Source organism: Sceloporus occidentalis, unplaced genomic scaffold, assembly GCF_023333645.1.
Source record: "Sceloporus occidentalis isolate IW3139 unplaced genomic scaffold, rSceOcc1.0.p SCAF_5, whole genome shotgun sequence".
Classification (NCBI taxonomy): Eukaryota; Metazoa; Chordata; class Lepidosauria; order Squamata; family Phrynosomatidae; genus Sceloporus; species Sceloporus occidentalis.
In genome coordinates, this window is record NW_028316985.1 from 93,057,565 (window position 1) to 93,201,743 (window position 144,179).

Here is a 144,179-nt window from a genome sequence, read left to right on the forward strand (position 1 = left end):
CTCCATAGGGGGAAAACTTTCTGCATTCCTTTCAGTTTAAGAATATTTATTATGATTACAGAGTTGAAGGATTAGGTCTGAGTTTTTTGTCTTTATATTATATTAGGCAATTTATATAATATTGTTCAATAATTCAGGCTCCTTTTCTGAATCTATTTGCTGGGCATGGATAGATGCAGGATTTGAGCTTAGGCAGTCCAGCTGTTAAATGCATTCATTCTCATTCCTTGTTCCTTGACCTAGTTTTCACAGGGATGGTAAATGTTGGTCTGGACTGTCCCATTTCAGACTGCAAGCAGTGATGCATGTGTTTGAATGCTTCCCCGTGATGAAATATTCCCTTAGTGTAGAAAACTACATATTCTGGAGACGTCTAGCATGGTCTGCTCCTTGACATACTGTTTACTTGTTTGAATATTTCTATTCTGTTTTTCATCATGGGATCTGAGGGCAGAATATGATATAAAAAATTTAAAACACTTTCAGATTAAAACCATAAATTATTGAAACAAGTTTTTTAAAAAAACCCTATTAAACAAAATAACATGTGAAGTCAAAGGCTTTCACGGTCGGCATCCATAGTTCCAAAATACAAAACAACAGTTTCAAAAAATAATTAAAACAATGACTACAATTATTATAATTTGTCAGCTGCCTTGACAAATTGGGGAAAAGGCAGGATATGAATAAAGATAATAATAAAGCAGATAACCTTAAAAACAATTGAAAACTACCTACATATACACTTTGAAGGAGCCCTGATGCCGTTAAATGCCTGTACTGCAGCCACTCACTCAAAACCATAAGGTTGCAAGTTCAATACCAGCAAAAGGGCTCAAGCTTGACTCAGGCTTGCATCCTTCCGAGGAGGTTGCTAAAATGAGTACCCAGATTGTTGTAAACCGCTTAGACACTGCTAGTTCGGTAGGAAGCAGTATATAAATAAAGCTGTTTGAAATGGATTAGTCTCTCAAGTCTTTAATAAAAAGCCATATTTTGGTTTGGCACCAGAAAGAAAACAGTCTTGCTGCCAGTTGAACCTACAAGGGCGTTTGACATACAAGGCACCACAGCCAAGAAGACCTCCTCCTGTGTCCTCTCACTTTGTTTGTCCCCAGTGGTGGCAGACAGAGGAGGATTTCTTCTGCAGATCTCAGTTCCCAAGCAGGTATGTATAAGGAGATGTACTCTTTCAAGTGCTGTGGTCTTGGGCCATTCAGGGGTTTAAATGTCATCACCAGCATCTTGAAATCACACCAGATGTGAATTGGCAAACAGAGCAGCTCCTTTAAGACTGGTACTATATGTTGTCAATATGATGACCCAGTCCGCAGTCTTGCTGCTGTATTTTGCACTAGCTGTAACCTCTGAGTCATCTTCAAAAGTAGCCTCTCAGACAGTATATTGCAGTTGTCTAATTGGGAAGTTAGCAGTGCATGGATTACTAGATCACTATACAAAGAGGTTTTAGTTTAGTTTTTCTATAGAACAATGCCCTAAATACAGTTGTTTGTCCCAGCTACAATAGAATCAAAGGATTATACAGTTGGAAGAGACCACAAAGGCCATCCAGTCCACCCCTTCTGCAGGGACGTAGCCAAGGGGGGAGTTCTTGGGGTCCGGACCCCCCCCTTCCATGAGAAAAATGAATGGTGTGTGCTGCTGCACCGCCGCACTCAAGCCCCATTATAATGGTGGCACTTAGTCTGGACACCCCCCCCCCTTCCTAAAAACCTAGCTACGTCCCTGCCTTCTGCCATGCAGGAACTCTCAGTCAAAGCATGCTCGATAGATGGCCATCCAGCCTCTGTTTAAAGACTTCCAAGAAGGGAGACTCCACCACTCTCCGAGGAGTGTGTTCCACTGTCGAACAGCCCTTACTGTCAAGAAGTTCATCCTAATGTTTATGTGGAATCTCTTTTCCTATAGTTTGTATCCATTGCTCCAGGTAGTACCCTCTGAAGCAGCAGAAAACAACCTTGCTCCATCCTCAATATGGCACCCCTTCAAATATTTAAACAAGGTATCACATCACCTCTTAACCGTCTCTTCTCCAGACTAAACATACCCAGCTCCAGGGCATGGTTTCCAGATCTTTCAACACTTTGGTTGCTCACCTCTGGACATGCTCCAGCTTGTCAATAAACCCAGTGAATTATAAGGTCTTACATAAATATAACTTCTGAACATAGTATTGATTCAATGGGGCTGCTGTAGTTGTCATTACCAAATGTAGGTGAATGTTTTGTGACCTCCCTCCTATTGTCAATAAATAGTCCGACCCATCTCTGTCTCAGAGAGAATGTTATGTTAATCACCACAAGTGAAGGGAAGAAAATATTAAGCATCATTTCACATATAGTACAGTAATTCTTACAGTATAACCGTACATAATATGGCCAAGTCCTATTTCCAAACACTTGAGTGGATTGGTAGTGAAGACCAACACATACAGCAATCTAGGCTACAATCCTATGTGCAATACGTCATTTGAATAAGAGTGCTAATTGTTGCTTAAAATAATAGAATGCTTAAAATAATGAAATGTAGGAGAATGTACTGGTGGATGTATAGTTCCAGATTTTAAACTGTGACTTTCAGTCATTCCTTCCAGTTCATGGGGGATCCATTCCAGACACACACACACACACACACACACACACACACACACAGAGCGAATCAGGAAAATTGCCAATATTGAATCCCTATTGATTACAATAGAGATGCGTTCCCATGCATGCCATTATGTCCCTCCCAGCTAGCCATCCACGAAAGACCAAGGGAGGCCAATAGTAAGGTCGCGAATCGGGAGGGATGACTGTACTAGTTGTCCCACAGCAACCATTATCAAAATAATAGAAAAAAACCCAATGGCCATTTCTAGGGATCAGGAGGCAATGCCAAAAATGAAATGACAGTTTTGTGACACTCTCATCTGATACATCATTCCTCACAGTGCCTTTCCAAACAAAAATTGTTATATATCCAAATATTCATTTGGAAAGTGTTTGTAAGACAGATCTATCAGGTGAGAGTAATAATACAGTATTTTTCTACAATAGAAAAGTACATTGGTGGTAAAATATGTTTTATAAAGGTTTTCATGTGAATTAATTGGTCAAGGCAAGAAACATGTATCATACTTTTTACTGGAGATAATAAAATATCTTCATCTGTAAGATTCTAATAAAACATTTAGTGTTAAATATCTGCAAGTTCGTTGATGAAACCAGTTGTGCCTCTTGAAAGGTCATCTATAAATATCTCACTGTAATATCACAATGAACAGCTTAGGACAGCTGCATAATAAGTACACGTCTTGTCTGTCAAGGTTTTCTTTTCACTGGTTTAACAAACTGATAATTTCTTAATGTATTCCTTATTCTAAGTGCTTTCATCATCATTCTTTTTACTTCTTTCCCTAACTACTGACTGAAAACTGAAGATTGGACGTCCAATGCTTTCACAGCCATTTCCCAATGCTTCCATTAAAAATGCTACCAATAATGTGGAGTACAGATGAAATATGGGGTTTAAAAAGAAAAGAAGACAAGAAAATAAAAACTGAGATGGTGGTAGTAGCAACAGCATTCATAGTGGTAGCAATCATAGTAGTAATATAAAACCATAGTATTACAAAATACCACACAGTTTCATCCACACCTTTCAGTATTTCATCTTACTTGCAAGAGCAGCTAATGAAAGAGTAGCTGCTCACTTAATAGATCCAAAACCTAGTTATCTCTCTCATATAATAACATCCTAAGATAACATGCTTCCTTTCCAACTGACAATACTTCAGTGTATAATTCTGATAGAACCATAATGCCTAGGCAATTGCCTAGCAAGGCAAGACAACCAACGATTTTTGCTGACTGATGTCGCAAATGCTGTCTCCCTCAACAAGCTTCATGCCACCCAAAGCCAGCCATGTTCTTTCAGCCACTAAAACAGGAAATTCCATGAAAACTTCCCACTTAATGCAATAAGAATATTTGCTCATTTGATTTATATTTTACCTTTCTCCCATAGGTGTAGTGGCTTGAGCATTGGACTAGGACTCTGGAGACCAGGGTTCAAATCCCAACTCGTCCATGTAACCTCACTGGGTGACCTTAGGCAAGTAACACTCTCTCAGCCTCAGAAGATGGTAATTGCAAAGCCCTTCTGAAGAAATATACCCAAAAAAAATCCCATGTTAGAGTCACCTTAGGGTAGCCATGAGTGGGAAATGACTTGAAGGCACACAACAACAATCTTTCTCCCAATAAGGGACACAAAGCAGCTTACAATTTGCGATAAAGCAAAATATATTTTAAAAAATTGTAAAAGAAAAACAAGCAAAGACAATAACATTAAACTATTAATTTAATAAAAAAAATAATAAATAATAAAACTTTTATTCCGCTTTTTGTTAAAACAATCAAAGCGGCGTACAATGTTAAGAATAATACATCAGTATATACATAATATCCCCCCTTTAAAAAGGATTAAACAATTTAAGATTAAAATTACAAGGCATTTAACACTTTTTTTTAAAAAAGGTAATATATAATAATAACAATGATAAAACTACAAATAGAAATTCAACATATCTCAATTAAAAGACTTTCTGCATCAGACAACTAATACTCAAAAGCCTATGTAAACAAAAAGGACTTTGCCAGCTGATGGTAAGACAGCAGAGAGAGAACCAACCTAGCTTCCCATGGTAGGAAAGCTAGGAAGCAGCCAGCAAGAGGATGGTGGTAAGATCAGGAGAAAGTCTTCTTCCAAAGATCTTAAAACTTGGGAAGGTTCATACTAGGAGACACTGTCTTTAAAAACAACCGCTAACAATTTACCATCCTTTATTGTGTGGTTGTTGTTGTTGTTGTTATTGTTGTGGTTGTGTTAAGGCGGAAATGTTGTTGAATTTAATGGTACAATTGTCATGGGATAACTAAACATTTATTGTTCTTGGGGCTGAATAACAGCTAAGGCCCCTTCATTTCATAACTTCAATGGCTGGCTTTTGATTTTTTCAAAAATGTGTATATTAACAATTAATCACAAGAGCTGCGTGGTTTAGTTACTTGTTTTAGCTTTTTACAATTTGTATGATTATATATATATATATATATGTTTTTGGCATCCAAACAATGACAGTTTTAATTACAGTAAGGTTGCATGGGAGTTAACCAGCCCTCAGTGAAGTCCTCCAAGAATATTCCCTCCCTGTTAGATTAGTGCTACTTGATTTGCTGACTAATTCGCCTTTTACTGAACATGGTGGAAATGAGTTTAAATAAAGAAGACTGTAATGCAATCGAACATTCAACAGCACCATCTATAAAAGAGTAAAGCCCTTTTGTATATCCCATGAAATTCTAGATGTCTAAAGGTTCGCTAAGAGCCCTGCTGTTACTAATCTTAGGAGCAAGTGCCCAAAAACTAACAGTTCAAAATGTTAATTTCAATTTAGTGTGTTCAACACTGAAGACATTTCAGAGGTATGCAACACAAATGCCTCGAGTTCATTGATATATCTTGGTATCTGGCTAACAAGAGTCACTGCAGTTAGCATATAGAAATTGTAAGCCAGCCCTTCAGTGGGTTAAAAGGCAAATTGATTTTGTGATTTAGATTGAAACTGTCCCCCAAAGGCAGATCAGATATAGTTAAATCATTCATAGCCTTATAACTCTTATGTCTTTTTCAAATGAGTCACATAAAATAAATGAAACCAAACGAAGGTATTGGCAAAAATAAGAAAGACTAGAAGATTTTATTGCAGGTGGGAAGAAACTGAGATTTATTCAGAGTTAAAGTGATCACCAAAGAATTATGCAATTCATAAAAAATGTGACAGAAATGCAGTATTGATAAAGAAGCAGGATTGTCAGGAATCACAGACATTTAAAGAGAATATATATATATATATATATATAGAGAGAGAGAGAGAGAGAGAGAGAGAGAGAGGGAGAGAGAGAGAGTTGAAGCAAATTAAAAACATTTTGGCAGAGATATTTAGCATTTGGTATTCTTGGGCCAGGCCTTTTTCATTGAGCTCCTTTCCTATATGCCACCATGAGTCCCCAATTTCATGGAATCATTTATCTACCGAGATGGAGGAACTTCGTGGGAGCTTTTTTATTACCAGCTACAGGTTCTATTATTTACAAATAAGCTATAGGGCATCGAGTCCAAACCCACCTACCCTGCTTACTGCAGAAACATGAGCTAAAGCATCTCCATCAGGTAGCTGTCCAGCCTGTTTTTGAAGACATCTAGAGAGAGACCCCATCATCTCTTTGGGTAACTTGGTTTCATCGCCAAACCACTCTTACTACCAGGAAGTAAATGTTTAGTTGAAATATACCCTCCTACACATGTCCAGTTCCTTCAACCTTTCCTCATATAGGAGAAGGATGTGTTGGCCATTTTATTTGTTTTGATGTATTTACTACCAATTTGATAGATTGCTTAGACTATCACTAGCTGTGATGACTATAATAACTATGCCTCTCCTTTTCAGATTTTCATTATACTCCTTCCATATCAGAGCAACTACAACAGTTGTGAGAGGAAGTTTGCCTACAAAGGTGGTACAGAATGGGGATAAGATGGTGCCCTAAAGCTTACCACCATTACTTTCACCCTGAGTGCTAGGAGGGATGTGATGCCCCCAAGCTCCTATCTGTCTGTGCTTCTCAGGACAAAGACTGAATATGTGGACACAGTCTTGTTTTCTGGATGGAATGCTATGTGATCATTTCAGACAGAATTCTGAATCTGAGTAAGGCCCACATTACTAATATTCATTGGTGGGAGAAGTGAAATATAATTGGTATGCCCTCCTGAGCCCAGTGAATGAATGAGCAACCTGAATGCATTCACCCAATTTCGTCATCCTATACCTGGGCAAAAACAACCTCATGAAGATACCTGGCATAGAAGCTTATTGCATACACATTTCACCCAACTGCACCCTAATGGGACGCAGCTGGAACACGAGATGCAGGCAGAAATTATTGCACATAATTTGCCGTCAATTCTGCCAGGCGAGTGCAATCCGGCTGTATCCCAGTTCTTAGGCGCACTTTGGAAGTCGCTTTTCAAAGCCAGGAGCTTTCCGACTTGGAAAAGCGGCCGCCGAAGCACACCTGGGAGCAGGGATGCAGCTGGGCTACGCTCGCCTGGTGGAATTGGTGGCGAATTACGTGTAATAATTCCCGCCTGCATCCCGTTAGGGTGCAGTCAGGTTAAATGTGCATGCGATAAGCTCCCTAGTATTGGTGGCCATAGGCAATGGTGGACGTCTGGACAACCAAACCCCTTTTCTCTGAAACAAGCTTTCTCTGGTTGAAGATGCTCCCGAGGAGAGTCTGGATAGGTAGAGATAACCAGCTTCAGTCAGCGCAGCTGGAAGGCACACTGATGGATGTTGCAACACAGTATCCAAGCATCACTTCAGACTTACCACTTTTGTATAGGGAAAGTGGCATACAGCTGTATACAGCATGGTGTGACATTTACCTGGGCAGTCTAAAAGTTGCAGAAAGCCATTTCTTAAGATGCAGGAGTGGAAGACACGCAGAGCTGCCTCATCCCTTTGGAACCTCCCATGCCAAACCCATAGACTAATAGGGTGCTCCAGAACAACCTAAGACTCTGGGCTAGAGCTGGGCCAGAACTGCACCCCCCCCCCGGAAGTCCCATCCCTAGATCTGGGTAACACCCAGTGCCAGACAACCTTTTAGTTTGGGCACTTGGTCCCTAAAACGTTTGCCATTACTAGCCTAGAAGATGTGTTGTTACCATTCAAGCTGGTTTAGTGATTCGTCCTATTAGTAGCCTCTTTAGATTGTCCCAGTTTCTCTTCCTTTAAGAGTGAAGCTTTAATAATGGATTAATACTCATTTTACTTACTTATTTATTTTGGTGGGGCATTTTGTTGTTTTTCTTTAAAACTGCTATAGCTATTAATGGGAAACAAAAGGATAGCTGATTGTTAAATATTTATATGGCCCAAACTGCATATGACATAGTGCAGATCCGTAACAGGACTTTCTCACTTTTCTCTTTCTAATACAGGGAAATAGATACAATGGAACCACCACATTGACAGGCTAGCAACCTGTGGATTTGACTGCTATTCGGTGGTGGACAGATGTGTGGATGCAGACACACACACACGCTGCCTCCCATTGAATAATATGGGGCACAACCATCCATGTATCTTCCCATCAGTGGAGAAGGAAGTAACCAAACAGTGCTTTACCTTATTTTGTTTTCTCAAACTCCTGCTACCACTGTTTGTATCCCAGTAAGAAAAGGTCTGAGGTGTTCAGATCATGCCCCCTCATCCCAAACATACCAGTGCATGAGGCTCACAATACACACAATTTCCAATTGGGAAAATATCGTGTGGAAGGAGTATTTAAGTCCTCCCCCTGCTCTGAAGCATTTGGTAGCACTCCACAGTTTCATTTTAATACATCCTGCCACCAACACAAATATCTAATCAGTGATTTCTTCTGTTTGATTTTACTTAACCATATATATTTGCTTCTATTTGTATATATACTGTACCACTAAACACAGCTGAAATTCTATACATATTTAGTTGGGAGTAATAAGTTGAATTTGTTGGGAATTGTTTCTGAGTAGATATGTGTAGGATTGCACTGTAAAGATCTCCAATGTGTGTATGTTGGTACATTAATTTTGCACAGCATCAAGACTTGTGTAGCTGTTTCCAGTTTTGTTTGATTAAATAAGGATCTTATCTAATTTTAATATATATTTCTATTAAAATTAATTATAGTGTGTATTGGAATTTGTGGTTATAATTTATATTTTCTGCTTTTAGGTGTCAGTCACTCATTAGTTTTCTAAATAACAAGGAGCCCTCTCAGTCAGTTGGCATTTTCTTCTGTTTTAATTGCCTGCTGTGATATAATTATTGTGACATTTGGGGATGTTTTTAACATCCTGAATTAAATATTCTGACATCCCACAGAGCACTTCATGAAAACAGTCAAACTGTATTTGAGTCATTAGCAATCTACAGCTGTCCCTTAGTGTTAAAATTATTTTTGACATAAAAATACGGCAGAAATATGGAAGAAATGTAAAGCATTTAACCATTTTATTTATTGGATAAATTTTATCCGAGAAAGACTTGGTGTTATTGGAACTGTTTCTAATTTGCCAGGGTCATCTTCTTCATTTACATATTGCCATAATGACAATGCTTTATTTAAATATCATTATCCCACTGTCAGCACACCTATTGATATGGCTCTTGGGTCACGGTCAAGCCTCACTGAATCATCGCAGATGCTTGACAGTGGAGATAAATGCTTACAGGTAATTTTTCTTCCAAAGGGAGCAATTCAAGTATGTCTTATTTTACTCTATACAATCCAATTTCTCTTTACCCTTGTGCAGGTGGCCACCTGCTCTAGATTTGCCTTGGAGCCAAACTGTGCTTCTTCCCCATTATATATGGATGCTAATTCCTTGCATGCCTCACTTGGCAAGGCTAAAAACCCTCTGAGGGCACATCTACTCTGTAGAAATAATGTAGTTTGACACCAGTTTAACTGCCATGGCACCATCCTACAGAATCCTGGGATTTGTAGTTTTGTGAGGCATCAGCACTCTTTGGCCCAGAAAGATAAAGACCTTGTAAAATTACAGATCCCAGGATTCCATAGGATGGAGCAACAGGCCTTAAAAATAGTGTCAAACTGCATTATTTCTACTGAGTAGATGCACCCTGAGAGTTCATTCCAACACATATATCTGGAAGATTACTCCTGCTCTGTTTCTGCTGCCTTCTCTGTCATTTCATGTGCAAAAGGCATAATACATAAGGACTAAAGAATTAGCAAGAAAGAGAAACACCAGGGAAAAAAATTTGAAGGTTATACAGTAGCTTTTAAAATGACTATCTAGTATAGAAATAGCTGAGAGGGGAATTAAATGGATCTGGCCTCTCAGCAGAGCTGATGGAGCAGCCCTGCTTCCCATTTCTCCTTCTCACCTTCAGCCAAAAGTGCATTCAAAGCTACTGACATGTATTACCTCCATCATGTTGTTATTATACTGGATGAGGTGTGGACCAAGAAGCAGTGGCTTGCTTAAGGCCATCTAGTCACTTCATTGCAGAAATGAGATTTCAAGTGGGGATTTTCTTGCGTGACAAGATGCCGCCACCACTCCCAGCACACTTTAGTACCATCAAGGTCTTAGATGGCAGGAGAAGGATGTGTCCAGATTCAATGCCCAAATTCTCTTCAAGAGTTGGGTAGTGTCAGGAGGTGGTCCTCTTTCCTTAAACCCCTTCCCCAAAGTGCTTCCCCCACCGATCACATGTGTCACTATCTCCATTCAGGAGAGCAAGAAAGGTACAGAGCAATTCCTCCTGCCTCTCTCTGGCTGTATCGACATTGGAGAAATAATCTGGTTTGGCAAAGCTTTAACTAGCACAGCTCCCTGCTATAGAATTCTGGGAATGGTAGTTTGTTGTGGCAGCAGAGTGGAGCCAGGGACGTAGCCAGGATTTGGGGAAGGGGGGGGGGTCCAAACTAAGTTCCACCATTATAATGGGACTTGGGTGCAGCGGCGCGGCAGCATGCACTATTCATTGTATCTAACGGAAGGGGGGGTCCTGACCCCAAGGACCCCCCCCCCTTTGGCTACGTCCCTGGTGGAGCTTTTAAAGGCGCTCTCAAAAATTCTGTGCTTGTTCCTGAATAGGTTCAGTACACTGGAGTTCTCCTTTAAAGCTAGCCAAAACCTGGAATGGATTGACTGCCTCAGTGACATGGGAGGCACCAGTCGGCAGTGGGTTTTACCCACTTACACACACTTTTAGCTAGACTTCTGCTAAATTTAGAACATACTTGCTATTCACTCTTTTGTTGGTGTTGTCTGCCTCCAAGTTATTTTTGACTTATGGCAATTCTAAGGTGAACATATCATAGTGCTCTCTTGGCAAGTGTCTTCAGGAGTTGGTTGCCATTGCCATCCTCTGATGCTGAGAGACTGTGAGTTACCTAAGGTCACTCAGTGTGTTTTTATACTTGTGCTGGGATTTGGCCTGCAGAGTTGTCAACCAATGCTCAAACTACTACACCATGCTGGCTTTCATATCCATGAATTATTTTTGTTGCTACAGTGCTTTAATGTTATTTTTATGTGCCTTTTTGTTTGTTTTACAGTACATTAAAGAATACTGGGAATATTGTTATGGAAAGACAATAGAGAGAATTTAAAAATTAGGCACCTTAAAAATTATATACCACTGGTATGGTGGGTAGAAAAGATTCTCCTCAAATTCAGCCCTAACACAGACAGACTTTTAGGTTTTTGTGGGTTTTTCGGGCTATGTGGCCATGTTCTAGAAGAGTTTCTTCCTGACATTTCGCCAGCATCTGTGGCAAAACGTCAGGAATAAACTCTTCTAGAACATGGCCACATAGCCCGAAAAACCCACAAAAAACTATGGATGCCAGCCATGAAAGCCTTCGACTTCACAGACAGATTCACTCACACCATCCAGGTTATAAGGGGAGAACAAGGACCAGTGTGGATGAATAATGACAGGTTTAATTTTTTTAAATGTTATAAATATAGAGTTCTAAAATGTAAACTCTGAAATGGTAAGAGTAACTTAACTTTTGAAGAAAGTTTTGCGGCAGCTTTCTTAAATGCTATTCTTGTAGGCTTTCATTTTAGGATAAATAACTCTGCTTTTAGCCTGATTAAAAAACCCCATGATTTGAAAGTTAAAATTATCTTTGTCAGTGTTACAGTGTGCTTTTGCAAACACCAAGGATCTTTCCTATATGTCTGGAACACTTATATATGTAGTATAAAGGAACATTAATGTTCCAGAGGAATTTTTAATAACATGTCTGAATACTGGATTTATTATTTTTTTTTGGGGGGGGGGTAAATTAATTAAAAACCTATGCAAGCTTTCCTTGGATAGCACTCATTTGTTCCTGGTTAACATAGACATATAAGGCTTTGTTTATAAGAATTAATAATCTGAATTCAGTCCTTGGATAAACTGTTTATCTGAAAGTTCTCCAGAGCAAAGGTATTTTTCCAGTGTGTTGCATAAGCTGACATCCTAAAATAAGATTGTGAATGTGCATGTGTTAGATAATATGAAACAAACACAACCAAAGAGCTCTGCTCCTTTTTCAAGACTGGTATGGTGGGTGGAAAAACACATAGAGATGGATGAGCTCACCTCAAGCTCATTTCCCAAGTTTTTTTGCAGGGAGAATTTCATTAGTTTTATGAGAGTTCTTCAAGACAGCATAACTGGGAGGAGGGGGGGAAACGTATTCTCCCTCTCCCTATAGGAAAGTTCATGGCAAACAAGATCTTGCAGCAGTAGTAGAGACAACATCTTTAAGGCCCAAACATTGATGCAGGGAGACTAGAGGAATTTGGCTGGAATCCTGATGGGACACTAAGCTAGTGTAAAATCATTGTCCAAGCTGCTGTACTTTCTCAGAGGTTCTGTAGAAGCAATTCCTCGTGCAGCCAGTTGTTCCATAAGCAGCTCTCTCACACACATTTGACTTGGTGTATGGGGAACTATTTCACCATGATGAGCACAACTGTGTGATCCAGTGTAACCTTTTATATTACGGTAATAGTATACAGGATCATAGTTTTATTTATTTTATATAAAAACTTTTATATAAAAAGGCCCCCTAGGCTGAAAATGCTGCTGCTTAATGCCAGGTTGATAAATGGTAAAACACCACTGCTCCAGGACTTGACCCTTGGATGAGCATGCCGACTTGGCTTGTATTACAGAGACCTCACTGGATGAAGCTGGGTGGGGAGGGGAGCTAATATCTCCCAGCTTTGTCCACCTGGGTTCTCCATTCAGCAGCAGGCAAAGCACGGGGGGCAGGGAGGCAGAGTTGCAGTGCTATTGGGATTCCATCTCCCTTACCAGGTGCCCTGTCCCACAGTCTACTGGGTATGAGTGCATTTACTTAAAGATGGGTGGCCAAGACAGAATAGGGATTCTGTTGGTGTACTGACCACCCCGCTGCACAACAGTCTCCCTTCCTGAGCTGAAGGAGTTGGTCTCTGCAGTGGTGTTGGAGTTCCCTCAGCTGGTGGTGCTGGGGGATTTCAACATCCATGCAGAGACACTGTCAGAAGCAGTTCAAGACTTCATGTCTGCCATGACTACCATAGGGCTGAGAAATTCCAGGCCTGCATTAGCTAATAGTGGGCCGAGACAGATGGCCCAAATGCGGCATGGCAGTGGTGACAGTAGGGTTGCAGACTGCGTAGCAACTGCATGGTCCAGAACGCTACGACATGCAGACGGCGGGTTAATGGCAGCCTCCCGTCCACACAGGTGCCACCATCTTGGCGTAAACAACGCACAGCGTCTGCACGTCACTGCACATTGCTTACATCATGAGGTGCAAAAAGAACCTGGAAGAACCAGGTTCTTTTTACCGCGGAGGGACACCGTGCTGTTTGGTGGCTGCGGCATCCCTCTGGAGGTACAATAGGTGCTTGTAGACTGCCATTTTCCAGCAGTCTGTACCGGGCCAATGTCTGGATAACATTTTCAGGAATATTGGACGGTGGACCTTATACTCTGGTGAACGATGCACACATTTTGCAAAAGTTCATGGCATCAGCTCCTTCACCTGTGATATTTCTGAGTAGTAATCAAATGGGTACAATGAGTGTGAATTTCATTGTATTTGCTGTGGGAGTCATCTTGATGGTGTCATCACAAGTACAAACTATACGTGAGTCTGGCCCCAGTGCAGCTCCGTGTGTGTGTGTGTGTGCGTGTGTGTGTTGTGTGTGCCTCCATGTTACCCATTGACTGATGACCCCATGACTTTCATCAGAGGTGGTTTTGCCAGTTCCTTCCTCTGAAATATAGTGTGCAGCACCTGGTATTTGTTGGTGGTCTCTCATCCAAGCACTAACCGGGGCTGATCCTACTTAGCTCCCCACCCTGAAAATTAACCCCCAATATAGAAATCATGGCCACAGAAGCCTCTATGTGATGCAATTTGCTGTTGAAATGTAATCTCAGCCCAGTAAACTTCTTTTAGGCCTAAAATCATTGGGTTTCAGAAACCAGGTAAAATGCTAAATTATGGATTAAACAAAGCCATTAGTATATACTTATCACTACATCCACCTTCGGATGTTACATGTCAAAGTTTAGTCCAGCATGGTAACTACTATCCATGCATTCAAAAATGTGTGGAAGGGATATAGACATAGATAGTCTATACCCCAACGTCTTTGTCCATGCCATCTTCATCCCCATGCTTTCATGGGCTGGGCAGAAAATGTAATGTGGAAAGCTACATACATTCAGCATCCAGAAATCAAGAACCCCAACACAAGAAGATCTACAGGTAGAGCTAGTGGAAACACAGACACCGATGTAGGCCTTTATTTCCCCTCCATGCTATTTTGGACATGTGAAGGGTGACTCTGAAACAGGCTTCTTTGTACATTATGTTCCTGACAACGGCGTGGTACATACTGCCAACAAGCAGCTTACCGGCGCCAATTCTAGGGTTAGGGACTGCCTGATGACCGCACGGTTCCTAACCCTAGTACATGTGGGCAGCGTAACATTGGTGACACCCTGTGTACACGGGTGCCACCATTGTTATGTAAGTGCTACGCTGCGGCCGCATGTTGCTGCGTGGCGCTTATGTAACAAGTGCACCAGTGGCGCACTTGTTATGCCACCCCTGCAGCGTAAAAACCCCCCCTGTTTTTTCCAGGTTCCTTTTCCTCCATAGGAAAGCCGTGTGGTTTGGCAGCTGCAGCTTCCCTCTGGAGGAAATTAGACTGCCAGCAGGCTGCCCTTTTCAGGCGGTCTGTCCCACGCCTAAGTTTCTTTTGTTCAGAAAATTAATTGTTAAATATAACAATGGCTTCCTTAAGTCAACCTTGATTTTTTGGTTCTCAGAGAGTTGCACTTTCTCTAAGTAAAAAGTAAAAAGAAAATATATATTGTTGTAGATCATTTGGGCCTCTTATAAACCCATCACACATGTTCCAAAACCTATGCCAGCAGAAGAAAAAAGATATGTCGAAAGATGCATATAAATGGAAAAGCTGCTTTTAACTGAAATTTTGGTAAGGAGTCTAATAAAAACTGGATACAGCTGATTATTCTATCTCACAGCTCTGCCTGCCATATTACACAGAATGATGCGTAACACATTTGGGCTCTGATGGTAGTGTTCCTGGTTCAAGATCCTTAGCACAATTCAAGGATTACTGTTGAAAAGCAATTTCCCATAAACACATTTTAAGTCTGAACTTCTTCAGAGATCACATTTGGATAGCATTCTTGTCAATATGTCTGCTTCACGAGGTCATGTTTTACAGTGAGACGATGGAATTTATCTATTTATGCTTCAGAAAAAATAAATAGTCAGAAATATCCCTCAATATCTAGTGTTGAAGGACATTTTGTTATAAAACATTTTACACCACATTTTGACTAAAGATAATCCTTAGGGTGGTTCACAATTATAGAAATAAAGTCAATTAAAAAGGTCATTTTAAAGTCAGAAGAAAACAGACAAACCAAGCCATAACTAGATAAAATTAAAACACATTAAAAGCCTGGTGGAACAAGAGCCCAGTGCCACAGAAAAGACCCTGTCCTATGTTGCCACCAGCAGATTCCCACACTAGTTTTGGTGGAAGACCACAGAACAGAGCATGTGAAGGTTATTGCTATTGACAGGCAACACAAGACAGGGTAGATTTTATGGGTAATCACCAATATCATAAATATATGTGTATTAAAAATAAGTGCAATTTTTAATGATTGAAAATATGATTGAAAAAGAGCACTAGAAATTATTCTGGCTTCAGAATTTTGTCTTGTCTGTAGTTTCCATACACTTTTCAAGGGTAATCCCATGTAGACTATTGTAGTCATGCTATCTGGCTATCACTAAAGCATAGTATCTGTGGTGAGATCAATTTTCTTTCTGGAGAGGTACAATTGGAGCAGCAATTGAAGCTGGTCAAAGGCTTTCCTGGCCAAACTACTCACCTAGCCAAAAAGGAGCAACAACAAATGTAGGATCACTCTCAAACTGTTAACCCATTTCTTGAAAGGGAATCCTGTCCAGAACTGTTCTGGATCAGTATTTCTACTCACAAATAGAGGCGGGGTTGTGTCTGGATTAAGTCTCAGCTTGTCAGCCCACATCCAATCCCTTATTGTGCCCAGACACCAGTTCAGAATAGGAGACTGCTTTACACTAAATTAGTTCATTAACCCATTTTGTAAAGTATTATCAACACTGACTGGCAGCTACTTTCTAGGGTTTCAGGTGGTTTTTTTCCAGCCTTTCCTGAAGATGTCAGGAATTGAACCTGAGACGTATTGTATGCATTCTACTGTTGCACTTCATATCTCCACAATCTTATTGGCATAAACTAGAATGAAGATATAGAGCTGGGTGTCATCTGCATATTGAATATCAGGATAGTTATTTTGATATCACTGTGTCATCAACTTCTCAGTTTGATAGCTAAACACACAAATGAAACCCAATCAAAAGATGACTTCTCTGAAGGGTTTCATGTAAACACTGACTTGGTAAATGCAGAAATCTTCCAAATAGTCTATGGGCAGGAACAGACTGCCAAGTTAAGCCATCTTGCAGGTGGCTTGGGAGTGAGCCCTGGATGCTGCCCAGAAGCCACCCAGCAAATCACATGGGGGCGGCATCATGACGTTCCAGCAGCATGGCATTTACACACCACACACCGCCAGAGCATCATGAAGCCGGCTTCCAGCCATGGTGCAGATGGCAAAGGTGGCTTTTTGCCACCCTTCCGCCCATCTATTTCGCATGTATGATAATCAAAAATATTACCATTCAAATAAACAGGGGGGTATGTGCTTATCTAAGAAAGCTTTCATGTTCAAATATTTAGCTAGATGAGAAGCTATATCTAGAAATGAATGCAGCCAATTGGAGCAATTTCTACTGTCCAAAGAAGACTGTACATTGAAGCCCCAGTGGGCAAAATATGCTCAGTTGGATCATGGTTGGCGTCATTTATGCAGTAATGTATGGGATCTATTATTATTATTATTATTATTATTATTATTATTATTACCATATATACTAAACTATAAGTAAAAAAAATTATGCCCAAAAATTGACCCAAAAATCCTGGGTCAACTAATATACAGGGCAATGCAGTAATAGCACTTAGAAAGGTCCTGATAAGCCCGAAACATACAGGCCAAATGGGTTTCCATGGTTCAGTCGTGTATAAAAAGAATCAGTTTCCATAATAGTTAAATTCCACTGTCACATTGGCCAGTTTGAGCTCAATTTCTAAATGTCTGTCTTACAATTGTAACAAGTGACATTCGATTTCAAAGATACAGAAGCTGAAACTAGTTTATGTCAGACATAAAAGGCCCACCAAGTAGTTTTTATTTATTTATTTTTATTTTATTTTAGAAACGTCTATCCATTCCTACCCTTCAAAACATAAACATAAAGTATTTCTAGAGTGCTTTATAAATTACTTTTGAATTTTTTTAAAAAAAAATTGATGGATTTATACAAGTGGTCATATATTTCCTTATGTACACACATTTGTACTTGGAGTTGCCAAAATGAAAACTGAAGGTAGCGCATATATCTGTAATGGTTGTGTAGAAGAGGGAATATCAGATGCTGCCTAGTCACAGGACAAGCAATACATGCTGAAATTCTCTCTTCTACACAACCAATAAAAGTACAGAAGCCATCTCCAGTTTTCAGTCTGGCAACCCTATTTATATTTGAATATAAAAATATATTAATCAATATTAAAACAATTACCCTAAGCATGGAGAAACAGAACTGTCTGCTTTAGAGAATGTAATAAACTCTGCTCAGGAGTTCAGGGTAGGCACTATACCAGGCTAGTTTTAAACTACTGGGATTGCTTTTCTCCAAATGAGACTGCTTCTATAGAGAGTGAGCAGGTGCTAAGCAGGTGTGTTTCAAAGGTACAGGTGCACTGGAAAACATCTGGTTGTAGCAAGCTAAAACCCACAACATAATGATGTAACTGTTGCATTAGATGTCTGTTTAAAGGTAACCTGATTCTATTTTTTGTTCTACAGATAAAATAAGATGCACAAATGGAAGAGGTCATTTGCCTAACCCACAGCAGCACAGATTTCATTCCGAGTAATTCTAGATTTTGTCATTCTGATCCCAATCTAATGTCCCATTACTAAGCAGCAGGACTCATTGCTTTGGAGGAGGCAGGCTAGTAACCTCTCATTTTTAATTTATTTTATTAGCTTGACCTATTTTTTAAAAAGACAGGAGGAGCTTCCATCATGATCTTTGGGCACAGTGAATCTTGAAATAGGGACCTTCTCAGAGTGGAGCATCATTTCCTAGGTCACCATTCCTGCTGTAATTAACCCCCTGGGCCCTATGCAGCTTCGCCCATTAAGGTGTCTCACATTGCCAGAACATTTGATTTTTGGACTGCAGTGTCCCTTTTGCAGAGATTCTGGTAGTTGTGATGCAAAAAGGCAGCATTTCGAATAGCTTAGCTTGTGCAGTGAGCTGTGTGTCTTACCTGCTGTTCATAATCCATTTTGTATGTACAGCGCTGTGTAAATTTACAACGCTTTATAAATAAAGGTTGATAATAATAATAATAATAATAATAATAATAATAACAACTTGCCAAATTTCTTCTACTCTGCTTGGATTGCTTTCCTCAAACTAACTTTATCTTAGTTCATTTTCCACCATTTCCTCAAATTAACTTCCTTTGACTGATTTTTCTCCCTCTGTGAGATCTTCTTGTTGCAGAAGTTGTTTTCGACTTATGACCACCCTAGAGCCGTAGGTTTTCTTGGCAGGAATTGTTCAGAGGAGGTCGTCTTCCTCTGAGGTTGAAGAAGGTGACTTACCCAAAGTCACCCAGTGGGTTTCCAGGTCCAAGCAGGGATTTGAACCCAGACCTCTAGATTTGTAGTCTGACGCTCAAAGCACTATGCAATGCTGGATCTCTACCCAGACGTTCTGAGATCTACCCAGGCTGTTACCTATTTCTCTGAGATTCTGATTCTACACTGAAATACAAAACTCTCTTGAATATAAGAGTACTTGGTTTTGGCTTCTCTCAGTAACAGCAAATTATACGAATGATAGTTAAATCCAAGTTACTTGCTACTCTGCAATGGGCAAGATCCTGCCAGGCTTGTTCCATTACTTACAGACGTCTGTGAACAAAACCTACTATAATACAGTACTGGGAAATATATTATTATCTCGTAGCATATACAATGTCTCTTTGTAGTTGATGATACAGTTGGCATTTTTATGATCGTTTTTATTATCATTATCAATTAATAAAAAAAGGTTATATATTCATTCTGTTTGCCCTTTTTGGTATCAGAACAACAAATGAAAAAGACCATATTTCAGACATCATATATATTACGTAATTAGGTTGCATATGTGTATCCATATTTTATATTGTTTGTATGTGAAATAAATCTCTTGGTGGTACCAAAATTCATGCTGTGAGTGTCATGCTGTATTCAACTTTCTGCTTCATTGTTTAACTGAAATTTCTTTCTTGACTTGTAGTTGTAACCTTATCACATTCTTCATGAATTTTATTTTGTTTGTTTTATCATTTTGTGATTATGTCTTTATCTTTCTCATAAGTCAGTGTCTGCCAGTAACGAAAAGACTTGTCCATCTCTTACTTCAGTTGGTTTTTATTGGTTTCCAATCTTCGTCTACTTAATTTATTGAATTGTCTCTTATAAGGACAGGTATAGTTACAGGTTACAGTTTCAAATAGATACATTGGGCATTTTATTTATATCCATGCTGTTGATGAAATAAACAAAATGGACAGATTTCCCATTCAAGGTACCAGGTCAAACTCTTTCTGGCTAGTTGTGGGCTCTACAGTGGATCCTTGTTATACGCTGGGGTTTGGTTCCAAGATCCCCCGTGTATAACAAAATCCGTGTATGCTCAAGTCCCATTAAGTATAATGACATAGCAAAATGGTGTCCCTAATAAAAAATGGAACATCAAGGTAAATTTATACTTTTTTGGAACATTTTCAAACCGTGTATGCTTGAATCCGTGTACAAAAAATCCGTGTATAAGAAGGGGCGACTGTATTGTCCACTGCATATAGAAGAGAAAGGAATAGATATCACTTGCATTCTCATCTTTCTTAGTTGAGCTTCTCATCTTCATAGGGTGTGTGCAGAAAGGGAGACTCCCATGTTCTTTCATTCACTCTGTTTATTTGAGACATTTTTAAAATGTTCTTTCAGTGCATGTGTTTTCAGAACAGCTCGCAAAAATTAACAGAACTAACAGCAACCATATCTAGCTATCTAGCTAACAAACGGTATTGCTGTAAGCAACCTCAGTTTTCTCTATGTCGAGTCCTTTTCAGAGAGCTAATATTAAATTGCAATTAGTGGTGTATCCTCTATAGGGCTTGCCTCAATATATATTAAACTGCAGAGTTGCTGTGGTGATGACATACATAAAATTTCACAGCCCCTTTGAGACAACCATATAGTAGTCCTGACAATCTGGGGACAATTTGAAATAAACTAAATCTCCCGGTGATGCCATACAGGACGAATTGTGTTATTTAAAAAGAAATTTACCACGGTAAACAGAACTGTAAAGTGCTAGGCTTGTAAACTATTCCTTTACCCTCTCCAGATCCCAATATTTGTAACCTGAGGTTGTTGAGAATTCATGGACTTTCCTCATAGCAGTCATTGCTCCACTTTCTTCCACATGCATTTAGAATTGCATTGAGAAAATCCATAAGATTCTGGAACTGTTCTTAGTTGTTGTTGTTGTTGTTGTTGTTGTTGTTATTATTATTATACCACCCCTCTGCACAACAAGGCAACCGAGGTGGCTTCCAACATTAATAATAATAATAATAATAATAATAATAATAATATCTTTATTTCTGTACCACTTTTCCTGGGAGATCAAACCGGTTTACAAGTTCAAAGACAGATATACATCACAACAATTTACAATATAAAATACAATCAGAAATACATTTAATTAAAACATCATATAAAAACAGTTTTGAATATTAGAATCACAAATTGAACATCCTAAATATACTTCACATTAAAGGATAGGGGAATAGGAGGATAACATTAAAGGTTATACATTACATGTCCCCCCTCCCTCCCTTAAAATAAGATTAAACAATTTACCATTAAAACACATATTAAAAATGAATAACAATGAACAATAATAATAATAAAAAACCATTTATGGTTGTGATACAGACCCTGGTCCCCAGAGACTTATTCCAGTCTCAGATTTTCTAGTGAGTTATGTCTTCTCATGATCAGTGTTGCCAATTTCCAGGGAATTCCCTGGAATCCGGGGAATTTAATTAATGTCTTTCCTGGGATTTTGACTGAATATTCTGGTAAATATTGGGGAATTCCAGGGATTTTGGATTTTGGTAAAACATTCCAGGGAATATATTCGAGTCTTGTTGGCAACACTGTTCGTGCTGTGGCCAAATATGCCAGCCTCGGTTTAGCCATCTTGACATCTGAAGAGAGTTCAGGTTTGATTTGCTCTAAGACTCCTTTAGCCATTTTTCTAGCAGTCCACAGTATTCACAGAATTCTTCTCCAGCGAACCATCTCAAATGAGTTGATTTCCTTCCTAGCAAATTGTCAGTGAGAAAAGTAGCAAGAGGCTCACAGTGATGGTCTGAAGCACTATAATCATGGTCAGTATGTCTGGACCGCGTGATCAGATCAGGTTAAATGTAATAATACCTGTGATGGCAGAGGCACAGCAAACTGAAATCATAAGATTATATATAATGCCCAGTTATTTGAATAACACTGTTAGGTCTTTTAAATTAGGTATGTATATAGGTTAAATTAGGTAGCACTCCAAACTAAGAATTTTAGAAACGAATAGAATCTGACATAATTGGTGTTAACGGTAGTGCATTTTACAGGCATTATAACTCAGGCATTTCACTGTGTTTCTAAATTGCCCTTTCAAAACCATCACCACAGCAACAGTACCTTTCTGTACATAACCACTGTTATATATTGTTTATGCTATAGGTTGTAATTCCTCTGCAACGGCGCGTCTTGCACATTTTCAAAGTAAAAAGGTTGAACACACCATAGGAAAAATTGTTTTCTAATACAGTGCTATCAGTCTTTCAAAATTAAGATCTCCTGTTGTGGTACTGCATGTATTTTTATTTATTTACAACATTAAAATGATGTTTTTACGTGATTAAAAGTACATATTTTATCTATTTTTTTAAAAAAATTAAATTAACTTGTTTTGTAGCACTTTTAGCAGCTTACAATAACCAAAACCTAAGCAGAAAGTAAAGCAAAAAATACAATTCATGACATTACATTACATTACATGGACAGATTTTAAAACTTTTAAAAGCATGCAAAATAATAGTGCATGTTATATAGTATGTTAATATTCAAAAATAGGAAACATTAGGTATATTTTCCCCATTCCTGAAAATGTAGAGATGTAACCACTAGAGAATGGGATGAGCTGAAAGGCAGGTATTAACATTTAAAGAATAACAGTTCTCATGGGGGGGGGGGGATTAAAAGAATGTCTCCATAATCCAGCAAAATGTAGGGCTAGGTACCACAAAACTGAGATTGTTACTGGTAAATAAGGATTATGGGCACATATAAATTCGATGACTAAAAGCTACAGGGATTACTGTTTTGGCCTATTTCTGCTAATAGACACAGCAGAAGAATCGGTTCAGTGTTTGTTTGTTTTTGTTTTTACATAGTTAAGAAAAATGGAAACTGATATTCACTTTGGGATTAGATCTTGTTGTGTTCTTGCTGTCCTTTTGAACCCGTATATTTTAATAGTTATATAAAACCACCACTATACTAGATTGGGGTGGGGGGGGGGGGAATCAACCAGCCTACTGGTTGAAAACAAAAAAATATGTTCTGGTTTAATAGCTCATCCTTTAAGGAGAAACAGGTTGCCACAAAACACTGAGAAGAAAGGCTATATATGGTTATTATAAGGTGGAATTCCAAAAGGATAAACCGGTAGCTGATTCAGAAGATCCCACAGTTTTCAGTGGGACTTAACTCTGTATTAAGGTGTCCGGTAAAAAATTGTAGATGGGATTAATCTATAAATTTGTTTTATATGCTCCCAAAATTAATTCTACCATATTGGCACCTAGCAGCAACCAAACCAGGGGATGAGGTATGCTGAGTACAATAGATATGCCATGGTAGGAAATGCTAGGAAGAAGCCCAGGAAGGAGCTTAGAAGGGTACATGCCACAGTTAAAAAGGGAATTTAGGAAAGTGTGGGACAGACAGTGGGTGAGATACAGGGGGACATAGGGAGGCTATTGAGATAGAGGGGAAGAAAGTGAACTGAAGGGGGTGACTGATTCCAAGATGGGGGAAGGTGCCACCAAGGAACATTGGCCCTGTCAACATGACTGCCAGGGCATGGGAGGGATGCCTGGAAAAGGAAACTTTGGGGTCATTCAGACATTGTGGGGTTTTTTTTTAGCGTGACAATGTGAATCATCTCACTCATCCATTCTGGATTTCTTATTCACACTATGGAACTGCACTGGTGTGCATCATTCCAAGTTCGGTTGCTCACACATGCAAGCATTTGAATAAAGATGAAGCCAATGATGTGAATCCATCGAAACACATTCAAGGCATGCAGCGTTTTATCCCGGGTCTATTTGTGTCTATTTGCATTGGTTAAGTGGGTTTTTTGGAAGCCCCCCCCCCCAAAAAAAAAACAAAAAAAAAACGTAATCAGGTACATTCAGGATGCATGTGAACAATTCAACCCAGATTTGTCCTGGATTATTTTCACAGTGTGAATAACCCCTCTGATGGATTTGTGCCTCCAGAGTCCCAAGCAGACCAGAGCTCGAGATTAGGAAAGACTGACACCATGGTCCTGCTGTCCCAGCTGTGAGAAACCCCTACTAGATAGATTTAGTCTCCAGCCAGAGCTGGCAGGGAAAGTATCCAAGCTGGGAGAAGCATAAGTGGGAGAGCTGAAAAAATGATCCTGACATGCTCAGGCTTTGGATGAGGATGAGGACAGAGGTCAGTTGCCACCACCGTGGACTTGAGGCACTTGGCCCAGCTCTACCCCTAGAAGAGGATGAAATGGAAGAGTCGGAGCCTTCATTTCCTTTTTCCTATGCTGCAACTATTTAAAACACAGAACAAGTATGTTCTTCTTTGCATTGTCGCACAATTGGTACCAACGGCAGGCCCACAGTTAACACATTACTATCAACTTGGAGCCAAATATGTGGGCTTGCTGTTATTATCATCATCATTGTTATGGGCAAGTATTCTCATTTGTTTCAGTATGTCCCATCAGTGAAAACTAATCATAAATAGGATTGGTCCCCTGAGTTGCAACCTTTAGTATTTTACCCACTTCTCTTTTATAGGGCTTTCTTTCTTTCTTTCTTTCTTTCTTTCTTTCTTTCTTTCTCCTTCTCAATAGTTTGGGGTGTGAGTGTGTGTTGCAGACTAGACTAGACTAGTTATGGGATATAAATTGGCAAAAAAATTAAAAATTAAACTCAAACAAATAATAATAATAATAATTTTATTTCTTTCCCACCTCTTCTCAAGGCAGGGGACAACATGCTAAAATACAAAACAAAAATTAAAAAGAAAACCCATAAAACCAACAGGTAAAGTGCAATATTATAAAACTGTTTAAAATATGTATATCACTCCACACACTTGTCCCTCCATATTCGCTAGGGTTAGGGGCACAAGACCCCCGTGGATGTGGAAAAACCACAAATAACAAAAATACCATGTTTTTTTTAACCTGAGAGGACACCTCTCTAGGAATCTCAAGGTCCTCCAGTGCAACTCTGTGGTCAACGTCCGACAGACACTGACCATAGAATTGCACTGGAGGAGCTACAAAAGCCTAGTAGAGTATTCTCTCTAGGAATCTCTAGGTCTTTCAGTGCAACTTTTACCCTGTTTCCTCGAAAATACGACATAGCCATAAAATAAGCCATAGTGGGATTTCTAAGCATTTGCGCAATATAAGCCATACCCCGAAAATAAGACATGGCAATAGGCCCGGCACAGAACAGAAGTGGGCGGGAGGGGAGCAGAAAGATTGGTACCTATGGTTCTAAAGGAAATGTAGTCGCGAGAAATTCAGGATGGAACTTCCAAGTTTGGAGAGTTATGACAATGTTCCAGAAGAAGACGACTTAACTATATTTGAATAAATGTAGATTGTTATAAATAACAACAATAATAATACTAATAAATAAATGTGTGTGCGTGTATATATATAGTCAAGCCATGACTTTTAACCACGGCTTCTGGTTTATGCAGAAGCTGTGCTGCAATACTCTAAATGGTGCGCACAGCCGCTGCGCACACAAGCCACATTCACTATAATGAGTTTCGAGCATAGGCGCAATTCGCCTTACGCGGTGAGGTCTAAAACAGATCTCCCACGTAAGGCAAATTCTGCCTATGCTCTAGCCCCGTTATAGTAAACGGGGCTCATGGGTGCGGCGGCCATGCACGCCAGTGAGAGTACTGCAGCGCAGTTTCCACGTAAACTGAAAGCCGCATATGGCGCGCCTGGGTATGGAGTGGGCACGCTCTATGTATGTATTGTACATCTATATGTACATTAGTTAAAAGTCATGGTTTGACATTTATATATGTATTTATATGTATTTATATATGTGTACTGTACATATTTATGTACATTTGTTAAACGTTTGACATATATATATATATATATATAGTACATATATATGTACATTAGTTAAAAGTCATGGTTTGACTTTTATATATGTATTTATATGTATATATGTGTGTTTATTGTACATATTTATGTACATTTGTTAAACGTTTGACATATATATATATATATATTGTACATATATATGTACATTTGTTAAAAGTCATGGTTTGACTTTTAGATATGTATTTATATGTATTTATATATGTGTATTGTACATATTTATGTACATTTGTTAAACGTTTGTCATATATATATATATATATATATATTGTACATATATATGTATATTCATTAAAAGTCATGGTTTGACTTTTATATATGTATTTATATGTATTTATATATTGTATTGTACATATTTATGTACATTTATTAAACGTTTGACATATATATATATTGTACATATATATGTATATTCGTTAAAAGTCATGGTTTGACTTTTAGATATGTATTTATATATATGTATTGTACATATTTATGTACATTTGTTAAACGTTTGACATATATATATATATATATTGTACATATATATGTACATTCGTTAAAAGTCACGGTTTGACTTTTATATATGTATTTATATGTATTTATATATTGTATTGTACATATTTATGTACATTTATTAAACGTTTGACATATATATATATTGTACATATATATGTATATTCGTTAAAAGTCATGGTTTGACTTTTAGATATGTATTTATATATATGTATTGTACATATTTATGTACATTTGTTAAACGTTTGACATATATATATATATATATATATATTGTACATATATATGTACATTCGTTAAAAGTCATGGTTTGACTTTTATATATGTATTTATATGTGTATTGTACATATTTATGTACATTTGTTAAATGTTTGACATATATATATATATATATATATTGTACATATACATGTACATTTGTTAAGTCATGGTTTGACTTTTATATGTGTGTGTGTGTGTGTATATATATATATATATATATATATTGTACATATATATGTACGCTCATTAAGTCATGGTTTGATTTTTATATATGTATTTATATGTGTGTGTGTGTGTGTGTATGTATATGTATTGTACATATATATGTACATTCGTTAAAAGCCATGGTTTGAAATTCAAAGCGGGCAGCCTAAATGTATATGAACTTAGGGCTCTAGGCTACATTTTGTGAGGTGAATCTGGGTGGCGCGGGGCTTTCTGGGAGTTGTAGTCCGCAAGGGGGCTGCTGCTGCTGCTGCTGCTTTAACTGCCTCCCTTCGCTAGCCTGGGCCACACAAAGCGAGCCTCTTCCCCTCCTCGCGCCTTTATTCCCTCTGAGGGGGAGGCGGGGCCAGGAGGAGCAACGGCTTTCCTCAATGGAACGTTGGCGGTTGGCTGGCGACTAGAGTGGGGCGGGGGGGGCGCTCCTGGCTCTCTTCTTCTCCGCGTACGCGCGCGCACCCCAGTGGGCGTGGCCGGGCGTCGAGGGGGTTTCGGGCGGGCGGGCGCGCTCCCGTTTATGTAAATGAGCGGGCGTGAGGTCAGAGGCAGTTGGAAAAGGGAACACGGGCAAGAATGGCCGCCGCGGCTCCAGCTCAGTGCCGGAGCCCTCGCTGCACGGCGGAGCGCCGGGGGGTCCGCCGCGAACTCGACTCCTGGCGGCACCGGCTCATGCACTGTGTGGGTAAGCGGAGAGGAAAGGAGGGGAAAAGGGGGGACGGGGGCGGAAGAGCCGGAGCAGGAGGAGGAGGAGGAAAGCGGCGCGGAGGAGAGCCTCCCTGGAGGGAGGAGAGGCGTGCCTGCTGCCTATAGGTTTAGCCTCTGTCGGTGTGTATGGGGTCGGAGGGAGGAATGTCCGCCATCCCTTTTGTCCGGGGCTGCCCCTTTAAGAGGAGAAGCCGCTCGTGCGTTGACGGTTGGGATTTGAAGTTTACCCCCCTCCCTCCCTCCCTGCTTCGCGCGGGACTGCGCTGGCAACCTCCCTCCCTCCCTCCCTCCCTCGCGCCGTTGCCATAACAACGGCAGTTTCGCTCCTTGCCCCGCCTCTCGGCCCCCTCCCTCCCTCCCTCCCTCCCCGTCTTTCAAACCGACCAACCATCCTCCCAGTTACTAGTATTATTTGGAAGGGTCTCTCTCTCTCTCTCTCTCTCTCTCCCCCTTCCTCCAGGCATAAAAGTTCTTGACAGTTTGGCAGTCAGGCTTCTCTCCCAGGTCTTTTATAGATATAGATATAGATATAGTTCCCAACTGGTGATGAATTGGCAAACTGAGATATATATATATATATATATATATACACACACACACACACACACACACATATATATATATATATAATAACACACATGTATACATATAATATATATAATAACACATATATATGTATACATATTATATATATATATAAAACATATGTATACAGATAATATATATATACAATAACACACATATATGTATACATATATATATATATAATACACACATATATGTTTACATATAATATATATAATACATATATATGTATACATATAATTTATATATAATAACACACACATATATGTTTATGTATAATATATATGTATAATAATAACATACATATATATGTATACATATAATATATATATATATATATATATAACACACACATATATGTTTACATATAATATATATATAATAACACATATATATGTATACATATAATATACATATATATAATGACACACACACATATATATATGTATACATATTATATATATAATAACACACACATATATATTATATTTGATATATATATATGTGTGTATATATAATATATATACATAGACACACACACACACTTGTCCCTCCATATTCGCTAGGGTTAGGGCAGTGCTTCTCAATTATTTTCTGTCTGTGGTTGTCTTGCCCACATGCATCTGAGGGCAACAAGGATTTTTATTTCTTTTCTTTGTTTACAAACTTCTTGATTTATATATTGTAAACGTTAGGATAATGCATAACATAAATGTCTTATAAGCAGGATAGTGGTATGATACTTGATTTCTCTACTGCCCCATTTGAAGTTTTGCTAATATCAGTCTAGACACGAGGAGTACGGACATAGTTAAGAGCAGCAGTAAAGGGAAGCTCTGCTACATAAGCCTCGTAGTAAGTAATGGGAGTGGTTGTTGTTATTATTATTATTATTATTATTATTTAAAACATCTTTATTCCACGTTGTCACCAAAGAAGGCTTGCAAATAAAGCCCCTGCCCTTGGATTTTGCAGTCTAAAGAAAGAGGGTTCCAGTCGATGAGTATAATTCCTGTTGGCATTCCTGTGTTTTCGTGAATGAATTTGCTTATGGTCTGTGTTAGAACTTGAGAGGGGTTGGGAGAGAAAGAGGAGACTCTCCATTTGGCTACCTTTGGAATGGAATTACGTGGGTTGGCTTCTCCCCTGTCTGCACTTACCCTTTGAAACTATGAGGAGCATAGTTTGCTCTCCGCTAGGAAGATTTTCATCACTTAATAATGTTTTATCAAGATAAGAATTTTTCTCGTTTATGGCGGTCAACAGATAACCCTCTGCCATGTGCCTTTGCCTCTTTTCTTTCAACGCTCATTCCTCTCTGGGGTTGTTGGCATCCATTGATTTCTTAAGAGTGTAAGGAACGGAGTCAAACTCCGATACAGAAGAGGGTTCACCTGTTTTCAGATAGCACTGTCCTCCAGAACTCTTTGCTTTCTCTCTTACAAACTGGCTGTATGAGCATCAAAAACAGCATGAGCTTTAAAGCTTGCACAAGGCACTTTATCCTGCTTTTATCAGAGGTGAATATCTCCAAATTTACCGTGTGTTTACTGCCTTTCTACCAAAAGGCTCACATGATGACTAACAGTATTTAAATATAGAACTAAAAATAAAAGCTTGATTAAGACACAAACACAGTGAAATTAAAACAAAACACACAAAATCAACACTTATCTGGATCCTATTCTTTTTTTGGCTATGAATACAAATAAGGTGATTTAGGTCCAAAACATGCTGCAGAAATAATCCAGTTTGAGACTGCTCAAAGTGCCCTGGCCCAATGCTCGGGAATCCTGGAAATTGTAGTTTATTGTGGCACCAGAGCTTTCTGATAGAGAAGGCTAAATGTCTCACAAAACTACAGTTCCCAGAATTCCCTAGGATTGAGCCAGGGCGGTTAAAGCAGTCCCAAACTGGATTATTTCTGCAGTGTGTTTTGGACCCTCGAAAGATAACGGTGGGTGGTTAAATTCAGATAGCATTGCACTGAGAAAGTGGAGAACTCAGAACTTTTATTCTTCCAGGCCTCAGTCAAACTGAATTTATAGTCATTTTTGTACTGTGGGGGAGTATCACAGTGAACTTGCATATATAGTCAAGAATTCAGAGACATAGCTGTGTTAGTCTGGAGCAGTATTCAAAGGGATCTTGTATCACTGAGTATGAGAGAAGGAAAGAAGTTGGTACCATGAGCATTGATAGATTTAAATCTTTCTCGGATGCTATGCATAGTCAAGAACGTTTAAAGCCAGCCCACCTGGCATTCCAGTTTTCTCAGCTGTCAAGTTCTCCCCCCCCCCCCAAGATGAAAAGCATGTTGACTAAGGGAGGCAATACTTTGAGGGGAGTTGTATTCTCTGAGTACCAAGTAAACCAAAAGTAAAAGTAAGGATTTAGTAATAGACTCCCATTCTGTCTCCAGTGTACAAATACTGAACAAATACAGTGGGCTGGGATTTGGTTTCAGGACATACACACCCACCATGGAGACCAAAATCCATGGATGCTCAAGTCTTGTTATGTACATTGAGGTAGTAAAATGGCAAAATAAAGGTTTGCTTTTTGGATTTTTAAAAATATATATATTTTCAAGCGATGGATGGTGGAATCTGTGGAGTAAAAATCCCTGGATACCAAGGGCCAAGTGTACACATTCTTACAATTCCTACAATATACTTTCCCTTTTATATTTGTATAATGAGGATAGAGCTTGTGTTGAATGAGACAACACTAGACTTATGAGGTGTTCAGAAGACTTTACATAGAACATTTATCCATGCACACGGAGATGTGTATTTTCTGTCATCTTGCCTGCAGGAAAATGGATCAACTTAAACTTGTTTTTCAAGCAACTCCTATGTTTTGACAGAACATTTGGGTATATTACAGGACAAGGTGGGAATTCTGACTTCCAGGTGTCTCATTGCTATAGGGAAAAAAAATGCTGGCAACACTTGGAGTTTGATTTTCCTATTAAATGTAATCTGCTACAGCTCAATACCATTTATATAAAGCAAAACCAAATGTCTTTCTGTCCATTTTGTTTCCATTTCATTTGGAGCTTGTGTGTGCAACCAGGGGGTAGAAAACGGGGTAGATGTGGCCTGTGGAAATTCTGCCATCACGTTGTACCTTGAGCGGCAGACTATTTGTGGCCCATAGCAAAAAGTTATATTTGGTCAGGTTGTGTACTGTTCTTATCAGAGGAGGCTGGTGAAGATCTCAAGGAGTAGTAGAAATCCAAAACACAAGAATACAAATTGTGTGAAATGGCTGGATGCTGGAAGTGAACCATACCATGAAGGGTTGCTCTGCATCAAACATTGCATTGGACATTTACACATATAGCTGCAAAACTGGAAGAGCTTTCTTGCTGTGAAGTTCTGAAAACGTAGTCCGAGCAGTGAACTGAACTTGACTGTCATGGGGTGGGCCTGATGTAAGTTAACTTCCAACAGATTTTATTGTCTGTGTATCTGCAAAGAGAGGTCACCCGAACAAAAAGTTGTCTGCTAAGCTTTCAACTTGGATGGCATTAAATTGATTAGACAGACGTTAGGGCCATCCATGGCTATTAGGCTGGCGATACTTCTGTATCAGTGTAAGTGACATGGAATGGAAAACAGGAGGTACCGTTGGCCTCAGTATCCACTGAGTCTTTATCCACAGCTTCAATATATTGCTAAAAAATATAAATTCCAAAAAGCGAACCTTGATTTTGCCATTTTATATAAGGGACACCATTTTAGTATGACATTGTTTTTGATGGGACTTGTGCGTCCACAGATTTTGGTATCCACAGGGGTCTGGGAGCCCCAGCAGATACCAAGGGCCCACTATAATTGTACTTGTGCCCTGCAGACAGGTTTCCCATAAGAAGCTGGTTACCTTCTGTGTGAACAGAATAGTAGAGTTACTCATTTCTGAGATACATTGGCTTTTTTGTAAGGAAATGTAGGGTATGGCGTGTGAAGTTGCTGGTAGCAATAGAAAAATTAATTAAGGAAAGGAGGGGTGTGTGTGTGTGTGTGTAGGTACAGCCCTGTCCTCTCACATTTAAAGAGGTATTATGACTTCAAGTTAGCCTTTCTCTCTCTGCAACTTATTTTTTGATGAAGATACCTGGTGGTCTTGAAGCCTTATATGCTTTCTGTAGTCCGAGATGACGTAATAAATTTACTTATCTGAAATGCATTTAGGAATTATTTTTATAAACCAGTGTGGTGTGGTGGTTTCTGTTTTGGATTATGACTCTAGAAACAAGCCTTTGAATTGGTACTCAGCCATGGAAACCCACTGAGTGACCTTGGGGAAGTCACACTCTCTCAGCCTCAAAGGAAGTCAAAGAAAGATACCCCTCTGAACAAATCTTGCTGAGAAAACCAACAAATCTTGCTGATTTAGGGTTGCCATAAATCAGAAATGACTTGGAGGCACACAGTAACAATGGTTACATTTTCTTTTTTGTTCTGAACAAAGCTGAATCTTTTGTGTGTTGCCAAACCTAATGGTGGAAAGTAAGTAATGAAGTAAATAAGCTCTCCAGTTAGTTTTTTATCTGTTTGTTAACTATTTAGTTGTTAACCAGCAAGGAAGGACCATTCCATGGGAGGTAGGGAATCATAGGACCATAGAATTGGAAGAGACCTCTAGGGAACTTACAAAGTACCCCCGACCTGTGGCCATCCAACCTCTGTTTAAAACCTCCAAAGAAGGAGTCTCCACCACTTTCCAAGGGAGTGTGTTCCACTGTCAAACAGCTCTTACTGTCAGGAGGTTCCTCCTAATCTTGAGGTGGCATCTCTTTTCCTGTAGTTAGAATCCATTGCTCCAGGTCTTATTCTCTCGAGATGGAGAAAACAAGCTTGCTCCCTCCTCAATATGACACCCCTTCAAATATTTAAACAGGGTTATCATATCACCTCTTAACCTTCTCTTCTACAGGCTAAATATCCCCATCTCCCTAAGTCTTTCCTCATAGGGCATGGTTTCCAGACCCTTCACCATTTTGGTGGCCCTCCTCTGGACATGCTGCAGCTGCTCAACATCCTTTTTGAATTGTGGTGCCCAGAACTGGACACAGTATTCCAGGTGAGGCCTGACCAAAGCAGGAGAAAGTGGCACTATTACTTCCCTTGATCTACACCAGTGGTCCCCACACTGTATTCTTTAAAAATTTTGACTTCAGCTCCCGGAATTATTATTACTATTACTATTATTGTTTATAGTACAGTGCGCCCGTGTTATACGCAGCTTTGAGCTTACATGCTGAAATGAATGGGGCTCCACCGTAAGGCAAGGGTCCACTGTATTTATACCCTGCTCTTCATCCAAAAGGCTATCAGAGCAGCTTACATTTTTTAAATCCCAGACTAACATGGCTTGAGGCTTCTGGGAGCTGAAGTCCAAAATCTCTTAAAGGGCATAGTTTGGGGACCACTGATCTAGACACTATACTTCCATTGATGCAGCCTAGAATTGCAGTGGCCTTTTTAGTTGCTGCATCACACAGTTGACTCATGTTAAACTTGTGGTCTACTAGGATTCATATATCCCTTTCAAATGTAGTCGTGTTAAGCCAGGAAAGAATTTAGGATTTCAGATGCAGGTGAAACAAACAGTTCAGGCTCTTCTAGTATCTGAAACCGTCTGTAACCATTTCTCATAGCCCTTTTGCAAAATACTCCCCGCAGACCCCATTCTTGTCCTATAAAGAATGTTCATCAATATTTCCAAGGAAATCATTTAGAACATAGGGACTTTTTTAATGTTAAGAAGTTGAAAGGGGAGATTAAAGAGGATTTTAAACTATCCAATGCTTTTTAAAAGATCACTGTTCACGTATTTCTCTCTCTTGTCTGTGTTTTTTAAAATATCCCTCTCAAAACTTTCCTGGCATTCATGATACCTCCTGCATGAATCTGAATATAACCCTGTTCTCAAGTGTTGTCAAATTTTGGGATGTTCTGTTACATTGTGCGTTTTGTTTATTTAAAATATCATGGAACGTGGCTGAACAGTAAAGCACATGCACACACAGATATAAAATGTTCAGGTATGTTGTAACAGTGTGCTGTTTGTGCAGATTCTGTCTCATAATACTGTCGTTTTGCATTCCTCACTAGAAAATTTCCTATAGACATCCACATACGTTACCTCCTTTTTAAAATCTAGAAATCTCATATGCTAATCACAGAAATTATTTTTGTTTTTGAAAAAAATCTTTTACTTTTCATCTTTAACTCTTTTTGTTGAAACTGTTCTTTTCCAGTATGCTATATTGTGCTGATCCTTTTCTGTATTTTCCTCCTTATCGCTCGAGGCCTTTTTGGATCCCCTTTATGATTTGATCCTGTCTTCCTTCTGTCCAGAATGTGCAATTTGAACCTCATAGTACATACTTTCTTTTGTGTTTCCAAACCTCAAATCCCCTTTTATTTGCCACCTGTATGTTACTCTTCAGTCCTATTTCTTAGCTGGTCCATCACAGTCTGTTACCATTTCTTCCTCTTTCCTGTAGATTCCGGTATCCCATGTCTTGGACCCCCTCCTCCCTTCTCCATACTCAGCAGATCATTACAGTTCACTTTAATGCACCCTGTGGTGTTCATGATACATTCCTATATTATGTCTTTCTTTTTAATTTTTTTTATTTTTCAATTTATTTATTTAATTGTTGCACTATTTATGCCCTCTTTCTTTTCCCTGAAGGACCCAAACTGGGTCTGGCTCCAGGGATTAATGTTATGCCTTATTGACAGAGATATGTACAACATCTTAAGTTGTGACTGTATAGTTTGAGAGACGGTAAGAACAGTTTGGAAATGAATGTGGAAACTGAAAGCCATTAATTAATTTTTTTCCCCACTGTTCCCTTCTGCCAGAACAGTTGCTTGTTTTTGCCTGTCTGCCTCGCTTGTAGGAACCCAATTACTATGGTGATAAATGCTTTATGTTGATTTGCAGTTTCAACTTCTCACACCTTGAACAGATGCTACCATGGTATTAAACAATGGGCTATACATTGCAGCTCTTTAAATCTACTTGATTTTTAATGCAGATAGGCTATTGAGTAGGTAGCAGTGTCTTCCCTTATATCTTTTGGTAGAGACAGAGCTCTATTGTTCTGTTTCACTTGTTTTTGATAAAAGTAAGTGAAGGTGGTAACCAGGGAGGTGAATGTTACTTTCAAAATCTTTTATACCTTCTGGTGATTGTAAACACAGTGTTTTGTCTTTGGGGATGTAATCTTCAAGCCATGCAACAAGTTCAGTCTGAAATACTGAAAGGGAGAGTTGTGGAACTAAGAATTGTCTTAGTGTGCTGCCCACCCCACTGCCTAACAGACTCCCAGTCCGAGCTCATGGAACTGGTGTTGGAGTTGCCCAGATTCTTGATTTTGGGTGATTTCAACATTGTGACTAGTCTGTCAGGTGAAGCTGGAGGGTTCCTGTCATCCATGACAAACATAGGCCTATTCCAACTGGTTTCAGAACCCACACATGCAGCAGATCACACCCTTGATGCTGTTTTCAGCTCAGAGCATACAGATCTGTGGACAGCGATCTGAGAACCTCCAAATTGTCATGGTCAGATCATTTTCTGGTCAGAGCTAGTATCATGGCTACTATCCATCCCTGCAGGGGTGGTGGGCCTATTAAGATGACCCGCCCTCAAAGGCTTTTGGAACTTTAGGATTCCAGAAAGCCTTAGAGGGTCATATGGCCGGTACCACCGATGATCCTGTTGAAGTACTGATCAGTAGTTGGAATCAAGACTTTACTAGGGCTGTTAACAGGATCACCCCCAAACAGCCTCTCTGACCCGCCACTAATTGGGCCTCATGGTATACAGGTGACCTTAGAGAGCTGAAATGCAAAGGATGATGACTGGAGCACAGATGACGGAAAACTCAACTTCTGTCTAACAAGACACACTATAGAGATCATTGTTCCTATAAGGTGGCAATATGTTTAGCAAAAAAAGCTTTCTACTTGCACTTACTGCATTTGTGAATTTGCATCCAGCCAAACTGTTCAGGGGAGTGAGAGGTTTAATTTAAGCACCCTCCCCCCCTGAATCCAATTCTAGAACATTCAGCAGCAGTTCGCTGTGATGCTTTTAATGATCGCTTCACAGATTAAAATCTCTTGGATAAGAGCCGATTTATATGCCGTCATTATAGTTGACAGTGGGGTTCCAGCAACTCTGTGAGTAGAATTACACTCGATCACTTCCAACTGGTGAGTATCACTGATGTGGACAAGCTGCTGGGACAAGTAAGGAGGACAACCTGTCCTCTTGATTCCTGCCATTCTTGGCTGATTGTCCAGGGTAGAGATGCAATTAGACTTCAACTACAATATACTGTTAATGCATCTCTCAGGGAGGGAAGTTTTCCAGCCTGTTTAAAAGAAGCGGTGGTAGAACCACTTCTGAAAAAGCCTTCCTTGGATTTCAGTATCTATAGACCAGTTTCATATCTTCCTTTTCTGGGCAAGGTGATTGAGAGGGCAGTTGCCTTCCAATGCCAGGCAGTCTTGGATGATACAGATTATCTAGACCCATTTCAAACCAGCTTTAAAGCAGGATTTGGAATTGGAGTGCTATGGTTGCCTCAGTGGATAATTTTTGTCTGAGCATTGAGAGCAGTGTGTCCCTGGTGGTGCTTTTGAACTTCTCAGTGAAGTTCAGTGCCATCGACCATGGCATCCTTCTGGAATGCCTGTGGGATTTGGGAATCAGAGTCAGTGTGCTTCAGTGGTTCTGGTTCTATCTCTCAGGCAGGTTCACGATGGTGATGCTTTGAGATAGCTACTCCTCAAAAAAGGAACTGTTATATGGCATACTCCAATGCTGTTCAACATCTACATGAAACTGCTGGGAAAGATAATCTGGAGGAATGGGACGGGGTGCTGTCAGATGCTGATGACACCCAAATGTCTTCATGTCTTCAAAATTAGCCTCAGCTAAGGATAGTGTGTCTCCTCTGAATGAATGCCTGTTGGAGGTAATCAGCTGGATGAGGAAAAGCAAATTGAAGCTGAATCCAGACAAGACAGGGTGCTTACTGTGAAAGGTCCTAACCTGGGTTTGGAGGTTTGTCACCCAGTCCTGGATGGGGTTACACTCTCCCTGAAAGACTGTATTTGCAGCTCAGGTGCTTCTGGATCTGTCACTTCAAATGACAGCTCAGATAGATGCAATGGCCAGGAGTGCTTGCTATCAGCTCCAGCTGATATGCCAGCTGTGACCCAGCCTAGAGCTGGAGGACCTAAAGATGGTAGTGCATGTTCTGGTAACTTCAAGGCTGGACTTCTGGAATGCACTGAATATTGGGCTAGCTCCGTACTAGGTTCAGCTAGTTCAAAACATGGCAGCAGATAGTATACTGGGATATCCATAAGTGATGATGATGATGATGATGATGATGATGATGATGATGATGATGATGATGATGATGATAATAATAAAAGGATCTATTTATATGCTGCCCAATCACTGGGAATCCGGGCAGCTTACAACCGAGGGGATGATAGACGGTTCCCTGCCCTCAAGCTTACAATCTAAAAAGACATGACACAAAAGGAGAAGGGAATGGTGGGGGGGAGGGAATCAGGTCCAGCATTCTTCTCTCCCTCTGAGGCCTGGACCAAGGCAGATGGACTGGAGGGAGGGCTCTTCTTCAGGCTAGTCCTGATGGAGCTGGGCCTTTCTGGTCACTCCCTCGCAGGCTGGAGGATGGCAGCTATGGAGGGAGGGCACATTACATCAATATTAAAATCACACCACTAGCTGCCAATTAGTTTCTGGACAAGATACAAAGTGTTGGTTACTACCTTTAAAACTACATGTATGGGTTACCTATAGGCTCGCCTCCTTCCATATGACCCACCCTGAATGCTCATGTCCTCTGGTGGACATTTGTTCTAGTTAGTGAATTTTAAATGATGAATTTTAAATATGGATTGTTTTAATATGTGTATATCTTGACCTTTTAAAATTGTATATATGGCCTTTTAAATGGATTTGTATTTTACTCGATGTGTCTTAACTGATGTGGTATGTCTGTTAATTATTGTTGTTTCCCGCCTTGATTGATGAGGAGAGGTGGGCAAGAAATCATTATTATTATTATTATTATTATTGTTATTTAACAACAAAACAATATAGATATCTAAACATTCTCATGTTGATGCCTTGTAATAAATACTGCAACGCTTATAAAAATCTGTATCCTGTTTGATTTAAATGAGTTACTGTAGCTCATGAATTAGATGGATCCAAGAAACCTAGTATAATAATGCAGAGAAATAGAAGACAACAACAAAAAAGGAAGAATGAGAAACCTCTTCCAGGTAATGGAAGCACTACACAGAAGAGCTGTATAAAAGAGATGGAAAAACGAATGACACATGCAATGAAGAACCATATGAAGATGAACCCCAAATTCTAGAAAGCAAGGTGGAAGCTGCAATAAGAGGAATTGGGAAGAACAAATCACCAGGAACATATGATAATCCAGTTGCACTGCTGCAATCCACACAGACAGAATCAACACCAGTGTTAACTATAGTAAGTCAACAAATACAGAAAATAAAACAATGGCCAATAGATTGGGAACAATCAATATACATACCCATCCAGAAAAAAGGAGACACAAAAGACTGCAGCAGCCATAGGACCATAACATTAATTTCTCACACAAACAACATTATGCTTAAAATTCTGCAGCATAGACTCCAGTCATATATGGAGAGAGAAATCCCAGAGGTCCAAGCAAGGTTTGTGAAAGGAACAGGCGTTAGAGGCCACAGTGCGCATATATATATATAATGCACGCCATTAACCATCATATATATATATATATATATATATATATATATATATATGATGGTTAATGGAGTGCACCAAGGAATTCCAAAAGAAAATCAGTGTGTGCTATGGCAAAGCAGTCAAGAAGTAAGAAGAAAACTAGGAATGGGGGAAGGGCAGCCACAAAAGAACCAGTCAAGATCCTAGTGTAAAGGTATACAACTGATACCAGAGTAAGAATTTGCAAGCCACTGTATTCTAACACAATCAAGATCAAACCAAGTTGATCCAACAGACCAGGGTTTTCTGCATGGGGACTCATCAATTAGAAATTTTCTTAGTAGACTACAAAGATTATCAAAGCCAAGAAGGGGATCATCCCTGTCTAAATTACCTACCATTATTGATCTATATTCAGACATAATCTGCTCAGAGAACAAAAACTTATCAAGTAATTCAGTGTCCACCTTGCTGCATTTGAGCCTTCTGGCCTGACCGTCTTCCATGTTAGCCCACAGGTATTCTACTTCAGCACTACTGGGTCTAAGATCTGAGTGGCCTTGGAAAGTGGACAGGTTGATGATCACTATCGTCCCTCACAAGAACTTTAGCTAGTATTGTTTTTTACTCTTAACTCTTGTCTTAATTTTATGTGAGCTTTTAGATGTGACCAAGTGTTTTTTTTGTATGTATTTTGACACTCTGGTTTTGTATTTTGCAATTTGTATTGTGCATTTTTTGATACAGTCAGCTGAGTAATCAATAAACTTGTTGTTGTTGTTGTATTCCTTATTACCATGAACAGATGCGAGAGCTGGACAGTAAAGAAGGCCGATAGGGGAAAAAATCAACTAATTTGGGAAGTGGTGCTGGAGAAGAATGCTGAAGATACTGTAAATAGCCCAAAAGACAAACAAATGGATCCTAAGCCCAAACTCTGTCAGGAAGCCAGGATGAGGAAACTGAGGCTGCCATATTTTGGCCACTTGATGAGAAGACATGATTCATTAGAAAAGATGATAATGCTAGGAAAGGTAGACACTAGTAGAAAAAGAGGAAGACCACATGCCAGCTAGCTAGATTTAATTAGGGAGGTCACAGGCCTGAGTCTGCTGGATCTAAGCATAGCAATGAAGCAGGGAGGGGGGCATTTCTCATCCATAGGGAAGAGCTATACACATAAAAAGAAGGAAACCTTGGCTATGTTTTTGGATTCATTCACTGATCTTATCTACTGCACCTTACATTATGTAGAGTGTTACTTTTCATGTTCAGATATTGGGGAAGACTAAAATTAGAACTTTGAACACCTAGACCAGTGGTCTCCAACCTTTTCTATGTCTGACACCACTATGAAGAAGTAAGCTCACGCCTACCAATGATCACATTTGAAGAGGAAGAAGTTTAGTTTCTGAACCAGAAATTGAACCTTGTACAGTACTGCTTGTGAACAAATTGAACTTTGCTAAAAAGCTTTTAACTCAGAGCATAAAATTAATATCTTCATCGAGCAATTAGATTCTAATTTATTCAGGAAAAATTGAACAATGGTTTGGGACTTGTCACTGAAGGACATAGACCACTCTGTATCGCACCCCCTGAAATTCCATCTCTCACCCCCTGGGGGTGTGGACACCTCAGGTTGAGACCCCCTGACTTAAATATGTGGTGTGTTTCCTGCATTTGTGTATGGAATAGTGAGCTTGATGTGTTCAGATACCTGAATCATAGAGTAACAAGAGACCACAAGGGCCATCCAGTCCAACCCCCTGCCATTCAGGAACTCTCAATCAAAGCATCCCCGATAGATGGCCATCCAGCCTCTGTTTAAAGACATCTAAGGAAGGAGACTCCACCAGTCTCCCAGGGAGTGTGTTCCACTGTCCAACCTGGTCTGATTGCTGCCTAGGCATGTACCAGGCACATTGCTTGCTCTCAAAGCTGGTGTCAACATATATGTCTGGTAGCCTTTTGCTCCTCAAGAACAGTTTGTAAGTGGAAAGCAAAACATTGAGTTCCAGAAGCCCAATGGATTTAGTTACCAGATGGCCCTTCACTAAGGGGATCGTTTGTGACTAAAGAAACAAAGTTTGAATAAATATGGTTATCTTGTCATATGTCTTTAAGGATACAAACTTCATACTGTATAATCACTGTGATTTTTAAAACATTGATTTAAGTCACCAGAGATAGCCTTGATTTAGTGTATTGGTTTACATAAAGTTTCCTTGATACTTGATAGATTTTTTTTTCTTTGGGAGAACAGTGTAACTGTGATATCACTGGAATCTTAATTTAGAAACCAGAGACTGAGTCTTCTTCATTTGTGACTAACAATTGGATTTAGGCTATAGTTCATTAGACTACATTTTAAACATTGCATACTTGCTATTATGGAATTGTCAGCTGATGACTGTCAACTTTCGTGCCTTTGACACTCACAGTTTTGATTATTCACAATGTTGTCACCACATGCACATGCACTCCTCAGGGGGGGAAGCCTAGGATGGAGGGAGCAGCTGGGAAAGGTGAGCGCACACCCCTCCTGCTTTCATCTGTGCAGTAGCTGGCTTCCCTCGGGTGACTAGCACAGGGGAAGGCAGGGGGTGCATGCATGCTCTTCTTTTACCTGTGCTATAGCCGGCTGGGGAAGCTGGCTATAGCACAAGGGTAGGTGGTGTGTGTGCATGCTCTTTTCCTTTCCCCTATGGTATAGCCAGATTCCCTCAGCTAGTTATAGCACAGGGGAAGTCGGGGGCACACCTGTGATCTTCTACTTTACCTGTGCTATAGCTGAGTGAGGGAAGCCAGCTATAGCACAAAGGAAGGTGGGGATGCACATGTGCTATCCCCCTGCCTTTCCCTACTTATTCATGTTTTTTTCACTTTCGCAGGGGTCTTGTGCCTCTAATCCCTGTGAAAGTGGAGGGCTGACCATATTGGCTGTTTTTGAAGAAGAGTCAAGTGTTTTATTTATGAAATTCAAAATATGTTTAAATTAAAAGTCTGTTGTAAAGGAAAGTAATTTTTTTTAAAAAAAATAATTGATGTTAATCCTCCTTTAATAAAATGTTTATATTACAGTGGGCACTTGGCATCCAGGATCCCTTGTAGATGCTCAAGTCCCATTATATACAGTGGTGTAATAAAAAAGTGTCCTTTATATAAAATGCCAAAATCAAGGTTTGATTTTTTTTTATTTTTATTTTAAATTCAAGCTGTGGATGGTTGAATCTGTGGATGCAGAATCAATGGATACAGAAGGCCAGCTGTTCAATGATTTGTAAAGGAAATACAAATGAGATATCAAATTATAGAACTAGCTCATTAAATAATAACTAAGATATTTACTTATTTCAAATACTGGAGAGAATGGATTTTGTCTTTATCGCACAAATAATATTTTCACCCATCTACTTAGTTTAAACACCCTGATTTTAGTAAATGGCAACAGAAGACTGATTGAAATACAAAACGGGACTAGACAGGATTGTGTCTTCCTGCCTTTACTATTCATTTGGTGTTGGAAACCCTATTGCAAGATAATTATACAAGACAACTTTTAACTTTTGTGATCAGTGTTTTAATTGTTCTTGTTTTTAAAACTTTTGGAAACTGTTGGGAGAAAAGCAGGATATAGGTGCAATATATAAATTATAAATAATCTATAGGGTAAGATTTAAAAAACAAAAGTATAAACTGAGAACATATGCAGATCATCTTGTAATAATGATCTAAAACCCATGGAAAGCTCTTCTGGAAAAAGATTAAGTGTTTGGGACATGCTCTGGGTAAAATGAATTGTGAAAAATAATTATGGGGAAAGTCTATAAAGAAATTGAAAGACACTTAGAAAAATGGGGAAAGTTAAACTCTTTAGGGTAGAATTGCAGTAATAAAAGTAAATGTTTTGCCAAGGCTTTTGTTGCTCTCTTTTATTGATGTAAAGATGACCATGCAATTAAAAAGTGTATGAATCGCTTTTTAAAATTGGAGACAGAAGATAGGTATGTACCCAATAATATGGGAGAAATTTTTTTGGCATAATGTCAATTTGGATATATGGGGAAATGTGGTCTAAAATATATATAAATTAGTTTGTACAGTAATTTAAAAAAAACACCTGTGTAAAATGATGTATAGATGCTATTTAATCCTGAATGATTTGTTGAAAATGTCTCATAGAGTATTTCAAATCAGTGTTCAGAACGTGAAGGTAAAGAGAACTCCTTTTTTTCATATGTGGTCATCTTGTAAAAAGGCAAACAGTTACTGGTCTGAGATTTATATGTTAACCCAGAAACATTTTAAAAGTGTACTAGAGAAATATTTTTGTTCAGGTTTAGTCAAGAACTGGAGAGTAAATATGATTTCCATCTGCAATATATAATGACAGCAGCAATAATATTGGTTTTTCAAACCTAGAAGCAGACAGAAGCACTGATGACAGAAGAAGTGATTGTTAAGGTTGTAATTATAGCCAAATTAACATGGATTTTAAAGGATAAACCAACTGATGATTTTCTGAAAGATGAAATTGTTTGGACATTTTTGGAGCAATAAGAAATCTAATAATGTAATAATCTCTGGCTCTGGTTTTTAGTAATTTTAGTAGTAGTATTTAGCTGGATCTCTAATGGTGAAATAATATTTTTATTTTTTTCTCTTTTATTCTTTTTATTAAAGTCAGAATGGGGAGTTAAGAGTCCTATTGTGTATTAGTTATATGTCTGTTTTTATTTGTTCTTTCTGTCCTTTTATTTTCTAAATGTATATTACCTTGATTGTAAATTAAGATGGCTTATGTTAAAAATTAATAATAATAGGCACCACCACTACCACCTAGGCTTCCCAATAGAAATCAAATAGCTTATTGTACTTCTACACTAGCATTTATTTGGTGTAAGATCATATACTTTCTGTCATTGACTGCAAATGCAGCATATTCTGGGCTTTCAACATTATTCTCTTGGCTGACTTTTCAGGGGTTCCCTGGCATTAACTACTGTTGTCTGTTATTTGATGCCTAACACAGAGAAGAATACCTTAAAATTAATTCTCCAGAGAGTCAGTGGTGTTTTCAAAACAATGTGTAAAGAAGCTAGCAATATATAAATAAATAAAGACAGTAGGGGGGTGGTGGTTATTCATTCAGAATTCTGCTCTCCGTCCTCCTTCCCAACTTGCTATTCTGTGTTTTCAGTTTTCTCTCTCTTCATACTCTTTCCCTTTCCATTGCCAACCCCCCCCCTTTTTTTTTTTTTTTTTTTACTATAGTGGGCCCTTTGTGTCCACTGGGTTTGGTTCCAGGTCCTCCTGTTGATATCAAAATCCACAGGTAATCAATTCCTATTATATACAGTGGCATAGTAAGATGATGTCCCTTATATAAAATGGCAACAACTGGGCTTGCTTTTTGGACTTTATACATTTTAAAAATATTTTCAAGTCATGGATGCTTGAATCCGTAGATAAAAAAATCCATGGATATGGAGAGCTTGACTGTAGTTCTTCTTATTGCTTCTGATGCCCTGGGTCAGGGGAAGGAAAACTGCTGTCTGTTATATCAGATTGCACTTCCAGCAGACTCAGGAAAGATTTACTTTAAAAAAATAAAAGTGGGTCCATTTTTCCTAAGGTCAGCCATGAAAAAAGAGGTAGGAGTGGGAGGTTTATAGCACCCATAGTTTGGCTGGTATATTCTTACTCAGTGTGAGGCACTAACTACACAATGGCTGCAAAACCTTCTTGTGTATTCTGATGCCTACTCAGCTTCTTGGTCTCACCTTATTGGGCTTAAGTGGGTCAGTGAAAAAGCTTAAACTGCATAATCCTCTGCCTTGTATCTAAGGTCATTGTTTAGTTGGTTTGTAATAATCTGACAGTAAGGAAGTTCTGTTGACATCTGTGACTGAGTTTCATACATTTTTGTCCAAAAATTGGTTATTGTTCTCTGTTTTTACTAAATTCTGATAAAGCTAACACTTCGTTGAATTAATATATTCTGTTCAAATATTTCAGAACACTTCTTCTGTAAACCAATAAAGAGCTTTTGTTCTATTGGTTCCCTTTTTATGGGAAGGATTAATCTTTCTATTGTGTTCTGTTGCTCTTTTTGGTGACTGTATCCCATAACTCCAGTAGACAGGCAGAAAGTTTAAACAGGCCAGAGATGCACTGATTGAAAATATTAAAATTGAATAGCAGGAGAAAGTGAATACTAAAGTGACTAACGAAATATCATGCAGCGTTAGAATCACGACTGGAGATGACTGAAGAACATGATGTGAAATGCCTTAATTACAGCATATATTTTCAGAAGCAGCAGCATGGAAAGCAATTATAGGCATAACAGTTAACAAAACTGCTGGTAAAAAAGCTTTTAAAATATATATTTACAAAGACTTAGAAAATTCATTTTGCATTTACCCAGTCCCCTTTCCGCCTTTCTGTAACTGGTGAGGGAAAAGGGTCGTCTTCAGTTAAAGTATTGGCGTGCAAGAAAGATAAAGTGAACCAGTGACTTTAAGGATCAAGATGAGTATGAAGATTTAGAGCACGTGGTGGCAGGAGAGAAGTGGTGGCAAAAGGGAGCTTTCTTGCTTAAGCTTTGGGAAACGTTGCTGGGACTTAGCTGGCAGGTTGGAGCTGCGCTGCTGATCCTGCTTCCTTTTGTCAGTCAAGCCAAGAGAAGAGGTAGGAGAAGGAAAAAAAATGCTTGTGTGGCAGTGACTTTAAACTGCATGGTAGAAGTTATGTCTGAGGAAGAAGGAGGAGAAGTATCTGGTGTCATTTCTTCAGAACCGTCCTTTTCTTCTCTGGGATTGAGAGTCCTTTCTCCTCCTTTTCAGCCAATCACTTTGGGAGCAGTGACTGAGAAGCCTCTTGCCCACACTGGCCTTTGCTGCAAAGCCAGCACAGATGAGAGGCTTCTTGGTTGCTTCTCAGCCAGATGCTCAGTTGCTGCTCCCAGGGTGAATGGGTGCAAAGGAGCAGCCACCAATAAGCCTCTTGCCTGTGCCATCCTTGTGGCAACGGCCAGCATGGGCAATAGGGTTCTCAGTTGCTGCTTCATTGGCTGTTTGGTCACTGCTCCCTTTGCACCCAGTCACCTTGGGAGCAACATCTAAGCAGCCTGCCAGCTGACCTTCCTTTTGCTGTGAGGCTGGCATGGGTGAGAGGAAGGAGCAGACCTGGGCCACTGTCATTGCTGTATTTACTCATGAGAGACAGAGGCAGCAGCAACAAGCTGGGCATGGCTGAGATAGGTGCCACTGGCCAGGTGGCTGCTGCAGAAACAGTAGACCTAGTATCAAGAAATAGGCATTGATGGGTCCAGGGCTATCACCCAAGAGAAAATGGAGCAGTAGCCTGAATCTTCCTGAATCCCTTACTGAGCTTGTCTGAATAGCAAAACAGAAAGAGAAGAGGGAAGCAGGTTAGCCTACTCCAGCAGCTACCCCAGCATGTTAACAAATCTTAAGAAAAATGGATACTTATTAAAGAAAAAATTATACCTGGATGTATTTTGGGAGAATCAAGTGGTCTCTACAAAGTTCAGAATGTTTCATACATGCATATTGTTTAGAATAAAAAAGCTTACTGACACATGTTGATCTCCGTTTTTTCTGGTGTGGGAACCAATCTGGTGTGGAAAAAAACCTCTATTCTTTCCATTGTCATTTCTATCCCTGGAACCGTTTTTTGTTTGTTTGTTACAATAATTTAACTGAAGCATGCCTAGAAGCATTCAAAGACATAGCTGTGTTAGTCTGGAAAATCAGTATGTACAGAGCTCTTGTTGCACCTTTGAAACTGACTGAAAGAAAAGTTGATAGCATGAGCTTTTGCAGATTTGAGTCTACTTCTTCATGCATCTTACTCAAGTCTATGAAAGCTCATGCTATCAACTTCTCTCTTTCAGTTAGTCTCAGTAGTGCTACAAGATCCCTTTACATACTGAAGCATATATGTTACATTTATTTTTCCTTCTCTTCCTCTGAACGTCACTCACCAAATTAACATCTGTATTTTTTGGCTGTTGTCACTAAAGCAGCTTTGTGACTTCCGTGTCCCCTTTAAGTTTTCTAACTGATCTAGTTGCTACTTGAATAGGAAAGCACTCTGGCTTTGAGTGGAAATCATGGCAAGGTTAAAGAACAAAGATGTATGCCACTTTGGCTGATGATAGAAGTTGCAGTCCAAGTCATCTTAAAGAGCATTAGTCTGAATGTGGCTTATATCTTCCTCTCTGGCTTTTCTTCACAAACGAAGATTCAGGAAGGACTCATCCCGCACTTTCTAACAAGTGTGTTGATGACTACACAGGCCAATCCGAGATAAGCAAGTCCGGTTGCAGAAAGCACAGCAGAAAGTCTCCTTGGGTGATGTTTCCGGGTTGTGGTTATTTCTGCGCTGTCGTTTCTCTTCTAGACTTGTTCGGCGTGAGCTTTCAAAAAAGGCTGCAGCATCATGGATAGTGCGTCTCCATGCCTCCCAATGTTAGGCCAGGGCGGACCATTGTTGGTGATCAATTTGGCCGAGCCTGAGATGTTGTTTCAGGGAGTCGTCATATCTCTTCTTTGGAGCGCCCTTCTTACGCTGACCCGTGGCGAGTTCACCGTAGAATACTATTTTTGGGAGGCAGTGGTCCTTCATCCTAGAAACGTGTCCTGCCCAGCGCAGCTGCATCCTCAATATCTTCCAAGCATTTAGATATTGGGCATTTGGTGTTAAGGAGCTTATTCTGCAGTGCCATTGCAAATAACTTCTTGTTACTGCATCCAGTGGACTTGATGATCTGAGTGGGATATTGGCTAATTTTAATGGAAAAGATGTTTTAGAGTACTTCCTGGAGTATGTTATGTCAAAGCTATACGGTGTGCTCAAAATAGTAGTATGAAATGCTTAATAATAAAAATTTTGGTGGAACACTATCCAACTTGAGTTTTTGATGATTTTTCTTTAATGTTTATTGACCATATTTTAAACAAATTTACTACTTACTGATAATTGATAACAAATGCCACTTAGGTTTCTAGTTGTTAAAAAATGAAAATGAGCAGCATCCATCCTTTTTTTTAAAAAAACTACATACTCTTCTTGTTTGGTAAGTAGAATGTCAAGCAGGTTATTACTTTCAACCATTTGCTTATTTTTGACTGATCAGATTCAAGCATTGTAACCCATTTAGCAGGGTTTATGACTTGAAATGTTTGGATCCATATCCAAACTGTATATGTGAACTCTGCAGCACAGGCAATTCCATAAGTCATCCCTATTCTGTCACAATAAAGATCCACAGGAAGAAAATGATTGCCATCTCTGGTGCCAACATCAAGGGTATTTTCCCTCTGTATTTATATTCTGCCTTTCTCCCTGTGTGAGATTGAAAGCTGCTGACATCATAGCTAAAACAAAATGCACATTAAAAAAAGAATTAAACAGTTAAATAAAATATCCTGTTAAAATACCACTAAACAGTTTTAAAGGATTTACAATATAACAATAAAAGTATACCACCTCCCATTAAAAGACAAGTTGTAGCAGCAAGTTAATAACCAAAGGCCTGTCTTTTAAAAAAAAGGTCATTGCTTTCTAACAAAAGGAGAATAGTGGGGGAGGCCAGCCTAGCTTCCTTTGGGAGGGAGTTCCAGATCCCAGGAGCAGCTAGTAAAAGGTCCTGTCACAATATCTCCCCCAATGTGCCTGTTGGGGTAGTGGGACTACATTTCTGCAGTGAGACATTCACCATTTCTGTTGCCAACCTCTGTTGCCCGTCTCCCTCTGGCTGCTTTTATGAACCAGAAAAGGCAGAGTCCAACATGAATGTGATAATTCTCACTTCTCCTGGGATCCTGCCCAAACCCTCATACTAAACAAATTGAATTTATACAATAACACAGAACAAACAGGAGGTAGTGATAAATTAATCAAAAAATCATATTTTGGAAAATATTATCATTTTCAAAATAGTCTTTACTAGTGTGGAGTCTAAATTTTACTAATCATCACATTAATTAAATGTATTTAAGGTATTTCTGTGTTGGCTTCCAGCTTGCAAAGGCTCTTGAGGCAATGAACAAATAAAAACCAATTAAAACATTTTTAAAACGCATAGAATCCTAGAGTTGGAAGAGACCACATTAAAATATTCTTTTAAAACTTTTAAAGCAAGCTAAAAACAATGCTAGAATTTAGTTTTAAAACTGTTAAAACAAGTTTCAAACACTGAGTGCCATGTGGAATAGCACTGTTTTGGCTGCCCATTGGAAGCTTACAAGAGAGGTGGCTAAGCTAACTTCCACAGCCGAGACACTACCATAGAGAAGGCCATTATATGTACCCACTAACCTACCTTCAAAAGGTGTTGGGACATGCAACAAAACTTCCTCATCAGGAAGTGGTATTTCAGATACCTTGACCCCAGTCATTTAGAGCTTTGTAGGTCAGCACTAGTACCTTGAACTGAGCTTAGAAGCAAGTTAGAAGCCAACACAGTTCTTGCAGAACCAGTGTTATATGATCACTATGGCCTAAAGCACACTGCAGAAATAAACCAGTTTCAAACCACTTTAACTGTCTTGGCTCAATGGTAGAGAATTCTGTAAACTAGTTTTGTGAGACATTTAGGCTTCTCTGTCAGAGATCTGGTGCCACAATAAAGTACAATTGCCAGGATTCCCTAGCACTGAGCCAGGGCAGTTAAAGCTGTCTCAAATTGGATTATTTCTGCAGTGTGTTTGGGCCTTTAATGCACACCTGAAACAAGTCTGACTGCTGCATTTTGCACTAGCTGCAGCTTCTGAACACTTTTCAAGGGCAGTCCCATGTAGAGTGCATTACAGTAATCATTTATACTTCATCTTTCTCTATACATCAATCCATAGTTTGTCAAATCATGTAGAATGTGTTCAATTTTGCAGTTTCAGTACATAGTTCCTTATGGGCTAGTTGTTCAAAGAAAGTGCATTGAAATAGAAATGCAGGAGATTATTGCTTCCTGCATTTTCAGCTTGCTCTGCCCCTCCCATTTGCCCTACTTTTCAGCTGTTTACCCAGATCAAATGTGTACTGATGGAAAAATCAAGAGGAAATAGGATTGACACCTTACCCCACCTGCACTGTGCTCTGTTTAGCTTTTGAGTTCAGTCATCGACCTGAAGGTGTCTCATGGCCATTGAGACCAACCCCCTACTCTGTGCTATCCTGCTAAAGTATCCTAAGGCAGGTAGTCGAAGGCATTGAGTGAAGGAGATCCCACCATCTCTCTAGGTAATTTATTCCATTGCCAAACCGCTCCTAATGTCAAGTAGTTCCTTCTAAAGTGCAATCAAAATCTACTGTCCTCTAACTTCAAACTATTAGACCTGATTATACCCTCTGGGGCCCCTCCTCTCTATGACATTACTTCAGATATTTAAAGAGTATTATTATCATCTCACTGTTTTTCCTTAAAATTGGCACAAAAAGCAATTTAATCTTTAAAAGAACAATACAGTTAAAAACATACAAAAGTGAGCATTAAAATAGGCAACTATAGAAAACTTGGCCAAGAGTCAGGAATTATGGGAGCTGAAGTCCAAATCATCTGGAGGACCAAAAGCTGGGAACCTAATAGGTTCCATTAACATTGTACTGAAAATTTGTACAGCAAGAGAACTGTGGCTTCCTCTGAAAATATGTCATGGGCAACACAGCAAGATCTGCTCCTACAGACAAGAAATGCCACAAACTTGATACTCTGGGAACGAAATTCCACTCTACTGTGGCTTGCTACTCACAGAGTTATCAGAGGAAAACAGTAAACTTTTCCAGAAGCACATAGATAACTGTATAGCAGATCCTCACTTCTAAACATTGTGCAAAAGCATCTGAGGAAGTAGACTAAAGTCTACGAAAGCTCACGTTACCTACTTCTTTCTTTCTTTCAGTTAGTCTCCAAGGTGCTGCAGGATCTCCACATTGTGCACACTGTAAGGCTAAAGCCCTTGCTAGTGCCATTTCACTACGTCAGTATGCATGGTTGAGGTTGCCAGGATTGGAATCTGATATGCGAGCTATGGTGGAAGACCTGCCTTTTGACTTCAAAGGCCTCTTTAATGAATCCATTCATGAGATGTTGGAAAGGGATTACAAGATGTGGTTTATGTCTCAGAAGATTGGCGCCCTTTCTTCTATTCCCTCCTAAAAGCCAACGTGAAGTAGAGCTGCCTTCCATCCTCAGTTACTATCTTCTTAACAGCACTCATCCCCTTAGTCTTCCCATCATCTTCTACCCCCATACATCCTTCCCAGCCAGGGAACGGAGGGAAAAGGGGGAAATGCAAAGAAGAGGCAAGGTTTGGAGATTGGCTTGCAAACGGAGGGAAAATGGGGAAATGCAGAGAGGAGAAAGAAAAGTTTGGCAGTAGGATTGAGAAGGGAATCACTCCATGCTGCACACTCACACTGGTGCGTCGCAACTCTTTCAGCAAGCGCTGCCGAGGCACGGAGAGTGGGACATCAGGGCTACTTTTTAAAGGAGCTTTATGAGCATTATTACTGTTTGTTGTTGTTGTTGTTGTTGTTGTTGTTAACTGTCCTCCAGTCAAACTTAAGCCATGGTAACTGTATTGACCCTTGTATAATTCGACCCCAGATTTTAGTGTCAATATTTGGGCATAAATTTCTCGACTTATAGTTGAGTATATACGGTAACTATTTTTTGCTCCACATTCTCTCTTCTCTCCAGCCTATCCCTCTTGTCATTTTGGAACTAGTTTACATTTCTCTTTCTGAGAATAACAAACCATCACATTTGACTCCTGGGTTCTCCCTATTGTTCAGAAGCGGCAACATTTTTATCATCCTCTCCTTACTCAGGAAAGGGGATTACTTTACAATGATAAACTTTTGCCATGCCTTTTTCTTCATGTCTATTCATGAGTCTTAACCTCCTTTACCCGCACTCCTTCATAACAGAGGTTATGACAAAGTGAGAAGTTACAACACATAAGTGAAGTAGAAATACTGTCAATGATCAAAACTTTTTCGGAAATCTGAACTCTAGTGCAAAGACAAATTGTACAGATCTCAGTGGACAACAGCCGTGTCATGTCATGTTTGTCCACATTTCCTCCAGTACCAAGATGAAATACTATTATTTATTTTGTGTAATTTCATTGGTGTTTAATACCACCTGTGAAACAGTTTTAGTGTATTTTCCATTATTAATTAATTTTCCTTTATTTATGTGGAGATGGATTTTAGGAAAGGAGAAATAAGGACTTGTGTCTGTTCCTCCTTAGTTAAAGGTGATCCCATATAGGCCTTCCATAGTAATTTAATATTCATCAGTCTGCCAAATTTTTCTGTTATAATTTGGCTACTAAACTGCCATATTTTTCCTCTTAACATACATATTCAAAAAATCTCACATTATCTGCATCTTATGCAATCACTTTAACTAGAGCAAAGATATGCTGTATATATAGCCTGCTGGTGTTTGCACTTTGATAACTGTCTGCTCTTTTATAGTTGGTTGTTGAAACTAATCAAATTTCTTACTTCTAATATGTCCACTGAAGCCCATTGCTTAAAATAATTGAGATTTCCGAAACAGTTGATTTGTGACAGCATTAGAAAGGGTCTTAATGGAGAGGGAGGGAAAGTTAAGTTGTGCTTAGATGTAAGATAAAAATAATGACAACCAATACTTATAAAAAGACAGATTATTATAGTCTTCCTTTGCACATGTAAACCAAAAGTCAGTGTACTTGTGTAAAAATATTAAATCAACTAACTTGGACTGGCTGTCTCCTTTTTTAGCTAACCCTTTTTCACTGATTACTCATTCAGAGAATATTCCCTCTCACTGGAATAATAATACAGTCAGCCCTTCTTATACACTGATTTTTTATACATGGATTCAAGCATCCATGATTTGAAAATGTTCCAAAAAATTATAAATTTCAAATATCAAACCTTGATTTTCCATTTTTTATAAGGGACACCATTTTGCTATGTCATTATATTTAATGGGACTTGAGCATCCACGGATTTTGTTATCCACGAGGGATCTTGGAACCAAACCCCAGCGTATAACAAGGGGCCACTGTATTACAGTCGGCCCTTCACATTCGTGGATTTAGGATTCACTCATTTGGTTGTTCGTGATCTGAGAGGCCAGGGGAGCCCATGTGCAAGCCCTGCCCACCTCCTCCCATGTCTAGGAGCTATCCTGGGCATGAAGTCTACAGCTGTCCCAGACATCAGGGGAGGAGGTGGGTGGGGCTTACCTTATTCACGAATTTTTCACATTCATGGAGGTCTTGTTCCCCTAACCCTGTGAATGTGGAGGGCCAACAGTATTCTAATTTACATAACGTTTACAATGAATAGCTCCCTGTAAACCTTATCTCTCTTTGGGGAAAAATATATGCTTCTTAGAGAGCCAACATGGTGTAGTGGTTTGAGCGTCGCACAGATTATGCTAGTAATTATTTACAACAGCCCAGGCAAGTAGGTCACTTCATTGTTTTTGTGTTGCAGGTTGGGACTGGGAAAATGGATGGTTCATGAATTCATGGCAGAGCTGAGATTTAATCTAGAAACTTCACAACAGGAAAACATAGACCACATTTAATCAACAAGACATACAGTGACAAAGCCTGGCCTTTTTTTATTGTTGACATTAGGTAAACCTCGAGAGCCAGGATAGTGGTGTAGTGGTTTGAGCACTAAACTTGGAGACCAGTATTTGAATCCCCACTTGGTCATGGAAAACCACCAGGTGACCTTTGGCCTCAGGGTTGCCAGAAGTCAGAAACAATGTGAAGACACACAACAAAGTCCTTTTTTTCTTGGAAATAAATTGAAAAACAGAATATTCTTCTAATGTTATTGGCAAGAAACAGATTTGCTTTAAAGAAAGTTTTTCCATGCTGAATTACTGCCTAGCCGTCTCCAATATTGCCATAAATCTTTCACTAGCGAAATTACTGGTGACTTTTAGTGAGTTTTAATCATCATTGAAGTCTCTTTCCCTAGAAATTATATGGAGGAACCTTGAAGATCTCTCCATTGAGGGATTTTTATTGTTTTTAACAAGATCATTAAAGGTAAAACTCAGTTGTATAAAGTAGGTGTATTTCTGGGCATTGGTTCTGTGCAGTGTCAGAAAAATTTGTTCCAGAGGCAGAAATAAAATGGAAAGAATAGGGTTTGGTTTCTAGAGCACAACAAACATGAGCAGTTCAATATGTTCCAGCAGACTTTTTATTCAAAACTAACAATATGCACATGTGAAATGAAACAGCCAGCTCAAGTTAGGCTAACATAAGTAAATAAAAACATTTTTACATTTCTAGAGAGTACTTGAAGAGAGTACCGTCCAAAATGCATCCCAGGATGTCTTTTTCTTTCATTAGTCTCCACTTATGATTCCCATTTTGGCAGGTGAACTTAATCTCGGTTTTTAAAACATGCTGGGAGTAGCTGATGCAGCAGACTTGTCTGCCTCTTTTATACCTGTTCTCCATGTATGCTCACTAAGGGATTCTGGAGTCAGGTGCTGTTTACTTTTCCTATTGTAGGCAGGCGCATACAAATACAGTACAGTAGAATCAGCTAGAATAGGATCCTGTTTTCCCATTCTGGTGATTTTGATTGTATTTTTACAGCTGTCACACAAAGCGCCAAAAGTTTGTGTTTCTCCAGCCCTCCTTTGCCATCCTTTCCATGCTAATACTACTTTAAAAACTTCTATCCAGACAGAATGCAAAGAAAGAAGCTGGTAGCATAAGCTTTCGTAAACTTGAGCCTACAAGGCTCAGGTCTACAAAAGCTCGTGCTATCAGTTTCTTTCTTTCAGTTAGTCTCAAAGGTACTACAAGATCCCTTGGCATACTGAAGCATATTAGTTAACATTCACTCACCAAATTATTAATCTGTATTTTTCTTGTCTGTTGTCACTAAAACATCTTTGAGATTTTGGTGTCTTCTTTTGATGTCCTAACTGATTTAGTTGCTACTTGATCAGTCACTTGGGAAAGTACTCAGGTTTGGGGTGGAAATCATGGCAAAACTAAAGCAAGTTAAAGAACAAAAAAGTATGCCATTTTGGCTGGTGATAGAAGTTGGAGTCCAACACATCTTAACAAAAGAATGACATTGAAACCACCACCCCCCCACCCTGACCCCCCATCTTGAACATAAATACAGTACACTGTGGAGTAATTATTCTTGTACCTGATGCATGGTTTTTGTTTTGTTTTCTTATTATTGGTCGATTGATATGAAATAAAAATATATTTTCTGCTGTTCTTTCTGTATACAAATACAGTCTGGAACTCCATCTGTTTTGATAGAAAGCCATTATGTTTTAAGGTAGTATATGTAGATAGTGAATTAAATATAGATTTTTTTATTAAAATGACATTTTAAAGAAATATTAATTATAAAAAATCAAAAATCCTCATAATTTTAAATTATGCTTTTAATCAGTGCCGGTCCTATTTTCTGGACCTGTGGACCCCAGTGCAAAACCTTCAGGCAGACGTTTTCCCACCCTGGTATCTGCTAGATACTTTTCTAATTGTGAGATTACACATTATAATGGTTTCTTAATCCCAGTTTATCTGTACCTTTCTTCCCTCATATTACGTGCTCAGGCCATCCAAGCCACTAGATCTGCCAGCAGTCAGAGGGAAGAGGTAGAAGAGAGAATAGTTTTAATTCTTTCCTTTGTCTTCTGGGATAGTATCCAATTAAAACTGCTTTCTCAGAGGAAAAGGAAAACAATTATAATTGAATTCTAGCAAGAGAGAGAAGGAAAAACATTTCTAATTAGATACTACTTGCAGGGAGAACTTCAAGAAAGGGAGAAGGCAGAATTCTTCTAAAGTGGAAGTTAACATAGGTAAGCAAGTGTGAAATGGTATTGCAAGGAATACTGAACAGGACCTGGGAGAAAGAAATAATAGAGAAATTGGGAGAGGAAGAGCAAGCCAAAAAAACAACACCCCATGGAGTGTTTTTGTTACTCTGTGATAGTAAGGATACACATGTATGTTTGGGTTATATATTTATTTTAGAGAAGGGGGGGTTGTTTTGTCTTGTTAAATTGGAGCACTATTAGATTCAAAAAGGGAGATTTCTAAGGTATGAGCTTGTATTTTTTGGCTCAGACCTCACTGAATCCTTGTTCTTGGTCATGTTCTTAGGTGCTTGGTCCTTGTTCTTAGGTGCTGGTCATGCATAGTGATTGTTTACACTCCAATGGCAGCCATGTTGTGACTTGCCCATGTTAGTTTTCCAAGATCTACTGGCTCAAAAGGGTTGGGGACCCAGACCTTTACCTATAATTAACATATCACAGTTCGGGCATAGTCCAGGTAACAACACATGGGGTCCTTTTTACAAAATCTGTTTGTGCCCTCCCAGCTGCCTCTTTTCTTCTTTTGTCTAGAATGGATGGAAGTCTTTTGGCAGCATATGTGTTGGGAGCATTATGAAGGAAGGCTTTTGTATCAGGCTGTAGCAATGTGTTTGCAGTAAACAATGCAATAAAGGCTTGAATTGGAAGGTAGTGGGATTCTACTTTATCCTATCCTAACCTACTGTAGGTTTGTGTTCCTTTCTCAGACAGTCAAAATAAAAGCAGCTGCCTCCAGAATCTTTGGTTATTCATGGCTTGTGCTATTTTCCCAGAGTCATCTGTGGGAGAATGCTGGGCTGAAAGTTTCATTAAACATGGTTGCCCGTTCTTATCATGTGTCTGATTCAAACAGCTGGAATTATGATCATTGCAAGCCATGGGAAGAAGGGAGATTTTGGGAATAGGTTGCAAGCAAGCTAACATGCAGTCTTCCAACTATAGAGATTAACTAGTAGCAAATCTGATTGTTTTTCTTAGGAGATGCTCAAGAAAACAACTTGCATATGTGTTAACCTCTGCTTCTTTTTTAGTTAGTATTTATGACCTCTAAAAGGTTCAGCTTTTATTTCGTTAAAATTTTATTCATAAATTTTAGACTAGAACTCTGGCTTTTTGGGAAAACTATGTAAAGAAAACTATATACAGAAAGAAAGTAGTAGATCTGAAACACTTAAAATAAAGTTCATAGATGTACAGCTATTCCATGGTACACATATTATCTCTACATTTATTAGTGTATATGTGCTGTCCAACCTAGAATTCAGATTGGAGAAATCTGTGTGGTTTAATGCCTGCCTGCCTGTTCTGTTCCCCAGTGCTTTTCTGAAAAAGGAAAAGAAATAAAGATCTGAATAACTAAAGAACATTTTTGTATGATGTTCTTACATTATGTTCTGATTATCTAGGTGATCTGGGCACCCATGGACTTGCATTAAAAAAGCTTGCAAACACTCATTGCTAGAGGTTGAACAAGAAAACATGAGGTTGCAATCTTGATTACCCCTGGACAGTTGCAAAGCTCTGGTGGAAGCATATCTTGTAAGGAGTAGTAAGAAGCAATAGTAGGCGGTAGAAGTAGAATTTATGGGGAAGTACAGTAAATAGTGTCACTGAAAGACATGTGTGTGTTCAAGCATGTGGATGAATGAAGTCCTAAAATATTTCGGTCTCAATTCCTCTTCTGGAGAAGGACATGTGAAATACCTATGATTTTGTCATTGTGAGTGATCCACTCAACAATATATAAGTATGTAGTTCATCACCAGCTAAGCCACTTCTGGTGATGAGTCTGTCTGTACTTGGGGTAGGCTGGTCACTAGAGGACACACACTTGAAAACCTTCCAGCCTTGTTACAACCTGCTGGCACTTAGATACTGTAGGCATAGCCTTCAGAAGTACAGTCACTTTCATTCCATAATTAGGTGCTGGTGTAGGGCTTTGTGGAGAGAACCAGATTCAACATGCCTGCGCTGGGCTACAATTCTACCCTTCTTTAGGGTTCTTTTGAATACAGTTGGTTTGTTACTAACATGTGACCACTATAATGCTTGCCAGATGATAGTGTGGGGGGGATTCTGAATACATCTAGGTCTGTGCCCCTTGTTATTTGTTTCAGTCGCACTGATCTAGCAGATGCTTACATTATTTAGAACGGGTCGGCAACCTACAGCCCGTGGGGCTGATCCAGCTCAGCAAGGCCTTGGAACTGGCCCCAGCCCGGTCCTGCCACCGATTGCCGCCCCTGCTGTAGGTTCCGCGCCGCTCCGGGCGCTATTTTGAGTTCGGCCCCCCAGTTGTCTGAGGGACAGCAACCCGGCCCTCGGCTCAAAAAGGTTGCCTACCCCTGATTTAGAATATTATTAGTGCTGTTTGAACATTAGAAGCAAGTCTGGCATTCTAGATTCTTTCATAAATATTTTATAACCTGTGCACAACAGAAAAACATAGACCCATAGGACAATTTGGCTGTCATGTAAAGCTCCAGATAATGATGGGATAAGACCTCTACCAGGGTCTCTCCCTGTTGTTAAATCAGAAGAAGACCATATTCCAGGACTAGAAGAACTAGATGAGAGCAGACAGTTAATTCTAAAACATATTTCAGATAGCCTCAGGGTTTTACTTTTTTAAAAAATAGATGTGCTCTTGTAAGCTGGTGTACCTAAAAATAAGAAAAGCTTTTTGAGTCATTAGGATTCTAACAGATACTGTTTTGTTAAATCTGTAAGAGCGAAAGTCTCATTATTTTCTAGTTACCATCTTATCTAATATTGGATTTGCATTATCTGTGCCTATAAGTCTTGAAAATGAAATTGGGTCACCCTAAAAGAAAGTAGCTTGTCTAATTAAAATAAAATAAATTTAACATAATAAGGCCATCTGCAGAGTCACTTCCAGAACATAATGCAATGCTGAAAATTGTCATATCACAGGATATTAATACAGACATGCACACATACATACATATATACATACACAGAGAGAGAAAATATTCTTCGGTTTATAACAGTTCTCAATATCCTTGAGGAGATACTAGGTCTCGGAATATGCCATCAAGTTGTTGTTGTTTTTCAAAACCCTCTTCCTAGTGCTTTGTGGCAAAGTTCCAGAAAGGAGCTATGGACAAATAATATATTTTCCTTTTTCTACTTACCAGAACCCCTCTCCCTTCTTTAATTAAAAGTGCTTATGTTTGAGACTTATCGGCCTGAATATGACCCAATACACTTGATACTCTGTGCACAGTGGAAACAGAAAAGTTATTTTCCTAGCTCACCTCCAAACATCCCCATCCACTAGTATACATGTAGTCTTGAGCAATTCTACTTCCAGGCTGGTTCCTAAAACGTGAACACTCTTGTTAAGGGAATTTGGGTATGTTGCACCATTTTATTTAACTTACTTTATATTTTTGTTATATTTGCATTCCACTTTTCCTCCAAGGAGTGATGAGCCTTTTAGTCTGACACTGACCAAGCATGGTTTTCTGTGCATGTGTGAGTGTACACAAACATCTAATACAGTATTTTACGTTCCCAGCTGAATAACTGAATGAGACCACACACAGAAAAGGTAATTATTTTCTGTAGAGAACTGTGAGGGATCTGCTGCCACACCATTTTGTCATTTAAAAACAGAAAATCTGGGGAAGAGTATGAAATATTTTTTTTTCCTTTGATATAAGTGAAATGCTTTTATAACAAGTATACAAAGAAGTGGATTACAGCCATGAAGCCCTGTGTCAAATAAAATGAATTAATTTTTAGGAGTCATAGGACTTTTTTGTTGTTTATAATAAAAGGTTGTTCTTATTCAAAATATATACTGTTAACATTTTAATGGGAAACAGTGTACAGCATATGGACAGTACTATTCAATATTTTCAAACGTATCGTGCTTTAATGTATGGTACAATTTCAGTCTTTTTGCCAGAACTAATAATCCATATGACCTTAGAAGGATGCCTATAAAAAGGTGGCAAAGTTGGTTTGAATACATAGCATTCATATAGTGTTTGTATTGTTTCACCCAACTTTTTTACTTTCCTGGACTAAATGGAAACTCCTCCCCAAAGTCAGTGGTTGTTTGTTGTTGTTTCTGTATGTGTTAATCTCACTATATTCCTATACTACATTATGGTTTCTTGTACCTTGGTAATAACTTTTTTAAAAGAAGAAGAAGCAATAAAATATATATATATTTTTAAAAAATGTAGCAATGCTGTATTGGTTTAAATTCATTTTATATCCATAGTAATCTCAATAATGTAGCTATATGTAACTGTTACTTTTTAATTATTACACTTTCTTATACTTTAAACTTTTTTCAGCCTTTATTTCCTCTTCTCAGATGGCAACTAAAGTAATGCTTAGGTAGCATAAGATTTTAACAGATGAAACTGAAGATTCCCCACAGAAATACAAAGTGATGCTAACTTAACTCTAGAAGACTTGTTACCAGCTGGTACATTGGCAAGAATGTCTGATAAAACATGCTCTGAACTTTATCTAGAAAGTATGACAGTTATAGTTTATTTACACAGGCGACTTAGGGCCTAATTGCTCATTGAGATGACAGGTCAGGGAACCATGCAATTTGAGAAACTACCAGCTATCTCCAGTGCCCTATATCAATTTTGTCTTCACAGCCCCAAGTGAGTGAGCAAAGGGCGACCAAGCCTAGCTGTCCAAGAATGGCCCCACCCTACCCTATATTAGGTTGTTGAGAAAATTGCTTTAGAAAGAGGATAATCTTTTGTTGCATAGCTGCTGGTGCAATACAAACAAGCAGCAGGTCGGGACTGGGGAGACCAATCACATATTCACAACAGTAGAGACACTGGAAGCTGGGGTATAAGGGAGAAAGCCTGGCTATGTAACACATGCCCTATCCCTGTGCTGCTTAGTAGAATCTGTATTTGAACCAGTGTTTGCATGTATCTCTCCTCACTGGTGTCACTTTTTTCATGGTGGATTTTAAGAGCCAGACTGCATCTCCATTGACACATAAATGCCATTCTTCCTAAACATATTGTTTGCCATATGAGAGGGTGTCCCTCACATGTTTGAATTAATGTGATTTGATCATACAACAGCAAAATTCCTTTTATTATGTTTAGTGGGTTATCTACTAAGGCTAAGATTAAGTACACTTGGAAACTGGTGTGTGGGTGTAGCATTTCTGTGTGTAGAAACAACTTTATTCCCATATGGAATCTTCTTCTGGCTTTACGAAGATTCAGGAAGTACTCATCCCGCGCTTTCTACAAGCGCGTTGATGACTAAAAAGGCCAATCCGAGATGAACAAGTCCGGTTGCAGAAAGCACAGCAGAATCTACATCAGTGGTATTTGAGGATACCTAACATCATAGAGGGTGTTTTACTCATATTGCAACAGTGTTCCAAATTGAAATGATATACTGTTTCAGCTGCTAAATATGTGAAATTGCATAGTAAATATTTGATATGTTATAAAATATTTTAACTTTTGTTTTTGTTAGGTTTTGAAAGTATTTTAGAAGGGCTTTATGGACCAAGGCTACGAAGAGACCTCAGTTTATTTGAAGGTAAACAATTATCTGAAATATTTTAAAGCTAGTTTCTTCATTATATGACATCTTAAAGGCACTCCTTTTGCACACTAAGGCATTTTGCTGTAGCATTTTATTGTAAATATAGGGGGTGTTTTGTTTTGTTTTTGCAGTTTTTCATGGGAGAAACCTGTTTTCATCTGTAAATATCCAGTGACAGTAACAAAAATTTTACCTCTTCATTTCAAGAAATGAAAAGTAATTTTTTGAAAAAGATTTGGTCTGGCTGATAAAGGCCAATTACATGATCAGCAGAACCAAGTATTGTATCATCTTTAAAGCTGCTGATAGAAGATCAAGTATGTCAATACTTTCTTCACACAGAAAGGGGAAAAATATCCAACAAGTGCACGAAAAGTCAGGGACACAGAATCCTACTTGACAATTTTCAGAGATGTTGTAGTGCTACCATTGCAATCTTGTGTTAAGGGCAAGAATTTTGAATTTTGAAAGAATTTAATTCTGTCAAATCACTCCATTTTTTGTTTTGTTTTTTTTTATCCCCCCCCCCCCCCAGCTTAGGCCACTGTTGGACAAAGTGCAGCTTGTAGCCTGTGAACATCCCCTCCCCTCAAAGATTGCTGAAGCCCCTCGACTCCTCAAAAAAGTGGATTGTTTTTACATGATTTTCACCTCCAGATCACTCTCAGCCCATGAAAACACAGTGGTTTAGCTTTTCTTAGCCTTCCCAGAATGAGCCAAAAAATCAGCTTTAAAAAAAGGAAATGGCATGATGTCACTCCCAGTAAAATGTCAACATGCCAGTGTAGCCTACCTGGAAGGTGTGGGGGTGACTCTTGTTTTGGATAATTGACCACTCCTAGCTACAGACTGTTGATTTGTAAGATTGGACTGCATATTTATTGTGTTGGGTTACAGAGGTTATCTGTTGTGTGATGGCTAATTGAATCCTCTGGCTAATGAGAATACAGTCCGTACTCTACATTTGTGGCTTTGATTTTTGCCAATTTTCTTATTCATGAATTTGAGGAATATGTCTTCTCTAGAAATCTCTGGATCCTCTAGTGCATATCTGCCAGAAGTTGACCATAGAGTTGTGATGGAAGTCCTAGAGATTCCTAAAAAAAAAATCTAGGCATTTGTAGGTCCTCCAACATAATTCTGTGGTCACCTTCTAGTGAATGTTGGCCATTGAGTTGCACTGGAAAACCTAGAGATTCCTAAATAGATGTTCTCTCGGATAAATAAAAATAGTGGGTTTTTTAATTTACTTTCATGGGAGCCCCAACCTCCAGCGAATGTAGAAGGTCCACTGTAGCTGCTCTACCTAGAGATTTAAAATTTCTAGAAATGTTGAAGTCATGAAGCAAAGTTAGTTGTTCCTAATTTGGGGGCAGGGTAGGAAATTCTCAGAAAAACTGAACAAATGCAGTCTTAACACAGATACCCATGAAAGTCTTTTAGTTACTTTAGGAAAATATACAATTCATTATAAGTATACTTGCTATAAAATTATGTGTGATATACAGTGGACCCTTTTTATACGCTGTGGTTTGGTTCCAGGATCCCCGGTGTATAACAAAATCCGTGTACGCTCAAGTCCCATTAAATATAAAGACATAGCAAAATGGCGTACCTTATAAAAAATGGAAAATCAAGGTTTGATATTTGAAATGTATATATTTTTTTAATATTTTCAAGCCGTGGATGCTTGAATCCATGTATAAAAAAATCCGTGTATAAGAAGGGCCAACTGTATTAAAAGTACAGTCAGTTGGCCTGATTGCGTGCTAGGGCTGAACTAGGGCAGACCATGCACATGCTCCAAGCCCTAGTTCCACTGCCTCGGCGCCATCTTGGCACGTGCCAGTACACATGGGGTGCACTATGATAACAGCCCTTAGGTGTAGCGTCCAAACGGCACTAGCCGGAAGGGGCGTCGTCATGGAGCACAAGCATGCCTGTGACACCCCTTCAAAGAAGCTGCTCAGAGTAGCTTCTTTTAGGGAGCAAGTCAGTGCCGCAGCGTGCGGCTCCTGCGGGACCGACCCAGAGCAAACGGGTGGCGTTTAGCCACCCATCTGTACTGCCCCAAAATGATGTAGACATGGTAACCACTATGTCTAATCCCTTTGTATTTCTCACAGAGTGGGAAAGAGAGTAAGATAAACACTGCTACATGAAATATATACCGTAACAGACATTTATGGGAAAATGTGTAATAATTGCAGGCATTGGTGAACAACAGAAGATATTTGGGACTTTTTCAAATGAGTAGGGTTTTAAAACTATTTTTACCTAATTAAATTAGACACTAAATACACATAAGTAGTTTGTGATTTTTAATCTATTTAAATGGTATGTGATATCTCTTCATTTCACATATATTTAGAGTTGAAGGCTTATTGTTCTTAAAATATATCCACATTATATTGGCTGAAGATGTTTAACATGTTGATATATTAAGGGACCTCATTCAGGCTCCAAAATGCTACGAAATATTACCTGTTGAGGGCCACCGCAATCACAGAGACTTTGTTAAACCTTTATGGTAACAGCTGGATTGGTTGAGTGCTAATCTCTTTCTGGGCCGAAAGAGCTGCCATCATTGCATATACTAATAATAACTGGATAAAAAGAAACCAGCATAGCTGTTTGGGTAACAGCTCAAATATTTGAATTTACCAAGGCATTTTAATTGTTTGATATTGTTTCTTCTATTGGGTTTCCTGTGGGTTGAAAGTACAGGTAGTGCTGATGTGTGCCAAACTGTTTGATTATTTCTTTCTCTCCCCTTTTATCTTAACAACATCATAATTTCAAACACTTAAAATTTTGAAATAGGAGTTGACTTAGGCAGTCATGACAGCCAAATTAGTTAGGAAGAAAGAAGGAAATGGACGTGAAAGAAATTATGGAAGACTCCCATTTGCCCTCTGAAAAGAAATGACAATGAGGAGGCTGAATCAGTATCTGTGGGTTCACCCAAGTCTGTGAGTCCTCAAAACATGGAGGGTGAGCAGTGCAATGTGGCAAATGTAAAAATCCAATGCCATTGAGTGACATTCCTTCAAGCGTAGACCAGAGTCTGTTGAAAACTTTATTACCTCTAGTGAGAGTGAAAGTGAGAGCCAGTCTTCACAGCAGCAGGCAAAACTGGAAAGAGCAAAAAAGTTAGAGGTAACCCAGAGTAGTAAGATAAAGAAAGACAAAAATAAGTCTAAAATGAAAGTTAAGAACGCACCCTGTAAGTACCTTATGGGTGACAAAAGGGACACTATATGGTGTCCCTTATAAAAAATGGAAAATCAAGGTTTGATATTTGAAATTTATACTTTTTAAAAAATATTTTCAAACTCTGGATGCTTGAATCCACGTATAAAAAATCCGTGTATAAGAAGGGCCAACTGTATTAAAAGTACAGTTTATTCAGAATATAATATCCACCTTTAAGTACCTTAAGGGGCTATGCAGCTCAAAAGTACAGACACAACTTCTGGTCGCCATCATAAAATCTCAGATTCCACATAGGGAGGTGGTGCAGAACAGAGAAAGGTGGGTGTCCAATCACATCCATCCAGAGTAAATTATTGTATATACTCATATATAAATCTAGAAATTTTATCCAAAAAGTGACCCCCAAAAAATCTGAGTCGACTTATCTACGGGTCGATTTAAGTAGTGTGGTTTAACTCCTATTGTGTTTTTTTTTAAAAAAAGGAACCATTCCCTGGTGAAAGACTAGAGTGTAAACCATTCCCTGGTGAAAGACAAGAATATAAACTGTTCCAGAAGTTCTGACTCTACTCCCACATCCATTTAGCCTTTAGTATGAGGACAAACAGTTAAGCCTGCTGGAACTTTGTAAGTTCTTAGGCATTGTTTTCCTTTGCTTCATTCTTTAGATCCTTTGTTATATCCCCTACGTTTTACCATCAACTTATCCATGGATCATATCAAAATCCATAACTTTGGTCCCAAAACTTACCCTTGACTTAATAATGAGATCAACTTATAGTTGAGTATATATATGGTAGTTATGCTTTCTCAATGTAATCAGTAGAACTAGATTCAATCATAACTTTTGCATTCATTTCTGTAGGAGGTAAGTGCAACTAAATTGATTTGAATCCATCCCAATTTATATGAAAAATTCTGTATATATACTATCTCCCTAATTATAAGAGTTCAAATGAAGAATTTATATATTTAAGTATTTAACATCTTGCACTTTACATTTAATTTTTCCTGCTAGACTGTGAACCAGAAGAAGTAACTGACTGGTCTATGGATGAAAAATGTTCCTTTTGTAATTTACATAAAGAAACAGTCAGTGTAAGTATTTATATAAATACTATATAAGAATATTATATAAATACTATATAAATGCTATAAAAAGGTTAAGCAAATGATTTCCAATTTCTTATTTGAATTCAAATTATTAGAAAGTATTAAATATCTAAATGCATATTTTATAACCGAAATCCTTGGTGATTATATTTTCTGTCCCATCCCCTCCCACAAGTTAGCTATTACATATATTTTTTAAAGTGTTCTTTGTACTTTTCAGGATCATACAGCAGTTCTTGGTTCTTTGCAGTCAGCACCTACAGAGGAACTATCATCTCAGGGCCAGTCCAACACTGATAAAATTGAGTGCCAAGCAGAGAATTACCTAAATGCACTCTTTCGCAAGAAAGGTAATATTAATTCAATTTTTATTGTGATTATGATAGAGGCGCGTTACAGACGGGTGCAAGAGGCGCCGTCGTCGCGCCGCGATTACGCACGAGGGGCAGTGCTTCCGGACGCGCCTTGCCCCTTGCGCGTAATCGATACGTCAAAATGGCGGCGCCCTATACAGATGGGCACCGCCATCTTGACGTAGCGGACGCTCTGCGTCCACATGTCCCAACCCGGTAGAGACGTCGAGAGTGTGCGCTTTGGCACTTGTGACGTCTCTTCCGGGTTGCCGGAAGGAGCGCGATTTCCGCGCTCCTTTTTTGCAGCGCGGAGGAATCGCGCGGTTTGGCTGCTGCAGCTCCTCCGCGCTGCAACCGGCAGCGGCCCAAGACCACCCCTTTTGGGCGGTCTGTAACAGGCCATAGAATCTCATTAAACATAGTCCTTTCCTCCTAATTTTCAGCATGCAGTCAAACTCATATTTGATAGTATCATCCTTTCGTCTATATTTTTTGTCTCCAGCTTTTTTTACCTACTGTATGTTCTGTTTGTCAGTTTTGGAAAGACACTTCACTGTTTTATTTTAAAGTTTAAATAAGTTTTCAATTGTTAAGTTGTTCTTTGTGTTTGCGTGTGTGTGGGTGTATTCATTCATTTATTTTTATGATAAAACTTGTTTGAGGTAAAAACTATTTTTGATGTTTCACACTAGGTTATCTAAATAGCTATTAATAATTTAAGCATAATAGTATTACAGAGCAATCCTGTATTCAGATTACATGATTTAGGATCCTGCTGTAAAATGAGTGGAATAGCTGCCATATGATATGCATCCCCAGCACATATAGCAGGGAAACAGACTGATTTAAAAAGAATTCACAGGAAAAAGCATGCCAAAGGCCACCAGTTTGAAACTGTGCTGCTTATGACTCCCACATGGTCACTTTGGAGGCAAGGCTAGTGAGCAATCTGAGGACATTTCTCCAGAATCATAAGACACACGCCATTCACCATCAGCCATGGAGATATAGTAACTGACAATCCTGCTATTGCTGCTGTCAGCTGTCCCTCAGGCTGGTAGAATCAGTGTTTTGTTGCATAGAGAAAAGGCTTGGAGGCATGCATGGGCAGGAATTTGTGCCATACAAGAAGAAAGAAGAGTAAGAGCCCATAAAGACAGGCCAAAATAAAACTGCTTCAGGTCACTTTGGAGATAGGCTGTTTAAATGATGCATGCGTCCTAAGAGTCGGCGAGCAATGCCAAAGCATGTTCCACTCCTTAGGACCCAAAGCAGCTTTATTTTGGCTTGTCTGTATGGGGCCTAAGATACCACATCTTTTGTATCCGTAGACTTCCCCCACCCAAGTGATCATGTTGGACAAAAGAGAATGAGCTGTTGCATCTCTAACTCACACAACAGACACTAGGAAGCAATTGAGCCATATGCATACAGGAGTCTTGTTTGCAGTCTCTGTGCCTCATACATATGGGTTTGTGTCTGCACAGAACCACCAATGCATTGTTTCAAAACTGAGTAGCTTTGGCAGAAACCACTCTTTACTCCTGTGCATGCCCTATCCTGCCAATGCTGCTCCTCTCCTCAGTTTCTCTTCATCTGTCAAGCGAGCAACATCTTTAGAATTCTCCTCTTCTGCTGAGTACTTCTCTCTAAAATTTCTCTCCCTTCAATATTTCTCTCATTCTCCTTCTGTTTATTCCTTGTTTCAGTTCCCTTTCCCCCCTTTTTTTAATTTATTTTTTTACTTAAAAACAAGCAATCACAAATCTGCTTTTGTTTTCCTCAAGTCTTTGGCCCATTTCCCCATGCTTTTATTTTTTATAGCCTCTAAGGCTCTTTTTAAGTTTTGTTCCTATATTGTGGTAGGAAACTTTCACTTCCTGGTGGGCACTTGTTGTAATTCTTCTATCAACTAAGCCATAGCAGGAAACTGTACAACAAAGTGATATTATCTTCCATGCTGGCAGTGTATCAAGATTTCTGCCAAGACAGTGGAGCTTCTGACAAATGCTATGGCCTCACCTGGCCAATCCTAGGTAAAGCCTTGCTGTGTTAGGAGCTGTGCAGACAGGCAGCTAAATGCTGCCTGTTTTGCCCCAGAAGGAGGCTGCGGCCTCTGCCCAGAAGCAGATTCTTTTTGTGTCCCTGAAGGGTCGCAATAGGTGCACTCATGCGCCATGATGACACCCCTTATGTGCAGCGCTGTTTGGGTGCTGCACCCGGGGGAAGTCATCATGGCATGCACTGTGTGTATGGGCCCGGATGGTGCTGTGAGGGCTCAGAGTGTGTGGACGTTCCACCCTCACTGTGCTTACAGGCCGGCACAAAGTGCCAAGTGATTGGATTCTAACACTTTCCTAAATTTCAGGCTATAGAAATTCAGTAAATAAAATGTTAGCTTTGGACATAGGAGACCTAGGAACAAATCTAAGCAGTAGAATCAAAAGCTTTCCAGAAAGCTAATACCTACAAACAATGTGATGGGGCAAGGAATTGTGCATAATGGGCAATACTTTAGGAGAGACTGACTCATATATTGCCATCATCTATCCACCAGAAGGGAGCAGAACAGTGAATATGTATGCTAGAGAAAGCAGTCCTATAGGAAATGTAATTCCAAAACAGTTAAGCCTTAGGTGCAGAATCTCAGGTTTGAGGGCCATTTAATCACTAAGCGTTTCTAGATGTTGCTCGTACTCTTGCTTGACAATAAAAGCAAGTGCTGGGGGGGGGGAGATGAGGTCGCAAGCTTGAGTGGGTTCCAATGGCCAGTGGTAGCTGCCACCTTTGGGGCAGGGGAGAGGAAATGTTTGCTCATAAAGTAGGCATAAGTTGAATCTCCCCTATCTGGAATTCCAAAATCCAAAAAATTCCAAAAACTTAAACTTTATTCATGGGTGGCCAAGGTAGTGACATCTTTGCTTTCTGATGGTACCTTTAGGCTATGTGTATAAGGTGTACATGAAACATAAATGAATTTGTGTTTAGGCTTTCATCCCATCTTCAAGATATCTTGGAGGGGAACCTACAGACATAGTGATTTCCTTCCTACAAAACACTTTGATTTCAGTCTTTAATTTCAGTCTGGGCCGGTGAGGGAGAAAGCTATCCTCGTATTTCTTATATATGACAACCTGTTTTGGAACAATAAGACTTCTTGAAAAGGGATGTTATGTTGAAACTTTATATTGCGTAAAGATGGAGTATGTGACACAGCACCGGACTATCTGGGTATTACATTTTGAAACTCACAGATATTTTTTTTAGGCAATAATATTTGGAATAGCATAAAGGTGGAACACATGCTTGCACAATCACATAAAAGTGTTGGTTTTATGGACTAATCTGATAACAAAGAACTATTTAGAAATAGTCACAACATTACGTTTTCTTTTACAAAAATACTTTTGGAATTACTCCTTATAAACAAACTATACAAATCTGTGGCAAAAACTGAACATGTTACATTTTCTTTTTAAACTAGAATTGTAAAATATGAGAACTCTTCTTTTGAGGACTTAGCCCTGTTTCATGAATAGGCTGGTAGACCAACAGACACCTATAGCCAAATATATCGTGGTTGTAAACAGCACACAGCACATTGAATTTCTAGTATTATGTAATACTGCCTATTTAATGAAAGTTATTTAAGTAAAAATTATAAATAAATCAGATATCCTTTGGTTTAAGTTAAGGTTGGACACCTTCCACAGTGTTGCAGGCCATTTTTCAGATTGGGCAAATAAACTCCCAAGTGTTGTGGTCCAAGGGGAAGTGGCAGAGTTTAGCAGACTTTTTACATTTTATTTTATTCCTTACACTTAAATGTCGTTATTAGCAATTAACCACACTTGATTAATTCATTTTTACAGTGGTTAACTCAATACAATTCTTATATTGATGCTTAACTAATAAAATGCCCATACTCATACTTGATTATCCTTTAATTTATATTTATATTTATACATAAAGGAACCTTAAAACCACTATAATTAATTTGATTTAACTATAATATTGCCTGCTGAATACGGTACTGACTGTCCTATTGATATGTAAATTGCCTTGGGTCCCACCCACACTGCAGAAATAACCCAGTTTGAGACTGATTTAACTGCCCTGGCTCAATGCTAGGGAATTCTGGAAACTGTAGTTTTGTGAGACATTTAGCCTTCTCTGTCAAAGAGCTCTGGTACCACAATAAACTACAATTCCCAGGATTCCCTAGCATTGATCCAGCACAGTTGAAGCAGTCTCAAACTGGGTTATTTCTGCAGTACGGACTGAACTTAAGTCAATAAGGTAAAATTTAGTTCCTTTCTCCATTGACTATGCCAAACCCTGAGGTCAATTTAAAAAGGAGGAGAGGAGCAAAAAGGACTTGGGATCCTAAGGCTGTATTTTTGCACCCCATTTTATGTACTGAGACCATGCAGAAACTCAGGTACTAAAAGGTAAAAATGGTAAAAGAAACAATTCTCAGGATACAATGGTGGCAGTATTGGAAAAGGCTTTTTAAAAGTAAGATGTGTAAGGGGTGAAACAGTTGGTCGAAATAGGCATGTTTCCAGCAGCTTCAAGGCGGTGCATTTAGATGATGCATTAAAGCCAGCCGGAAACCACTCCTAAGTAGCCCTATGGGAAGAAAAGCCAGACTAAAAAGGAGCTGGATTTTTCCACGTCTTCTCATAAAGCACGCATCTTCACATGTACGTATGTATAAATGAACCGATGCCAGGGTGGCTCTAAAGGGACGCACTTTCCTAACCCTAATTTTGCAGTAAACGCCCCATCGCAGGAGCGCATTTAAAAGGGATGAAGCTGCTATACCCAAGCAGTGAGGGTGGCAATGCCCCAAAGAGAAACCGTGACATCTTTCATAGGGATAAGTACAACATACACAAAACAGACAGACAGTCAAAGAGGGGCCATGGGGTGAAGCAGGGGGTGGACAGGGGCATGATTGTACTTTGCCGGCACCTGCATGGGCACACCTCTGCTTCGATGCCCTGTCCTGGTGAAGTGCTGCACATGTATGCAGGTTCACAGGGATAGCCCTCCAATGGGATGGCAACTGTCAATGGTTTGCTCCTACGAAGGTGCACAGGGATGGTGGGGGGGGAACAGTAAAAAAAGTACCCAGCAGCACAGCTTGAAGCTGTGCTGTGTGGTCATGAGATGCGCACTCCAGCCACGTTGGGAACAGTGCAGTTGGTGGGGTTGCAATGCTGCTTTGGAAAAGGAAGTTTCAAGCCACTCTTTCTGCCCATCTGCTTCTCCCCTAAATCTTCTGTAAAATTATTAGTTCTTAGCCATTTATTCTAAAAACTTTATAATTGGTGAATGGATAAAAGTGTCAGTTTTACATACCTATAGATCCACTATGTATTCATTGTAGAATACTGTGGAAAAAAAGTTACATTGAAAATCAAATCCTCATAGATTTTTAGAGAATGTCCACATGCAATATCAAGTGGTTACTGACATCAGAACATTTAATTTCCTGAAATATTCATGTAAATTGAAATATTCATGTAAATTTTCATGTCTGATTCAACATTTTCCATAGACATTTCTGTTTAGTAAACATTTCAGAGAAATGCTTTGGAGAAGATCAAAGGGATCTAGGGGTATGACTTTTACCATTATATTTCTTGTTGGAACACGTATGCAGCTTGAAGTAATCTTCATCCTGTAGTCCTACTTGAAAAACAAGTGGCAGCTATGGCTCAATCAGTTACATTTGATAAGTCAGATGAGTTTTCGTCTATCAAATAAAGGACTTGCCTGCCATCCTCATGTTTTGCAATTTAACTTTGACAAGTTGACTGGTCAACTGTGATGATGTATTCTTTAGGTAGGATTGCCCTCAAAGACAGATCTGCTTTTAAAAAAATTGTGGGGGAGAGGAAACATCTAGTTTGTGACATGTCCAAATGTGGCATGCAAAATCTCTCAGCCTCCATACAAATGCTCCCTCGCACTGAAGTGCTTTACTCTGCAGCTAGTGCCAGTGAGGAAGAGATTGTTCTTCCTACTCCTTCTGTGGCGAGGAGTAATACAGGGACTGGTCCAGTTGTCTTACAGCTCACACTCCCAGGAGCTCCTGGGAGCACTAGTTGGGAGTAGATAACCTTTACTTGAAAGTTGGAGAACAATCTAGTGGGTTCTCTGGTGTTCCCAGAAGGCAGAGGAAAAGTGCTGTGGTCTAGGCACAAATAGAGAACTGTTCTGCATGGGACTGGGGCTGTATTTGGTCTTACTGCTTTATCACACTAGGAGGCAAATAGGATTTAAACAAGAGTTAAACAGGAAATGCCTGATGTTTATCACATGACATTTCCTGTTTAGCTCTCATTTAACTCTCATTTAAACCCTGTTTGCCCCCTAGTCTGATAAAGCATTTAGTCGTCTCCCACACAAAAAGGGAAGAGGAAGCAATGCGGGCTGCAATGTGCGGACACAGAGCGTGTGGAACGGCCGCTGCCATTTGTTACGGACTCTGCCCGTAATAGGGTAAGGGGTGTCTGGAAGAGACGCCCCTTTTTCAAAATGGGACGTCCTAAGGACGTTCCTTATGGCGGTGTGTAACGCGCCTTTGTTTTCCTTTTTTGAATCTGCTTTTAATAGCAGGAGAAATAGGATATAAATATTTCAGATAAATAACTTGATGCCCTGAGTAATTTGAAATGCATAGGCCCGTTACAGACGGCCACTAAAGTACGAGCGGAGCGCGTACTAGGGTTAGGGAGGTGCGGTGCTTCCGCACCTCCCTAACCCTAATACGCGCTCTGCGCGTAAAAAATGACGGCGGCCGTTGCAGACGGCTGCTGTCATGAGGACGTCACGGCCGCGCCGCCTCTACACGGGGCGGCGCGGACGTGATGTCCTCACTCCGCGCCAGGGTGCCTAGGGCGCCCTTTGCGCGAACCAGGAAGGAGCTCCATTTCGGAGCTCCTTCCTGGTTTGAGGCGCCGCTTTGCTTCGCTGGTGCAGCCTTTCTCCCCCTCCCCGCCTTGAAGCCCCAAGGACACCCCTTTTCAGGCTGCGGGGAAGCGGCGTTTTGCCGCTTCCCCGCAGCCTGAAAAGCAGCGGATCGGGGCCTCAGCGACTGCCGTTCTGGCCGCTGAGGCCCCTATACACTGGGGAAAGGGGCGGGTGCAGACCGCCCCAAATAGGCGGTCTGTAACCCGCCATAGAGACACAGTTCTATACAAAGTGGTGCATCCTGCTCATCCTGTTATCAGTGCTTCCTAAATAATAAAGTAGGTAGTGGTTACAAGGACCCAAGATATTCTTACATGGAAAACATATAGTTGAATCTTTTCTTCAATGTGTTTGCTCCATTGTATTTGGAAGTCTGGACCAACCAATAATGCTTTGGATAAGAGCAGTCTTTTTGTGCCAGTTCCACAGAAGTATGTCCATCAGTACTTTATTGGACTTGAGTTTTTCTGTAAGAGAAAGTTGATGAAGTAACTGTGCACCTCATCTATATTTTTTGTCTGTTTTCTCCCCACAGATCTTCCTCAGAACTGTGATCCTAACATTCCCCTAGTTGCTCAGGAATTAATGAAAAAGATGATCCGTCAATTTGCAGTTGAATACATTTCAAAAAGTAGTAAAATGCAAGAAAATAGAAACGGTTCATCATACGATATGAGTCTGATACGCAAAGATATCCTGAACCAAACAGAAAATTCACTTCAGGAAGAACAGGATAGCCCTCTAGACCTCACTGTGAATCGAATACAAGAGCAGGATACTCAGCAAGGTATATCTTTTTCATTGTTGTTCATTTGATGGGATTGGAAATGAGTTTCATCTCAGCGCACTTTTTAATTCTGTGTATAAAATATTTGTAGGAGATTAACAAAAATGTAAAAACTTGAAAAGATTAAATTTTAAATCTATAGATAAACAACTCTTGTATACATGTCTGCATTATCATCAAAAGAAGAAACTGCATATGAATTATTTTGCCTGTGTGTGTTAAGTTCTCTGACTGAAACAAATGGGGAATTTCTCTGGAAATTTATTTTATATATCAGAGCTTCCTTTTCTCTGAGTAGTTACCAGACAGTTTTTCTAAGCAACAGTTGTAATTGTTGTAAGCAGCAGTTCTGATCAATGTGCAACCAGTTTCTGATAAGAAGACTACCTACGTTAGTTAAAATCATTTACTTTCTATTCCTGCCAACATTTCTGTTGGATATTGAACCAAAGGAAATAAGAATATGTTATTGTGTGCCTTCAAATCATTTCTGACTTTTGGTGGCCCTAAGGTGACCGTATCATGAGGTTTTCTTGGTAAGATTTGTTCAGAGAAGGTTTGTCTTCTCCTGATGCTGAGAAAGTGTGACTTGCCCAAGTTCACCCAGTGGGTTTCACAGCTGAGCCAAAATTCAAGCCCTGATCTCCAGAGTCATAGTCCAGTGCTCAAACCACTATACCGCGCTGGCTCTCAAGAAAGAATAAGACTATCAATAACTTTTAGTCACTATGTCTATGTGCTGTAACTGACATAGATGCAACATGCCTCTAGATATGAATCATGTAAAGTAAGAGTGGAAATAACTTCCCATCATGCCCTGCTTGTGAGTTTCATTTTGCCACTGACTAGAGAGGCGTTTGGTCTGATTCGACTGGAAATGGAAACAGTGTTGTCTGGTTCCCACAAATTTTAAGTCTGACATTAGCACGATTTTAAACCCTGTAAATGTCATGGGTACCTTGACTATTGATTAACTGAAGTGGTATATAGTTCTTTTATGTAAGACATAAAAAAATATTTTAAGCTTCTTTCCTTCAGTCCATACAATGTTATGATGAAACTTTTGAGATTTATTTTATTTTCATTTATGTTACCCTCGTGTTCTTAGTAACGCATAGAGAATTCTGATGCAGTACCGAGCTTTCTGAAGAAAAGAAAGCTCTTTTGCCATGCTGCTGGTTAGGGAAATTGTAAACAGTATTCTGGTGTAAAATTGTGCAGCTCTGGAGCAGATGTATTGATTTAAATCAAGACAATTTACATCCTGGCTTGACCATGTAGACCTTCTGGGTGATCTTGGACAAGTCACACATTCTCAGCATCAGAGGACGGCAATGGCAAACCCCCTGTGAAGAAATTTGTCAAGAAAAGCCCATGCTAGTTTTACCTTAGGGTCTCCATAAGTTAGAAATGACTTGAATGCAAAATTTAAATGAACCACAATAAAGCTACCATTTAAATAATTGACTAAAATAGTGTTTTCCCAATATTTCTTCACGTATTTTTTGAACAACTGTGAAAATTCATTTACTAAAATTTATTAATTTATATATTCTAGCAGGGTACAATCTTTGTCATTTATAAAGATGAAGGGTTTTTTTAAAAAATCAGAAAATAGTAGTAAATAGAACAGTTATTAGCTGTGTCAAGCTGTAGATGCTATGTCAGTATACAGTGCATCCTTGTTTTATGCAGGGGATCCGTTCTGGACTCCATAAAACAAAAAGCACGTATGCTCAAGCGGCTCATGCTCACAGCGAGGCGTAGTGGCGCGTGTGCACCACTGGCCCACATACCATTGTGTCTCCCAGCAGCGTATAATGTGCCCGCGTCTGACAGCAACATGCTGACAAAACTGGAGAAAACAGGAGAAAAAATTCTTCTGGCACTGTGACCCTGAAGGAAGTACAGTTTTTGAGGAAAAGACTGTTTAGCTGGCTTTTTTTTTTAATTGGCCTTGTCTCACTGTAGTTGCACAACTGTCAAAAAAGTGCAACTTGATGCATTGTGCATTGAGGATTCTGGTCAGTGAGGGATAAGTAACTCATCAAACATAACTGTATTTGGTTAATTAACCTAGATTTTAAATTTTATAGAAATGTTTCACATTTACTGTTGCAGTACTGTCTTTGAAATATCTACAGCTACATCTTACCTGCTACACCCTCTTGTGTTTTTCATTGGAGAAACACAGAAATAAGACTTTTCTGTTTTTTCAACCTCAGGATAGGGCAGAGTGTGTACAGGCCTGGTTTTGTGGCCCCAGGGATCAGTACTTTTTATTATTATTATTATTATTATTATTATTATTATTATGGTAAATAAATTTGATGTTAAAAAGGTAGGCCATTTCCAAAATAAACCTTACATTCTCTGGTATAATAGGGGATGGAGTGCTAGATCTCTCTACAAAGAAAACAAGCTTGGAACAGTCAGCATATGATGGATCATGTTCAGAAAACTCAGTGTCTGGGTAAGCAACATTATTCTTGTTTATTTAAAAAATAATAAATGGAAAAAAGAGTTACACTTGAAAAAAGATATTTTGTCATTGATTTGTGTACACACAGTTATCTCTTGTTTTGCCAGAGTTTCTCTCATAATTGTGTGTTTGTGTATAACTCATGTGTTTCATTTTGTGTTTATCACTTTTTCTGTTAAAGAAAAGTTATCAGAACAATCACCAAACTTTAGTTCATGTTACAAAAATTTAACTGGTTCCATGCTTAATGGAACTGGGAAACAATACAGTACCTAAAATATATATATTCTCCATAATATAGTAACTTGCCAATTGGGGTAGTGGAAAAGATTTACATTATTAGTAGACTTTTTCAGTTAGTAAAAAAAAAAAAAAATTAACGCTATCAACCCACCCGCCCACCCCTTTTAAATAAAGAGAGAACTCTTTATGGTAATTCTTACATTTTGATTTTGTCTCTGGGCTGTGGTGTCATGCTTCTAAGATACCTATTTATAAATAGATGTTTAATGTGCTGAAATATACTATTTCCTTAAATATTAGATGAATAACAAATGTCAAAATTTTGGCAATCTTCCAGTCATAGCAAGCATTTTTGTTAGTTTGGTTTTTATGCATTTTTTGTAATGCAACTAACAAGCCACACTATTATTCTTTGATCCAAATGTGTTTGAGATATATATATATATATACACACACACATAACACAGACACAGACACACACACACACACACACACACACACACATTCAGTGTGTTATGGAAAAACTGACACCTACTAGATATGAAGTAAATAACCTTAGGATTTAAATTGCAAAACTGAAATAATAGTTGGATATCTGAGATAGTTTCTGTTAGAATTACAACAACTTTTCTGTGAGGGGGTTGACTCTTTTATTACTTGTTTAGCGGTAACGTCACGTTTCTACTAACAAAACTCCTTTAGGGCTGGGGCATTCAGAGGATGTTAAATTGTGAAAAGGAAAGTTTTAAGTGTTACCCTGCAAACATCTGCCAAAAGGGAATTGCAAGCATTTGAGAAAGTTATCAATTACTGAACTAGGATTTAAAGTTCTTGGAAGGGCTGCTATAGAAGCTGGGGTATCATTTTGAAGCATGGTCCTACCAGAACTGTAACTTTTGCTATGGTAATCAATAGCTACAGCAACTCAAAGACTTAAAACTATCAGAAGCAGTGATGTTACCTAAGCAAGGAGTATAATAAAGGAGTGGACCCTTCCCTTCCATAGCTGTCTGAGAGTCTCTCATGCATCAGTTCACCATCGTTTCATTCCATCCATCCAGGAGACACCACAGACACAGAGAGGACTATGTGGAAAGAAGTGCTGAGTTTGCAGATGGTTTGCTCTCAAAAGCGTTGAAAGACATTCAGTCCGGAGCACTGGACATTAATAAAGCAGGCATACTTTATGGCATACCTCAAAAAACTTTACTTCTCCACTTAGAAGCCTTACCAGCAGGAAAGCCTGCATCCTTTAAAAACAAAACTCGAGATTTCAATGACAGTCATTCTTACAAAGACAGTAAAGAAACATGTGCAGTGCTGCAAAAAGTAGCCTTGTGGGCAAAAGCTCAAGCAGAGCGCACAGAAAAAAGTAAACTCACTCTACTTGAAACCTCAGAATTAAGATTCCCAACAGCTTCCAGTTACCTCCACCAGTTAACTCTACAAAGAATGGTCACTCAGTTTAAAGAAAAAAATGAAACTGTACAATATGAAACATCAGCTCCAGCTGTACAGTTAAAAATTCCTCAACTGAGAATCAGCACTGTTTCCAAACAACAACCTGATAGTGCTGGACTTCTGGATGTTATGTACCATGTTTCTAAAACTTCAACAGTTTTAGAAGGATCGGCTCTTCAAAAATTGAAAAGTATACTCCCTAAACAGAACAAAATTGAATGTTCTGCATCTGTAACTCAGTCAAGTGTTGACTCCTACTTTCTGCATGGGGACCTCTCTCCTTTGTGTCTTAATACTAAGAATGGAATTATAGATGGCACCTCTGAATCCACAGAAGATGGTTTGGATCGCAAGGATAATAAACAACCAAGGAAAAAACGTGGCCGCTACCGGCAATATGATCATGAAATAATGGAAGAAGCTATTGCAATGGTAATGAGTGGGAAAATGAGTGTTTCCAAAGCACAAGGAATATATGGGGTACCTCACAGCACTTTAGAATATAAAGTTAAAGAAAGATCTGGAACACTGAAGACTCCACCGAAGAAGAAGCTCCGATTACCAGACACTGGGTTGTTTAATATAACAGATTCAGGGACTGGCACCTGCAAAAATAGCAGCAAGCCAATATAGTTTAACTGGTTAGGTGTGTGTGTGTGTATGTGCGTGGGTGGGTGTGTTTGTTCTTTTGCGTATGGGTGTATGTGTGCACTTGCACGTGCACATGTATGTTTCATGTGTGTAAACATACACACATGAAAAACAAATGTTCACTTAGACAGGAGACATGAAATTTTACAGTTCAGAAACCACTTACATGCCTTTTTGAAGAATAATTTTATTCAGGGTTTTCACTGTGGACAAAATGATAGAATTGATCACAATTGTGATAGTTTGTATTTAATATAATCCTTGTACAAATAAGTGAAAAAGATTCAGGTTTTATTTAGTAGTCATTAGCATAAAATGTTTGGAATAACATGTATTTGTTATGTGAAGCATTTTTTATTGATGAAGAGTGACCCTAACCATTCAACAATCCATCTTATTAAGGAAATACATGATTAATGCTTTAGAGACATTTATGCCTCTCAGAATATTTTCAGAAATTGCAAGTAAGTGAAAAGATATTAATCAAGGGAACCTTAAAGAAGACAGCTGTAGTTTCTCAACATGGAAACTAGCCCGAAGTATTAGTTAAGTACAGAATCTTTTATGGAAGAGAAAATATATCAGAGTTTAACATCTGATATAGATAAAGCATTTCATTTTTAAAAGCGTGAGTTAAATATACAACTGAGTTCTTATTATTTTATTGTTGGTTTAGCAAGAAATTGGTGTTTACAAAATATATACTTGTGAAAACTGACAAATTTAGTGTAGTTATAGAATAAATAAGATGGAATACTAAAGGCATAAAAATTTAACTGTTTTCCTTTAGTGTGGAAAATAAGCTAACTTGTAAGGGTTTAAGATGAAAGTTGGAATGCAGATTAGAGCATGTTCATAATGTGCACAGAATGAGCTTGAGAATGGTTATTTTGGTTTAAGTGTGCTGGTTAGTTGGTGTTATGACTACTTACATTTATTTAAGGATTGTGTAACACTCCTGTTGAAAAACCTCACTATAACAGTAATGTATTTGCTGCTGTGACATTTCAAATCTTTCAGTTTATCAAAATGAATATCAGGTTTTCATTTTGGTGGGCCGATACATCATCACTTTGCTAATAACCAAATTTACAGTTCAGGGTCTTGATAGAATTACAGATACAAAACAGTTAAACTGTTTTGAACTTTCAGTACTAGAATTTTTTTGTATATTTACTATTTGAAAGCTGGACAGTTCGTTTTAGATATATAACTTTTCAAAGAATCTCAGAGGACCAGTTAACTTTAGATTGCCGTTTTTAAATGAACTTTAGAAGTATTCATATTGGGATGATCCTTTCTTCTGGAGATAATCATAGGGTTATGTTGCTCTGTTCCATTCTGTCATCAGTACAAAGGCATGAGGGCAGTCTGGGGGATTAGGAAGTCTGTATGTATCCAGATCCCAGCCTCTGTTTAGCCAAATTATGCAAACTCCAGATTTCATGTTCCTTCGAGGTGGGGGTGTAGATAATATGAAGGAGATAGAAGCAATTCTAGTTCCCGTAGATTGCTCATTCTGTAGGTTCCTTTCCATGCGCTTTGCTGTGGAATGAAGGAGTGCAACAGAGTTCTCAACCCCTATGAGGATTCATTTATATGTGGGCAGTGTGCTTGCTAAGGGATGGATCATACCTGTTGAATTTTATATGATATGTGACTTGGGTATTACAATCATATTGCATACACAGATGAGTAAAGACATCCATGGCCTTTTTCATTGAAAAACTAGTTTTCCTAAATGGGGAAGTTACAGTATCCAGAATCTTTATCTATTTTGCCCATGTGTTTAGCATTTTACCCTACATTTTAGTCTCTGTGATAAATTTGCATACAATATTTTTAAAGTATGCCATTTAACTTAATTGGAAGTATTTCACAAGGAACTAGAGAACAAATCAGTCATTACTGATTTTTAAAAATTGAAGTAACATACAGAATAACAGAATCATAATCAACTTATCAACTCTTTGGCCCGTTACATATGCATTCAGTCTTCTTCAGCTCAGTTGCATATTGGGAAACAAATCTTTTTAAACCAAGATTTTCATTAGATAATTGAGACTTTCAAATACTAAATGTAAAGGTCATCATTTGTTTTTTTAAAAAGCCATATTTTTGTCAGAATTAGAAAGATTAATTTGTTGTATCTTTCCCCATTAGCAGACAAAATTACAAATGTCAGACCTTTTCAAGAACACTTTACTCCTGTTTTTCATTTATAGCTTAAAGCATGGGCTGAGATCCAAAGGGATCTACACATTCTACCAATGTACCCTTGTTGCATTCCTCTTCCTGCTATAATCCATAATGTCCTCTGGGGGAGGGGGAATGGTTTCTGAGGGTTAAGAGGATCAGTTATGATGAGCAAGGGAAGAGGATGTGCAGATATGAAAGGAAATTGGCATTCCCACTCATATGTTGGTGGGGGGAAGGCCTGGAAGCCCAGCTTTTTTACATTTTCTCAGACTATATTAAATTTTAGCCAGAGATGTATATCAAAGACAAGTTACAATACACATTTAATATCATTTAACAGATGGCCTGACCAAAAAGTAACAGATTCATAAAATCAGGGATCATTTTGCTATTGACTTTAGCAGTGGTAGTTTTGTATGTAATATTATAATTAATTTTCAGCATTTTAGTACTTGTATTTATTTTTGGCCAGAAATAGTATATTAAAATATTTTTTCATAGTTTGTAGATAATGCTCAACCTGTAAGTTTTAAGAAGAAAAAATAATTATTTCTAATGAATAGGCTGAACCTTTGATTATACAACCGAGGAAAGGCAGGGAAATACATAGACTCCCCTTATTCATCCCTAATGTATTTGTTTAAAAAGTTGTTTAAATTATAATTTTGAAGTACTTTTAAAATTCAGTTACCAGTCGCTACTTAGAAATTGACAAGTTTCTGAAAATTCATATTTCAGCAAACTTTTAAATGAAGGTGAAAGCAAGCCCTACATGCTTTCTACTTGTTTGAATGTTTCTCAAGTATTTTATATTAAAAAACAGTGCCTCTGTTTTTAGAACTACTGCTCAGTAAAGTTGTTTAAACCATTTCTGGTAGCTAATGACTATTTTATATTAAATTAAATTGTATATTAACTTTAGTGAGACTGATTTTTTTAGCTGTTTACAGTACAAATAACTGTATTTGTGGGTTTTTTTTTAATTGCAGTATTTTCATTGTTGCAGTAATTTAGTAAAACTCTGTGGCTGCCTTGATTTTTGACAGATTTTGTTAATAACAGATTTCTAGGTATTTAGTTCTATTTATGCATAAATCAATTGCACTATAATTCATGAATTATTTATTACAATATTTTCTAATTAATTCCATGTATTTTGTCCTGTGTTGTAAATGTACTGTAATTCTGTTTCCTCTGTGTTTGTTATATTTCTAAATCTGATTGTATGAATTTGTTAATGTATTTCTATGTTGTAATTTTTAGTAAAGCACTTCAATGCTTTTGCACATAAATTTACAACACTGATGTGTGATTGATTTGCTCATTCAGTAAAAAGAAAAATACTTTACGTTGGCTGATTTGATTTACTCCATAGGCATAACTGCATTGGCTTAACAAGGTTATAGCAAACATTGATAACATTTTACACACAGAACAATAAAGCAGGGGAAATATTTCCAGTTGATTGTGTCCATGGTTTATTAGGGTTTAGGGATGGTAGCAAAGTAAGTGCAGTATGTCTTCCCTTTCCTCTAAAGAAAATGCTAAAACTCCACAAAAATTGTGCTTAGAGGTGAAATAAAATATTATTACATATATGACCTAATTTTATGCATTGCCCTTAAAGCGTCATTGTGAGCTAATTACTGTATAGTATGCAGTATTAATATAGAAGCCAACCGATTCCATTTATGCATTATACATTTCTCAACAGAGTCCAACTCTGGATTCTGTCCCTACAATCTGTCACTATTAAGAACTGTAACATTTTCAAAAAATTTCACTCTTTTTGCCCTAATAACATGAAACATTCTAGTATGTACTACAGTTCCCACAATGTGGGTTTCAAGTGAGCTCTAAAAAGTCATACTGTCTAATGTATGCTAAACAAATTGGTTATGATTTGGCTATGTAGATTTATAGAGCATATAATTGAAAAATGGCCATAGGAAGGTCTAATTTAGCAAGTTCATGTTTCTAAACTGCCAAGATAATGAGACTGTAGAATCAGAGGTAGCATTTTTATGGGAAGACCACCAGAAGGAGAGGGAGTGTCTACATCCTTTCTTATAACCACCATCCCCATAACAAGTTTGCTTTGCCAATTGTTCTTTCCTTTGCCAGATCAACCCATATTTTAGAATCTCATTGAAGGAAAAATTAAACAGTTAGAGTGGACTCATGTTGGAGAGAAATTCAACAGGGAAAAGTAAAGAAAAACTATCCACTTAATTCTCCTGTGCTAGTGTTAGGATGAAAACAGTGTTGGAAATGTTTTCTTTCAATGCTCTTAATTTTTTTTCCAGCCCACCATCAGCAAAGCTCTTGAGCAGCCCTGCACAACATATGACCCACGGGCTGTATGTGGCTCACCAAAGGATTTTGGGTGGCCGACAAGGATGTGGAATGACTTGAAGGCTCCTCCACGCTTGGCCTCCTCCTGAGGAGAGGGCCATGCAGAGGAGGAGAAAGGACAGATGCTCCCCCTTCAAGGCTCCTCCACTGCTCAGCCTTCTCCTGAGAAGGCTAGGTAGTGGTGGAGGAGGAAGGGCAAATGCTCACCACTCAAGGCTCCTCCATTGCTTGTCCTTCTGAGGAGAAGTCCAAGCAGAGGAGGAGAAGAGCAGGCAAGGGTCCTCCACTGCTTGGCTTTCTCCTGAGGAGAGGGATGGACAGAGGAGGAGGGTGGAATTTATATTAATTAATAATTAAAACCTATCTGTGGCCCAAAGAAGTTTAGCCGATTTGGCCCCTACCTACTGCCAGGTTGTGCAGGTCTGCTCTTGAGGAACTACTGGGCATATTCTGAACCAATTACGTCTACATTGAGAATCTGAAGATTATAGCAGCCATTTGATTTCTGAAAATATTGTTTCTGAATGTATAGTCATACTGAAAGGATCTGAAGTCATCTAACTCACTAAAAGTTACTGAGTAATATAGTAATAAAGGAAAGATTTATTGTTTCTCTGTAGTGCCCACTTGGCATCAGTCTTTTTCTTCTCCTTTATCAAACCACTTTGGAGTTGTCCACTTTGGAAAACTATCCTGGTACTTAGTTGACACTCTGGTCAGTGTATTCAATTGCATATAACAATATACACACATACAAAGAGATTAGATGTTTGGTCCATTTGGTCTAGTCTGATTACTAGTGGTTTCCCAAAGTCTTCAGCAGAGGTGTTTCTTAGATCTGCTGCAAGATAGGTTTTAACTAAAGGTGTAGAGTGAATCTGGAATGTTATGTATATTTCTAGACATGTTGGATTTTCCCCCCATTGAGCTATTGGGCTTTTGATTGACATGTTGAGACAAATTTGAGCCACTGTAAGAGTCTTTATAGTTTTGGTATTCCTGGACCACTCATTTTTTATTATTTTAATCTTTTTTTAAAAAACCTGGTAACTGACTACAGTAATGGAAGGCTATGGGGAAATTAGGTATTCTTTAGGCAAGAGCAAGGCTATGCTTTACAATTTAAGGAACAAGAAGAGTCGTAATCTTACAGGTGATGTGATAAATATATATGCTGTGATATTAAATATGATATTTTTTCTGCATTTCACAAGACCAGAGCTGTAAATACTGACTATAGGGAATTGATCATGTGAATAGCTAGTTTCATGTTCAGAGTTTGGTGATATGTTTGAAAATACATACTTTTCTGAAACAGAATTATATTAATATAATTTACTTTCTTTAAATTTGTACTTTGAACAACTTACAATAATCATTCAAGATAGAGGTTGCAATTCAGGAATTTTGTTCTTAAATATATCTTTCATTTTTGCTATGGGTTATTGGCTTTTCAGTTTGAATTAATGATTAGGTAAGTAGTAGCAATTTTTAATGTAGTCAGAATATTTCATTGGTTATTTTAATTGTAGGTGTATTTAGATGAAGATCTTTATAGATTTAATCCAAATTGTTTAAAGATATGTTGATTTCCCAACATGGATTTAACTTTCATGTAAACTGAAAAACATACATACACACTAAAAAAAAAGGACATAACCAGGGTACAAACTCCATTTCTTTGACTCAAGGATACAATGACTTTATGACAACACTCAATTATATAGAATTGTCTGGATAAGTTTTACCTTATGAATGAAGGGCTTCGCTTCCCTTTAAATGTACAGCAACAGTGTTCCAGAAGAAGAATGCATGTGGACAGTTGCCTTTTCCCTTGAATTGAATGGACAAGTATATCTGTACAATAATCCATTTGTATCTGTAGTGAAGATATAAAAAGAAAGTGCTAAATCCAACTATTAGTACTAACTAATAAGTAAGCATACTGAATAAATGGACTTGATAAGTCAAGATTTAACTTAGGGCTGAAACAGCTGCGAAGGGGCAGCTTGAAGCTGCCCCCTCCAAAGCTGCCTTGGGACTGTGACAAACTGCCACCAGCCCAAATAGGACCAGAAAAGATCCGTTCCTACTTGGGCCATCTTAGGAAGCCCCCATGCAACCTCCAGGAGACTTCCGGGTGCTTCAAGGGTATGTCGTCAAAACACAATGCCCCTGGAGTGGCTTGATGTCACCCCCATCTGATCTGCTGGGCAGCTTGAAGGCATGTACCGTCAAAATGCCATGCCCTCAATATGTCCAGAAGCCAGCTTTTCTGGCCCATCTGTTTGGGCCCTTAGTCTGCTCTATTTGTGAGTAACAATTGGATTTACCTGAGAGTTTTTAATTTTTAAGAACAATACTTAAAATGGCTTAAGATACATCTTTAAAACTTACAATTCCTATGCTATAGAGCATCTTTTTAAAAAGGCTTTAAAATTCACAGTAAACAACACATTTGATTGCACTGAAAACATGTTTGGGCCCAAATTAAGCACCTGCCATTTGGTTTCATGAACTTTAAGTGCATACTGTTATGCAGTTAATTACATAACAGAAAAACCTAAGTCATAAAAAGGATTACAATTCTAATTCTGTAAATTTTCCTATGGATTTTTGAAAATAAGGGTATGTTGAAATGTGTTAAGAAATTTGCTATGTGTGAAGCAGCTTGTTGAACTGAGTATAGCATGAAAATAATTTAATGTGCTCAGGCTTACAACTGTAGTGTAATAATTTTTTTAAAATTCCCTGAAGAAATATAAGGTTTATTATTTCTATATGTAATATTGAACTGTTAAATGTATATTTTATATTATATAATCTATCTTGCTAATGCTTTTGTTAGCCAAGTTAATTTTTTTCTAACATACTGTTGTAGTATTTAAATCTAGCACAACTTGTACACACTTCCCTTACAATTCGTATATGAATCTCAAAGGAAGTAGAACATTTCTGTAATACTCTTTAAGATATGGAACTTTTGGTACCATATCATAGTTAGACATCAGTCACATAGTGCCATTTTTAAGTGTAATTTACTTTTTGTTTTGATCTGCTTTTTGTTTTCAGTTCAAGTACAGCAGCTGATGCAAAATCAGAGGAAACAACTAAATTGGAAAGAGGAAACTCTACTCTAAGCAAGGTTTTGGCATCGTTATGCTCATATCATTGGCATCAGATTTTAGCTATGTTGAAATTTTTAAACCAGGACCGATGTATTCATTCAGTATGTAATTGCCAACTCCCACTTAGTATATTTTCTGAAACAGCTGAAGATCATGTGCACATTCCAATCTGCAGTTGTGATAGCAACATGCTAATAAAAAGGTGCTGTTTACAGAATCAAAGACCAAATACTTGTTTACCACCTCTGTCAGTCTGTGTGACCAATATGGATTGCTTGTCATGCCAGTCTGTGGCTGTTGGACACTTTAACACTGTAGTGAGCAAGAGGAATCCTGTGCCTTGTAGTCCTCATGGATGCTGCCCCGAACAGTTACAACAATGTAAAATCCACTTGGCAAAACCTGCACTTTGTATGCATCTCTGCTCAACAGGGCAAAAGACGAATAAAGCTGACAGAGCCCGCAGCCCTTCACCACCTTCTTTATCACCTGTAGAAACTGATAAATATGATTCCTTGGAAGAATCAATTGAAGATTCCCTTTCCTTAGGTAACACACTTGAAATGAATAGTAACCAGCCTCCATCCCTCTTGCCAGCTGAAAAAAGTTTTTCTGCATGTGAACAGAAAGACAATATATGCATCACAGAAGGAGCTGGTAATTTGGATGAAACTCTTCTAAGTGCAAATCAAGAAAATAGCCTTATAAATTCTGATAAGCTTGAACAAGTTGAAAATTCCCCTTTTCAAGACTTAATGGATAGAATCAATGAGAAATTAAAATCAATAGAAACTACTGATACCACAAATGTTACGAGGTTATCTAAAAGTGATGGAAAAACAGAAGCAGATACTAAATTACGGAGCTTCATAACTTCTCTCTTACATGATGCTAAGCCAAATGATTACAGTTTTATGGAGTTACTGAACCAACATGACAAAGAGATAGAAAGTAAAATTATCCAAACAAGATTTAGAAAACGGCAAGAAACTTTGTTTGCAATGCACAAGTCCCCTGATTCATCTCTGTTTAGACGCCAGTCTTTGCAGATCAAGAGAGAACTTGCTAGTCTGGATGAAACTTTCATAAGGAAAAAGGCAAGTTCAGAGAGAAGTGCAAAAAAGCTTACAAAAAATGACAAACTATCGCCAAACAAAATTGCCCATCATAGTACATTAAACAACCTTGCTTTACAAAATCATGAAAATAAAGAGAAACTATTTTCTTCCATCAAGTCAAAGTCTCTGCCAGTATGTCCACAAGAATCACTTGAACTACCTCTGAATAATTCAGGAACCAATTCCAGTTTTGTGGCATTTTCAGAAAATAATAGTACAACCTCCCAAACTCACTTGGTTGAAATTCATGGCAATTGTGGAGTTGATTTGCATATGGATCCTGTCCCTGTGAAGAGAGATGACAACAGGTTGCTGGATAGAACCAAACATACTGTTATCCCTCCCATGTGGTGCTCTGTATATGTAACAAACAATTTTTTAGCAAACCCCCATCCCTATTGCACGGAAAAAGATAAAACTCTTATAGATTTTCAGGCCAAAACATGTAGCAGTGAAGATATAAATAAGGTTGTGCGAAACACAAATCTACATGTTGTTGTAGAGCGTTTGGAAGATACGTTAAATATGGCCCAAAAGGCTAAAAAACCTTTTTTTAATGGTTATACAATAACCAGCAAACTGAAAGACATTCACAAGTCTGATGCCAACAAAAATTCTAAAAGTGGCCTTTTTTTTAGCATGAGTGAAACTGGAAGTAAGGGACAATATGTACTATCACAAGCTCATGTGCCATTTAGCAGCAAAGAATGTATGTCAACAAAAGAAAAAGAAATAACTGATCGAGGGTATAAAACCCCTTGGAAATCATCAAATACATTTGATTCAGATGTATTGACTTCTAATAACGAGGACTTGCAAAGAAGTTCTGATGCTGGGGATAATTCATCTACAACACTAAATTACACCAGTCCTATAAAACTGATGTTTCTTTCAGAAATTAACAGTAGTGAAGGGGTCAAATACACACTAAAGTCTGTAAACGATTCTTCAAAATTAAACATTGATTTTTATTCTCTTCATGAGAAAACAAATGTACCATCAGAAAAACAATCAGAAACTAGGGATCTTGGTAAAAATGTTTCAATTGAAGAATGCAGTTATAGTGAAAATGGTAATAAAGATGAAGTTAATTCTGTTTTTCCTACAACTAATGAAACAAGCATCAGTGAACACAGGCCAAGTGAAGAATCCATAGAACAAAGTTGCAACGGATCATCCCTGAAAAGAAAACCTGGCCGACCAAAAAAAATAGGTCCCCAAGTTGTGAAACAGTTCAAGCGACCAATTGGTCGACCTCCAAAGCCTAAGGTGGCTGCTGCCGAAAATACCTGCCGCTTAAGTAACTCCACTAGTAGTAAGAAAAGTGGAAGCTCTAATGCAGGGGTCTTAGAAGAGGAGAGCATTAACAAAAATATTACTGTGACAATTGTCTTTGGAAGATCACGAAGGACTAAGAGGTGTGTTTCAGAAGGAACTGTAAGTGTAGTCAGCGTGGTACGAGATCCTCACCGTGATTGTGATGTTCTATGTGAATCTGCTCAGCTAAAGAACTCAGATACCAGGGAGAGCTTGTTTAAAAACAACAGTATGCCAAATTCTGCATCTGGTTATGAGTACGTTAGACCTCTTGAAAGCAGCCCAGTAGTAGCATCTCATTGCAGCAACATCATAAGACCAAACCAGAAGCCCTTAAATATAATTAGAAAACCTGGCAGACCAGCAAAAGTAAAAATATCTGGCATATCAGTGACTGTTAATCAGATTTCATCTCAGGAAAGAAAAGTGAGTATTAGCAGCTGCCTGCCTCCTTTAGAAAAAGAGACTGTATTAGAAAAAAAAGAATCTTTTAAAAAGGAGAATAATGAGTGCAATAAGAGGTATGTTGCTGAAACCATTTTGAATGACACAGATGAGGATTTTTCACGTGAGAAGATTTTAGCTTCAAAAAAGCCCGAAATTCCTTTGAGGCAGTCAGTTAGAGATAGAAGACCTTCACTGCCTTTCTTACATTCACTAGCATCTGCTAGCCCACTATCTTGCAGACGTGCCTTCCTACAGAAATCATATAAATTCTGTTTGAAAAATGTTAAAAATCAAAAAATACAGCATCACTCAAGCATGATGCCAAAACATACCTCAATAAATAAAGATCCAGAAAATGCAAAAAAGAGTGCTGAGCATAATAAATTCAGGTCCATTCACGAAATGTCATTAGATCCCATCGTTTCATCAAATTCTCTTAGGTGGTGGGATCCTTCCATTTCTAATGATTCCTTGCTGAAAGAACTGAACAGTAGATATGACCAGATAACAAGTACTTGGCTAAATGTAAATGGAGAAGAATTTGGAAAACGTCTATATGATGAAGAGTGTCACACTAAACAAGATTGTAGCATTAGTGTATCGAACCCTTTGGATTCCTGCATTTTACAGCTTGAACATTCACCTATAAAAATGCTTTTCCAGAAAGAATGCAATATAGATGACTTGCGCACATGGTTTATGCAAACAACAGAAACACAGTCACTGTCCTTAGTGAGAAAAGCAAATGCTCGCAATCCTTTTGAAGTAATTAGTACAAAGCAGTTTAAAATGGGAACAAGACAGTATGATTGTAATACTAGTCCTTTGAGAAAGCACTTTAAAAAATTTGCACTATCCACACCTTCAAAATCTGCAGGAGATTTACAAATTCTACATAAAATAGGAAGGTCTCAAGTCTTAAACAGAAAACATAAGTATACATTAGCTAAATTAAGAAAAAACAGATTTGAGAACGGACAGCGTGATCGGTGGAGACAAGTGAAAAAATTGTACAGTCATGGAACAAGTGACTGGAAATCAAAAAGGAGAAACTTGCGATTCTTTTGCCGAAGCCAGTGTTTTGCTAATGGAAACAGGAAAATTAGCAACCACATGTGCGTGAATCACAGGAATTGTACTGTACAATCTAATTCATCCTCAGTTTTGATAGAACCTCATACAGTCACTTCATCAACTGGAAATGAAATCAGAGATGCATCCTACCAACAGAAAACACAATCGTGTGGCCTCAGCACTAACCCTGAGTTAAAAAATAATTGCACATCAAGCATACAGCCAGACTATTGCAACCAGGAAAACAGTGAAAAGGTGCGGGCCCCTGGTTGGAGAGACAAAACCTTTAAGAACTGTAGAATATTTTTGAAGAAGATCAATCCTGTTGAAGAGCAATTGTCATTTAATACAAATCCTGTTGTTTGTACTCCAGAATCTGTTAGTCACAGTTACTTTCAGGAGAAAAGACACTGTACTCTGAGGTCCCATTCCACTAAGCAAAGTATGTCTGATAGTTATGAAAAGGATGCAGAAACATCTAAAGCAGCAAAATATTCCACCTTGGTTAAAGGAATGCATGTTGAACAAGACAGCAAGAAATCAAGCAAACGTGTCACCTTTGACGATGGCCCTACCGAGGTTCCTACAAAAATTAATAAGTGGGGGAAGACGCAGTGCAAGCTCACTGACCTGGATGTAAGAAAAAGGAATAAGAAGCAGTTATGCAAGGCTGGCCAAGTATCAAGTTGTTTCTCAAAATACCAAATAGGTAAGTTTTATCTCATCTCCTTCCCTCCCCTCCACCTCTTCCAAAATTTGATTTGCTTTTCATTCAGATGAAGTAAGCAAGGGAAAATAATATAGAAAAGCAGTCAAAATGCTTAGAAAAACTAATTTCCAACTGCACAATGCTGCAAGTGTAACATCATTGGAAGTAAAAAATAGAATTTGGTTTTATTGTACAATGTCAAAGTACTCTGATGCGAAACCAGTAAGTTTGGCACAGCCCAGTTCTGTTTGATGCCGATTAATTTTAAAAACAGTTTGTCTTCCTTTTCTGTGAAGCTTGGTCTGTGACAGGAAAACAGACATCCTTTGTTGATTTGCTGCTGGAATGGGAGCTATACATAGAAAAAGATACTGTGAGTGTGGTTTCTTCCATCCAGCATCAGTTTCTATATGCTTCTGTAATTGGACTGGAATTGTATATACAGCACCAAATAAATTACTGTCTTGATAAGCTGTTAGACAGTAATGGTGCTGTATTGGGATGGTTCTGTCTCTTCCATTGTGCTCTTGATAGGTTATGTGGATCTGACCATACACATTCACATGGATAGCACTGCACACCAACAATTGGGGAAGGGGTCATTGGAACACACAAATTAAAAATAAAGTATTGATTTACAGAGCAGAAAAAAAAGAGAGAAGATTCATTCTAAATACATAATTAGCTAACAGGATTTCATTTATATGTTAAAGTTTAAAGAGTATATTAAATATATATGTAAATAGACAAAATATATAAATTTTACTCATTTTAATGGGAAAATTTTGTGATTGTCCAAAAAAAAAGGCATTTTGCAAGAACACTCCTAACTTACATGTCGAATGCAACCTTCAAAAAACAAAATATTCTGAGAATTATTAGGAGAAAGGCTTAGATATTTTAAAGTGTAATTTGCATTAACACATTACTAGAAGTTCAATGAGATTCTCTTTATGTTTAAACTGTATTACCTTATCTCAGACTTAATCAGGCTATTTAGTAAAACAATACAAACAACAATATATAAAGTAAATTACGAAAAGAAAAAAAGTAAAGTAAAAAAAGTAAATTTACTTTTTGAACACATAAATGAAGCCAAGAAAGTTAATTTACTTTTTGCTTATTTCTATTTACTTATTTTTATCCTTCCTCTAAATAAAAGTATCATTTGAACGTATTGTGGTAGAATGAGGGAGAAAGCAAACGTGTACAGGTTGTGTCTCCCTTATCCAGAATTCCAAAGTCCAAAATTGTCCGCATTGATGGCTGAGATAGTGACATCTTTGCTTTCTGATGGTTCCTTGCACACAGACTTTGTTTCATGATCAAAATTGTTAAAAATATTGTGCATAAAATTACCTTCAGGCTATGTGTGTAAGTTGTACATGAAACATAAGTGAATTGCATGTTTAGACTTGGGTCCCATCTCCAGGATACTTTTATTGTGTATATTACGTATTCATTATGTATATGCAAAAATCCAAAGAAATCCAAAACACTTTTGGTCCCAAGCATTTTGGATAAGGGAGACTCAACCTGTATCTTTAATTTATTGAGATCTTTTGTCTTGTGTCCTGTGTATGCATTCAGTTTGAGCAGCACTGAACAGCAAAAAAAAAAAAAAGGAACTTACCTATGGTATGAGGTCCTTATCATAAAATGGGATAACACATTTTATCATATATGAACAAAGAGCTCCCTCATGGGAGTTGCTTTTGTTTCTATGCTAATGTTACCAAATTACCTGTGTATTTAACCCAGAATACCAGTAGGATCCCAAGTGCTGCCTTTCCTGCTCTTGCTGATATCATAGCCCCTCTTCCTCCATTATGATAAGCACAGCTTTTGTTTTATTTTGAATAACATTTGTTGATGGAACAGGAAATTAATAGAAGAATGGGTCAAAAGATGTACACACCCAGACTTGGGAGGGCCGCAACACTCCCACTCCAAAGTATTTTTTCTTTACATCCTCCACTGACTACAGGGCAAAATTTGCTAAATGTGTGGGCTACTTGGGTCAGGTCTAGGCCCAGAAGAGTCCATTTTCTTCAAAACCAGATGCGATTTAAAAAAAAAAACCTTCTGATTTGGGGGTAGAAAGCATCCTTCCCCAGCCAAGAATAACACTATTGGCTATAGGCCCCTTGCCAAAAAAAGAAAAAAATGAACAAAGTAGAGGCCACTCAGGGCCGAGAGGGACCATATTTTGCTCATCATGATTTGGCTACACGTTCTACTGCTACCTGAGACCATTGAAAGTAATAAGGTTGTAATCTAGCCATTTGGCTGAACCAAACATTCTGATAAAAGCAGAGTTATGATAAAACCAGGGGAAGACATTGGCAGCAGAATATAAGGTTTTTGTTTTATGGGATAGCTTTTTAATATGATTTTGAGAAAGAAGCTGATAACTTTTTCATAGTCTTTCATTATTTCACTTTAGACTTCTGTTGTGTTAATTATTATTTTATTTTTATTTATTTTTTTTGCTTTTATTCCTTTTCCGTTGTTCAAAGTTTGCCATACATTCCTGTTTAAAGAAAAATACATCAGAACTCATTGGACAGCTCCAAAACAAAAGCAGACATCATTTCAGCTCTGCCACTGTTTTCAGTCCCAGAGTTCTGATTGTATCAGTTGTAGCCACATAATTGGAAAATGCCCAACTTCTGTATCTGTCTTTGTCTGACGTAGTCTTTAATTTTTATATGAAAATGTCATTTCTGTGAAGCCTCAGTGACCTAATGTGGAGCATACAGTTTTAATTATTGAAGTTATTTCAAGCAGTTGTACTTTTAGGATGTGATTCCCCACATGACCTTGTTATTTCAGATTTCATGCAATTACTCCTCAGATGTTTTTATGCCTTTGGCTTGTTTATTGGTTCTATATTTTTAGTTGCTACAGCACAGGTTTATACTAACCCTGATTTCAGTAGAATTTGTTGTTGTGTGCCTTCAAGCCATTCCCACTTTATGGCAACCCTAAAGTGAATGCATCACTGGGTATTCCTGGCAAGAATTGTTTGGAGGAGGTTTGCTATTATCTTCCTCTGAGATGGTGCATTGGGTTTCCCTAGCCCTATTGGTATTTCATCCCTGGTCTCGTGGACTTCTGATCTAACACTTAAACCCATTTGCCATGTTGGTCCTTCAGTAGGTCTTACTCACAGGTAAATGTATACAGGATTGTAACTAAATGGATGTATGAGTGTCTGTGTTAAAAGCTGGAAACTAATTAAAGAAATTATAATCTGTTAATCAGGATTTTGGTCCATAGCTGAATTGCTTTGATTTTCCAGTGATGGAGGGGAGGCATCCTGTAGCAGGTTGGTTCGCTCACTTTGCTCTGACCAGGCAGGAAGTAAAAGATTTTATAGAAGCCACTGCTAGAGAGAGCCAACCCCCTTTTGGTCATTTCAGTTTAGTTCCTGCCTCTGCTCTGATCAGACTTACCTTGCTTGGCTCTGCATTTTGCTTCCTCCTTTTCAATCATAAAAAAAACCCTTATTCCTTATACTATCCCTTTACCTTTACACTTTACTCTTGCATCCTTCCTCCTCCTCTTCCCCTCCCTGTTGATCTTTTGTGGCACTGGGAGATCAAGTCTGTGTTGAAGATGGGGGATTTGGAGGACAGACCCGGTATGTCTGAGGAGTCACCTAGCCTCCCAAGGGAACAAATCCTCCATTCTCCTGTTCTTGAGGAACCCGAGGCCTCCAGACCCAGGGATAGAAGGGCACAGTCGGAGGAGGGAAAACCCTCATCTCCACATTGCTGAGCGCCGCTCCACAACCCCGTTTCCCAGGATCGGAATTGGGCAGTAGAGACCAGGAATGGAGACCTGGGTGTGAATACCACCACCCTGCTCTGCCGGGTCCCTTATTCCAGCCGCTCCCTCCTGAGGTATCTGCCCTCATTTCCTGTCTCACCTCCTGCAAGCAGCGGCCATGTCAGGGCAGCAATTACCTCCCATGGGTTCCCTTTACCCTCCCCCCCCCCGGGTGGGTCGACATCATCTCAAGAAATAAATGGGAGGCATCCTGCCAAAATGCCCAGCTTCTCCAGCCACCCACAGATCACTGCAGCGCCACAACTCAGGAGGGTGATGTCTCCACCAGGCAAAGGGGCCGAGAGCCCTCTTCCTCACCACTTGTTTCCTGTTCCTCCCTTGACTCCATTCTTCCCGCTGAGCATGGAAAATTTACTCCCAGCAAAGAGAATATCAGAATTAGGAGCTCTCTCTATTTGTGAGGAACTCTGCATGTTCTGTGAAGAGTCAGTAGTCCCATCATTCATAGCCAAGGTTAACACTGCCTTTCATAGAGCACAAGAAATTATCTTACCTACCTTCTGTCCACATCCAAAGAAGGAATTAGAAAAAAACCTGACACACTCTGGACATTTGCAAGGCACTACAGATATACATCAAACAAACGCGACATATGCAGATGTCCGATAGACTTTTTGTTCCACTCCACCACAATTTATAAGGCAAAGAGGTCTCTGCTACCACACTGCCCAGATGAATCAGATTATGTATCGCCACTTGCTGTGCCACTACGGGCGCTTCTCTCATTGGATATGTCTATGCACACTCCACACAAAATGCTTCTACTTCAGCTGCACTCTCCACTATTGCACCCATTACAGATATATGTAGGGCAGCCACTTGATCATCCCCTTCCACATTTGTCCGCCACTACCATTTGGTAGTGGCGGACAATCTGCTGAGGCAACATTTGATGGATACATGCTACAATCTGTGGTCCCACACTAATCAAATTTTTAGTTTTCCCATCCATTTTAAAAAGCTATGTGATATCCCACTACCAGATACCTCCCTTCCATCACTAGAAAAATGAACATTGGTTTATCTTGTGAGATGTTTGTTTTCAGTGATGGAGGTGGAGGCATCCTCCCCACCCTCAACTAAGACTTGATCTCTCAGTTTAAGAGATACCCTCTCACCTTTATCTCAATGTCCTGTTTGGACTAATCTAGTTCTTGTTATACAGTTGATATATGTTACCTTTTCCAGTTATAAGGATGTTCTTATAATTGTGTATTCTGGATCCTTGGCTGTAGCAACAACTGAAGCAACCAAAAGGGGATTGGCTCCTTCTAGTGGTGGCTTCTATAAAATCTTTTACTTCCTGCCTGATCAGAGCGAAGCGAGCAAACTAACCCGCTACAGGATGCTTCTGCCTCCATCACTGAAAACAAAGGTCTCACAAGGTAAGCCAATGTTCATTTTACAAATATTGACATATAAATTCACCTTTAAGTTGTAAATAAAATCGACATTTATCAAAAGATTTTTAATTTTTAAAACTTAAAACCATATAAAACTTGGGGAAAATATTAAATTGTACTTCTGCTGTAGTGCTTCAAATAATGGGGCAAAAGCAAAAGAGTGCAGTGTTTTGCAGATAAGGATATTTGTAATCCTTCCTCACATCTAATCATACCATAGCACCCTTGCCTTCTTCTCTCTGTGTCTCTCTTAATTGAGGAGTTGGAGACCCTGCAAAGAGAAACCTAGAGAACCTCTGGAAAAATGAGTATTTCAAGCCACGTTTCAGCTTTGTCTCTACTAACTGGGAGGGCGTGTGAATAAAAGTAGCATTGCAGGCTAGAGAGAAGTTTTAATTAACAATATTAATTAAATATTTTCCTTGTGTCAAAAAGATTAAGCAAATAAAAACAAATTGGCACTTTGTTCACATTCTGCTGCGACACATCTAAATGCAATCCACTGCCATCCAAAATTCACATAGGTAGTTGAATGGAACCTACTTGTGTGCAATTCCAGTACCACTTGGTTTCTTCTGGAAGGCCCCAGAGTTCGTTGGTAAGTATATCTAAACAAACAATATAATGAAGATCCTGAAGCTTTCAAAATAAATCCAGGGTATAAAGTACTAGAGACTCACCAATTAAGTGTGGTGACAAAGTGTCCCAAACTATGAACATCTCTCAGAGCACTGTAAAATACTTTATTACAAAACAGGAAAAAAATGTGGTTCAGCTGTCTAGAAAAGATCATCCATTAAAACTCGAGATTTAGTTGTGGAAAGCATTAGTCAGAGAAGCAACAAGAAGCCAATGGTAACTTTAAAGGAGTTGGAGACTTCTTTGTGCACAACACCTGTGTTACTGAAGGCGGTGGTCCCTGGATCAGTGCAAATGCAGACCCCTGCATCAGATAGCTTGAGAAGCACTGTATTACTCAAATGGGCCTTGCACTGTATGAAGAGATTTGTCCATAATGTTGTAGAGCTGAATAGTTCTGGAAGGAAATCCACCCTTTCCTCCATATTCCACATGCTCCTGTATTTCAAAGCTACTCTCCTTTCAGTTCAGACAGCCCTGATGCCATCTTTGGCATCAGAATTGATACCCTAGGTGTCCTGATATTAGCTGCCTTAGTGTGGGGATTGTTCTTCCTTCAGCAACAATTTGTCCTTCCAGACCCTACAGTACCTGTGGGTATATTGGCGTGTGACTGGACACCATTATCGACTCCTAGAAGCTCACTAAATCAGTCCAGCACTGAGCTGATGGAAAGAGGATAGCTTAGGATCAAGATTATCAACATAAAAAAGACAAGGAGAAGCAGAAGTCTAAGGACAAAAAAACCCACTTTGGAGTTTATCAGACAAGGGAAATTGGAACTATAATCCAGTGGCAATCTGAACGCAATTATGGGGTTTCACGTTATTGCGTGATAGACTGCCACACACAATTTTGAGCAATGGCAAGCTATTTTTGGGCAATGGGAAGTCAGTTCGAATGCAATTGAAATTCACGTAAATTCGCTGAGCTCTTTTCCACCAGCTATACAAGACCTGTTTTCCAATTATTAGCCACTTCTAGACGAGCTGCTGTCAGCAAAAAAGATATCAAGTTTCTATTTTTTAAAGAAACCTTTTGTATATATTGAAAATAACAAAAGAGCTGGGCAAAAGAATATTTATTTATTTATTTATTTATTTATTTATTTATTTATTGGAATTGAAGCAGTTGGGTTGATCACATCATGCCAGAAGTGGGTAATTTTGGAACAGTGTAACCACATATGGATATAAGTCCCTAAGACTGGAAAACCTCTCCAACACAGAGGTGATGTAGATTTTATCATCTGTGATTTCCTAACAGGGGTCAGATACCATTTATGTACTAGCTTAAAAAAGTTCTCTATGGTGCCTGCACCCACCCCTTTCCCCGACAGATCGGGGCCTCAGCTGCCACAGCGGCTACCCTGGAGGCCCCAATCCTCCGCTTTTCCTGGCTTTTTGCCACTTCCCCGCAGCCTGGAAAGGGAGAAAGGGGCTGCTCAGCCCCTTTCTCTCTGTATCGGTTGTTTAAAGGCCGCACCAGCGATATGCGCGGCGGAAAAATGGAGCTCCTTCTGGCACTGCTGAAAGGGCACCACAAGAGTGCTGCAGTGGCGCCAGGACATGATGCCTGCGCCATGCCATTTGGACGCAGCGCATCTGTCACATCAAAATGGCAGCGCCCATGTAGGCAGGGTGCCACCATTTTGACGTACAGAGTACGTCCTAGGGTTGCGGGGCGTCTGTAAAGCATGCCCCGAGGCAACCCTAGTACGTATTCAGGCTGGTGCTTTGCGCCAGTCTGGATACCGCCTCTGGTTAAAGCTGATCTTGACTTCAGCACAGAAGATGACCAAATAGCACACCAGTCTGAATCTGGAATTGATATATTTAGTTCACTTTCCTACAATGTTTTGATACATATGGTATCATGATATGAATTCAACAAGATGAGATTATATATTTGGGAGATTGAACTTTTACTATTTCCAACAGGATCATTGCATAACATTTTGAAGGGAGTAATAGATCTCAATCTTTCCCCTTAAGTAAGCTAGAGGGGAGGAATCTGATAGATTGAGAGAAACAAGTTTTTTTATTATCAGAAATATATGAATTAATCAATCTTTGCCACTTCTTAATTCTCAAGGTTGAAGGAGACATAGGTATCGTTTGGAATAGGGGAAAAAGGGTGTGGAACAATACACACAGAGCACTTTCACTACAGTGATGCACAGTAGTGGCAGCATCATGTTGTGGAGATGTTTTTCCTTGGCAGAGATTGGGGCTCTAGTCAGAGTTGAGGGTAAGAAATATGCCGTCCAATACAGGGGAATTCCAGAACAAAACATTTTTAATTTTGCAAGGAGATTGGGTTGGAGGTTTGCATTTCAGCAGTCCAACAACACTAAACTCCCAGCCAAAGTAATAGTGTGGTTACAAGTCAAGAATCTGAATGTTTTAGAATGGCCTAGTCTAGTGAAGACCTCACTACAATTGCAAATCAGTAGCAAGATTTAAAAGGACTGTTCACCAGCAGTCAGCACCCAACTTGACAGACCTGGAGCAATTCTGCCAGAAAGACTGGACAGAAATTTCAGGATCCAGATGCACAAAGCTAACAGAGATATACACAGGAAGATTGGTAGGTGTAATTACTGTTAAAGGTGCTTCTTCCAAGTATAGATGGGGGTTGGGGGGTTGAATACTTACGCAGCCAACAAGTGTCAGCTTATTTTTGCTTTTTTCCCTTTTGTGCCATAATAATTTGCACCTTCACAGTAGGATTGTCTTGTGAACATCAAGTGGTAACAATGCCAATTACCTTTATTTCAATTCCTACATGGTCATCCTGCTTTTAAGCTTTTAATGCCTCATAATTAATTTTAATCAATACTGCTTATGCCTCATTGTGTTAACAAAATTACTTAAGAAGGCAAGCAGTATACTGTTTGAAAAGATAGTGAGAATGTAGCAGAATCACATTGAATTAAACAACAAGTCATTGATGGTCACAGCTGGCTTCCCAATAGATGGCATGCTTCCCAAAACATTCCCCTCACTCTAGCCCACTTCTAGTGTTCTGTTTCACTGAACATAGAAGGAAATTATGGTAGACTTCTGTCTGTCTGATGCCTTGCTTACCTCTATTATCCTGCTGGCATCTTTCAAGAAATGTTTCAAAATTTCCTTTGTCAATAAGTAACAGGTTGCATTCACAGTGTGTGTGTGTGTTCATAGTTTAAAATATTTTATTTTTGCTAAGCTGCTCTAAAGATCTCTTTTTGTCAAGGATGAGAAAATCTGTCTATCTTCTTTACATCTTCAGTTCTGCAGGTTCAGTGGGCCCTCAGTATCAGTGGGCTTCCCATCCACAGATTTGAGTGTAGATTGCCATGCCTTGTGTCATATTATCCAGTGGCACTAGCACAGATATTGCCATCCATTGGATAATACAGGACTTGAGCTTCCGCATTTTCTCCCATCTTTTTGATGAACTTCCGTAGAGGTTCATCAAATCCCCCCAAATGGGAATGCCCACTGTGTAACTAACTAGCTTGAGAAGGTATAAAATAGATAACAGGATGTCCCCATGGCTGCTGAGAAATATTTCTTATTCTTTTATTTTAAATAAAAGAAATCTGAATTACAGTGGTACCTCGGGATACGAAATACCCAGGTTACGAAATTTTCGGGATACGAAAAAATCCCATTGGAAAACATTGTTCCGGGTTACGAAAGTTGACAGCGGAACGAATTAATTTCGTAACCCGGGGCACCACTGTACTCCATTTTTTTGTCCAGCACTAAAAATGACAACACATCCTGTGAATTGCAGAGCATAGTAAAATCAGAGATTAATGTATAGGCAGAGCCTCTATATTAGCAAAGCTGGAGATTAGGTTTAACGCTAGTGTTGTTATTTATTAAAGGTTAAATTACATAATAATTAGAAAGCATGCCATCCCAGCCTTTCCAACTGTGTCTCATCTTCAGGTCATGGAAGACCATTATTTCTTGCAGTTGATCTCTTATTGCATGCCTAAATATGCAATTCAGGTTGTACAAAAACTGCAAGAATCACATTGGTCTGCTAGATAAACTCTGCAAATCATTGTTAAAAAAATTACAAAAACTTCTCTGAGGCAGAGAATAAGTAACATTATTTGATTTTGTTTAATTTCAAAATGTATGCTTATGGTTTATTTGGAAAGAGATACTTTATGTTGTTGTTGTGTACCTTCCAGTAATTTCTAACATATGGCAATCCTATCTTTGGGTTTGCTTGTGAAGATTTGTTCTGAGGGGATTTGCCCTTGACTGGGTTTCCATGACCAAGCAGGATTCAAACCTTGGCCTGCAGAATCGTACTCCAACACTCAGTCCACTGCACCACACTGGCTGTCATTTATTTGTTTACTTATTCATTTTTGTACCTTCCTTCCAATATGGGACCCATGGTGGCTTGCATCAGAGGTTAAAACAAAGTGTAACTAAAACAGTAATAAAAAAGTTTTTTTAAAAAAATAAACTATTAAAATATGAATTTAAAATACTTTTTAAAAATATGTTTATAAAGCATTTAAAACATAGTAGTGAAAATCAGCATAGGACACCCTCCATTACAAGACCTTGTGCCACAACCAGTTAAAGCCAAAGGCCTGAGAGTGCAAAGAGCAAGTAGGGATATGAAAGTCACAAGTTTCTGATGGAACATCTCAGTGTTCCTAAGTGTAGAGCAGCTTTTAAATATCCAGCATTTACTCTTATGCATTTAGTACATTTTGGAAATGAAGGTTAATCTGATTCGTTCTTTAAACTGGTCTAAAATGCTGATAAAAAGGCTTCATTGCTGACAAAGAATATTTTGTCTTCACTCAATTGTGCATAACATCATTCATACTTCACCTAAGAAAGTTTTACATGTGCTTTTGGTGTCATACCAAAAATGTTCATCAAAGAGTTTCAAGAACCTTTTAAATTATGGAAGCACTTTTAAATTATCAATTTGGTTGGGAATATCTCTTGAAGGTATTTTACAACTTTACAAATCGGGGCCAGGCAGCTAGTGCTCCAGATGTGCTGTGCTGCAATTCCTTATCAGCCTTAACCAGCATCGCTAGTATTGAGGGAACATGTTCAACAACGCAGTTTCTTCTTTGTGGTCCCTGTGAATTCACACAAATGAGTTATTCTGCGCCTGCGCAAAACATACTCAAAACTTTCTAGAGCTATTAGAAGTGTTTTGGCGGTAGACCAGCCCACTCTCAAACTGCCTTATTAGCTGTCTTCCCACTTAAACTCATTTCCTTCCCACTCAGTTCCTTTTATCCACTGCAGCAGCAGCAGCATCTAAGAGTAACTCTTCAAAGTTTCGTTTTCCTATCAGACTATAATTTCTCCATTTGACAGGATCAATCTGCATTTTGGTGGTAATTTCATCATTCATATTTCAAGAGGAGTGCGGCATTTCTGAGAAAATCATGTTCTTAAATGCAAATTTAACTTCGGAGACAAAGTAATTTTATCTGCCACTCACTTCACCATCTTGCTGGGCAAGGCCCATCACACCCCTGAAGAGAAATTTTAAAATGAATGCTCAACCTGCAGGCACTTTTGACAAGAGCCCATCGTACTCCTGAGGAGGAATTTTAAACGGCCACTTGCCTCCCTGGTGCGATTCCCAAAAGGCCCTCGTACTTCTAAGGACACGTTAGGAAATGGCTGCGCCCCTCGTTCCCACGCTTGGCTAAGGCCCCTTGTACTTCTGAGGATAACTTATGTAACGGCCTATCTTACTTTGGAGGAGAAGTCATTAAATGGCCATTTACCTCTATGCTTGCCCCATCGCTCCTTGGGCTGTCTGGGTGGCGATGAGGTAGGCAAACGGAGGAGGAGGATCTTTCCCAGAGATCCGGCTGGAAAGGAGTCCTGGGGGGGGGGGATGGAAGCTCCTCCTCTGTTTGTCTGCCCCATCGTTCCCAGACAGCCCAGGGAGTAATGGAGCAGGAAAAGGGTCCCGGGGGGATGGAGACGACTCCTCCCTTTCCCTGCCAGGCTGCTGCTTAATCAAAAAGGAAAGAAACGGAGTTGGCTCCTGGGCTTTTTTTCCTGAGAAAAGACCAGGAAGGAGGGGAAGAAGGAATGCCCAGGCAAGTGGCCTTGGCCTCGCAAATAATCAAGACCGCAAGTCTCAAGACCGCGAATCTGGAGGGCCAACTGTATACCTCTCCTTGAAAATACACTTCGTTATATCTAACCTCTTACCAGGCACGTTCCTTACTTTGCTCCCTTCAAAGTGAACCCCTAAACCCCCCCTGGTAGGGTTTCATGAATGTCTCTTTTATCCCCCTTCCTGTAGTTCTGGTCATTTCTGGCATAATACGATTTCTGCAGGACATCATGGGATGGAATAATGTTCCCACAGGGATTTCTTTCAACTTGACAGTGTTGAATCCTTTTATTTTTATAATGGTGTGACTAGTTTTCTAGACATCAGACCAGCCACTGTTATACTTTTTTCTGACATTTTCACCAAGCACTGCACATTTTCATGCTGTTAGCCTAAAACATTAGGTTTAGATGCAATGTGTCTTGTGTGCCATGGACAACTGAATCTTGCAATCTTCTCACTGTTGCTTGTTGTCAGCGTGTTGTTACAGCTAGACGAGATACTATTCCTCCTCTCCAATGTCCAACATAGTTCCAGAAATTGTTACAGGAGTTCTTCAGTTCGACGCCATTAGGCTCTCTCTGGATGGGATAGACTTTCCAGACATTCTACTGCTCACTTTGTAGTATGGGCACTTTCTTTCTGCTGCCTTTGCTGGTGATGTCCAACCATCTCGTTGCCGAGCACACATTGTCTATTTCACACTCTTTGTTAAAGAGGACGCTTAGCCCTAGACTACTTTAGCCTTCTAGGTTCTGTCTGTTGATGCAATAATGTTTCATACAATGGCTTTGAGTGGCTTTATCAGGTCCCTTTTCCCAATTTGAAGATTCCTTTATTGACACACCTTCATTTTTTTGAGGGCTTGGTAAGCCCCTTTGTCCTGATTACTAATGTAACAACTTGTGCAGTCTCACATTGTTACAAGTCTATTGCCCTTCTTGTTGGCATATATTTATCTTTTTAGATCAGATAGTGTTTGTATACCATACCTTTTTATTTTTGGTATTTGCCTACTATTCCTATAAACACTTGCAGTTGTCAGCTTCTTCCTGCTTTCCCACCACCTATCTTCTGGATAGCTTTTGGCATAAATCTTCATTGTCAACGAACCTGTGCCCTCTGCTGGGTCAGAGGTCTCCCCTTGACCTTAGTTTTACATCTGCCATTCCATTCAGGGGCTACTTAGTTCATTGCTAAACAGTATAGAGAACAGCCATCATTGCCAGTCCCAGCAGCTGGTGAGGCACCCTCCCTCCATTACAACTACCACTGCTGTGGGCTCTGAGGAAGAGAACAGCATAAAACATCCCAGCAGAGAGAGGAGGGTCACAGTGACTAACAGGAGTCCAGGAGGAGGCAGAAGCTGCTGGTTCTACTGGTACTTGGACCTCTGCCTTCCAAATGGATTCCTCTCTTCAGGACTTAGGCCCTGACTCAGTAGGCACTGTGTTTGCCATCACTCACAGCTGCTTTGACTGCTAGGGATATAAAACCAAGACCTGACAGGGCTCTGCTGCAAAACATTCCAGCAGAGAGAACAGGAGGACCAAAGTGACAATCTGGGGCCAGGGAAAAGAAGAAGCTGCTGGTTCTACTGCTATTTGGACCTCTGCCCTTCAAGGGGCTTTTGAGAAGCAGAGCCCTCCCTCCAGTCCATCTCATGCCATCCGGCCATGGAGGTAGAGATGCAGGCCCAGCTCCATCAGGCCTGGCCTAGATTAAGAAGCAGAGCCCTCCCTGCAGTCCATCTGCCTTGGTCCAGGCCTCAGAGGGAGAGAAGAACTGCTGGAACTGATCCCCTTCCCCACCACCATTCCCTTCTCCTTGTGTCATGTATTTTTAGATTGTACGCCTGAGGGCAGGGAACTCCCTAAAAATAATAATAATTATAAGCCACTCTAAGAGCCTTTAGGGCTGAAGGGCAAGGTATAAATACTGTAAATAAATAAATGAATAAATAAATATATTGATTTAAATGCTATAGCTACTGCTCTTGCTCTTGCTATACTCTTTGTCTGTCTCGGTACTGTCAGGAGCTAGCCTCCAGAGTTAGTCCTTTCTCACTCATCTACAGAGTAGAGATGGCCAGTATCTACAAAGTGTCTTTGTCATCACAGTTTACCAACAGTCTGTGCAACATACAGGTTAGCAGGCAAGCCTGTTTTTTTCTGCCACTGTGCATGTTCTTTACCTGCATTGCTCACTGTTTCCAATATGTCTCAGTGTTGTATTTTCAGCTTGACTCATATAGAGTCATATGAGCAGGACTGCTTGTTCTTATGTCCACGTGCCCTTGGGCACAGATTCACAAATAGTGATTCTGTTTGAGAGCAATGTGCCTTATGTGGCATGGCACTCCCTCCTCCGTTGACCAAAGCTTGTCAGTCTAACCCATTTGTGTGTATTCACAGAGACCACAAAGAAAGAGGACAGGTTGCTTACCTGTAACTGTAGTTTTTCAAGTGGTCATCTGTGAATTCACACAAAATCCGCCCATCCTCCCCTCATCATGCCCTGCCTCTCCTTCGATCCTGGGCTGCTGCTTGGTGTCCATGGAACTGAGGGTTTAGGGAGGAATACAGCTAATAAGGCAGTTGGAGAGTGGGCAGGGCTACCGCCAAAAAGCTTCTAATAGCTCTAGAAAGTTCCGAATATGATCTTTGAAGGCACAGAATAACCCATTTGTGTGAATTCACAGATGACCACTCGAAGAACTGCAGTTACAGGTAAGCAACCTGTCCTTACCCATCTTTATTATCTTTAGGGTCCTTTTTCAAATAACTGGCAGACTGTTTCTAAAAGTTTAGATAAATTTTGAGCAATGTGTGGCCAAAATGAAGCTCTCAAGCCCCATTGCTCCAATGGAAGAGACTGAAATGGATGCTTAATTTTCCCATCAAAATCACAAGAACCTCAAGAGCATTTAACTTTGCAGGAATGTGTCTTTAATTTCTTAAAATAGTGTTTGACAAAAGATGTACAATAAAAAGAATGAACATATTATTATTGATTAAACATGAACACTCTAACTGCCTCCTAGCAGATTTGTAGTTATTGTTAAATACACAAAAGTGAAAGAAGTCAAAGTTTTAATACCTTATTTCTTTTTTGTAGGGCCTCTTAAACCTGTTGGATTGCCTTTGCTGGGTGGATTTGCAAGCAGAGCTGTTGAATACTCCATGATCCCATTTCAGTTGCCTCTTCATGGAAGCTCCCATGTCTGACAGCAAAACCTATGAATTATCAAGATGAGTCCCTTTATCACATAGTCTTTGATTAGCATGCAGTACTGTGAATGATTGTAAAAACTTGAGCAAGTCATTGCTTGTAGTAACTAAGCAAATCTGCTTCAAAGAGCTAGACACCTTTCTGGAAAGAGGTAAAGAACTAAATTCCTTTCTGGAACCTGTGATTTAATCATGTTCCTGTTGAAAGTCTTGCAAGGCAGCATGATCCACTTGGGTAAGATCTTCTGATATTTAGGCACAGTCTACTGGAAAGCTGTCCTGGGAGATTGGGCCTGTTCCTGTTACAGGAAAGCATCTTATGACTTCATTTCTGAATGTGCATGCCAAAGTCTCTTAAGGATGGTTAGCCATTCCATTGTGATGCCCAGAAGTTGCATGTTTGGCAATCTAGTTTCCAGATTCCCCCCCCCCCCCCAAAAAAAAAAATATGATTAAATTGTCAAACGGTTTTTATGTGACATTCTGCATGCATCTTTAAGATGCATGTCTTGTCTTTTAAAAAGAAAGATGAAAATACCCCTGCTGAAGGTATTTGTTATTGCAGCTTCAAAAATCTTTCTGATGTAATTGAGACTGCTACAGTGAGCCCTTTGTTTTTATATGTATATTTCCTTTGTGTTATTATTAGCTTTTGGTCTGCAGAACTTCCTTAAAATTTCCCCTTTGGTGGGGAACTTGATCAGCAACCTGTTTGCTACAAGGGATCTCTAATTGACACTTCTGCACTGTTACCTCACCTGAGACAGACTCACAGGAATCTAGCCCTGGAAGCTGTTGTTTTACTAGATACCACAGAGAAGACAACTTCAGCATTCCTGAGAGACTTAATGAAGAAAGTGAAGATAAGATTTTGATTGGGATTAACCTTGTTTGAGTCTTATTTTCCAATGCTGGGTTTTCTCTAACCAATTTAGTCAACCAATTCAGTTTGTCTCAGATAAGCAAGGCTGGCCCAAGATGTTTTGTTACCTGAAGTGAAGGGCGAGATGACACCATTCTTCTTATTCCAAGCTGCTAGCAGTATCAAAGCTGTTGGCAGTTGCATCTTACTTCAGTCCTATCAGTGGGACAGCATTTTCCACTGTACTTGAGGATAACAGAGCTTAGGAAGTATAGACCACATGACACACATAGCTCTGTTCATCAGTACTTCACAATTCCAGCCCAGCACCTGTTGCCTGAAGAAGCTGCCTTACTGCTAATGGTTGGCCTAGTCTTGTTTTGGCTATATTAGCAGAAGCCTGCTTCTATCCAGAAATCTCCTTTATTGGTCTGGGACATCCATCTGTTGAACAAAATATGACATGTAACTAGGTGCAGAGGGAGCTGGAGTCTCTTAAACCAGGGCTGTTATCTCCTGGTGATGATCTTAGTGGAGTTGAAATATGTAGGGCTTCCAATAATAAGCCAATCCCTGCATCCAATTATCAGTTTGCTATTCATGGCATAGAATAGCAGTCCACAATCATGTGCTTATCTCCTTTCATATCAGTTCCAGAGGACAGGAATCATGTGGTTTTTCTTTCATTGTGACTTTCATCTAAGTGGAAGCCATAAAGGTGGGTGAGGTTTCTTTATTCATTCTTGCTCCTATTCATATTTGTATATCTTCTGTATGAAGGTTATATAATAAAACTAAGGAACAGAGAGAAAAGTCAGTGATCATAGCTAAACAAAGGCCTGAAACAGACGGGCCAAAAGTGCCAATTTCAGCCTAATCCGAAGGCATGGTGTTCAGATGACGCACACCCCAGATGCACTGTGGCTGCCTAAAGTGGCCCGCACTCAGCACAAATAGGAGTGCAAAAGAAGCACTCCCTTCTGGTAGTCCATTGTGGACCGCGGAGGCAGCCAGCCTTGGGACTGTGGCATCTGGTTGCCACAGTCCCATGCTGAACAAGGAGTGATCCTCTGGCCGATCCTTTTGCCCCATCTGCTTGGGGCCAAAGATCACGTGACTCCTGCATCTGGAACTGGCATGAAAGGATGCAACCCAGGTGACTATGGATTGCTCCTCTGCAAGTTTGACTATTCATAGTGAGTACCAACATCATATTATGTATCTCATCTTGGTTGTGGGGCACTTTGGGTGGATTGTACAAATCTCCAAGAGATTAGTTTTGGAAAATGTTCTTAGGCTCAAGGGAAAGATGAAATTCTTCCATGAGGTTGAAATATTTCCTTCTCTTGCCCACCCCTAGAACCAAACTAGTGAAGCCTACAACTAGCAAAGACAATCATGTATATCTGGACTCATGGTGTAGTCTGCAAGCCTTTCCTCCCAGCCTGAGGTATCTGTAGAAGAGCAAGAAACAGTGTAGCAAGAAGAGGTGTATGCACATGTATATTATTTGAATGCTTCTTTAGTACTTGAGATATACAGTCTGTTGTTTAGCTTTGCTTGATAAACTGATTATTTTAAAGATCATGGCATATTATATAGCATATAATAAATAATAGTAGGCAGTTCTTAAAAGAGGTTTGTGATTATCTGTTTATCTGCTCATTTTTTCAAATTATATTTTAAATGTATAAAAATGTCAGAACATTTTAATGATTTGTAATGATACAATGTAAGTAGAATAGACAGCATATTGCAAAGTTACAGCTGGCAAAAATAACTGTAAGGTAAATCTATTTTAGCTGCTTGCTACATTACCTGTTCCAGCTGAGCTATGTCAAACCTTTGCACTATAAGGTATAATTATGCCATCTGTAGTGAAAAAAGGCATCTATATACCTTTTTAAATTGTTTATTCCTTTGTGTTACTGCCTTGGGGTTTCTACATGTGCACCCCATATTTTTGCTGGCCCAATAATTGATAAGAAAAAAGAGAGAGAATTGCCTTGATTGCATTCCTTTTCCCCAGAAGAGAGGATGATGACAGATTTCAGAAGCACAATATGCACAGGTATAAGGGAGGAGGGGGAATAAAAACAAAAATAAACTACACAGAATAAGAATAAATACAATAATGGGAGTAAAACAATTATACACTTCAGTTAAAGGCATGAACATTTTAAAAATATTATCCACGTGGAGTTGCTGTCTATATGACACACATCTAGATGTTGGAAAGGGTTGAAAAAATAAGGTCCTCAGTCAATTGAATAATAAGAGATGGACATGTTTTCTAAGTGCTGGAACATATGTCTTTTACCTACAATAATGGCATGAAAAATGCATTACCACTGACCACTAGTTAATTTCCAAGAAACAGGCAGATAGTTTAAAAGCATAATCAAAACTCAAGCTGACTTTAAATTCTCAAATCCAAAAGCTGTTATAATTGGACATATCTGGATTGTGTTTAAAAGCTGTACCAGGTGATTTACAATGCCAGCAATAAGAACACTTTACTGAAAACTTTACTGAAAAGGACTTAAGGTATCAACATACCGGAATATTTTTGCTGAGTAAGAGGCTGTACAGACTGGCGTTATATGCTGGCCTCCGGGCAGAGTGGGGGCATGGCATACGCATGATGCACACTCTAACACTGCCATCATGCCGTGCGCCTGACCACACAGTGGGTGGTGTCACGGCATTCCTTTGGCACTGCGTCCAGATGACACAGCACCAAAAGGAGCAGCTTGAAGTGCCACTGCGGCAGCAAAGGCACCCTTCCCCCAGCGCAAAAAGGAGTGGCATTTTGCCGTTCCTTTTAGCATTGGGGAAAGGCCAGATTGGGTCTGCAGCATGTACTTGCCGTGGCCGTGATCCGGTGCTGAAAGGAGCGGCAACAGGCCGCTCCAAAGGGGCAATCTGTTTAGCCCCTCAGTCACAATTTAAGATTGAACAGTAAGTATAGAGGCCAAGATCCCAATCCATTGATTAGGCAAAATAGGGTAGAAAACAAATATTTATTTAAAATTTTGTGGCTGTTGTTTTTCTGTATGGATTTCCAAAAGCAAATTAAAAGCAAGGTGCTCAAGGTTACCAGGCAATATTTAACAATGTGAAGTCTCTCCTCTTCTACTTCTTCCTTTTCCCAATTTGCTCCAAAGACATGTTGGCTATCAATTAATTCAGTTTAGCAGAATAGCCCTACAGATTAATATTCCACAACAGGTAATGACATCTAGGCACCACCAGGATAGACAGGCAGCAAATGAATTGTGATGTATTGTTTTCCATTGGCATCAGCTCCGATTTTTATCAACTAATTAAATACTTAATTGATGGGTCTCCAAAAGCATTAATTACCTGAATGTTTGAGACTGAAAAAATGAAAATTAAATTTCATCTCCCTAAAGAATAGTTAAACATTCACAGGAATTGTACACAAAGCCATGGATGTTACTAGTCTGTCTAATGGCATAGATAAAAGGTCCTAAACATAACTCAAATATACAAGTAGAAAGAGAACAATCCTCTTTCAAGGAGAAATAGTGCAAAAAATTTGTAAATATCCACATCTTGGAAGTGAATGAGGAATTACAGTGGGCCCTTGGTATCAACTGGGATTTGGTTCCAGGATCCTGCGTGGATAACAAAATCCATGAGTGCTCATGTCCCATTATATTTAGTGGCACAGTAAAATGGTACCTCATATAAAATGGCAAAATCCAGGTTCGCTTATTGAAATTTAGTATTTTGGGGAATATTTTCAAGCCATGGATGCTTGAATCAGTGAATAAAAAAAATCTGTGAATATGGAGGACCAACTGTATAATTCATTTCAAAAATTACACAAGAAAATATAAGTAAGCCAATATAGTGAAGATGAATTACCATTTTTTTAATCAAAAACTGATTTAGTATCTCATGAACCAATTATTTTACCTTATCAAGCAGTTCCCTTTGTCACACTATTCTCCCTCCTTTGTAGGTTTCCCAGTCAGTTATGCAAATGCTAATTGAACCCTCTGATTTTAAAAGAATCCATTTAAATTTTGAATGTCTCCTCAGAAAGATCAAAAGTATTAAAAGGCCAAAGCCTGTCTCAATCTGGGAACTGAACTTAAATAACAGTATGGTCAAATTTTCGTCACATCTGTGTTACATTTTGTAATCTGAAGCATCAAAGAAGCTGAAACTAGGAGCTAATCTAACGGAAAAGATGCTCAGATGAAATCAATGTGTAAACTTTTGTCAGCAATAGTGGCTTTAGGTATGGCTGCACTCTCTTATCAAGGATTGTATCTAAAATACCATCAAACCCTACCAAAACACCAGTAAATAATAATATGGATAAAATATAGCTAGGGAATCAACTGTAGGGTAGCTTAGGACCTAACAATAACAGTCATCACATTTCATCACCAGAATAAGGAATAAGTCTGAACGTCATTTATCATTCCCTGAATGTAGAAAGCAACATTTTTATAAAATAACACATTTAACCAGATTGTATGCATCAGTCATACCAACACCTCCAACCCAGTCTACTTCAGATTGTGGAAAGCATGGCCTGCCAGCCACATGCAGCCCTTGAGATTCCCAAGTTGTCCCCCTGAATTCCCCCAGAGCCCTAAACTAATTTTGTAATGTTTCAGCTGATTTCTCCCAAAACTATCCCAAATATCTGAAGATGCCAGCCACAGATGCTGGTGAAACGTCAGGAATAAATTCTTCTAGATCATGGCCACATAGCCCGAAAATCCCACAAAAAAACTATCCCAAATATGCCCAAACCACAGCAACTTGCTTCTTCTGATACTCTAAACCCATAACACAAAATATATTGAGATAATCAGTCAGACGGCAGGTAAAAGATATTAAGTTCATAAAAATATCATTATGAAGAATTTCCAAACTACACAGTGATAACCATAATGGTCATAGAAAAATACATGTTATGTGCCATTGACTAATATAATCAAAACTATTTTTAAAAAGCTAAAATATACAAAATCTCAACCAACAGATCTCATTCCAAACATTAAAAAGAAAAAAAGCTCTTATTACTAAATTAATAATAATAATAATAATAATAATTATTATTATTATTATTATTATTATTATTATTATTAAAAGACAGAGATAACGATACACTCTGATTCAAAAAAGTATCAACATATAGGTACCATAAAAAGCAGATAAATGTTAACATCTTTTTAAAAAGACAGAACAGGTTTATGTAAAAGTTTCTGTAAAATCTGCAAGCAGCAACCCCTGCTGCATTCACTGTCAGAGCAAAAGGACATGAAATTTGATTGATGAGCATGACCCCCAAGCTGAGAAAACCAGACAGACACAACATTATGTGAAGCTAACAGTGGTGCAACCCATTCTTCCAAAGCAACTATTCTGGTCTCTGCCAATTGAATCCACCAACCTGTCAAACTGTTGAATCAAGTTATTAATAGTCTTGTTGTTAGTTGAAAGTTTCATATGATCCAAGTCATAGGGAATAAAATAAGCTACAAATAAACCAAAAGAAAGTAAAGCCAGTTACCAAAGAATCTAGAATCTAAATCCAGAATCTAAATCAAAACTTAAGAAAGGAGACACACAAAGCTCTTCTGATTGTTTGGCTATCTTCAACAAATGTCTTCTATCATAGATATGATAGACACTATAGGATTTTTCAGTGAATATTAAAACTCAACAGTTGCTTTTTTTAATGGCAAGTAGTTGCATTACTAACGTAGCATGTAAGCGGTGAGAGAAGAAACTGGAGAATGGTGCAGTATTGGTCTTATTTATTAAGAAAAATTTGTTTCTGCCTCTGCCAAATCTTGAAGTGGTTCAGAATATCTTAAAATCACGAACTAAACGTAGTTGTTGTATACCTTCAAGTCATTTCCAACCTATGGAGACCCTAAGGTAAACATATCACAGGTTTTCCTGGGCTGAGAGTGTGTGACTCACCCAAGGTCACATAGTGGGTTCCCATGGCTGAGCAGGGAATCGAACCCTGATCTCCATAGTCCATTGTTCAAACCACTACTCCACACTGGCTCTCACTAATAAATATGCTTGAGGGTTGGCCATTCTTGGTTGGATCCACAACTAGATCTCTGCAACCCGACTTCCACATGCATTAGCTCTTCCCACTCCCTGAAAATACAATATAGATAGCTAGAGCACCCTACTCCATATAGTGATCCATGATGGGTGTAGATGAAAGGAGGTCCATGAATACTAGATAATGGTGCCTTAGAGAAGGGGAACCCTTCTGTACACAAAAAGCAGATTGTCTCTCCAACTCTGTTGGCATTGGTGGCTTAACATGATTAATGTGCATTTTTTAAAATACTGTTAGCAGAGTACAGTATAGTCAGTGTCTTTTCTATAAAGTTTTAACTTTGGATTTTCCTGAAGGGCTATCAGAGCAGGTGCTTACAAAGCATGTTGTTGTTTTTTGGGTCTCACCCACAGCCAGTATATTCTGAATATTGTCTAGTAAGCAACATTTTTAAGGGAGGAACTGCAGTTATTTTGGCTCACTTGATTATTGCTTCTAGCATCCTGTCAAATGACAAACACATAGTCATTCGTGATAGATGTGTGAAATTATACAAGAAGTTTGGACAATTTCCTCTAGTATAATCTCTATATTTTTGAGTAGCACCTTTTGTAAGCATGTGTGTTGATTAAGAGGATGCATCTCATATGTTGGATTTGTATCACAATTGAAATACTAGTTCTGTCTCTGATCTATTCAATAGCAATTTTCAGTAGGCACTAGGCTGCATGTAGGTGTTGTAAGTGTCATTACAAGCAATAGAAAGTGCACAACAACCAGCAGTGGGAATCCCCATATGGGGATGTGCATCCCATTATTCCACATTGCAGTACTTGTTCCCACCTGGAGTTCCTTTGCTCATAGAAAAGCACAGTGTCTGAGAGAAAATAGGCATAAACTTAACCTCTATCCAAATTGTGTCCCTAACCACCTTCCTGATGGAGCCAATGTCTGGCATAAACAATAGATGTGAGATGCCGAGATTTAACTCAGTGGGAGATGCTGTCTTGTGGATCTTCTTCATTGTTGCAATTTATTTTAATCCTTGCTACTGGTAACTGTCATTGAGGTCTTTTTGGAGTATATCAATAAAGAACTGGGAATGTGTGCTAGAAGAAGGTATGTAGAAATGCATTCTATTTTTAATCACTGGGGTTTTGAACAGGCTCAGCTACCCAATGTAATTTGCAGGCTGCTTAATCCATTGTGCCACCTGGGCTGTCGCTATGTAGAGATGCATTTTTAGAACACTTGATCATGGCCTTAAAAACACCCAGGGTTTTGACCTACATTCACATTCCTCAGTTCCAGCTCAGCTTCAGTTTTTATGTCCTTCCAGTGTTTTTACTTAAGTAGGTAGAATGGTACAACTGACCTTTCCATAGGACCTCTGGAGCATTTGCAGCAATCACATTCAGGAAATGAACTCTCAGATCATCAGTCTGTGCAACTTAGATTAGTTGCAAAGAGAACTAATCATTCTCTTCCTCTCTGAGCTACTTCCAACAGCTCAAACCAACATGGTAAAGGCAAGGTATCATCAGCAGATTAAAAACTAGAGGCACTGGCAAGATAGGCCCTATGCTTAAAATACCAAAAGCAAAATACAGTAGATTTAGTTTGCACATGTCAGGGCCGGGAAGAAGTATTTCATCACTGCCAGCAAAACAGGTTCTTTGGGATCAGGGAAGTGTTGAAGATTTCGGGACAGATGACAAGCAAAAAAACACCGAGAGACCAAATTTGGTTTTAAATCACAATGCATGTAATATTTATTAAAACACAGAAACTTTAACAATCATTATCAAGAGCTCTTTTATACACTCACACATTCACCCAATACTCACTTATACGACCCTTCGTGCTGAAGACATTGGCCAGAAGCTTCACAAAGGCTGGATGGTCCTGCTGCCAGATCAGGAAACCACAAAATGAGGCTGGAAGGATCCTTTCTTTATACTTTTCTCCTCTCTGGCTTTTTGGCTGCTGCAGTTTCACAATATTGCAGCCCATTACTCAACTTCTTCTTTCTAAAGAAGACATCTTCTTCTTGTTCAAAACAGTCCATTGTTCTGTCGGTTCCTCATCTTGTTCCCCTGCGTTGCAGCTCAGGGTATAGCACACACCTGGCCATATCCTTTGTTTCAGTCACACTTGCGCAGTGCCTCGCTTCAGCTTCCAAGTTAATCAGCATTTCTTGTTTTGGCTTCCAAGTCCCTCCTTTACATTATTAATACATTGCACGGAATCCAGTTTCTTTGGCTCTTTAACTTACTTTAAGGCCATGTTATCAGTTTTTTGGTTCAGTTCTTTGGTTGTTGAGTTCTTTGTCCAAGCCAAAACCCATTCACTCCTCTTTCACATGCATATTTATAAACATATTATTTGCACTTACAAAATTGCACCCTGTGTCTAGGTGTTGTACAATAAATATACTAAAATTTCACGTAAAAGAAGGATTCAAACCATACAATACACCTTACAGTGAGCAATTAAAGAGTGTCCAAAAAAGTTAGAACCTTTGGCACAACAGACCAGTTTTTACTGCCCAGGTAATGCAGAATGGGGGGCGGGATCTGACCTCCATCAGGAGGGAGATCCACAACTGTAGCTATTCAGTAGCAGTCCTATTCAGTATGCACTAGTCTATCTTCTCTAGGTGTGGGTCTGAGAAATAACTAGATGGGAGACGGTTCCGGTGTGCACTGCATGTCATTTTGAGTCCCATCATGGAAGGAAGGCAGGTTGTACATACATTAAATAATATTTCATCTTCACTGCATTGATTGAGAAACTCACAGCCTTAATAACATAGTTGAGCTATCAATATTGTTGAGCACTGTCTAGAACCTGGATGAACTAATACAAGTAGTCTTGACCTAATTGAGGAATATTAACCAGAAGAGGTAGACAATAGGTTTATGCTTCTAGAATATCCCATTTTGAACTTACCCTAGTTTTTAAATGATTAAAATTATAATTTAAACCACTACAATTGCAGCCTCTTAGGTTTATTCTATATAGACCAGAGCTAACCACTTGTGAAAATCCCCCTTTTTACTGGAAAAATAAAAATTTATTGCCCAAATGGGGCATGTGCATACTGACATAGCTCAGTCCAAAAAGACTATTTTCTACTAGAGCAGCTCTTTGGAAAGCCGATAGCGATAATTCAAGATGGATTTAGTTTGAATTTTAGACAATGCAATAAAAGTCACATGTGTCTACGTCAGGTTTTACTAGTATGTAAATTGAACTGTCCTCCTAAAAGCATTCCTATAAGTGAACGTTACTGAGAACTGGAATATATTTGACACAAAAGATAACCAACCAACCTTTGAAAATAATGATGTGCCTTAAATATACCCCATGGATTTGAAGCTAAGTTCTGCAACAGCATCTCTGGTCAGCTGTAGTTTTTAACCAAAAGCTCAAAAATGAAGAGAACGAGTAGTTTTCAGCTCTTCTTGCACTATTGTTTTGTACATTGTGTGCAGTTTTACTTTTCGGAAACAACATTTTGGGGTTATAGCTTCATAGTAAACCATGAACTTTATTCATTGGCTGTACTTTTTTGCATGTATATACACAACACAGCTTCAGTATAGGTCACATAAGAATCAGATACTGTCTTTTTAACAGTATGTTGTAATTTTTCTATCTTTTTGCCGCTAATTATATATTCTCTCTTGTTTTACCTTGTGCACAGATGTTAATATATTTATGTAATGTGATGTATAAAAGTTATTCATGAATTCAATAGTTTACCATGTTGTAAAGCTGTATAAAATGCAAAGGGTTTTTTAAAATCATGCAAATTGTAATTATCAGACCATACTGTATGCTTTCTAAATCATATTTTTCATTTATTCTATGAAATACCTGTGTGAATTGTTGTTGTTTTTTAATTCTCAGAGGCCATTGATTGTAAAGGAAATAAACTCTTAAGGAGACATTTAACAAGCCTTTGCTTTATCAACATTTTACTAAGTGTTTGGTGGTGGGGCGACACTTTCTAGGAAGTTCAGATTAAAATGGTTGTAAACTACCTACTGTTGCTATTGCTGTTTTTTAAAATTGGTTTGGTTCTAAGTATACTCTGCTGATGGCTATTGTACCTTGATAAGGAAAGTGATACAAGTTTTAGTATTGGGACTTTCAAGTAACTAAAAAAAAAAAAGAGGGGGGGAGACAGGAAGGTAATGATAGCTCAGATAACTATGTTCTTAAAAAACAAGGCCAAAATCAAAATTAGCAATGTCAGGAGTGTGTAGGAACTGATTTGAGAGAGAATGGGAATCCCCAGTAAATACAATTTTTTTGTTGAGCATTTCTCAAAAGCAGCATACATTTGAGATGAACTGGAGTGAAGAGTTAGAGCACATGGTGGCAGCAGAGAAGCAGCCGCAAAAAGGACCTTTCAAATTTGGGACCCTGATCAAGATTCATGAGCTTTGTTGAGACTTGGGTAGCAGGTTGGAACTGTGCTACTGCTCTTGATTTCTTTTGTCAGACAGGCTGAGAAAAGAAAGAGGTAGCAAAAGAAACTATGGCAATAGCAACAGATCAAAAAGTGTTGCAAGTGCTTCAGCAAAGTTAGAACATACTACTTGCAGAACAGATTGAAATACAAGTAGTTTTCTTCTCCAGTTCTAAGAAAAACAGCACATAGCAGTTGGGGAGATATACAGTGCTCCCTTGCCTTATGTGGGGGATCTGTTCCAGGCTCCCCTCCGTGTGTAAGGCAAATACCCCGTATGCTGGAGCCCCACTAAAAATAGTGGGGCTTGTGCATGTGGTGCGGTGCATGCGCCATTGGCGGTTCCGTCACATAGCTTTCAGCGTACCCGCATATGACACAGGTGCACTGTAATACCTTCCGCAAATTGGAGCAATAGAACAAACTCCTATGTTTCTTGAGGTCTTATGGGGTTTACTACATTTTCTTTGTTGTCTTGAAACACAGCAAGGATTTTCACCATTTGGGGTTTGAAATGTTGAAATGATTATGTGAAAGATCAAAAAATTCAAAATGGAATCCCTTGAAATTATCAAAGACAATTAGAAAGAAAACAATTCTTTTGCATCAGTCACTTTGATGGCAGCATGTTTATATTTTCCAATGGCAACAACATGCAGGAGGTTTCAGACATTTTCAGACATGACTGAGAATTCAGAGAAAGGAGGAGGAGGATAAGGACAGAAATACAGAAACTGTCATTGATTAAAGTGACAAATTTCATGAACTGAGCAAAGAGTTTGGGCCAACAATTGTGTGGTTACACACAAGACAGCTTCTATTGCAGCTGAGACCACATGAGATGGCAGTCATAAAAAAGTCTAATAAAAAATTTGAAGGATGTGAAAGAGGAACTTCTCTGGTGAATTCAAGGAATGTTTTCAGAGGAATTTCCTCCTTCATTCGTATTTTTAAAATATTGTGATAACCACCAATGCAGGCTCAAGTGGTTTGAAGTTAGAATTCAATTCAGACTGAATTGGTAAAGGCCAGAGATAAATCACAGCATGAAATTTCTGGACTTGTGAGGCTACCACTTCTGAAGTGTGTAAAGAAGATTAGTGGGAAGCATGAGCAAATAAGGATAAACAGCGACATAGTGGGACATCAGTAAACAAGGGGTCTCATTTCCAGGGCCAGATGGAGGAGGCATACAAATTATCACATTGGGTGAAGTCTCTACTAATCACTGCAGTTTATTTCAAAGGCTTTCAGAATATTCAAGCAGATTATCTGACTTGACACAAAATTCATCCAGTAGAGTGGCTGTTAAATCAGAAAACATTTCAGCAACTACAGGATCCACTTCAGGCATATGTTTGTATCAAGCATGAATCTGAAACTAAAGTGTTTTTCAATAATGAAAGTCCCAGTACAGAGGTGCATGACCCCTTGGCAATGATATTGCCAAAAGTTTGTCTTTATACATTCCCACCAAATTCCAATTCTTGGAAAAAGTAATTTAAAATATGTCAGTGAAAGCTGAAGTTGTATTAATAACATGCAGTTCTGGTTTCCGGAGTTTCCACAGCATATTCAGATGAAAGAGAGACCTCCAATTCAATTACTTCTTAAGGCCAAGACCTATTGCTGCAAGGTATGATTGCTCATCCAAATCCTTCCTGGTTTAAATGGACTATGTGGGTACTGAACATAAGCAACTTACTCAGCTATCTCTTCTGTGACAACCTTGGCACCAAAGAAGGAATAAATAATAATATATGAAATAGCATTTAAGCTGTGGGGCAACATGTATAGTGTCATGTCATCAATAGGAGTTAAAATGGGATTTCTTTCCTTTTTGCAAGATGGTATTTCAAAAGTTAAAAGCATCAGGTTGCTGATTAGTTAATAATACGTCATGTGGATGGGCTGTCAGCACATCCACATGTGATTTCTGAGTTGAGCAGTTTTATAGGTTCCTAGAACTTTACATAGATTCCCAGTGTGATTTCAATGTAATGTGCACTGCGTTATCAAGAGCACCCTTTGAATCAATGTGTCAGGCCTAGGACTACTGAGCTGAAACATGGTTTTTAGGTTGGCAGTAACCTCTGCTGTAAATGAGTACTTGAGTAGAGGATAAACTAATTTTGATGATAGACCCAACTTCCTTCTGTAAAACATTGAAGCAGCTGCTGTTTATACTTGGCATTTGACACCTCCTGTCGAAAGCCATCTCTTCTGCTACAGAAAATACACAATCTAGATGTAAAAACAGGGAAAAACGTATATTCAGAGAACTAAGGTTTGCCAACTCAGAAAGGCTTTATTTCCTACAATCCACAATCTATGGGAAACTGCCTCTAAACAAATGATAGAAAAGTGGTTAAGGTATATGTATTTTTGTGCTGTTCCACAGAGCCAAGGCCTGAGAATGAAGGTATGCCATAAATCTGTCTTGTCACTGTGGGCCTCCCTGAAATTGGCCACATTGGTTGGGACAGTGTCTGGAGTTAGCTTATGTTCAGAGCTCTATGCCAGTGCTAAAGGGGATGCAGGCACACTCCACTCATAGTGCTGCTACTTCAGCAGCCCTTACTGGAGATTTGTAGAGCAGCCACTTGGATTTCTCCATCCTCTTTATCAAACATGATAAGATCGACAAGTTAGCTTCAGCAAGAGTGTCTTTCGGCATACATGTTCTGGAGCAGGTTGTGGCTTCACAGTAGGTTATGGTCTGCCCTGGGGTATAGCGACTTTTTGTTTAGGTGCCAGCTTGAAGGATTCTTTCCCCACTCTGTTGGAAAACAGCATACTGGTAGTTACCATGAAGATTTCAGCAAAGAGAGGAAAGAATTTCTTCCCACTCTAGTTGGTGATTTCATATGGTTCCTTGCTGCAGGTGGCAGATTTCTTCCTATCCAGAGATTTCTCATTCTAACACTGGGAGGGGTGGGAGTGGTTCTCCCCCTTAGTGTGACGGATTTTGACTGACAGGTTAGTTGCCCTGCCTATGAGGAGTGAGGGAAGAGTCAGACCCAGCTTGAAGGAATTCCTCCCGGTCGCTGCTGGGAAAGAACCTTCACAGTAAGTACCAATGTTCCAATTTGATTTATTTTCAAATATTAGGCTGAGTGAACCCAAACGTTTTCCTTAAACTTTCAAGGCCCTATGTATATCCAATCTGTGCCACTCTCTTCTGTGGAACTCTGGGATCCGGACAAATCAAGGCAGGAGAATCTCCTGTAAATGATGAAATGTGAAGTTTACGTTCGGAACAAGAGAGGGGTCCAAGCACCAGGAATCCTGATAGAAACGGACAACATATGCTCTGTGAGATGAAGGAATGACTCGCAAGAATAATACCTTAAAGGTAAGGAATTTCATGTCCACCAATCTCAAAAGCCTCAAGAAGAGACTTCAGCAGTGCTTGTAGCATCACATTCAGGCTCCAGAGGAAAACGATGGCTCATACTACTGTTGAGTTGGGCTACCCACTTCAGAAAATTCTGCACGAGGGTGGGAAGACAGTGGCTTACCTCTTACCTTTCAAGCTAGAGCTTAGGGCAGATATGTGTCTCTTGAGAGTGTCTGTGCTGGGTTCCTTATTTAGCCCCTTTAAAAAGTCAAACCAACCCCTGATGCCATTTGTAGGTATTCTCCCTTGCACCAGCACCATTTGCAAAAACAAAGGTGACACATACAAGGTGACTCATACAAGCCCTTCATAGAAAGTCTCCTGGTCACCAGGGTGATCTGAATGACTTCCTCATAACCTCCCTTTATCAGCCCTTCCCACTGACCCTCCAGGCATGTAACTGTAGCCAACCTGGAGAGCTCTTTGCAGGAGAGCTCTTTGCTGGAACAGATCCAGCCAAGGAGGTACTGGCCAGCCTTCCAGTCCCTGCATACTATCTTGGAGAATCTAGGCCCTCAAGCTGTCCGGAAGCTATCAGGATTGCCTTTGCCTCCTCCATGCTGACTTTCCTTAAGACCTTGGAGAGACCACCAGAAGAAAAGAATAGCATAACACCTTGGGCCAATCCAATGTGAGGATGTCAGATACCAATACCCACTCCATTCAAAACCTTAACACAAAATGAAACGTTGTGATTCTCTTGTGGGAGCACAGAATGCCAAATCTTTATATTATTATTTCATAGCCAAATCTTTATATTATTATTTCATAAACTAGTGAATCTGCCTGATCCAGATTCTATCTTACCCAATTGACCTGAGAGTTTAAGTTGCCTTTCAGATACTCTCTCTTGATGGTAAAAAAAAAGGGCAAATCTCCCCCATCCCTTTAGACAAGTTGCCTTGTGCATTAATGGGCGGCACTGCATTCTTCCTTGCCTGTTTATGTGGGCCCTTGCGGTCACGTTGCCCATCCAGATCAACACATTTCTTGCTCTTTGGGACCAAGAAGGGCTGAGAGTAAAGGGGAGAGAGGGGTTACTGGTTCTATGGCCCTTATCTGGTTCAGCTGTTCTACTATTGCTCAAAGCATTTTTCATGGTTCTTTGCCAACCTGGGACTGAGATTGAATGAAAAACTGCAGGGGCTTTTGAGTTAAATCAGCGATATAACCCTATCTCACTGTTCTGCCCACCCAAGTGTTGGAGGAAATTGCCTCTCAATAGTGAGCTAAGTGAAATAAGTGAATCTCTACTGGGAGCTGTTCCAAGTTAAGTAGAAATGCCTGGACCCCCCCCCCCCCCGAGTTTGTTGGCCAGGATGGAGCTAGCTTTATTAAACCGTAAGGGCTGATGCTATCTGGTCTGCTGCTTTAAAGTATTTGAGTTTTGTCTAAAGGGTCTTTGTCCCTTGGGACAAAACTGAGATTTGTATCCATGAAAGGAGCCTCCTTTTTCCTCAGTGCTTTCTTTTTGTTCTTGGTCTCAACCAATACCTTTCCCAAATAACTTGGGTCCCTTAATAAACATACTAACAAGGGCATCAGTACTCTAAACCACAAACGTGTACAGTACTTGCCTTACTTTATTTCTTGTCTTTCGCCCCACACCGAGGGTTCAAGGCAGTTCACAAGATTGTTGCTGCTGTATGCCTTCTTGTGCTTCTAGCTTATGGTGACCCTACAGCAAGGTTAGCAAGATTTGTTCAGAGGGGTTTGACACTGCCTTCCTGAGGCTCAGAGAGTGTGACTTGCCCAAGGTCACCCAGTGGGTTTCCCTGGCTCAGTGGGGATTCAAACCTTGGTCTTCAGAGTTATAGTCCAGGTGATCAAATCACTACACTATACTAACTCACAAGATTACAATATAAATAGAAAGGTATTATATTTCAGCACTGTTACATTAAATACGCATCAGTAAGTAGTATAATACCAGCATTGGCAGAAGCACAACAGGAAAAAAGCCACTCTTCGCCTCTTCTGCATGGGAATTTCACAGGTTGGGAGTAGCTGAAACATATCAAATACATCTTGAATGAGAAGTATAACATTTAAGATTTTTTTTAAAAAAAGGGGGAGGGAGGAATAGAACTATTGATAATGCTATAATTCTAAAACAGTCAGATTCTACCAAATATGTGGAATATACCAACCTAGTTCATTATCCTTTAGTTAAAACATGGCATTAAAACATGACAATCACCCTTCTCGGAAGCCAAAATAATCTTCACATATTAAATATTCGCCAGTAAGGAATATTTTTAAAACTTGTATTTTACATGTTTTATAGTGTTTTAACTTGGACAGTTTTAGATTTGCTGATCGCCTTGAGTCCCTGTACTGGGAGGATGGTGGGATATAAATAAACACAAACATAATATAACCACTGAATAAATGTTATTTATTCTGTTCTTTCAAAGTTTACTTTCAAATGCATCTATCTTTTGCAAGATAAAATACATTTTGCAGGGTAAAACTCAACTGTAGTCCAAAGGCAGCTTTCCATCTGTGCTATATGTAAAAACTATGATGCGGCCTCAAATTAAGCTAGATGTGCAGTAAAACCTGGCTATTAAGGTAGGATTCTGATGCATTATGTAGTACAGCTTAATTTATTTAAAAGATACACTGTCAGAACAAACACTAGTAGCAAAGGACAATACAAAAGCAAGTCTTCTTGGAAGCTCTAAATCCAGAGATCTTGTCTTTATGAAGAAAACAAAGGCGTGGGGTCAAGGAGATCAACCAGAGAACCTTCGCTGGTCTCCTTTTCAATTGATCAGTTCATTCTTTGTCAAGAAACTTAGATAGATTCTTTCTAGTTTTTTCAAAAGCTGCTGTTTTTGCTCTGCGGGATGGTCTTGAACTTGCCAGTGAAACAGGTTGATGAAGTTCTTCACTGTTGAAGAAAGATGTATTAGTTCCAGGTGATTACATTTCATTGTTTTAAAACTAGAACCTGCCCCAATTATTTGACTAGTTATCACAAATCAGTGTGAAATATTCAACCTTCTTTACTTAGGTACTACTCCTCTCTCTGCTCATTTTCTCTTCCAATCCTATATCACTTCCCACTCCACTAGATCTACTCCCTTATCATGCTTCACAGAATCATAGAATCATCCACTTTTGGGCAGTTGCCCTAGTCAAGAATCACAGCAGGTTAACCATAGTCAAAGTGCTTCTGCCTGTTCCATTCCAGACTACCCCAATGTTTACTTCCAGCACCCTCCCTTGGTACTGTAGTAAATCTGAGGACCAATTAACAAAACGGAGAGCTAAAAGAAAGACATACACTGAACAGGAAAACACAGTATACTAAGAGGGATGTCTGAGTTATATATCAGAAATCCTTAGAAACCAAAATGAGTATTTAAAAAACCAAGCGCTAAAAAGCTGCTCATGTGTACAGATGCAGGCACAGTTGCTTACGCATACACTGTTGTTATTTAACTAAAGAAATATTTGGTGTTGGCTAGATCAGGGTAGGACAAAGTGCTGCTTTGTGGCCCAAGCCTTCCAAAAGAACCATTCCTTTTCTGGTCATAAAAAAAATTACCGTTTTGAAGAGTCCAGGAACAGCAATTCACTTTTGAATGTTACAAGGGCTTAGTATCATAGAATATCTGTTTTTTTCAATATCAAAGGTGGATCTTTGGTCCCCCCCCCCCCCCCCCCCGTGTAGGTTTTAGGGAAGGGACCATTGGCACCTGGTGGTTCCCAGGAGCAGAAAATCAGTCCCCCAAATTGCCAGTTGCCTGACATTGGACTATATATGAAGCACATTTTTACTTCTACCTCCCCCAACCTTTAGTATAACATAGAGGAACAAGACTGAGCACACATCCCAGTGTCAAAAACTACACAGAGAGCATCCCAAAGGTTGCATGTACAGTAGCCTTGGGAATTCAGGCTGTATACCCTTCATATTATGGAGCAGGGAGATGAAAACCTCTTCTGTCCACTAACAATTTTGATTGAGAGTGATCTTTTACAGCAAACAGAAGCTATAAAAGGGCAGTTGTCCTCCATCATCCAGGTAGTCAGCTGGATAGTGGGGGAAAGTGACTGTACCTCCTTCACTCTCACAGGGAACATCCAAATGGTGCCAGAAATCCAGGCTGTATGCTCCTGATGTAAGCAAATGACCCAGTAGGTTAGTTTAGAGCTATTTAGTTAAAATCAGTTGCCTTCCTTGGAAAGGGAAAGAGAAAGTAAATTGGAGTATCTCTGTAAAAGTTTAATTCATCCACTTAAAAGAGTAACAGCAGGAACAATCTTTGCTCACACACAAAAAGTTACCTTTCACTTTCAGAATCTGCAGTTCTACAATCTCTTCTTCTTCTGGGCACAGATTTTGTTTCCATTTCTCCTAGATCTTAAAGTAACAAAATTTATTTTCTTTCACCAAGTCCATCCTCAAATTGTAGAGTTGCTTATTCCACTCATGTTTCATGCTTCTCCCCCCTCCCATGCAATTATTTTAGAAAGAGTCACTGCATTTGATGCACCTGACACAACAGTTTCACGAGGATGCCTTTTCAGACCCTTTGAGGGTGCCCTGCCACTCCATTACCATCCAGAGAATAGCAAAAAGCAACAAAAATGGTATTTCCTTATCCTAAATGACTGATGGATATGGAGGCCTCAATTAAGGAGTTTTCAAAGAGTGGAACAGAGTGACTGATCCCTGATGAATTGCCCGAAAACAAATATACATAGCCACATATTTGGGTGCACTGAGCAGCATGCTTACAGTTATTGTTTGTATTTATATCACATTTTGTCCCTTATAATTAAGAAAACTAGCAAATGAGCATAAGGGCATATGTTCCTTTGAGGATTTATCCTATGGATTCATCTTCTTTGGAAGACTGTCATAAAACTGATGTTAGATTGAGGAGACTGGAAGAGGGAATGAGGTAGAGAACAGGAAGTAAAATCACAGAATGTACTGAGTAAAACAAAAGGAAAGCCTGTCCACAGAGAATCTTGAATTCACTGTAACTTGTTTACATACAGAAACAGTTATGATCCCATGACACATAATTTATTCATACAGCGTACAAATGAAAACATTATTTGGCATAAATGAAGTGACTAATTAACCCCATATGCCAATTTGTGCTTTGAAGTGTACTGCTGCGTGTGAAGAAATATCCTACAACTTTTAAAAGGCCTCATACAACCTCTCTGTTTTCATGCCTTAGTTCATTGATGCAGAAAAGGAAGCAATAATTATGCCAAATTTGTTGCTTTTCAATTGGTGGCAAACCTCAAACTATAATGACAAGTATTTCAGAAAGTAAAAGGGTGAACATTTTTAGTTCCTACACACTGTTCTCAAAAAGTAAAAACTTATTCACATGCCAAAGTATTATCTCTTCTTTAAACTATCATTAAGTACCTTTCATAACTCTGCTTCTTACACGTCTTGACTTTGTAGTTGTGTTCCCTCTCTGTTCAATGATTTTATTTTCTGTTTATCAATGAGCAGTAAAAGAATTCAAATTAGTGAGGATTAATGCAGACACATTACTTACAAATTCCATTAGGACGCTACACATGTAACACACATAATGCTTCTATATGATATGTCAATACAGAGGGACCTGTCCACATACAGCCTATCATTTTATATATTAGATTTATACCCTACCTTGCTAGCAAAGAGTGGCTCAAAGGAGAATGGAAGCAAGCTGTAACCCAAGGAGGATGAGCACCCTCTGGCTGCACAGATATTGTTTAACTGCAACTGATAATGCCTCATCACTGACTATGCTGGAAATGGCTAATGGGAGTTGAAATCCAAGCTTTCAGATTTGACTATTTCTAGAACCTGGCCTATGTAAAGAATTCTTAAAACACACTAAACTCTGTTCTCTACCTTCTTCATGCTGGTCAGGGCGATCAGATGTTCTGTCACTTTCATGTATAATGCTGGAACTACCAGGGTCTTGAGATTTGCGAGACGGATCAATTTCTTGTGGCTCTTCAGAGATATCCCCACCAATGTGGATTCCCCCATCTAAGTTGTTCTTCACTTTTTCAATCATTCTTAAACACGCTTTATCCTTCACTTTCTGCAATTGTAATATGGATCATTAGCAAAGCTTTGATGTAGAAATTTACTGTAAAATAGACATTTATGAACCCTCTGTCATGCATTTTTTTCCATCCTAGACTCCGGATAGCATAAGGTACCCTCAGATTAAAGAAACACATTAACATAAAGAAATGTGAAGAATAAATTGCTATTAACAGTAAACAGCTACAAAAAAACCAATCAGAAATACTACAAATGCATAAATGATGCTTTAAAAGACTTTTAAAAAGACATTTTAAGAAACAATGAAAATATGTTAAAAGGCTATCTATCGCATTTTTAAAATGTCACTGACTTTTCTGAACAGATTTTTTTGAACAGATACAAGAACACATCTGGATGATGTGGGTCCAAAATACACCTCTGTTCTTGAGGGTTTAAGGGGACAGTATTTTGGCATAGTTTAGGTGGCTGTATTACCAGAATCTTGGGACTTAGTGCCAAGACTTCCTTAGAATGAGGTTTCCAGTTGTGCACTGGAAACATTCCCATTTTATTATTATTTCCTTTTTCAGCCTCCATTTGAGCGGATACAAATAATCCAAAATTTCATCCAATAACTCGGCCTTAGAATCTGTTTCTGTTTGTTTCTCAGTGTTCAAACAAACAAACCAAATTTAGTAATTCTGTGTTATGAGCCTTGGAAACAGGCATAAAACATCCTCTGTCACAGAGACCAGACCTAATTGTTTATACCCTCCTGTAGTGACTATCACCATGCTGTAAGGAACCAAAACATTAAAACTTAATCAGCTTAACCAAACCCCACTAGTAAAACATAAAACTAATAGCCCTACTAGAACCTGCCACTGCTATTGTTAGCAGTAAAGAAAAACAAAATGAGAATCTAATGGACAAGAAAGTAACAAACAAAAGCAGAACCAGACTGTCAAACATTTAAGCAAGTAATTATAATGCCTTAACAAAAACATTCTTTAAAATTCAGTACATACATAAAACAAAACAAAACAAAAGTTTTCACTTTAAAATAATAATTGTAAGAGAATACTTATAAAAGCATTAGGCAATTATAGGAGGACGAACCTAGTTTTATATTTTAATAAGTTATTTTCAAACATGGAGTCATATATTTAAAAACAAATTTAATGTGCATTTATTCTTCTTGTCCATTTGATGATACACTTTTTATGTCTTTTTTGTGAGATGGAGGACAGCTTGGTTGTAATAAGCTACATCTTGCTCCTAATAGCAAATCCTTCACAACTCAAAATAATTCATTCTTAAGGGGCTTAAAATTGTGAAAGTGTGCTTTCCAAAACTTCTGTCGTGCCAGTCTGTATCACACTGGTTTCCTGATATAAAGCTATGATTTGAATCACTGACTCTAAGGCAGCTTTCCTTAGTGAGCACTTTCAGGAACCCTATGAGCCACTTAGAATCAATGAATAAAATAATGTTAAGACTCATCATCAAGCAAGTGCTCTCTTAAAATGAGCTCTTCCAGGAACCATTCACTAAAGGCCCTGAACCCTTTTGTGATAACATTTATTTCAGGGGCCCAGAAACAAAGGAATAGTCACACATGGTCCTATTTCTGTAATGCTGACCCTGTTCCAAAGGAGCTCCAGCTTCTAACCACATTTGAACTCACTATAATTAAAGAGATCCATGTGCATCCTACCTAAAAAGAGCTGTGGATTTATTTATACCATTTTCTGCATGTTTACTGGCTGGGATGCTGTCCTTTTCTTTCCCCTAGACTTTTGCCTGGAATATTATTATCAGTGAAAAAGAAGTTATCTCAACTTCAGGCTCAGAATTTCATTCACAAGATCAGCTTGGAATGCAAAATTCTAAAATGGTTATCTAGGATGTGCTAAATTTAAGATAAGCCAATGTCTTCTTTTCTCCCCCGCTTAGGTAAAGCAAAGTCATATTTCAGATAAATTGTATTAGTGACATAGTTTCTGCACACCAATAATTCCATATTTAACATGGAACTTGGTTAACATTTAAATACTGTTCATCTCACATCTCCATTTTCAATACCAAAATTAAACAAGTTCAGAAAAAGAAGCAAGACTATTATGTACCTCAAGGACCTCACCAAGCAGGACCAGGAGATCTTTTGTAAAATCTTTATTGAGTTCTAAAGAACTCAGCGCTTTTGCATAGATACGGACATCTGGTGCACTTGGATCCTTCAAAATTTCATTGCATATTTTTATTGCTAAATTATCATGAACTGTCAAATCCTGGAAAAAACAAAACAGTATTGTAATATTCGGCTGCAGACCTGTTAAGGAAAAATCATCTATGGCCTGAAACGCACAGGCCAAAAGGTCTGGCTTCCGGCTTCTTTGGGGGTGGGGGTGGCATGCAGATGATGTATGCCCCAAGTCTGCCAAAGGTGGTCCAAAGTCACCAGAAAAAGGAATGGTAAAAAACGCTCCTGCTGGTGGTTCATTTGGGACTGCGGCGGCGGCCCACTTTCAGAGCAAGCCATCCAATTGCTGCAGTCCCTGGCAAATTGGGGCTAGAGTGGCCAGAGGCCACTCCAAGCCACCAGTCTACTTCATCCCTGTTATTATAATAATAATAATAATAATAATAATAATAATAATAATAATAATTTTATTTACACCCCACCTCTTCAATTAGATTGAGGCGGCTGACAACATTAAAAGAACATTAAAATACAATAAAGCACAATATCCCACAAACCCACCCACCTACAATAAAAACAATACAATTAAATTATTAAAACAAAGCAGGCAGTTGATGGGAGGCGACTGAGATGCTAATCTGGAAAGGTCTGCCGGAAGAGATTCGTCTTCACCGCTTTTTTAAAGCAGTCAAGATTAGCAATATCCCGGATCTCCTCCAGCAGGCGCCTCTCTCTCTCTCTGTCTCACTCTCCACTTTTCAGCATGGGGTTGAGCCCAACAGGCCTTGGGAAGGTGAAAGGAGGAGAGCTGGTCAGACCATCTGTGAGGACACCATAGCCCGCATGGGGTCTGTGGACCACAGGTTAAAAATTACTTATGCAGATCCTTTTCACTCTGATTTCAGGCCTGCTTATTGGACGGAGATGGCTTTGGTAGCCTTGGTGGATGATCTACACCAGACAGTAGGGATATTGGAAACTGACCAGCAATTTTCCAGTACAATGGGTATGAGGAGAGCTACTTTAGTTAACAGTCTCACTACTGCCTCTGAATGCATTTCTGCTCTGTCTAAAAGAGCCAGAAACTGGGGAGCATTCGGTGAAATCTACAGAAGAAACTGGAGGCATGTGTCAAGATGCTCAAAAAGCCAAATGCAATCTGGCCTCTATATATTCTTAAAGCCTTCTCCAAAGGCTATTTAAAACCAAACTTGAGAAATTTCTTGACCAGAAGCTCTCAAACCCTTTACTGGACAAGTGAAAATGAAGCATTCACCACTCCTCTTACCCATTCGGACAGTCCTGTCTGCTTTTATGGTTTTAGGTCCAATATGCAAGTCATGGCTCTCATCTATCCTATGATCCTATCCACATCCTTAGGATGCATAGGTTGAGATGTATCTAAAGGCACAGGATAAGCAGGAGCCAAGGTTACTTTTACTGGACCTATATCAACTACAGCACTCATGTTAGAGCAGACACAAGCCATTTGTCTGAAATATATTGTGCAAATTCTACACAGCAAGTGATCTGTGTTCCCTCCTTATTGAATACAGCATAGAAGACCCCTAAGCACCATAGACAGCCCCATTTGATGACACTGTGCAGAAGCAATGGTGGCAGAAAAGTATAATTTCTTTGTTGCCATCATCACATCAAACTGCTGCAAATATCAAGGGAATCTAATACTAGCACAACATTAATAGACAAGAAACCTGTGGCGTTTACCAAAATAAAAATATACAACTCAAACAGAAGAAAACTCAATTGATAAGATTCAACATACTGGGAAATTCTGGGAACCTTTAATATGTTGATTCAGTCCACTTGGTCTTGTCAGATCAACTAACAGTTCAGCAACATTAGTGACATCAACTTCAGACAATGGTGATGATGCAGGAGCATTAAACAATATTTGCAAAGTTGGAAGAAAAGCTTCTTCAAAGCATTCTTGATTAGCCCTGGATTTTTGAAATACGCAGGGTGAAACATTAATATAATCCATTTCACATTTACCAAAATCAATTTTATCTATCTAAACTTCGATTAGACCTTTGAAAGTTCATGTCTTTTAAAGCCAATAGACAAAAAGCAATGAAAACCCAATATGACGTTTTGATCTGTAACAACACATGGCAGTAGATATTTGCTTTGCTCCAGGCACAGTAATGTCCTAAGTATGGCAAGCCAGAGAGTTGTAGGTCTTGCTGCTAAAAAAAAAAAACCCTCTTCCCTTTCTAAAAACAGGACAGACAGACATAGAAAAAATGTGGCAGCGAGACGATATATAACCACAGGCTTGGACTGCAATCCTACGTGTGCTTATCCAGCCCATTGAACACAGTGGGATTTTCTTCTGAGTTGACACATGCAGGATTGCAGTGTTAGGCATCTTTTATTAATCAAGCAAGAAAATGACAAGATCTCCCCCCTCCCACTTCTGTTCAATTAAATTCAGTTCAAACACAAATTAAATGTTTGAAATATTTCAGAGGTAGAAATAGAAAATGCAGGATAGCAAAAAACCAAAAAACCAGAGCCATACCTATTTGAGTAAGCAAACAAAGGGAAGAAAACTCCCAAAGAATGTCGGAGACGAATATCTTCTTCAGTTACTGGATTATACCACAACAAAATAAGTCGAGAAAGAAGCTTGGCGCTGATCAGCCGCCCAGTGAATATAAGCTTGGCTAGGCCCTCAGCGGATACTGTTCTAAGTTCTGAAAACTGATGAAAAAAATGTTAAAAGTTGCAATCAGTATTTGAATTTCATTCAAGATTAAAATTTGGGATCACTTATGTGATATGTTTCTTGCATCTATAAAATTATTGGGTTCGATGTAGGCTGTCATAGCTGAAAAAACCACAGAAATCAGTGGGTCTTATGTTAGTCATAACTAACTAAATATATTGATTTTGGTGGGTCTACTGTATTTTTGTCTACGTCTTAATCCAACCCTTGCACACACATACAAAAATTATGGTAATTATTATTCTTCACCATCATAGCCAAAATAAAGTTTCTCATGCTTCTTCTATGGACAAAATAGCAGCACTGCAACCAGTTACTGTTAGTTGGCACCTCAGTTTACTCATAGTTGAGATCAACTCTGGAATATCAGGGAGGGAGTAAAGGGCTGTCTAATTCCATCTGCTTCTTTTCTGGGTAAAAAACATTCTCTTTTCTCATTACTCTCCTGATCTCAATCTACTTTAAGGAATATCTTAAGCCACTTTTCACAGTATTGTGAATGTACTGTAATATATTGTATTTTATGAAAATAATGTCGTCTGGTTGCCTCTCCATTTTTAACTTCCTTCCCACCCAGTTATGAAAGAAATGGAAACATTTTTTCACAGAACTACTGTTACCTTAACCCCAAGAAATATGGCAGGATGTAAACCTAAACAAAAATGAACAGCTAGTCTTCATTAAAGTTTATACACAAACATATAGCTGATATTATCATTATATTCATTAAGGTGTGCCATACCTCCAGTAAAAAAAAAAGAGTATCCCTCATCTAGACAGTGTCACCTTTGCTTTCTGATTGTTCAGTGTACACAAACTTTGTTTCATACATAAAACTGTTAAAATTATTGTATAAAATTACCATCAGGCTAAGTGCCTAAAGCATATATGAAATTAAATTTGTGTTCAGATATCACATTGTGTGTGTATGCGCAAATACAGGTATTCCAAAATTCACCACCCCTCCAAAAAAATCCAAAATACTTCTGGTCTCAAGTATTTTGGATAAGGGATCCTCAACTTGTAGTATGCTAGACCTTTCTCCATACTAATCCTCAAAACCAGTATTTCTTGGTTTCAGTGCCTTACCTCACTGTCTAAGAACCCAGAAAGAAGATGAAGTAGACTGTGTGCAGTAGCAGTTTCTTCTTCAGTTTCCAGAGTTATATCATTTTCAATCTCTTCATTTTCATTTTGGGAATTTCCTTCTTTTTTTGCTTTGAATGGTTCTATTCCAAATGTCATAAGCTGATCAAAGACTGCCTTTAAAGCACTTAATTTTATCTTCATTTCATCAATTTGCAAGACCTGTATGTTTTTTAAAAGATAGCAGGAAATGTGAATATGCAAGACGGATCTTACACTATAAAGTGGACATATTGTCCCTGGTGTTCAGTTTATTTCAAAGCTTGTCCAAATGATGGTATAATGCTGAATTTTGTAAGAGCCTTGTTTTTCTCACTTCCATGGTATAGAATTTATTGGAAACTACAAAAGCTTATGTAAATAAATTAAGCTGAAATAACACCCAAAAACCCTACAGTGTCTGGTTCTCTTGGTTGTTTCCCCTCGAAGTAACTCAGAAAAAGATAAAAAGCAAAGGCAAAACTATTCAATCCTAAATCAATACATGGCTACAAAAGCCAAGTATAAATTCTTAAGCACAGAAATTATTACGCTAGTTGCTAGTAGGTCTTTCTAAGAGTAAATTTTTACTCTTGTCCCAGGAACTATACATTCAGTAGCAAGCACTTCCATGTAGACAGCACAATCTGAATAGGTATTGTTCTCCAGCAGCAGTAACTCTCCAGATCAACCATTTTGTAGACATATAAGTTACAAAGAATGAGGGTACAAACTAAAACATTGGCACTTAGCAGTTAACAGGGAGTGATAGAAATTTTCTGGGGTCAAGTTTACTCTCAAACACCTTGTGACCCAACATTCAGCAGAAACAACCTACAAATAAATCAGCTGACAAATTAATCAGAATGACCTTTGCCATTAAAAGGGTTTATTTTGTTCTTTCCCAATATCTTTTTGTTAAGGAGCCAAACATTATGGTTGGAGATCCAATTTCCAACTTTAGTTCTATGCACATGTTCATCCCATAGGATGTGTCAGAAACTACAAATTCTGTATGTATTCCTATATAAGTCTAGAAATTTTAGCCAAAAAATCAACCCAAAAACCTAGGTAGACTTATCCATGGGTCAGTGTAAGTACTGTACTGTATTTTAACTCTTACCTAGAAAGGAACCTTCCCCATCTCTGAATAAAGTGGCAAAAGGTTTAGTCCATCCCAAAACCTAGAAGCAGCACCAATCCTCTACTCTCTCCATCACCTTGCAATTTCTGGACTTTTTGAATGCCTGGATGTGAAAATGGCAACTGCAACTCTCTGGCACTTTAAGGAGATGTAAATGAGCGCAGAAAGTAGAAGGGATTGGCCCTTCTTTTAGGTTATCCCAGGAACAGATTACACTCTAAGTCTTTTGCCAGTCTACTCAGAAAAGGGGATTGTTGCTTTGTGATAAAAGTTAATACTGTAGCTTAACATTAAAAGCAAGGAGAACACATAGAGTAGCCACCTCTGCCTGGCAGGGAGAGAAGAGCAGGGAAGCTTGCTGGATCATGGCTTCCAGTGAGGTCTATCCCGAGCTGCTGTTTCTTCCCTTCCCTCGCCTGTTCTGTCAAGGCCCTTGTTCTTGGGACGCAACACTGCTGCAGCCCCAGCCAGCACACCCATTCAGTCTAGCGTTCCCTAGGTGCATTGTGGCTGAAGAAGAGCCAGCATCCATTTTGGCCCCTGGTAGAAGAAGAGTCTAGACTCTTGCTTGGGGCTGCTGCTGTCCCCTGGTTCTGCCTGGACCACCTCAGAGGTAGAGAAGAAGCAACCAAGTGTGTTTAATCAAAACTGTTTTAATTGTGTTATTTCCTTATAAAATGTTTAAAAATATGAATGTGAATGTATACTAAATAAACAACATATTTTTATTCATATATTATGCCAAGCAAGGGGTTGCGACTGAATGTAGATGTAAAGGGGGTCACAAGGATCATGGCATTCATTTATTATCTAAACAATACAAATCATTATTACCCAAGTGAATGACAAAGCTTCTTAACCTAGAAGTGATATTATAAACACATTCCAACACAGAAGCCTTTACCTGCAATATCAATGCAAGATGCTGGCTGGCAAAGTCTTTGCTCTGCAGACCACAGCAGCTCAAACATAAAACTGCCATATTTCTTACAGCTGGATGAATATTGGTAACTCCTGGAATTATCTAGAATGCAAACAAATTGCAACAATGTCTTTCCATTTCAGGTCAAAACAAACATAACCAAAAAACCATTCCATTGACTATGTGAGGTGAGTAAGAAGCTCCTCCCTGCAAACAAGCAGGGAAATGAAACTTGATTTTCTGCCCTATCCCATCTTACCTCTACTTCTTTATCTTGCCAAAGTGGTATAACCCAGGTAACAATTTATTTGGTATACTGAAATGTTTCTGCTACCATAAGGGCAGAAGGGGTTTTTACTTAAGAGATTATGTAAGACAGCAACTAGAACTATCTTGTTTTTGACTTTTAAGTATCTGTATTAGACATAAGCATTTGACATTGTATACCATCCTGATGATGCTTATTTATTATTTTTGATTGCATATTGTTATTTTATACTCTGTGTTTTATGATGGCAGAAAAGCTATATATTGCTTGCTACACTTTGCTGATTTAGGAATACTTTGGCAGGCAATTTATCCGATAAATTGCTGGAACAGCAACTTTTTAAAACCTTTTTGCAAGTCTAACATATTGAGAACTAGCCTATGTCAGAATACATCTTCTCAACTTTCATGGATGTCAAAATCCATGTTTCTTGCCACCTACCAAGGATTCAATTATTCCATCCATTGTTGGGCCTAATCCTTTGGAACTGGACAGCTGTTTTAGAAGTTCATTGCACATAATGAGACATTTCAGCAGAGTTTCAGGATCATTCTTTAAAATAAAAATAACAATTTAGTTCAAACTTATTGCACCCAAGATTATTTCAAAAACTATAGGAAGCAAATGATTAACAGCTGAATTAAGTCTGTTTCTTGTTAAAAGTCAAACAGAAAGACTGTGTCATCACACAGGTTACCTCTAAAAACTACTCGACTATGTGGACACACCTGCAGGTACCTCACATTAAAACACTAGAGTGAACTTGGCATGTCACTTTCCCAAACCCTTCTTAATTAAGAAATAAGAATATGCTTATGACATGATCAACCTAGAAAATGTAATTTCAAGACAAAAGCATCAGCGGTAGAACTGCTGTATAATTCACTTTAAATGTAGTCTACAACATACACACATATCCTCACATTTGTTTTAAATGGGGAGAGAGAGGACCAGAGAGTGGTAAATGTAAAATGCAATACCTTTTCCATGCATATTTCTTTGGTTTGAGGCTCCTCTACCTCTTTCAATAGATTGCTTTTAACATTTTCAAGCTCTGTTATACTCTCTTTCAAAACTGATGCTTGGTTGAAGTCCTGCAGAGCCACACATTTCTCCAGTGTATCCTTTGCTTCCATGAGTTTCACTTTAACTTCAGCCAACTGGAAGAAAATTATGATAGAAGGCTAATTTGTATTACACTCATCCCTCCATGAATGTGGAAAGACTGCAAATAACAAAAACCTATGTTTCTACCTGAGAGAACATCTCTCTAGGAATCTCTAGATCCTCCAGTGTATCCTCTTTATTCCCTGCCTGACAAAGTCCTGATGCTGAATGAACAACCTTCACTTCTTCACATGATGCTCCTTTTTATAGAAATACACCTACACACAGGGGCCACCATGCTGAAAACACTTTACAGATACCAAGCTATTACAGGTCCAGTGGAAATGAAAACTCAGCCTCTACACTTTATACTGCACTAGCCGAAGGGAACCTCAGTAAAGTACAGTACAGTACAAACAATACAGGTGCATTAAACAATGAATCCCTAAAACAGCAGAGAAAAGGCTGTTTTGTGACAAGCAGAGACTTCTGATGGCTCCCTGCCTGCCCTCCCCAAAGACAGGCTGAATAAATGGTTTTGGAACTCTTGGAGTCTTCTAGGAATGTTGGTTTTGTGGGGTTGGAAGGCCACCAAACCCCTCCTAATCCATCAAAATCTTTTTTTAAATGACTATTTAATTTTTATGACATCTTTGGCCTAACGCAACCTGCAGAAGAGCCCAGAGACCAAAACTGTGACCACAGAAGTGATGTGGGGGGAAATTAATTATGTTCTATGTCTTAGCACATTTGATTTAAATATGTATTTTCACATTGAAAGTTATACGTGGACATTATTTTATTAGAATGTTCATAATAACATAAATAGAATAGCATATATTCCCATTATATTTAACAAAAAATAACAACTGAAATACTTTTTTAAAACTCCATTTTGGAAAAATTCTTACAGCACATCTCTGCACCCCAGATCTAAAAATTGCCCACCTTTGCTCTAAAAGGAAGAAGATTATATACACTTACCTGAAGCTGTTGCTTTCTTATTTCGGTAGCATCCAGTGGCTTATCTACTGTAATAACTTCTTCACGAACCTCTGAAATGATTTCAGCAAGCTGGGAATGCAGATAAAATTAGCACCAAGCTAAAATTTAGGAGGGAAAGGGTACTGCAAATGTTTTCTCCCCAGAAAATTGAAAAAAGAAAAGAAAAATACCCTCTTATTTTGGAAAGATGAAGAAAGCTAGTCCATTTACCATTACCAACCCAAACAACAACAAATCTCAACAAACACTGTCTCAACCTAGCAGCTCCATTAGCATGGTTTTTCCCCAAAGCATTTTTCCAGCAATGATAACAGCAGCACCATGACTGGCTATGTGACAGCATCACTGCTGAATGAAACAAGACCAGCTTGATGTAGTGTTAAACTTTTATTTCCCATGAAATTCCTTCTCTCATACTGAAAAATCCTGCCTTCATAGAGGAACTTTGTGTGGCACTAGATAAAACACTGTAAGCTGGCCAAGCCAAAAAATATTGTAGACAGCCCCTACTCCACCAGTCAACTACCCACATCTTCCCAAGGAAAGGCAGGAGGAATATGAGTTATTGGGAATTGCTACCCCAAGGACCTCTCATTCCCCATGTCTTCAGGAAGTCTCCCAGCCCAGTCTTTCCCAAGATGATGGGCAGAGCTGCATATATACAGCAGAATTAATGCAGTTTAGCACTGCTTTAACTGCTATGGCTCGATGCAATGGAATTCTGGGATCTCTATTTTTGTAAGACATTTAGCCTGCTCTGTCAAACAGCACTGGTGCCATAAGAAACTACAAATCCCAAGATTCCATAGGATAGAAGCATGGCAATTGAAGTGGTATCAAACTGCATTAATTCTCCAGTGTGGCAGCAATCTAAATAGAGGAGGAAGTGTGGTCTCTTGGATGTTGCTTTTACAGGCATCTTCAAGTTCTAGCATCCATGAAAAGGCTGGGAGGAAAAGGAAGTATTCACTGTGAACCACCCTTGTAAAAATGTGTGGTGTATGTTCAGGCTATAGAGATCAACACTCTCCCTGTGTTTTCCAACAGAAAGGCTGGGTGTTGCTGTGCACTACTTTATAAACTGTTTTGCTCAACTAGTCTTTCTCGCAAGGAAAACTGGGAGCATTATTATTATCCTCCTGTACACCTGAATATGTATAAATTGAACTATATTCAAAGTGAATTTCTTTGAAATGTATGAAAAAACAATTAATAGTATAATATGATGTGCACAAGAACTAAATTTAGTGGAGGTGCTTTGCTAATGCAACTGCTATAGTTCTAACTATCCATACCATACGTCCTGAAAATTCAAAAACTGTTAAATAAAACGTACAATCTGGATTCTTCTGTCATCATCTTTCAAAATACGGAGTAGGTTTTCCATAAGTAACGGTACAAGAGATGTGGAAGTGGTTGGAATCTTGAGGATTTCTTGTAAGACAGTCAACAATCTCTTCCTTAATAAACAAAAATACATGTGAATTTTTTCCCAACACTGTCTAGTATTTATTAGCTAAAAATAGCTCTGGTCTCAGGTGTGTTAACTGCAGATTATTACTTTATTACTATCAGTCTCCTATTATATAACACTCTAACCCCAATAAACATAATTTGACTCTGTAAAATGTTTATGTTTTGCAAGAAGATGAATCAATATAGCTCTTTAATCCCATGACAAAACAATTAGGGGAAGACTCGTTAATCATTTACATTAATTTCAATGAGTTATTTGGATTGCTCAGATGCATATTATCAGAGAATGGCCTCTAAAGTCCACCAATGTATATTGTTTAAATAAACGTGTGTGTGTGCACATGTGTGATTGTATAATACGATTCCATCATTTGTATGTAACGTTACAGTAATTTTTGTACTTGGCAGATTTCTGGTGTAAATAAGTAAAACTTGCATCTACATTTAGTACTAACATTAACCTAAATTTGATCATTTAACAGCCAAGACCCACTATATGGCTGACTACTGTTTATGCTTAATTTTTGACACAAAAGAAAGTAGCCAGAAGTCTGAATATAATTTGAACTGAGTAGTACTAGTTAATATTTTTCCATTCAATTCCAGATCAACAAGCAAACAAGGTAAACATTAGAAAGAGGCAAGAAGCTTACACCTTAAAGGCCAAATCAAGCATCTGTTTGTTGCTAAATCTTACCTTCCTCCCTCTTCAGTGGTATCCATACAGCCTAGCATAAGAATCAGCTGCTGACCTATAAATTCTTTGGTCATCAAATGTTCAATACAGGCTATATCTTCCTTTTCTTCTTCACTGAGTACTGGCATATTCTCAAGGTAGCTTAATAAAAAGAAATAATTATTCTTTGGGATTTGAAAAATATATTTATATTCCTCTCAATTGTACACCACCTTTACCAGCTCATGGACTAACAAGTTATTGATTCACTCAATTCTGCAATGCTGCCTTAGTTTCCACTAGCTGTCCCATGTTGCTACCATTTTCTTTTTCTTGTGCCTTGCAAAATGGCTTTCGTGTTTAAATGTTTCATGTTCTCCCTTGTCATTGATGGAAGAATCTCCATCCCCCCAAAAAAAGTCCATCAGAACTTTTTTTTTATCCCACAGTAGTATTTCTACACCTTTCTCAAGATAGTAGCCACACATTAGCAAAAATGAGTTTTTAAAAAAACAAGGTAATTGCTCATTTTTGTATCACAGCTATAGATCACATCCAAAAAATGGTAACCATAAGAGGGAAAGCAAAGTATATATTTAATAAACATTTTAATTTCTAATTCACTATTAATTTACCTTAAGAGATAATCTGCATATACAGCAGGCTCTGGCAGAACATACTCTAAAAATTCTTCTTCTTTGTGAGATTTTAAGTACTCACAAAGAGCTTTCCAAAATAAGGCACTTTCTGCAGTTAGTTTTTCTACTGGAATTACTTTCCTTTAAAACAAAACACAGTATTCATGTTCTTGTCAAGTTGAATGTACATTATTAAGCAAGTTTAAAAACAATAACCTTTACAGTCATTGCATTTGCACATACAAACTAACATTCCAATGATAAACCAATCACACTAAAAGTAAAAAAGAGGCAATAGCTGCTGAAACACACTTGTGTATTTTTTTTTTCCTTTAGGGAATACTCTTAAAACAATGGTGAAATTGATGAATTAGCTAAGATTCAGATATTTCGACATCTGTTATCCCATTATTAACACCAGGTAATATATGCAAACATTACTCTACATTACTGGTCACATAGTAAACCAATACTTTTCTAGTAAGTATAGAAGCTTTGTTCTAAGTCCATGCTATCTTTGTATCTAAAAGCCAGATCTCACTGTCACACTTCGGCATCAATAAAGCTGCAATCTTCTGTACATCTACTTGGGAGGATTATGAAGGCTGACCTTCATGCATCGCCCACTGATATACGGAACATATAAATGGGCAGCAAACTGCAACAAAAGTGAGGGAAGGCCAAAATCATTTGCCCTTCCTCTTGCTACCACACACATCATCCTTCTTCGTCCCACACATACTTGCATTCTCTGTGAGCCACTAAGATTTGGAGTTTTTCCTGCAAAACATCCAACTCAAAGATGAAGATACATAGCAGGGTTGGGCAAATGAGGGCCAAAACAGACGGCCTGTTAAAGAAGCCTTCTGGACATCTTGGGAGTACAGCATTTACACGCCACGCACTCCCAAGCTGCCTGGCTGCCCAGACATGGCCAGTTTCATAATGCTCTGGTGGCACGGTGTTTACACACTGCATGCCTCCAAAGCATCTGTAATCTTGAAGCTTCCCTGGGGCTTCTGTGCAGCCAGGAAAGACGGCTCTTTCCCAGCCCAAATAGGAGCTGATCTCTTCCGCTCATATTTGGGCTGGGTTCAAGGTAGATTGGGGCTGCAGTGTGTGCTTGTTGAAGTCCTAATCTGTCTTTGATGTGGGCGACTTCAAGCCGCCCCTTCTTGCTGGTCTATTCCAGCCCTGAGTCTGGGAACCAATCTTCTGTCCCAAAAGGTGAAAGGCTCTACTTGGAGGTTTCAAAGAGAGGCAATTAACCATCTTAAAAAAAAATCAAGGAAAGGGCAATCCTGGGAGTCTGAAGGGGTTGATGGCTACCAAAAAAAAAGCCTGTGGGTGTTACATGAACCCCCAGTGGTGCATGCAATGTACTCCTAAATTAAAGGCAGTTCCCCTCTCTTTGGTGGCATCTATACTATCAGTATCTGTGTCTTGTAATGACTCCTACTTTGGCTGCATATTACTGATGAATTGTAGGACTGGAGGGTTTAAAATTGAGAAAAAAATGTGGCATACAAATGCTCAAGCAGACATATTACTCTCGGAAACGAAATTATGTGATACATCACTAATCCAAAACAAAACTGAACTTGAGTTATAGTAGCAGAAAACGTTGGCTTGCTCCTCTACTGCTATATGTAGGTCCTTTTTAGTCAGATTAAGTAGTTGAAAATCTTAAACAGACATATAATTTAATGATATGACCACAAACATACCTGTCATCCAGTTCTGTGAAGTTTTTAATCACATCATTTAGTGGAGACAATGAGAACACTGCATTAAGTGCTGAAATACCCACTTCAGGGCAGCTTTCCACATCCAACCTGTGAAGTAATTCTAACACATTTCCCTCCGCCAGACGTAGCCAGGCTTGAAGAAGCTGCTTCTGTACTACTTCTTTCACACAGTCTGTTAGGCAGAGGAATTACAACCCAAATATAATTTCTCAAATTAGCATTCTGGAATGTATTCTGGAAACTGTAGGTATATGTACATATATATGTACTCCATTTTTGCAATGGTCTATTCCAAAGCTAAATTCAAAACAACTTGCACATTGGCACCTCCTCATACACACGAAAAGCCCTCTGAAAATGTATGAGGAGGTGTTAACTAGTAAAATGGACAGCCTTGTGCAGGTTTCTATATGCACATGTTAGCTTATTGGCTGGTGGGAATTATTTAAAACAACTAAAGTGTTGGAACAAGCTTCTTACAGTGAAAAGTTATAGAGGAATAACAACAATTGCTGTTAATGATTTCAGTGATGATCTTGTTTATAATGTGCAAGTTGTTTTGAATTTAGCTTTGGAATGCTTATGCACTTGCATTTATGCATACAAATATACAAACTCAGATTTCAGTTATCATTACTCCTAGTGCAAAAGCCTTTACCTTAGTGAGAACAATAAATTTCTTTTGGTAGGTTGCGCCAAAAGGGGTTGGATACTGAAAAAGGGAAACAAGTAGCATATTTAACAGGAATGCAACAAAATAAATGTAAAATAGTAATATTGTACCTGATCTATCGTTAAGCCCTTGCTGCAACAGTTTTACTCTCTGGCCAATTGTCAAGGCTTTCATATGGACCTTTTCTGCCAGAACCTTTTTAAAAAGATGACAAAGACTTTAGCACTTGACTATTAATGAATTTCTACAAATCAAAACAAGTGGTTCTAGATTAGAATTGTGGGCATCTAGATGCCAATTCATTTAACTTACATTAAGCCATTGCTGCCAAATTTTTACCAAGCTTCAAAACTATATAGTTTTGTATATAGTATTACACACCTCTATCAGTCCCCCAGTCATATTTTTTCTACACTAAGAATCACAAACATAGGGAAAATATGATAGCTCCCTGATAATTTCCTTCCCATTTTTGTATTCGCTCCAGCCCTAAATTTGAAACAATGATTTTGTTTTAAAGAATATGTAGATTCCTCTATATTGTGACACTTCAAAATAAAGGGGCACACGGCTATCATAGCTGCCTTTTGTCTGCTATGGATATTTTATAACAATAAATCAGGAATCTGTAAGAAGAGACTTTATTTCTGCAATGAAGTTCCCATTTCTCACTCTAAATATACAGTGGGCATTTCGTATAGATACAAAACTCCATGGATGCTCATATCCCATTAAATACAATGGCATAGTAAAATGGCACCTCTTATATAAAATGACAAACTCAATATTTGCCTTTCCAAATCTATATATCTTTATATATAAATTCAAATTGTGGATGATTGAATCTGTGGATAAGGAATCCACGGATACGGAAGACCAACTGTACCCCCAAACACTAGAAGAAATTAAAGGGAAAGGAAATATATTAATTCCATCACATAATTTGGGTATAATTTGTTGTGTAAGCAGACAAACTGAAAACCACAGAGAAGGACTAACTTATCTGATGGGTTAGGGACCAGAGCACTGGTAAAGTGGAATCAGTAGAAAAGCGGAACCCAGGTTTTTTTAGCTTACAATTACACTTTGGCTGCCAAAAGTGTAAATTACACACCACATTTCATTTCTGAATGTGTGCAAAGGCTAAATAATACACTACATACTACACATACACACGCACACAGTAAAGTAAAATGAATAAAAGCTTATCTTCAATGTCCTGCTCTCAGCTTC

At 38.8% G+C, this 144,179-nt stretch overlaps 2 protein-coding genes across 3 annotated transcripts in view; one reads left to right on the top strand and one right to left on the bottom strand.

Moving 5' to 3' along the window:
* The first annotated feature begins 27,378 nt into the window (after nt 1–27,378).
* On the top strand, nt 27,379–108,871 carry LCORL (ligand dependent nuclear receptor corepressor like). Of its 2 annotated transcripts, XM_089524747.1 has the most exons (8): nt 27,379–27,570; nt 61,414–61,479; nt 65,720–65,799; nt 66,035–66,164; nt 73,687–73,938; nt 76,324–76,411; nt 86,402–91,122; nt 106,254–108,871. In XM_089524747.1, exons 1-8 carry the CDS (start codon nt 27,462–27,464, stop codon nt 106,361–106,363), a joined length of 5,556 nt encoding a protein of 1,851 aa, XP_089380873.1. In that variant the 5' UTR covers nt 27,379–27,461; the 3' UTR covers nt 106,364–108,871. The 2 variants fall into 2 exon arrangements, with proteins under 2 accessions (XP_089380873.1, XP_089380874.1); XM_089524748.1 differs by lacking the exons at nt 86,402–91,122; nt 106,254–108,871 and adding an exon at nt 77,725–81,995 and having other exon boundaries at nt 27,384–27,570.
* A 14,687-nt stretch (nt 108,872–123,558) lies between these two features.
* Nucleotides 123,559–144,179, bottom strand: part of NCAPG (non-SMC condensin I complex subunit G) — a 32,518-nt gene continuing 11,897 nt past the window's right edge. The window contains exons 6-22 of the mRNA XM_089524749.1: nt 143,057–143,141; nt 142,253–142,445; nt 140,523–140,666; nt 139,909–140,049; nt 139,072–139,195; nt 137,715–137,804; nt 136,604–136,783; nt 136,065–136,175; nt 135,338–135,457; nt 133,254–133,472; nt 131,958–132,139; nt 131,199–131,373; nt 129,339–129,500; nt 127,066–127,261; nt 126,586–126,657; nt 125,481–125,556; nt 123,559–124,077 (exon numbers count right to left, since the gene is read on the bottom strand). Of these exons, the coding sequence (XP_089380875.1) occupies nt 123,963–124,077; nt 125,481–125,556; nt 126,586–126,657; nt 127,066–127,261; nt 129,339–129,500; nt 131,199–131,373; nt 131,958–132,139; nt 133,254–133,472; nt 135,338–135,457; nt 136,065–136,175; nt 136,604–136,783; nt 137,715–137,804; nt 139,072–139,195; nt 139,909–140,049; nt 140,523–140,666; nt 142,253–142,445; nt 143,057–143,141 (2,385 nt within the window). The 3' untranslated portion in view covers nt 123,559–123,962. The remainder of the gene's footprint in view (nt 124,078–125,480; nt 125,557–126,585; nt 126,658–127,065; nt 127,262–129,338; nt 129,501–131,198; nt 131,374–131,957; nt 132,140–133,253; nt 133,473–135,337; nt 135,458–136,064; nt 136,176–136,603; nt 136,784–137,714; nt 137,805–139,071; nt 139,196–139,908; nt 140,050–140,522; nt 140,667–142,252; nt 142,446–143,056; nt 143,142–144,179) is intronic.

Bases quoted from the DNA above. Each gene is read 5' to 3' on its own strand.
- LCORL (XM_089524747.1), top strand. From the start codon at position 27,462: ATGGCCGCCGCGGCTCCAGCTCAGTGCCGGAGCCCTCGCTGCACGGCG. The intron at 76,412-86,401 runs GTAAGCAACATT...TTTTGTTTTCAG, and splicing joins TCAGAAAACTCAGTGTCTGG to TTCAAGTACAGCAGCTGATG. The intron at 91,123-106,253 runs GTAAGTTTTATC...TCTTTTTTGTAG, and splicing joins TTTCTCAAAATACCAAATAG to GGCCTCTTAAACCTGTTGGA.